This window comes from Mytilus galloprovincialis, chromosome 5, assembly GCF_965363235.1.
Source record: "Mytilus galloprovincialis chromosome 5, xbMytGall1.hap1.1, whole genome shotgun sequence".
In the NCBI taxonomy this organism is placed as follows: domain Eukaryota; kingdom Metazoa; phylum Mollusca; class Bivalvia; order Mytilida; family Mytilidae; genus Mytilus; species Mytilus galloprovincialis.
This window is the reverse complement of record NC_134842.1, coordinates 56,346,094-56,452,333: the sequence shown is the minus strand read 5'-3', so window position 1 is coordinate 56,452,333 and position 106,240 is coordinate 56,346,094. Positions and strand designations below refer to the sequence as shown.

Genomic DNA, 106,240 nt, shown 5'->3' with positions numbered 1-106,240 from the left:
CATAACTCATGAACTGTTAAAGTGATGCCACGAAAAAGAAATCTTGATCTGTATTTTCTGGTCATAAGCATAACATTTACCTGAGGCAAACAAAAGTTAGAGAATGGTAACCAACTTTGGGACATATGTATGGACAATCAAGGGTAAAACTTAATGCCCCCTTCTCTATGGCATGGGTATACAAAATGTTTTGTATGTTGTTGGTTTGTTGGGTTGCTGTCTCATTGGCATATACTTCATACCTTCTTTTATTTATATTTGATAAATGAAAGTCATACTGCCGACTTGTTCCAGACATGTCGTAGGTGGATTGGTTAATTATTGGTGTTCAACACAGTTTCCGTCTGCTGCTTATATCATGGCAGCCAATTGTTGTTGGTAAAGCTGCAGTATCTGGAGATGACCACTTACCATCATTAGGGAAACTGACAATCATATGCGAGGGGTGTAAAGGGGGGTATCTGCATGGAAATAACATGCCATTCTACAATCCAACATCTCTAGGGATCTTTTTTTCATTGGGAAATGAAAAGTACATTATTTTAATGTTGAACGGAAGACATTTTATATAAGGCTGTATGCGGACTTTGTTAAAACCACAAAATTAATTAGCCATGAAAATGCAAGATTTCAATAATCCGTGAAATTGAAAACCTCGAAAATAAATAATCCACCCTAGCTTACTATATGGAATGGGTTTTGCTCATTGATGACGGTTGCCTAAAAGTGCTAATATCCATATCATTAGTCTATTGTGAATAGATGTTTCACAGGCAGTTATAACATATTACTCAACATGATTCTGAGAACAAGATGTTCATGCAACATCATTACACATATCAATTGTATATAAAATAGGCAAGCATTTGAAATTTCAGAAATGCAAATTTGAAGGCTAATAAAAAGCATCCATATGAAAAATCAGGATTTTTTTTGTTTTGCTATTTGCAATACAACCCTTAATTTCAGGTTATAACAAGAATGTGTCCTCAGTACACGAATGCCCCACTCGCACTATCATTTTCTATGTTCAGTGGACCGTGAAATTGGGGTAAAATCTCTAATTTGGCATTAAAATTAGAAAGATCATATCATAGGGAACATGTGTACCAAGTTTGAAGTCGATTGGACTTCAACTTCATCAAAAACTACCTCGACCAAAAACTTTAACCTGAAGCGGGACAGACGGACGAACGAATGGACGAACGGACGGACGAACGGACGAACGGACGGACGAACGGACGCACAGACCAGAAAACATAATGCCCCTCTACTATCGTAGGTGGGGCATAAAAACATTCTTTGTTACCCTCTAGATGTATTTACAATATTATTGTCATTGGGTTGCTGTCTCGTTGACATATACACCTCATGTCCTTTCATTCATGTCCATGGCTCTACATTTTAAACTCAATTTGCAAACAGCAAATCCATTACACCAAATCTTCCTTCATGTTAAGGTTAGAACCAATTAATTTAACATTCTACAGTGGCCATCTTGAATAACTGATTGCTACTTAAGTGCAACTTCTTGTCAGTAGCATTATAATCATTCAAATCAATACTATTTTTGTTGAGCAAAATCGTAATAACAACTTATCTGTAACATAATTTATTAAAACCAATGAAAGCATACAATATATCAGCAACTATACACATCTGGTAACCATGGTAACAATATAACAAAGCAGGAAACAATAATATATGGCCATTCTATTATCATATTCATCTTCATTTAAGCTTGAAATTTCTATCACAAAAACATTGCCAACAGAAAAGTTCAGGAAAAACATGAATTTGATAAGATTCTTGAATCAACACCTAAAATAAAGCAGCATTTTTCATAGTATTTTACCACAGGTAGTATTGGGTATTTTTGTGATTGACAATATATATTTTTCAAATAAAAAAAAACCCGAAAAAAGTATAAATAAATGCTTTTGAAAATAAAACAATTCTGATTTTTAAGAAAATTTAAAAAAAAATTCGTTTCAAAATCATTGTTAATTTTAAGAAATTTATTATCTGTAAATGCTTATAATTATCATTTAGATTTATAAATAACACCTTCTCATGAAGTCATAGCCAATACCATATTTCTCACCTTTTCCCAGATTTGTCACATGGTGTCTACAAAGTAACAAAATTCCAATGTCGGCACTCTTTAATATCTATATGATGTAGAGGGACATGTTAAAAGGTTAGGCTATATGTGGTGAATAGGTCAATAGGTCAGGCTAAATGGGTTAAAAAGTCAAAAGGTCAGACTATATGTGGTGATTAGGTCAAAAGGTCAGGCTATAGGATTGAATAAGTCAAAAGGTCAAAATAGGTGGGATCAGGGTTAACAAAGCTGTTTATATCCATGGAAATATAAAAGCACTATCTTGTAAAATCATAATACATAAGTCTGTAGTATACAGCAAGTACAGAAATTCATAAATTGCAGAACAAACTTGTACTTGTACAATTATAATATTACCTTTTAATATAAAAAGAAAAAATAAGCATATGTGCTACGATTGCCAATGTGACAACTATCCAACAGAGTTCAAAAGATTTAACTTTTGTTTATTTGTTGAATAAATAATATTTAAAGTATTAGTTACAAACATTAACAACATAGTATTCCAAATATTAGACATCTTAAAAGCTGTTTGTACGAGGTATCTGGTACCCAAATCCATTTGCTGATGAATTACAGGGGATCAGTAATATACCAATTTTTGTTGTTCAAACTTGTTTGCTGTTAAATGATAGTCAAGTATACTGTGGATTCATTATTATTGGTTGGATACCAATTTTTTCGTGGGTTTCGTTGGTACAGTTGAACCGTGAATTCAAATATTCAACGAATAACATATTTTCAAAAGGCTTTGTATACAGAGATTGGCAAAACCATGAAATTGAATATCCATGAATATGCAAGTTTTCTGCAATCCACGAAAATTGTTACCATCGAAAATAAACGAATCCACCGTAACAACTCCTGTTCTACAACAAATTTATATCGTACATTTACAGGGAATCCAATTTTCTTAATCTGTTGCCTTTTTTTTTTAAGAAAGCACTGTAACTTTATACTTAGGTTAAATAAATGGCATACAGACTGAAATAATCCAGAGTTTCCCTACAGACACATACATCTGTACTTTATTAAAGGCTGTGTACGCAACCACACAAATTAGATAAAATACTAATTATACAAGAGAAAACATTCAGTGAGAATGTAATCTTTAACAACATATAAAACATATTTAGATTAAATACTACTACTACCAACAGAAAACATTTCTTAACAAATAAAACAAACTAATACAGTACATCTTATAAATAATAATTGCTATGGTTACTGTAGTAGCAAAAATACTTATAGTTGCTATGGTGATAACGCTTAAAATAGTACAACCAACGCTATATTATAAATGCTGACACAAACAAAATATATAATAAATAAACCTATACATATCACATACAAAAACGCACATATGGTTTTACATTTAATAAAGAGTCTGGATGTTGAATGGGTAGTTCTATTTAAAATAGCGACAAAAAAAATAGACCTATTAGGTTTTCAGTGCTGCTTAGTCTAATTACACTGGTTAATCATTAATGATAAAATTATTATATAAATTTTATCGTCAAAACTTTAAAGAACAGCATGTTTTGGCAAATTAGGACACTTGTGCTATAAAGTTAGAACAGGCTTGAATATGATTTAAGATAATTATAATAATTCAATTCCAATGGTGATAACAACTCTTGCAGACAGAATAAATACGTTACAATATTAACTCTCTTATTTATCAAAATGTTCCCTTGATAAATGCTTGCAAAGCAAAGTAATTCATTATTTCAAATTTAAATTTACATCCCTAAAAAATAATCAGTAAATTCTCTAAGGATAAGAAAAGCTTTCGCTTTTATGAAGTGATTTACACACATGAGATGAAGTTTCTGCATTTTATTAGACTAGGGACCTACTTTACTATAATATTTTTTTTAAAACACTGTACATTGTCAGTCAACACTTCAACTTCTATAAATTTACACACCAACTACAACTGTGAAGAGGATATATATCTTACATCTTATAATTACATCATAAAAGGAAAAAAAAAAGACAGAAAAAAAGAATCTCTGGACATTTTGTAAATATATCTCACTTAGACTGGTAAACATATCTATCTTTTTGATCATTCAAATGCGCATTGTTTATCAAATATTTGAAACTTTATTGATTTAGACAAATGATAAAATGCTTTACAACTGCAACAGATCTATTCAACAGTATAAATAATGCTTATACTTCATCCACTAAGGGGATCCTCTCTGCAATTTATAGCATATAATAATCTTTGAGTCATCAATTCTTGTGTAGAATACTGTGGCAGTTTAACCATGAACATACAGGTTTCTACTCTAATAAACCGTGAATCTGGTGGACCTAAAAATACAAATAGTACCATAAGTATGTATTATACACTAAATAAATGGAGATGATGCCCCCACTTGCATATAAAGTTATAAGTGACATACCCCAAGAATGGTATAAGTGACGGAAAAAGTATGTACTTGATCTGATTTTGTGGTAATAAGCATTGTGGTCAGTTTCATAAGATTTGGTTAAGGCAAACTGAAGTTAGAGAAAAGAAACAAAAATTTCAGCAATTTTTCCAATTGTAAAGGGCCATAACTCTAGAAGGGTAAAAGTGATGCCACCAAATTTACAACTTGATCTGTGTTTTATGGTCATAAGCATTTTGTATAGGTTTGATAACATTTATTTGAGGCAAACTAATGTTAGAAAACAGAAATCAATTTTGGGACTTATGGATGCACAACCATACAGACAGACAAGGGTAAAACTTTATGCCCCTCCTATAGGGGCATACACATTATTTGTGTTGTGGTTACCATTGTAATGAATTTTCAATTTGTGTTACAGTAATTATAATTGTGCAATTTTACAGCATTAATTTCTATAATCATACTGTAATGCAATGCTGGTTCATAATTGTAATGTAGTTATAATCTTATTGCATTTATATATTTACCTGGACCATCAGGAGGAGCAATCTTCATTGGATAAGGAGGGACATGTGTGGTTTCTGCTCCGCCCTCTTTACAGGGACAGGTCTGTGGAATTCTTTCCTGGTTACAAGAAAACTTGATAAATTTACAGAGATCCTCCTGACTAAGAGTCTCCAATGTGTTCCAGAAGAATTCTATGTGTTTGTCACTTTCCATCAGTCCAACTTGATACATGGTGTGTACCTGTAACACAGGGCATATTTTACTAATACATATATATACATAAAGGTTATATAAGGAAACAACACTTTGTTGTTTAAAAAAGAGATGTAGTTGGTTGAAAATCATGTACTTTATACCATTATCCATTTTACATTATATAAATTCCTAAACTGTAAGCTTTCATATATTTTGAAAAGAATTACTGTGGATTCATTTGTTTTTCGTGGATACGTGGATATTTAATTTCATTGTTTTGCCAAGGTCTGCATACAAGCCTAAAGAAAATGTGTTATTCATTGAACATTTAACGCTGTGGTTTACCTGTACCTATGAAACCCACAAAAATTGGTATCCAATGAATAATAATGGGGTCCCATTGGGGGGTTCCGATCCCGGATCCCGCTTTCTGTTTTGTCAGATTCCCGCATCCCACTTACACTATGTACGTAAGCAATTCTCATTTTTTTGTCATTTCCTGGGTCCCATAAGACCTAATTTCCTGTTTTCATGACACAATAATTTGACTTTCACGTGTCATGCTTAAAAAAAATTCGGCAATCCTGCGTAACGCTTAGACCCCAATGAGACCCACAATAATGAATCCACAGTATACATAACAGAAAACAGATGCCACTTTAAGAAGAAATTTTTGTTGTATCTATCAAACTACACGTTCCATAACATTGGTGTTATGATGTTCCTGACTATACACAAGAACCTTGCATAGGCAGTCATCTATCTGTATTAATAACACTCATATACTAGTACATAATTTAGAATAAAAAAAAAAAAAAAACAATGATCTATAATATGATTTCTAAATTAGGAAAATTCAAATTCTAATATATTTCTAAATTAGGAAAATTCAAATTCTAATATATTTCTAAATGAAACAAGATATATCAAAACTTTCAATCAGGAAGTTTGAAAAGAAATTCAAATATACAAACTTTTAGCACCCCTGCTTAGTTATTTCTTGCTAAGTAATCCTAATTATATACAAGTTTACTTTTTTACTGTGAACCCCTGTATCCGACAGGACCCACTTTTGCCACACTAGCGTTGTACCTAACAACCACCCAGCATGGACAAAAAACCGGACCATTTAAAAAGTTCTCAATCCGTTCCCGAAAATTACCAGATATGAGGAAAAAAGAGGACAGATTTGGAAATAGAAGCAACCACAGAAACATACAAATAAGAAGCATTCCATCACTGAAGATTAACATACCATACATAAGTACACGAAGTCATAACAAACTCTATTGTTCGGCGAACCGCACAACCGCAAAATTTGTACTTCACTGTTTGATTTCATGTGTAATATTGTCCTGAAGATGCCACCCTTGTTGGCGAAACATGTCGACCAGAATAAACTGTTACCATGCGGTAATTAATGGGTATTGTTGTCTTTATTGTTTTATTTTACTTATCTAGTGAAAGACAACTGTGAATACCTTTCCGTATCCACCCACTATTACCACACGATAACCACTTCAGGTTTTGGTTCACCTTGTTAAAATTCATATATACAAGTAAGTTCAATATTTTACCTTGAGGAAAGCTAGATCCACCTCAGGTAAGCCACAGGTTCTGATTTCTAGGTCTAAAGGTGAGAGTATGTTCAATAACTGTAGAGGTATAAGTGATGCCAGACCACAATGTAATGACTGTACTCTATGTTCTGGTAATAACTCAGTCATTCTCAATCTCTGGATGGCTTCAACATATTCTTGTCTATTCTCCCAACTGAAAAAATAAATATATATTTTTTTTATTATGATTTCATAATAACAATTTTCTAGAATCTGAATGATTTAGAACTTGACAATCGTACAGATTTTTTTTTTTATGTTGCCTGGTTGTTGTGTAATTGATGTATACCATAGATTTATTTATATACTCTGTTTTTATAAAAGAGGGACGAAAGATACCAAAGGGACAGTCAAACTCATAAATTTAAAACAAACTGACAACGCCATGGCTAAAAATGAAAAAGACAAACACACAACAGCACACATGACACAACATAGAAAACCAAAGAATAAACAACACGAATCCCACCAAAAAACTAGGAGTGATCTCAGGTGCTCCGGAAGGGTAAGCAGATCCTGCTCCACATGTGGCACCCGTCGTGTTGCTTAAGGTTTTTTTAGTTTTCATATCTACCCAGTATTTATATATCTGACTTTCCTACTCTCTACTCCATGGAGGTGAATCTATAGAAGATCTTCGTAATTAGCTACATTAAATTTTCTGTCAACTTACCAAACAGAAACTTTGTGTCCATTAGGTATCAATTCCACTTCTTCTCCAGACAGAGTAGAATAAACAAACTGTGGGTAGACATCTGAACACAATGCCTGAAGTTCACTTTCTGACTCAACCTAGAAGAAATTAAAAAGCACAATGATTAGGAACATTTTAATGAAATGTGATTATCTTTCAATGTTTTACGCCACTTTCAGCTACCTTAATTATATCATGGAGGTCAGTTTTTATTGGTGGATAAGACCAGAGTGCCCAGAGAGAACCCAAAACCTCACTATAAATGATCAACTAAGACCAATCTGTCACCAAGACCCCTAATAAATAATAAACATATGGATGCTATAAATTAAGCAGGCAATCTTTCATCACAGGAAAATGTTGATGAGATAAAAATATAACCCCTTTGTACAGACCACCATGCTTACCATGATCTTTTTCATACAAGTCCCAAGTTCATACTTCTGAGAAAGTCATTTCACCATGAAAAGATGAACTGACAAACAAACTGACACACAGACTGTTAAACCTAATGCCCCCAAGTTGGACATGAAAAAATCAATGCCTGTCATGAGCATTTAAATTGATTTTTAAAGACTGATTCAGTTTCATTTTTCTTTCACTTGGACACTTGATAAAAACTTTCAATACAAGTACCATTTCGATCTTTTTCATAAAGTTGTACGTCAGTGGGTCAGCTTCTTGTAGATTGGTACTTGGGTCTTCATCATTAGATACAATGGCTTCCCACAAAGACTTCAGTAGATCTAGCCCCAGAGGTATGTCTGCTCTTATAGTAATACCTAAAATCTAAAATTCAAACAAATATAAATTATAATGCATTGAGTAGCCAATTTTTAACCAACTTTTAAATGGACAGTTATGTTTGACTATGCCATACACCCAGGAATGATTTTATAATTCAATATATATATGTGCATTCTTATAGATTGAAAAACAAAAATTATTGTAATTTTTTTTAAAACTTTTTCTCTGAATTCTTGGCAAAGCTACCAAAGGAATAAGATAGAAAATCATTCAGGTATGTAATCAACTACTCTTCACCACAACAACAAATAAAACGTCACAATTTTTAAATTGCTTCTAGAGATGAATGACCGCCAAATTTTCAACCTCTTGTATCATTTATTATTGACATTGAAGAATCTAGACATTTAACATATATGTAAATATATTCAAGATAGTTAAATGCACTATGTAATAGCGTGTCTATGTCTAAGTTTAATGTTATTTCATACAGTAATTTGAGATGTGTCCAGCTGATTTATTATTTAATAAATAATCTGTGTGATAAGTCAACAAAGGGGAATTTGCTTTCAACATCACTGGATGTAAATTAAAGTGCTGCTCAGGTAAAAATCGTTCAATCAATCAATCAATGCCGCTAAATGGTAAGGTATTTAATGAATAAATGTCTATGCTTTCTCACATAGAAATTTTTGAATGTCCTGGTTGTAGTGTTATCAAAAGTTCCCCTCCTTTCCCTCTTGAAATGCTATCCCAAACTCCTTGACTGTCTTACCTGTCCAAAGAACTGTGTCAATCTTTCCTCTGGGAATGTCATCTTCCCTGGATGTAGCAGACATCTACTTTTATAATTGCTATTGTTACAGGGGACTATCAACTTCAAAGAGTGAAGCTCTTTGGCAATTTGGCTCAGGAACTGTCGGAAAGAACCACCTGAAAATTCAATTTTTTTATCAGTCTGTATTTCTGAACATGATGAGATAAGTATATTTTACAGCTAAAGTATTTTTATTTTACATGTTTCATTTCAATATATTGGTTTAATTTCAATAGGAAAAGTATGGTATGTCAAAACCCAATATACAACAACATATTTTGAGAGATTGATTTTAAAGCTTCACAAAATTTTTAAGATGTGCACAATGTTTCCACAATGAAATTATGGCATGAAAACTATAAAATAAGCACATATTATGACTTTACAATATTGAAAATTTGTTTTCTTCATTTACATTTCCCATATAATGTGCAAATATGAAGTAGTTTCTTAAAAGTTGTAAATGAATTTACATTAAACAGAAACGAACAAAGATCTTTATTTTTACGTACACTCATGTACTACTGATTGTCTGACCATCTTCAAATTATGCCTGTTAAATTCTAAATCAATTTATATTCCTAATACTGCAGAATTACAGTAAATGTTTGAGGTAAAAAATAAGCAAGGTTTTCTACAATAAGTAATAACATATTTCATTCCTACATTTTCGCAAGTTGAGCAGAAATAAACTTACTTGTTCCATGGACTTCTTCTCCCGTCAATCTGACATTAAAAGAATAGGTAGGATCTCCACCACTAGCTAGACGTACACACAGCTGTTTAGATGGTATGTTAGATAATTGTCTGAAAGTCTGACAATACCATGTAACTAAAGAAGCTTTCTCATCACCTGAAATAGGTCAAATATAAAGTCAAAATAAACATGCTGACTGTTTTTTTTTTTCATCTTTTTTTTTAATTAAAATCCATCTTTTGGTTTTCTCATATGATTAGTTGTCATGTTGGAGCCGTTTATTGTTCACTATGAGTTTGCTCATTGTTGAAGACAAGATACTAACATAAATATTTAATCAGTCTTGAGTGGTCTCGGGTGGATAGCTGTCTCAATGAAAATTGTACATCTCCTTATTCTTATATGCTGCATTATAAGCAGGAGGAAAAGATGATAGTTCGTCGGAAGGGGACGATAAATGGCTGACCCGTGTTAAGAGAGAGCCATATCTCTTGCACGTTAAAGACACCCTTGTAGATTTCCAAAAAGAGCAGGCTAATGCCGCTACAAGGCAGCACTCGCACCACAAAGTGGAAAGGGATTAATATAAAGTGCAAAACTTGTTTCCCAATCCACTATAATTAAATATGTTTAAAACTAAGCAGTTTTCAGGACTTTCTGTATCAATAAGTCTCAAATCCAAAAGTCTTGGAAGCAAAATGTGTATAATGTTTCAATTAGTAACTTTAACAAATCAAATTTTCAACATGATCAAGGGTAACTGTTTAGTGTTTGTGTGCCTGGTACCCTTCCTTACCTGATAAATTTTCCAATGGATCCAGTGTAACTTCTGGTGCAGCTTGATCTGGTTTTCTCTTGGCAGTTGCATTCATAATACGGTTAACAAAGTTTACTTTTGAGTCATAAAATATAAGTCCTCTTATTTTTGATAGAGCAGAGGCTGTACTCCTGTTGTAGGTTTTGGCAGGACGTAGGTCGACCATTGGCAAGAAAATAGTTTCAAGAGTATTATTCAGTGACTGTAGAAATGCAAATCTTAATCTGACACTCTCAACAGGAACACCTGAAAAATACAGAATCAATTCATCATCTTCTCCAGGACAAAGCAAACATCTTAAATAATGTAGGAATAAAAAATGAATCAATTGAAGATAGTACACAGAAACTTAGATGATTTCCAAAAGTTAAGAAGGTGAAGAAATGTTAAAATATAAATATTAAAGCCATAGTCAGTTTTTGTTTTATGGAGAGTTTTTTTGGCAGCATTTTTTTTTATTGACAATCCTTGATGTCAAAATCATGTACACATTTCATACTTCACCTCAAGAGTATGTTTTTATATGAAATAAAATATTAAACATATCTTGTAAACAAGCGTATGTTTAATTGGTTAATATCTCCCTACCTTGTGAACAAGCAAATGTTTCATTGGTTAATATCTCCCTACCTTGTAAACAAGCATATGTTTCATTGGTTAATATCTCCTCTGGTATTTTCATCTCATGTGGATGTAATCTTGAGGGAGCCACTCCTAACTTCTTGGCTGACATGTTAACATACTGGACCAAGGCTGAGTCCATTTCTAATGTCCACTGTGTGGTCATCTGTAAAGCTTGGTTATTGTCAAGGCAGGCACACCTGTAGAATTACATTGAGTAGATTATCACTTTGTTTAGAAATCAACGAATCACTGTCTCCTTTTTCAAAGTGTGCACACATAAAATTTGCTAAATTTATTAACATTAATAACAACAGAAATGTAATACAATCCTTTTGAAGCACCAATATAAAATTGAATAATATCAATTTATTTTAATTTTATAAGATCTGGATGGATCCTTTCCAAAGTGAGTGGTGTTTTGAGCAATTTTCAGCAACATTGGTTATATCAAGCATGGTGACCAGTTTTGTTTTGGTGAAAGAATCTGTAGCACTCATAAAGAACCACTGACATACAACAGGAAAACTGCATTGGCGGATCCAGGGGGGTTGGGGTGTTTTGGGGGTTGGAACCCCCCCTTTTTTTGGCCGATCAATGCATTTGAATGGGAGCATATAGTTGGAACCCCCCCTTTACTCTGGGTTGGGAACCCCCCCTTTTTCAAATGCCTGGATTTGCCCCTGAACTAGAAATCCTTGTCAATTAATACACCTTGCCATGAGTGGTTTAAAGTTTAATCTCAAGTTCAAATCTACAAGACAACTTATTTCAGAATGTTATATCATGTAATATTCAACATATTAGTACTTTTAAAGAGTCCAAACCTTTCAAAAAAAAGATCAAATCCACAGGCTAGGAAAGCCCTCCATACAGATCTTATATCTTGCTTTGCCAGGTCTATAACATACTGTAGGAATCCTTCAAGAGTTAAATATCTTGATTCTTCAACTGGCCAACTCTACAATCATAAAAATAATAAATTTACAATATTATGACAGCCAATTAAAATAACTTGCCTCTTTTGGTACATTCATTAAATGCAAAAGGCTAAAATATATACTGTGGATTTTGTGGGTGCAGTTGAACAGCAAATTTTCTATAGGTTTCTATTCAGACTTGGCATTACCGAAAATGAAATATCCATGCACATAAGTTTTTCTTAATCTAAGAAAATGGGTACACACGAAAATAATTTAATCAACAGTAAATTATGCTGCATTGATAATTCAAACAAATCAAATTTTACACTTCTACTAAATCTGGAACTTGCCCTATCAAAAATAATTTTTAATTTATTCCCCTTCCGATAGTCTGAGCCCTTTGTTAAGTTTTTCTATGTTTAATCTAAGATGGATGTAAAGGGGGGGAGGGTATCTGCATGGAAGAACAGGAAGTAAAATTGCCATTTCACGATGAACGTTCAATTAAAAATGTCTTGTACGTTGATCTTTTTACTGATTTCACTAAACAAGTTGAATAACAAACCTTTTTCAAAGCTGCAAGTGAAATAACTAGAGGCTCTAAAGAGCCTGTGTTGCTCACCTTAGTCTATGTGAATATTAAACAAAGGAAGCAGATGGATTTGTGACAAAATTGTGTTTTGGTGAAGGTGATGTGTTTGTACATCTTACTTTACTGAACATTCTTGCTGCTTACAATTATCTCTATCTATAATGAACTTGGTCCAGTAGTTTCAGTGGAAAATTTTAGTAAAAATTTACAAATTTTAAGAAAATTGTTAAAAATTGACTGTAAAGGACAATAACTCCTTAGGGGGTCAATTAACCATTTTGGTCATGTTGACTAAATTTTAGGTCTTACTTTGCTGAACATTATTGCAGCTTACAGTTTATCTCTATCTATAATAATATTCAAGATAATAACCAAAAACAGCAAAATTTCCTTAAAATTACCAATTCAGGGGCAGCAACCCAACAATGAGTTCTCTGATTCATCTGAAAATTTCAGGGCAGATAGATCTTGACCTAATAAACAATTTTACCTCCATGTCAGATTTGCTCTAAATTCTTTGGTTTCAGAGTTATAAGCCAAAATCATGAAAATCTACATTTTACCCCTATGTTCTATTTTTAGCCATGGTGGCCATCTTGGTTGGTTGGCCGGGTCACCGGACACATTTTTTAAACAAGATACCCCAATAATGATTGTGGTCAAGTTTGGTTTAATTTGGCCAAGTAGTTTCAGTGGAGAAGATTTATGTAAAAGTTAACAGACGAATCTGGACAACGACTACAACAGACGACGGACGCAAAGTGATGAGAAAAGCTCACCTGGCCCAAAAATGGCAAAACATGTTGCACAAAAATAACCCTTTACCACCCTCATCTAACTTCCTTACCTTTCCAGCCTTGGCACCTTGTTCTGCACCTTCCTTGTGTGTTTTCTCTGGCATGTCTTTACCCTTTGGCTTTTTGTCACGATGTGGTGGTCTAAAAATAGAATAATCAATTACCAGTAATCACAATGCAAGAGGTTATGTAAAAAGACAAATCAGAAACTCGTCTAATAGCCATTATTTGCAAATCACTGCCATCGACACAAAAAGGTACTGACATTCTTATTCTGGACTTGTTCTAGTTTTTATCAAATTTCATAAATATTCACAGTAGTAACCAAATTTGATACCCATTATTAACCTCACAAAAACCTTGTCTTATACATTTGCTTTCAACTACAGTCAAACCTCGTTGTGTCGTATAATTCAAAATCTTACTTTTCTGACACTCCCATGACAACTTTTTCTTTGGAGGATTTTGGAGATCTCTTGGGTCCTTTCCCTTTACCACTTCTGTCTCCTGGTGATCTATAAAGTAACAAAAGGAAATGTAAACTCAGAAATTATTGCTTAAATTGCTCATTGTTCAATTAATAAAAATGTGAAATCAAAGAATGAAATTTCTGGAAAAACTTCATACAAATGATGTACTTGTCTCTGGTGGATAGTTTTCTTATTCCAATCATAGCGAAACATTAGAAAACAAGAATGTGTCCCCAGTACACAGATGCCCCACTCACACTATGATTTTCTTTGTTCAGTGGCCTGTAAAATTGGGGTCAAATCTCTAATTTGGCATTAAAATTAGAAAGATCATATCATAGGAAACATGTGTATTAAGTTTCAAGTTGATTTGACTTCAACTTCATCAAAAACTAACTCGACCAAAAATTTTAACCTGAAGCGTGACAGACGGCAAACAAATGGAAGAAGGGACGAACAAACGTACACACAGACCAGAGAACATAATGAACCTCTACTATCGTAGGTGGGGCAAAGTGGCCTGTAAAATTGGGGTCAAAACTCTAATTTGGCATTAAAATTAGAAAGATCATATCATAGGAAACATGTGTATTAAGTTTCAAGTTGATTTGACTTCAACTTCATCAAAAACTAACTCGACCAAAAACTTTAACCTGAAGCGTGACAGACGGCAAACAAATGGAAGAAGGGACGAACAAACGTACACACAGACCAGAGAACATAATGAACCTCTACTATCGTAGGTGGGGCAAAAAAAATCTGAATTAACATGCAGTACCGGTACTTACAAAGTCTTTTTCCTAGAATTTTTCATACACAAACCTTTTATTAATTGTGTTTTTATTTGATTGTTTAGTTAGAACTATAAAATATGGAACAGTATTCTAAACTAATAATTGATATCAATACTTCCATTTAACAGTAATCTTTGCTGTTGGTTTTGTAGCTAGTTAACTGTAATTCAGAAGGTTGTAAAATTCATATTAAAATGTTTGCATCACACTATGTATCTTATGGTACATGTATGTGTAATCTTAAGGTACATGTATGTGTAATCTTAATTTTCTTCCAACTACCCACTGGCAGGTGTTTTTTTCAAATATTGAAAAAAAAGTTGAGAGCTTTCTTTTCATAGCTGACGATTTACAAAACAGCTATATGTATATCTCTAGCACATTTTGTACTAACAAGAATTTTGTTTAAAATAAAAAAAAATTTGAATGTATTTGTATAATTGTGTGTGTAAACTTAAAACTTACCCTTCTTTGTCAGGTGACTTCAGCATGCCATACTTCCTTAACACCTGTGTAACCTGTTCCTGTAATGACTTCTTTGGAGGTTTAATATTGTTGAAGAAACAGAAGAGCATATTTTCCTGTACATGTTGAAGAATCAGATCTTTACTGAGACATATAAATCCTGAATCTTGACGGAAATCTTCACTTCCATGTCTCTGATCCATGATGAAACAACTATGGAATATTTCTATGAGAGCCAGAGTCCCAGGCTCTGTTATTTCCTCAAGATTAGACCCGTTAAAAAATTTATACTGTAAATATTCTTCCAATGCGTCATTAGCTTGAGGCTCAGCAGTAACTAACATGGCATTGACTGTTGATATAGTCATCATTTCTTCAGGAACATCCACAAGGTCATCATGACCAAATGAGAAACTTTTAACTAGTGACTTTTTAATATTTTCCACTTTAGACTTAGAATTGATATTAATTACTGCTGTACCTTTAATGACAGCATCTGTCCTTTTTGGGGCAGGTACTTCTTCTGTTACCTTGGCAACACCTGCTGCCTCTGTCATCTGCTCTGACACACTTTCACTTTCAGTTTCAACTTGACCTTGACTTTCTGTCTTTTCCACAGCCCTGACCTTTAGACTTACAGTTTGAAGGGGAATGAAAATATCATTCCTGTCAATTCCCCCATTTGATTGACAAGCTTTCTGAACAGCTGAATGCACATTGTCTTTGGATATCTTATCTGGTATTCCTGTAATAACTAATACTCTATTGTATGCTGATGGTACTTGAAGAACGTGTGCTGCATCAAGAATGGCTGTGTGTAAGAAACTTTCACTCTGTTTCTCACGGAATGCCAAATGACGAATAATCTGAGACACGGTCAAAGTTCTCTGAAACCATAATAAATCTTCTGATTTAGAACCAGTAAGTAATGTCTTACTAGATTCAGCAGTTGGTAGGGATGAAGATGATGATGAGTTTTCTGATGTAGGAAGCGATGAAAATGATGATGTAGATGTAGCTGATGTGCTGGCTGACGCAGAGTGAGACACATCACTCTCACTCACACGAGGACTGGATACAGGTGTACGTTTAGGTACAGCTCCTCCTCTTTCTTTATCTCGTTTAGCCTTGACCTTTTTCTTCTTAGCTGATGAAGTAGGACTTCCTAAAGAATGAGAAGATCCTGAAGCTGAGGAACCGAACGCACCCGCAGACATCAACAGCCCAATGAAAGTCTTTGATCTCTCGTCATATCTTGTTTCAGCAGTAGCCAAAACTACTTCTAGCAATGAATGAAAGTATGTAGAGAATCGTCCTTTATCACACACCCCAATACCCATACCAACACCACTTGCTGTTGACATAGACTCCCACCCTTTGGTTTCCTCTTCATATAATTTCCTAAGCTCCATTTGTAGTTGTACCAGTAAACCAGTGTTTAAATTCAGATGAGGTTGCAAAGCCAGCAGAACTGACCCGTTACATCCCTCGCTATAATTCAGAATTCTCAAGGATTGTGCTAAAAGGTGGAACATATATTCCTTAACGAGAGATGGAATACTACACTTCCATAAATATCTACACAGTAACTCAATCATGTGTTTAAATACTCCCGGTGTAATCTTGATGTTATCCACATTCCATAAACTCTGGTGGTTATCCTTACTCAGCAAGCTAGATGTCGTACCAGCATGTCCTCGCATGCCACAACTTTGTGTGCCACAACCATATTTTTCTTCTATCAAAGTCTCTATGTAAGCCACTGCCAGTAAGAACTGTGGATACAGAGCATGTATTGTCAACATGACCCCTGGAGGTGGGGACACACCCAGTTTAACATGGACCCTATCACAAGGTATGATAGCAGGAGTATACTGCTCATTCTGGTTACTGGTTGAGCTGGTATCCCTTGGATAACTAACACAATCCAGTTTGGTTGGTTGTCCTGTCTTCCTTACATGGTTACCAGTGTATGATAGAACTTTTGCCCATGGAGATTTGTACAGTGATGTGCTGAAAAAATATAAGTGAATTAAATTATCTATAACAAGTAAATGTTCCTAGACATTTATTCACTTTCAATTGCTTATTTGAGTCTTTGATCTATATCATTTTTTTTAGTAACCAGTAAAACCAACAGCTTATAGTCAAGGGTCTATTATTCATCTATTAAGAAAAAGAACCAGTTTTCTTCAGAATCTGGTGTATCCAAGATTTAGTGTTTGCCATTTTTGTCTATTGAAAAGAATCATTATGAAAGTGCTGCCCATCAGTGAAGACTGAAACGTGACTTCTAGTTGACTATTAGACTGACCTGTATTTTTAGATTAATTTTTCATCTATTTTTCCCCTGTTCACGTTTTATCTATAGACATTACTTACTCTTTCTTGGCTACTTTAGGATCAGTTTTACATGACACAACCAAACATGATGCCCCTGGGAAATGGACATCTGTGTTGACCTTAACCTCTGTTACTGGGAACTCTTCATATGGGAACATTTCTGGTGCAATCTACAAGCATATAAATACATGTACATATACAATCTTAACGAAGTAAGTCAATTTTGTTAGCAATTATACATCTCTAAATTCAAATGTATTTGTAAAATTAAAAAAAAAAACAGGATAGATAAAGAGAAGAGATCTCTATACAGGTACCAGGTCAGTCTGTCTACCTTTTTTTCTGTTGCATGCAGTTTGTCCTACAACACATGTTTTATTCTTTGTAGTTTATTCAAATGTTGATTAACAATAAGGCTAACTGTGTTTAATCCAGTACTTGTTTTTGTTTGTACAGACATGAAATATGTTTGTTTCAGCTGCTTTAAATCACTCTATGATATATCAAATGAATTACAGTGACTTAAAAAAAACCTTGAATTTCAGGATAATCATATATACCAACCTGCAAACAAATACAAATCTGATTGGTTAGCTCAGTCAAGTAATCTTCTCCCTGATTGGCTGCTCTAGCTATGGCCACTGATAACTCTCTTTTTAACTTGTCTTCATCACGGTACAATAACTTTGTCAAGGAACAAGAACTGATGGCCAGACAATGTTCCAGTGATGAGGATGTGATTAGAGAGGCATTCTGTATTGTTCCATGAGGTTGAGGAGGACACAGTAGCTCCTCTGACAAGAGCTGGAGGTTTTCTATGTCTAACTGCTGCAAGAGGGCAGCACTAGCAGCCATTCCTGACCCCAGACTGGCAGAGCATGAGTATATCTCCATTGCTGGTGAGTTACAATGGTCTATGAGTTTTAATAGAGCTGTTCTACAGTACATCCTAGATAATATTCCTTCACATCTAAGCAGCTCTCTGAAATAAGCAACTTGTTTGAATTCAATGTCAAAATATCAACAAAAACATTAGATAATCAAAGCAATGTCAACGTTGCAAACAAGCAAATCTGACTTGATCACAAAAAATAACATATCCATACAAATTATTCCATCAAATAATTTTTTTTAAGCTATGGATAACTTCTGTCTATTGTTTACCTCTAGTTGTCTTTCAATGTTTTATTGGGTTGCTGTCTCTTTTGCATTGATAAATTTATAATCTTGTTGCACTTAAAAAGTTGACTTTTGTTCATCAGATAGCATGCCTTTATAACCTACCTGTGAATGTATATGTTTGAAGTATCCAATATCTGTCCTCCTGTGATTGAAGATTTCCTCAAACCTTGGCCTGGTCTCTCTAACATGTCTATAGGGTACCAGAATCGTATCAGTACACCTTCACTCCGAAGGTAGGTTTCTACTTGTACCAATTCATTCGACTTAAAAAAAAAATTACAATAAATACTATGAAAATATGCAGCATTTATTCATGAGTAACATATAAGTTGGTAACAAAAGGAATGTTTATTTTGCAAACAGGAAAAATTTTATCCAACATATTTGTATTTTACAAAATTCCCCCTCATTTCATTTTTTTTTCTTTTCTATTTGACTGTTTGCTATGTATTTTATCTCACATCTTCATTCATGAGAGGGCGGAAAGGGTAAAGGGAGACAGGGAGAGAGGGGGTGGGAGAAAGGAGAGGAGGGGTGGGAGAAAGGAGAAGAGGGGCGGGAGAAAGGAGAAGAGGGGAGGGAGAAAGGAGAAAGGTACCCCCCTTTCCGCCCCCTCATTTATACATTTGGATTTGTCTTGATCAGAAATACTCAAAACAAATATTTGAAAGCTGAGGACGTAAAAATATGTTGGCAGCTATGTGACCAAAAATAATTTGAAAAGAATAGCCAAAATCATCTTAGGTCACGACTACAACTACTCACATTATCAACATCCAAGACAGTCCCTGTCAAACCAAATGTTCTAAGCATACTCCTAACTGCAAACATAGGTAACATAGTGGTCCCTGCTGTGCTAGTCTCTGCTGTATTTCTGACCACTACAACTGTCCCCTTTCTGACCCTCTCTATTGTGAACTTTGCTAGGTCCTCTTTTATATCTTCTGTTGTGGGAAGATGGAGGTCACGTGGTATTCCACCGTTTTCTTCATAAAGGAATTCTACTGTCTGTCTTGCAATATCAGTCATACCTAATCAAAATAATTCTTTCATTGAATAGATATTTGATTGTACCAAGAAATTATTTAATTGTTCTTGTAAATAGAATTATTATAAGCTAATGGACTTATTCCTTTGCTTTTAGCTTGTTTTTCACTGTACATATACTGATTTTGTGTCATAGATGAATATCCCATATCCTTTGTGTTTTATTATTTAAAATAACTGACATTAGAAGGAAAGTTACTATGTAGATATTTAAAATCTTAACCGCATTAAAAAGAAAGATTCAATTTTATCACAAAATAATTAATTGTGCCCATAAGCCAGACATTCCATACATCCTGACATCACTGGTTTTTTTTTACATTGTGTTTCTGGCCTTGCTACTGTTGGTTGCTTTAGTATTGCATTGTACTATTGGTTCTGGTTTTGTGGTAGTTTTTGATTTACTCTGTTTTCTTCATAAAAATGTTACATTTACTTGGTCAAATATGAAACTAATGTCGTTTCAAATTCAGGTTAAGAGTTGGTTATAGTAATTATTACCCAGTTGTAGTGCTCCTTTTATTTGTTCCAGTCCATCCTTTCTCTCAGCCTCATTTCTAAATCTTCTCCTGATAACAGGGAACACTTTCTGTTCCCAGGCCTTTACTAGGAGGGCATAGTGATCTTCTGTCTGTGCGTCATCTTCAACTGGTTCCTCATCAGATTCATCTTCCTGTGTGGCAGTGGACAGGTAGTCAGGACCAGTAGACAAAAAGTTGTCATAGCTACTGAACAACTTGTACTGTTTACATGAATCTGTATCATATTCTGTGAAACAAAATGGACAGAACATTATTTAAATAACTTTTTAAATCACTACTCAAAAATTTGAAATATAGAACCCTAAGAGATTTTATCTTTTGAATATCTCTATGATTTTTCATAAAGAAAATTTTACTTCTGTGTGATTTTGTTAAGACTTTGCCAGTAGGACTTAAAAGGATATTACCTTTCTGTGGTTTGGGTATCTCTGGGACTTTACATGATGGACCCTGTGGTGATTTTAAATCCTCTTTCTGTGCCACTTCTGGACTGGCCACTGTTGGTTCTTCATCTTCACTCTCAGATGCATGATGGAATGGCAGGTGTCCAAAACTCTCTCGGATTTCTCTGGTTAAATCATTTGCTTCATCAGCAGCATCTCTATGCTGTTGACCTTTAGCATAGGCAAATGGTCTGGTTCCAAAATTTGCTCTTAATCTGGTGCCCTAAAAAATTCAACAAAACATTTATATTTATTGCACTTAGAATGCGTTGTCCCAAGAGTAATTCTAATTCATATGAATATTAAAGGACCAATTGGTGGCATTGGGCTGTTTTTTGCTTTTGATGGAATTGTTGTCTCTTTGGCATATTCCCCATTTTTATTCTCATTTTTTTTTCAGTACATACCATCATATTTTCACTCCTCACAAATGACCCTTTGAAAGCAATTAATGTGACCCCATATTTCAAATACCTTTTGCCTGGTAAATCTATTAAAATACATAGGATCTTTTCAATCCAGTACAGTATAAGAGCCATACATCAATTTTTTATGTACACAACAAGAATGAATATAATATGTTATGCATTTTGTTTAAATATATTCAGATATCTCCTTTTGTACATAAGTACAAATGACATCAAAAGCCTGGTAGATTAAATGTGGCTTATGACACTAACCTTTTTCTGAACATGTACAACAGGAAACATGCCTCCAGACACGTCCTCCATGTTGGAACTAAGAAGTCTTCCTCTGTAGGTAAAGTACACACGACCTTTAGGTGTCTGACCTTGAACAGGAGATTCATCCGTCCTCTCCCAACCAATACCAGCGATGTCTCCTGCATTTAGGGTAACATCAAGGCGGACACTCCTCCACTGCAAGAGGCTGGCTCCATTGTAATGGACAGATTTACCATTACTAAAAAAGTAAAGTTTTTAATATCTTGGTAATAATAAAATACTTGTACCAAGAGAACTTATTTTCATAAACTTTCTTTTCAGTGTATTTCCTCTCAGGAATGTTTACAATGAGGAATTGATTTTTTCCAATGAAAAATATTAAGAGAAATGTTTTATGAAAGCAATTCAATGGAAATAGAGGAGTCTTCTTCTTATTGAAAGGCTTATCAGTACAATATTTATTCCCACCATATCTCCACTGACAAATAATAAATAATGAAAAATATTATTAAAATCTAATATGACCAAACATTTTATTATGTTTTCCTTTTACAAATCATTTTGTACTTTATTGGACTATCATATCAAGCTTTATTGAAACTTATCAAACAACCTTTTAGTGGTTGTATGGGCATTAATGAGAGTTAAAGACAAACAAATGGATGGACGGTCAAAGATTTAAATCTTAAAATCTCAAGATACATTTTCAGAGGTACATTTATTCAAGACCATATAAAATCAATTATATAGTCTTTATTTAATAAATTTCCTGTTACAAAACTTTGAATTTTTAGAAAAACTAAGGATTTTCTTATCCCAGGAATAGATTACCGTAGCCGTATTTGGGACAACTTTTTGGAATTTTGGGTCCTCAATGCTCTTCAACTTTGTACTTGTTTTGCTTTATAACTATTTTGATCTGAGCATCACTGATGAGTCCCCTGAAGACGAAACACGTGTCTGCCGTACTAAATTATAATCCTGGTACCTTTGAGAACTATTATTCAACAGTCCTACTTACTTAAGGAACAGACATGTGCCAATAGGATTTGTCCATGCTCCTTCTTTTTTCTCAGCAGAGGGAGCAAATCCAAAAGAAATAACAGCACCACTCTCATCCTGGCTGTCTCCAAAAGATAAAATCTCTAACTCCCAATAAAATGATGGTGCCTAAATTACATACAGAAAGAATTTATGATATATTGAAACAACACCTGAATCTGTAGAACAATATGTCTTACTATCACTATCACATTTCAATGTTTAGTGAATAACTTTACACATATCTTCAAAATATCACATTATAATGAACATGTGAAATAATTTTTATGTTGAGGTGACCACAGCTTCTATGATAAAATTCCCTAAGTTTGGATGTACTATATATATGTATGCCGGCTGCACATACACAAATATATCTAAAGCTGATATGTAGTATAAAATTTACTTTAAAATCAGAAATGAGAGTGATATCATTAATGCAACAAATGTGACTCAGACTCAAGTTTTTGCTTAATTATGCTATAATATGTACTGGAATCTATTAACTTATCACTGTGCACATAAACCCAACCATATTTGGTGCCTATAAGCAGTCAGCTATCTGAACCTGATGTTGCTCAATGTTGTTTGTCTCTGTATGAATGTCTGGGTTTTTTTTCGAGGAGTCAAATATTGGTGATTTCTCTAATTTTTGTGCTATTTTCACATTTCCTGACCATTGTGAGAAAAATATTTCTCCTCACTAGTGAAAAATCTCTTCTCGGCAAATGATTGGTTGAAATTCAATTGCGACGTTAAATTTTCTCGTTTTCTTTTGAATTTTCTTATTGTAACTCATGAAAAAGGGCAATCATGCCTGATGACGTCACATCAAAAGTACACAACTTTAATTTCTCAAATCTTTGAAAAGGAAGGGTAAAAATCATAAGAGAAACAGATTCCACCACTGTAACTCATGTATTACAATATTTCTCCACTCTCAACAGTTAAATTTTAATTATTTAAAAAGGTTGGCAAGCCTCACGTTTTAAATAATAAAATTTAACTGTTTCCAGTGGAGAAATATTGTAATACACTTGTTGCAGTTGTGGAATGTATATTTCCAATTATCCTTTTGATGTTTTAGTTGACGAAATATTTATATATATAGTACTTACCTGTTGTGGAAGAGACTGATTGGCATAAACAATAGTTCCACGAGGCAATCCACTTCCTGTATTGGGATCTCCAAGGAAAGTAACTCCTGTCATACTATGGGAGAAAACACATGTCCGCACTGGTGGGAAAATTCTGTTAGGATCCCATAACATTTCTTTATTCTGAAAACAGGAAACGTTTCATTAGTATAGTTGTATAACAATATGGAAAACAACACTTGAGGATCTGATCCAATAAATTTAAACTAAAAAAAAAGGAAACTCTGGATAATGAAAAATACTTAACATGTCTATATCCTGTTCAAAGACAAGGGTCTTTGATGGACTATATCATTCCTTTTTTGCAAGTATTTTGGAAAAGTGAGTAATATGGGTTTAAAAGAAGACTACACCTACCATTCTGTTATCCACCTTGCTGGGAGGAGGTGGAGGTTTAGCACAGTCTCTGTAGAGCAGCCTCAGTCTAGTACAATGGTCTTCTATCACAGCTAGTCTGTCACCTAAATATATATCAAAGAGATTTTGGCAAAAAAATCTCCTGAATTGTAAACTTTACAACAATATTAATATTTTGTTTTAATGCAATGTGTTAAGGCTTATTTAAGAAACTATGATTAGTAGAATAAATAAGTCATACATATATAATTCTTCAATACCCAGTCGGAAAGTCTTTATTCTGGATAAGACTTTCTACTCTTGATTATATATTTGAATAATTTATTGCAGTTAGAGACAATAACTCGAAAGTAATTATTAATTTTGACTATTGAAAATCCAAGAACAGTAGAAGCACATATTGTTAATTGTAAAAATTAACAAACGTTTAGAAAATGTATAAACGAGTTAAAAAAGTATAAAAATAAATAAAATATATAACTCCAATAACCTGTATTGCACTCCTTAGCAAGCGACTTCAATACATCTATAGTACTGCCACAGTGTTGTATAAACTCCTTAGAAAAGCTGAGATCATTGAGGTATGACGCTAGGACCATACAAGCCCTTGTCTGTAACTCTCCAATGACACGACAGGTCACATTGTTTATTGTATTACCGTCCCCTGTCACAGGGAATGTCTTCTGTAAAGTAGATAAGTTGTCGTCCTGGGGGAGGAGGATAGATTTGATTGCCATGACAACTGCTTCTGTACTTGGCAAATGATGTGATTTGTAGATCTGAAATAATCAGCAAATATTTATAAACTTGTAATTTGATTTACTTATGTTGTTTAAAAATAAGAAGTTTCAGTCACTAACTGATAAGATGAAAAGCTTGAAATCAAGATTAATTAAACAAACAGTCAAAATAGCCTTAAATGCCAGATCATTTCTGCAAGTAGACAAATTTGTTTACATTAAATCTTGTCTCAATACCATGTAAGTATAATATTGCAATCAACAGACTTAAAAGGTAAAAATTTCCTTTAAAAAAGCTATATTGATATAGGAAGATATAGTATGAGTGCTAATGAGACAACTCTCCATCCAAGAAAGGTCAAAATTCATCTCATTTTCACATATCAGGATTATTTACCAATGTCAGAGTTCCACTTACCTTATTCCTGACTAGTTCCAGCCTAGTAACAGGAACCTGTATAGTATCACTGTATCAGGGTGATAATTAAAAGTAGGACTTCATCTTACCTTATTCCTGACTGGTTCCAGCCTAGTAACAGGAACCTGTATAGTATCACTGTATCTTGGTGATGATTCAAGTTCAGTGGTCAACTGTACTGTTACTTGCCCAGTCTGTTCAGAAACACATAGAACTGTTCCTTCGGTATTGTGAATTCCTGGACCAGTTACCTGTAAAAGAGTTCATATAAAATAGTTCACTTTCAAAATTAAACATCCATGTCAAGAAATAGCACACCAATCTGATTGCAATAATTAATATTCTATTCTAAAGTCGCCTCATCTATAATGCTTTTTATACAGGTTTATTAGGGCCAACATTAAAAATATCTTTGTTTCCCCTCTACCGACTGAGGTTGTTAGGGTATGGGTAGGTAGGTAGGCAAATTATTTTATTTTATTCCTTGATATGGTTTTCTATATTGAATTTGTACAAAATTCAACAGGTAAGGCTCAAGTCAAGAAAAGTGGGATATTCCCTGTATTCTAATTCAGTGTACACCACAGTTTTCTGGTGTTAAAAAAAACAGTATACAGGGACCTTCTTTTTTTTTCCCTATTCATTTAATGTAATGAAATCTACAAAAGCACACAGTCTACTTGTGATAACAATGCTTAATGATAGCAAGTGTTTTTTTAGTTAAAAAATCAAGCTTATTTCAAGTCTAATTTGATGCATAACTCACAACAAAACAATTCCTTTGTTCACCAATTCATACCTTGATCATCAATTATGAGATGACAAAAAGATACATGTATGTTAATCACTTGGGAATTAAAATTCAATGAATAAAAATTTTCAATAGAAGTGAACATAATTCAGTTATGTTCAGTTACACCTGGATCATGCAGCTTGGTCAATTGATTCCTAAGCAAAGATTTGTATGTTTTTTCGAGTTCTAAAAGAAACAAGGCTTCACTTTATATTCATGTTTTGTATTTCCTAAAATACTAATAAGTATTTACGAATTCTACTGATGCAGTTATAACGTTAAAACATGTCCTTTTGTAATTTTCATGCCATAATTGAAATCCCATTTAAACTGGTTTTTTTCACACCAGAAAACAGGGACGTTCCCTGAAAGCAGGAAATACATGTGTCCCACATTTCCCGACTTGTGCCCAACCTGTTCAAAGACAATGTAGATAGATTTTAAAGCATGAGTCAGACCATTTTTACTCAAAGTCTTTAAGATTTTATCCTTTAAACAGGAACAGAGGTTAGACACAAAGCAAATCAAGATGCACTCAGCGGGTTAAAAGATGCTTCAGTATTTTTTTTATTTTCAAAAAAAGATCACCCTTGCACACAAACAATCGTGTGGCATGGAAGCATATTGTTTGTTTTCCTTGATTCCGAATCATGTAGACGCTTCAATGCAAAAATACCTTGATTTAAAAAGCTCGTTGACTACAGCATCGGAAAGGTATCACCAAAACCCAACGATCGTTGACTACAGCATCGGAAAGATATCACCAATAACCAACATAGCAAAAAAAAAAATAGTGGACAAGAATGGCCAATAAAATTTTTCGGGTCGCGGTGATTTTACCGGGTCGGTCGTGTGAGGGGAAACAAACAATATTTTATTTTTGGCCAAGTAAATTTAAATCATTAAAATATTTATTTACCTTTTTAAAAAATTCACAAGATTTTCTCTACAACTCAATGGTTCCAAAGCTTACGTATTCTGGGTAATATTTTCAAAAGCATACAATAAAAAATTGTGATTGGTTAAAAATGTCTTAAATGAAATTACCCACAATCCTTCAGATTTTGAAAAAGTGAATTAATAAGTATAAAAATTCTACTGTTTTTCAAACTAGTTTCAATAAAACCTACTCTAACATCACATCCAGGTTTGATTATTTCTTTAAATCCTCCGAGGGAGCATAGAGCAGCATTTCCCAACTTGGCCATAAATAACAACTGTCGACTGCTACATCGTGGTGAACTCAAGCTGTCTATTGATGTCAGAAGTAATGGCAGACATGACAGGGCATTATTTAGAACCTGAAATGAATACAAAAGAAACATATAATTTGTATCAACAATTACATTACAGTGTAAAACTTGCATCTGTTAACCTGGAATCTCTCAATCTATCATTCTATCTAGAATCTAGATTGATTGAAGGTTTCTTGCAGCCAGCTCAATATAATTTCTTTTTATAGTCAACATTCTTGAGTTAAAATACTACAGCTACGATTATGTTATAACTTTGTTGGCAGCTCTTTCCAGATTGTATTGTATGTGATGAATTTATTTTATTGAAATCTTGCTAAACTTTCATTATGTCTTAAAAAGGTTTGTTCATGCAAATTCCGAATCAATTTGTGTGAAAGAAAGTCAGACAAACTGCAAAAATTTAATAAGTTCTTAGGACGATGGGAGACAATCTATGAGAAACATACATACCCTCTGTACAGCATTAGCCCAAGAATGAGCTGTGTTAGATTCTGGAGCAGTCAATAAATGGGAGACAATCTATGAGAAACATACATACTCTCTGTACAGCATTAGCCAGGAATGAGCTGTGTTAGATTCTGGAGCAGTCAATAAATGGGAGACAATCTATGAGAGACATACATACCCTCTGTACAGCATTAGCCCAGGAATGAGCTGTGTTAAATTCTGGAGCAGTCAATAAATTGGAGACAATCTATGAGAAACATACATACCCTCTGTACAGCATTAGCCCAGGAGTGAGCTGTGTTAGATTCTGGAGCAGTCAATAAATGGGAGACAATCTATGAGAAACATACATACCCTCAGTACAGCATTAGCCTAGGAATGAGCTGTGTTAGATTCTGGAGCAGTCAATAAATGGGAGACAATCTATGAGAGACATACATACCCTCTGTACAGCATTAGCCCAGGAATGAGCTATGTTAGATTCTGGAGCAGTCAATAAATGGGAGACAATCTATGAGAGACATACATACCCTCTGTACAGCATTAGCCCAGGAATGAGCTGTGTTAGATTCTGGAGCAGTCAATAAATGGGAGACAATCTATGAGAAACATACATACCCTCTGTACAGCATTAGCCCAGGAATGAGCTGTGTTAGATTCTGGAGCAGTCAATAAATGGGAGACAATCTATGAGAAACATACATACCCTCTGTACAGCATTAGCCCATGAATGAGCTGTGTTAGATTCTGGAGCAGTCAATAAATGGGAGACAATCTATGCAGGACATACATACTCTCTGTACAGCATTAGCCCAGGAATGAGCTGTGTTAGATTCTGGAGCAGTCAATAAATGGGAGACAATCTATGAGAGACATACATACCCTCTGTACAGCATTAGCCCAGGAATGAGCTGTGTTAGATTCTGGAGCAGTCAATAAACAATGAAGTAAAGCTATCACTTCACCTGCCATGCTATTAGCAACATGTCCACTTATAAATGGTCTCACTGGATCAGTTCTACAAAGCAAAAAAAAAAGGCTGATAAAACAAGCAAAATCCACAGTCGTATCACTTGCCATTGCAATTGCCATTGCAATTGCCATTGATATATTAATAAATTTACTGTTTACAAATTTTTGAATTTTTTGAAATACTAAGGCTTTTCTACCTCAGGCATAGATTACCTTAGCTGTATTTGGCAAAACTTTTAGGAATTTTGGACCTCAATGCTCTTCAACTTGGTACTTTATTTGGCCTTTTTAACTTTTTTGGATTCGAGTGTCACTGATGAGTCTTTTGTAGACGAAACGCGCGTCTGGCGTATACTAAATTTAGTCCTGGTATCTATGATGAGTTTTTTTTGCCAGGATTGTTTTACCTTAACTGACAACATTTGAAAGCTTTGTTTAATTTTAATTGGTACAAAAATCACATTTTTCAAATTATTTCTTATATTGCAAAGATTTTAAACTAAACTTTCGAAAAGGCAAATGAAAACCTGTTATTTACAAAATACAAAAACATTTAAAAAAAATCCAAATCTATTACCCATAAAACAAAATCAATCTTCAATTTTAAAACAAAAAGTACCTTGCTAACTCATTATTTTTCTCTCTGCACACAGTAACAGCATTCTGTTTTTTCTTGTCCCCATTAGTGGCCTCTTGAGGGGTAGAATCCACTGGAGAACCAGTAGAAATCACAAGTCCTGACTGTGCCCACTTGGCTGCTTTCTTCAAGGCAGTTACTGCATCCTCTGTACAAACATCTGCTTTTCCTGACTAAAAAAAAAAATCTCATCTCAATACAAACACTGCTTTCCTTTAATAAAATTTGTCTGCATTTGTCAAAATTATCAAAGTGTAAGATGTAAGTTTTTTCTTTTTGAAACCTTTCTCATCTTTTGGTCTTGAGCATATCTAATGAAGGTGTTTACAAAAACATGTGAAGTACACATGTAAATCATATCTGCATATTTTTTTCTTAATTTCACAGAAAGTTATGAATGTTATTAAATACATTTCCTCACTTTATCTAATTTTGACAGTTTTAGTTTGTTATAACTTTTTTTCTGACATGATGATATGCAATAGTTCAATGTACACGTATCAAAACACAAACTTTAGTTCTCAACCTATTTTAATCCAATTTAAATTTAATCTCTCTCTACAATAGGGCCAAAATAAAAAGATTGTATGTTTGCCCAAAAGTTACCGACCCAAATTCTTTTTTTGTCATTTTTTTGAAGAATTTTTTTTTTAAGATTTTTTTCGTGTCCGCTACTTCATCGTATAAAACTTAACGTTTGTTGTCTTTGCGTTTGAAAGTAACTGTGAATAAGATTAAAAGAAAGCGTATAAGAGACGCAGTTAATCGATATTCGATGTTCTCTGTTTTTATCTTCTGATTTAACGAACGTAAAGAAGTAGCCTAAACCATGTGAAGTGGCACAGTTTTTTATGCTGTAGTTGTCTGTACTACCAAACCCTTACCTTATGCTCAATGTTAATTTTGTTCAAAACCATGTGCAATCGAATATTTTAAATGTTATTCTGACAGGAAATGGATCCGGAAGTTGCAAATTTACAATCTTGCAAGAAGATTTTGTTTTTACTGAATAAAAAGGAATTATTTCTTGATAAATTGTTGTCTTTAATTATAATTTTCCTTTATCATGTAAATTATATGCCCTTTTATTCAAATAGTTCAAATCTACAAGTCTCAGTTGACAAGATCAGCTCCTCGCTGTTTGGGAGAATTTGATAAAACTATAATTGCTCACAGAATCAGAAATATAATCTTAACTTAATGTAATTCCTTCTGAATTTATTGCAATATAAATCCCTTTTGGCAAGAGAATTCTGACTTTTGTCAGAAATAATTTTTTTTCAAATGTGCAAAAGTAAACACATGTTATCATGGTTATGGATGCCATATTGGATTTTTTTACAAATTTGTGAGGAAGCCTCTAGAACCATGACCTAAAAATAAATAGTCTTCCGAAAACGTTAACTTTATGCAATTATTTTTGATCATTAATGATTATTTTCAAAAATTTAACATGATTATTTAAAGAAATAAAATTAAAACAAATACGTTTTAAGTTTGGAGATTGTATAGAATGTGCTTTGCTCTATTTATAGCCAAATTAGTTTACCTGTGTGATAATGTAAAATATAAATATTTGTTTTCAAAACAAAAAAAAACAAGACACAAACTATGTATGGTATATAATAATTCATATAAATATTTTACGACATTTAATCTATTTTAATAGATATAGGATTTAAAAACTGCAAACAAATTTAATCATTACATAATCAGCTGATATTTTTTTTACACAAACATCGTGACTGTTGAAAATCATAAATCCACCAGCCCTTTCACACATTTAGCAACTGTCAGGTTTATAAACATCTGAGGATACAAATCATATAGTAGACTAATTTATTTATAGAGGTTTTAAATGGCTTTTGGTTGTCTCTACAAAGGTTTGATGGGGAAAAAAAGATACGTGTACATGTATAAAGATCTTTTAATATTTTCAAGCAAATTCTGGTAAAAAAAAAAAAAAAAAAAAAAAAAATTTGCCTACCTACCTACCCACACCCAGTCATCATGGGTCGGGTTTGGGCAAACTGAAATATTTTTAATTGTGGCCTAGATGCTTTTAACCTTTTTTTCTTTTCTTTAAAGGGCCTTGATGGCTAAGTGGTCTTAGTAGTTACTACTGTAATCACTAGCCAGTCAACCTGAGGTTGTAAGTTGAACCAATCTCTAATCTTTATTGACTAGGATTGTCAGTTTTCCTATAGAAGGTCAGTGGTTTTCTCCAGTCTTATTTTTCTTAATTTTTTTGTTTTTACCATTTTCTGAAGTATTGTACTATTATTCTTTATGTTATATCTTGAAATCCCATCCAAACCCATAATATTATTCTTTTATCATAGAGGGTGTATACCTTATTCAGTTCCCTGTCCATTCTAACAGCTTTCTCTGTCAAAAGACTTCCTAGTCTACTCTGTCTTGTGTCAGAACTAAAATCAATATAATGGATGTTAGTAATAAATCATGTAAATCAAAAATCATGTAAATCACAAATCATACTAAAATTAGTCTCGACATCTGTATTTTTTATGAAAAAAAATATATATTTGATTTGGAAATCTCAAAATGACTGCTTGAAGAGAAAAGAAGGTTAAGAAGTTTACACTATGAATAAATATTTAAAAAAAAAGAGAATGCTGTACATGTATTCCTTAAATAGAGAGAACTTAAAAATTGAAAGCAGCTGAGTTATACATTGTTAGGTAAATATAATCACTTATTTTTTAATAATTATTTTTGCTTTTTTGAAAAGAGTATATCTCTGTCACAAGCAAACAGTGTTTACATATCATTATAATTTGCTAATCTTAGAATTTAAAAACAGGCCAAATTAAGCCAAACCTGTTCAGTGCAAATGTTCCAAAAGATTTTTTATTCATGTTTCACAAAAATTGCTGACAGACCAGAAGTTTCTCATAGTGAGTCATACGAGGGCTCTTGGTCATAAAACTTTCGAGTCTGTGTTTTGTACTCATACTAAAAAATTAACCAATCAAAATGCTAGATTTCATGTTTCAAGCATGATTTTTGAGCTCCAATCACTGAGCAAAGTTTCATGACTTCAACACCTTATATTGGCAACAGAGAGCACATTTAAAATTACCTTGAATGTTGGTGGAAGTAATAAACTATGGTTTCTATGAATGTGTACTAGAACAATGAATACTGATTATCATAATACTTAAATTCACCTTAATATAGCCTGTGTGATTTCTTGTGATAACTGATCACTTCTCTTATGTACAAACACTGTCAGTCTACCACCCTGAATGTCACAGTCTTCATTTTTATCTCTTTCTCCACTGGTGTTACCATGGCTACTACTAGGGTCAGTTGAAGGTCGTCTACTACACACTGTACTATAGTCACCTTTAAAAATAAAATAAAATGTATTCTACTATATTTGAAAAAGATAAAATGCTTTTAAAACTTCCATATCATTCCCAAACCTATATGTTAAGTTTTTTTAACAACAACACTATTTGTTTTTTTTTTATAGTGAAACCCCAAACAATCAACATGATCAATGCCCTGCACCGCTGCTTGAAATTTTATTACCATTGTATATCTCTGGGTTTGATAATTCTTTCTTTACTGTAAATAAAGAAACATTTGCAATTAATTTATCATTGGTCTGTTAATTTGTTCTGAATTTCATCATGTGTTATCTTAAGATTGATTCATGTGCATTAATTGCATATTCATTGTTTTACAGTACAATCCTACCTGGCACTAAGAAATCTCCCAGTTTGGCCAGCAGTAGACTGACAATCTTAGCCGGTGGATCTGATATAGACTCTGCAGTACTCCAGTGTGATGACTGCATGTGTTGTCCCCAGGAGGGAAGTTCTAGATAGTCACAGTCGTCTGTACTCATCAGGGGCAGAGCTACTCGGCACAGCTGTAGTATGATTAATACCAACTTGGGTGATGGCCTATTGAAAGAAAAGTGTTTTTATTAAAGTTTTATTTGCTTAAGCTTTTTGTGGTTATCAAATGTCTTTCCTTCTTCATTTTCAGCATTATCAAGGGAACAAATAATTGAAATGCAAATGCAACCTGGGAAATTGATCTTAACCCTTTCAACGCTATACACGGCATATGCCGCGATGACATACGCCGTCCGCCACTGCTATTCGCGGCATATGCCGCGATGACAAAGGATTTTTCATCAGGACTCTTAAACCATTCAGTTTTCATTCAGGTTCTCTCTAGTTTTTCCTAGTTTAAACTGAGGATATACAAGGTCTCATTTGCGCTTGAAATCCCAGCAATTTTTATAGAAAAATCATGCAGTAGAAGGAAAATAGAAGGAAAATAAAAACAAATATTTTGACAAATGCAAATGGCGAAAATCGGAAACGAAGCTGTAAATACGGAAATATTTCAACATTTCTATGGCGAAACTGACAACGAGGATTAGTTAAAAGGTTTCTTGTTATCTCAATGTGTTTATTACATTTAATTCGTGTGGGAAATATGATTTGATCGATCATTACGAGACGTAGAAAAAGGGGGAAAACGGAGGTTGACTGAAAATTTTGAGGACGGACCCATTTATTTGTGCCACGATTACATAATATGTTGTGTATGGTGCAATACGCTACGGAATCGAGCAACTGGTGTCTTCTTTATTATAAAATAATTGCCTAACATTACAGTTTATGCTCTCCTGAGCATTTTTCATGTAAAAACTTTCTCTGTATCTCATATAATAAAAAAGGTATAGCAGTCTGAAAAGGAATATACTGTTCTAATGAATGAACAAAAAAAATGCAGCAGCAGCAGCCATTTTTCTATTTTTTTTGTGTAGCGTTGAAAGGGTTAAACTATAATCTGACAAGAGTAAAAGAAAATAAGCAATTATAAATATCAACACCCCTGCTGAAATTTTAATCATTCTCAGCCCATTTGGAGTCTAGTTTTTTTTATAGTTAGCTGTTGGCAGGACATTTCCTTCCATCTTATTTTTGTCAAGGCAATTTATTGTAATGTCTTAATATTACTAAAGTTTACCCCATCCTTTTTTCACTTGATTCCTAATCATTACCTCTGATCCAATAACAAAGACAGAAGTTTTGACACACATGCTGGTTGACTAAGTATAGCTTTGCCCATCTTACTACGTGATAGATTGTTCAGTAAACTAAGCACATCCTGTAATGCTTCACTGCCTGCAGCCTCATTTCCACCAGATTCTGTTGCTCGAGCAAGATGATTGGTCAGTAATACTGACACTTGTCTAGCCAATCCAGAGTGTTCTAACTGTTCAAATTGTGAACCTGTCAATAAAATATATACGAAAACTGATTAGTAAACAAATCTGACACTTAATAGTTATGAAAAGCTAACTTTGTTATGGTTTTTTGTTTGTCTTTCAATTTTGGTTGTGATTAGGATTAGGAACCTTTCTTATAAAAATTTCTGTATTTCGTTTTTTTTTCTTCAAATAACAATAAAAATATAATAATCATACAATCATATAAGACACACCAACCCTGCCATCATTTAGCTCATATATAGTGATGTAGAGACAGCTGTTTTCAAGTTATAAATAAACATGATGCAATCTTACCATCTTCAGTTTCCCACATGACACATCTGTTGGCAAGTACTTGGAAGCCTGCCCATGCCATTGCTGAGACTTTCTGATGAGTTGATTGTGTTTCTTTGTTGTCCAATCGGTAGTTGGCTAAACTACACAGTTTGTCCAGAAGATGCACTAGACCAGATCTTACTAAACATTTCTCTTCAGCTCTGGAAAAAGAATCATTTTGATGTGTCATAAAACTGCAATAACAGTATGATAGGTTTGTTTATGCAAATTCATGGAATTTCCACATTGGGTTAAAGTTCATAAACTGTATACTTTTCATAGAAATTAATGGTCTGTAAACAATGAGTCAATTCGTAGATTTCAAGGACATTTCCAGGCGTTGAATGATTGAAATAATATTCGAGGCTTTTTTTTAGTTTTTAACGTAGTGTTAATTTGATACAAAGAAAATTCACATGAAACACTAACCTTGTATATGGAATAATACACATAAGACCTATACTGTTACAGCAGGCTATAGGATATCTGGCTGCTAACTGTACAAGTGATGTCATGGTCTCTGAGAATGCCTCTCTAACATGGTCAACCATACCACCACAAGTCAATTCATCAACACTGTAAAAAAATAAAATATGATACTGTAATTTTTTTATCAAGTGAATTTGCATAATGTTAACAGTTAACCCAACTTCTTCATGTTACCATAACAGAAGATACTGGGAAAAATAATCTCTATGGAAATGAGATTTGCCACTGCTTATACCAATGATACCAAATATTATTAACTTATCACAAGTTATGCCCCTTAAACTGACCTTTGCACTAAAACAGAATATCTAAATCTAGCTTTTTTGTTTTGTGAAGGCGACACACAAAATGTCTACAATTCTTAAGAAGAGGTTTAACTTACCATGGCCCTCTCTGTAAAACAGATGTGACTGCTGCCACCAAATGTGTTGTGCCACCAACTCTTGCTGCAGCTGTCAGAAGTTCTTTCATATGGACTAAAGCTTGTTTCCTTGTGTGTCCACGGCGCCATCTGGTCTGTGCAGCAGATAGAAAGTCCTTGCTTGAAATCTGAAAATCATATATAAAGCAAGATAATAAAACATCCTTTAAACATTGGATACTTACAAGATGTAACTTTATTTTTGACAATCTAACTGAATGCAATTAAGAATGACTAAAACTTACCGTATTTTGAGGATCACTACCAATGAATGAGAATAGCTGTTCTATTACTGTAACATAGGGTGGTCTGTCTTTTTCTTCCTCTTCTACCAAGTCCTGTAAGATGTGGACTGGTCCTTTCTTATATTTCTGCTGTCTTCTGTTTGAGCAAAAAAAGAAAGTTATTCAAAAACAGTTAAGGATGTACTTAGGTGAGGTTAGGTGAAAATTAATAAATTAATAAATTAAAATTGATACTTTAAGCCGGTAGAGCATTCGCTAAGGATAAAAATAAGCTAAAAATATTGATAGGTCATGGACCTCCTTTTCGAGATATTTGAGATTTAAAATATGGCGGGAAAAGGCTGACTCAGACTTTTACCTTATGTTTGCATTGGTATTATAAGGGTCTCAAAACAAAACAAAGAAAATAAAAAATCTTCTTAAATTTTGGTAAATGACTTTTCATGAGCTATTAAGTCTTATATGAAAAAATAAATGGGTGTTATGGGGCAAAATATTTTACCTGGTATTGTATGGGAAAACACCAAGGAGTTCGAACATTTGACACAAATTCCAAAACCTCACCTAAGTACATCCTTAAAAGGTTACAAACTCCAATAAAAATTTGAAACAGAAGATAACATTCATCATTACACTCTACTTTTTCTTTTAATTATCTGGAAACTAGCAGAGATTTTCAAAATTTTGATGTCCACTTTTTAACTGTACATAATCATTTGGGAGCATTATTGCAAAATAAGATGTTATTGGAAATGTTAAAATGGAAAATAAAGAAAATAGAGATAAAGTACTGATTGCATGTACCGAACAATTCCATTTATTCATAGAGAAATTCCTTCAATTCAATGCTTTGAAATTAATTGTATATATACAGTACTTAGAAATAAACTCATCATAGATACCAGGACTAAATTTGGTTTATACACCAGATGCATGTTTCATCTACAAAAGACTCATCAGTGACGCTCGAATCCCAAAAAGTTAAAAATGACAAATAAAGTACGAAGTTGAAGAGCATCGAGGACCAAAATTCCTAAAAGTTTTGCCAAATACAGCTAAGGTAATCTATGCCTGAGGTAGAAAAGCCTTAGTATTTCAAAAAATTCAAAAATTTGTAAACAGTAAATTTATAAATATAACCATATCAATGACAATTCATGTCAGCACAAAAAGTGCTGACTACTGGGCTTGTGATGAGTATACACACAGATAAAGAAAGAACAAACACTTAAAACTAAAGTAATGAAATATAAAGTACATTCCACAGAATATTGAATAGCACTTACTTGTGTTTAACATCTTCTCTAGAAATGTCTACTCCGTTTGGAGCAGACATACTTCTTGACAAGCTGTATGATTGCAATACAATGTCTGTGTCGGATCTCACCATCACACCTAAAATGTATAATGAAAGATTTCATGCAATTGTTGCTTGATAATCATAGGCGGATTTAGGGGGATAGGACAGTGTGCCAGGGCCCACTTGTTGGTGGCAAATATGTTGGTTGATTATTTATTGAATCACTGAAGCATGACTTTAGTCGGCCCTGTCTTTAGCAGTCATGCAGTGGGCCCCCTTATGAAAATTTCTGGATCTGCACTATTTTAACCATTACCCACAATTTACCCTTTTTCCTCAAGCCCTAAATCTGACCCTCTTGTATTAGTGCTGAATTTTATGTGTATTGGGTAGAAAATGATCGTAACAATTTCCATGACAGAAAGTTCGAAAAAGTTGAATGGCTACTTAACCAGCACTCTTCACTTGCAATGTATGTGATTATCATCATCAATATCATACATACTGTGGATGCATTTATTTTCGTGGGTACACATTTAATTATGGTTTAATAAAAACTTGCATATTCGTGGATGTCTAATTTCTTGGTTTTGGCAAAGTCTTCATACGCTCTTTAAGAAAATTTCGTAATTTGTGAACTTATAAATTCATAGTTCTACTGTTCCCACCAGATCCACAAAAATTGGTATTCAACAAATATTAATAAATCCCAAGTATTTCAAATCAAAAACTTTGAATGTCAAGGTTGTACCATTGTATGCTAGCTTTTAATATTAGGTTTTCTTTGTTAACAGTTATCAAGTTCAAACTATCCACAATATGTCAGAGGTCATCTGAGAGTTTAAGGTCATACCTGTTTGTGTTGGATCCAGCATAGAGTAGTTTCTACTGTACGGCACTCCACCTTGTGGCTCAATGTTGACTTGTAACAGTAAATCTAGTCTTGACAACAGACCTTTGACAATATGCGAGGTGAAGGTCATAGGACAAGTCTCTGCAATATCACTACTCTGTACATCAGCATCAAACTTTTCTCTGAAATTAAAATGTTTTGAGCAATTATTCATTAATTCAACTATGAACCCTTATTTAATTATGATTTCTATAAGTTAAATAGAATTTTTAGGACAATTTTTATGCAAACATAAATTTAAGTGATCGTTGCAGATTGTGTTAATGTTCTCTTACCTTAGAGCTTTGACAGATTTTTCATCATCTCCATTATCTGGTTGTATATTCTTGACAAAACATAACATCATCAATTCTTTATATTGCGACTGAAAAGTATTAAAATACAGTTAACATTATATACATGTATATATATTATTATCTCCCCTTCTCTCCTTAAGATAGTGTTGTTGCTAGTTCAAAACATTTGATTTTGCCAAGACTTTCAGATATGTTTATTTTTCCTTTTATTCTAAAAACAATTAAAAGATCTGTTCTATTTAAATATATTTATTACCTAGTTGATTGATGCATATATATTCAGTATAGTATTTTCTTAATTTTTTCAGATTTTTTAAAAACACATTACTTCCACCCCTTCATATCTCAATTAAAGAATTGTCAGCTCTTCTATCCCTGAAATATTTACATACCTCCTGCAGATGATAATCATGGAAAAATGGTGGTGTATCCTCTGTGTTCTCCTGTCTATGATCTAATACATCTGTATGCCAATGTTGTTCCTGGCCTGCTAAACTCTATTAAAGAAATGAAGCAAACTTATTTTATTAACTTTGTGTACCCTCCTCTAAATTACTGTTTAATGCATTTGCAACTTTTCGGTCATGGTCATCTGCTAATAATATAAACATGTAAAGTACCCATGCCAGTTGTTCATTTAATTTGAACAGAAAGATACAAGTTTGAAGTAAACACTTTTTGGATTAATAATATATCTTGTGACAACTTAGAATTTTGAATTTACAAACATGAAAATTATCAATCTAATTAAAATTAAATCCTTTAATTGCTCCTGTTCTGATATGTCACGCATCAAGATGGGCGACATATCAGAACAGGAGCAATTAAAGGATTTAATTTTAATTAGATTGGAAAATTATCAACTTTTCAAGGTACTTGAGTGCAATACTTTTACATGCCCATTATGTGATTCTATAACATTTTGTAATGTTGACCCTTTTTAACCTTTTTATGGGTCAAACTGGACATGATTAACTGTACCTGTAATTGTCTGATCAGAGCATCCAATCTTTTATAAACTTCTTGTAGAACAGACTGTAACAGTGAGAATTCCTCAGGGTTTTGGTTTTCAGCAGAAGGTAGTTGGTGAACAATTTCCGTGAGTGATAAATGTTTTATAACAGTGGAGATAACTCTCTCTTCAAGTATGTCTGGCTGAATTACTTCTCTGAAAGTGTATATTAATTAATACAATTTACTCACATGAATATTGGTTCTCAGCTGTACCAAGTTGCTAAACTATATCAGATTTTTTAAACTTATATATTCTTAAGGGGTCGATCCAGAGTTCAAAGGGAACTATGGGAAGAGCTAATTTCTGTAATAGTAATAAAAGCATAAAGTATAATGAGCCAAAAACTTTTAATGATGATTTTTGCCAAAAAGGATATTTTTTACAATCCAAGGGGGTGTATGTCCCACCTGAATCTGTCCAAGTGTTATAATGATGTAATGCTGTATCATCTCTCTGAAATGAGAAATCAATTAATAATTCAGATTTTAACTCTTTGCTGTAGGTTTTTACTGCATCTACATATATAATAAATTGGAATGAATGGTACCAAAATTAGACATACTTAAATTTACAAATAGGTCTACCTTACCTAATACTTGGCCTGAGTGTTTGTGTTGGCCTATGACAGAGTTTCCTCAAGTTCAGTATAACATCAGATGGAAGCTTGATTCTTGGTAGGGATGTGTCGTCTATAACGGTAAGGTCATGTGAAGAATCAGGAGAGAATCCTGGGATAGGTTTACCTGTATCAGACTGCCATACACATCTGTTAAGAACAAACAGCATTATTTAAAGATATCATTATTTCATTTATCACTTTAATAATTTTAATTAGTGACTACAATGGATTCATTTATTTTTAACATTTAATTTCATTGTTTTGGCAAAGTCTGCATATATATATTCGTTTATAAAATTTGCAATTTGTTGAACATTTAACAAATACTTATGAATCCACAGCATTTATCAATCTCAAAATATAACATATAGTCAGTGTCAATATCAAATAAAACAGTATCAAAATAAAACAGTAATTTCAAGAAATCACAAAAAATGTTTTGTTTAAAAAAAAATTAAAACATCATCAACAATTCATTATTTCATACTTGGTTTAAAGATTATGTCCTCCACAAAAACAAAAAGGAAAACAAACTATATTTGTAAGTTGTATTATTTGCTGTTGGTTTAATTCAGATCCATATTCGAACTTCTCCTCAGCCTCTGTGGTTGTGTGCTAACTTCTCCTCAGCCTATGTGGTTGTGTGCTAACTTCTCCTCAGCCGCTGTGGTTGTGTGCTAATCTCAAGTGAATCAGTTGATTCAATCCCTAGTCGGATCAGCCAAACACTTTAAAGTTAGTACTGCTTGTTATAGCTATTTTACAAAATTTCCCTTTGATATTACTGACTGATAATTTCCTTTCTCAGCACAGTCGAGTGATATGAAACTAAGGGAGCACATGCTGTTGTTAATGAGTTAACATGAAATAAACAATGTCGTCATAGGTAAAATAGCGATATACAGATATTCATTGGTCATCTCAACTCGATTGCTTTTCTCATTTTAGCCGTACCGGCTCGAGCGAGAAAATCAATGATAATCTATAATAATTTCTACTTTTTCTAATGATATATAGTAGTTTGTGCAAAGATATTTAATGTACAAACCTTTGTAATAATTTAGATCTGAGTAAATGTGTACAACTGATTTCTTGTTTAGATTTATCTGGTCCCTCATATAAGAGTTGTAGCATGGTACAGGCCAGTACAGATAATCCTAGAGCTAAATCTGCTAAAAATGGAAGGCCAATGGATACCTCTTCTGTAGATTCCTGAAAATAAAATATATAATGTAACATCTCAACACTTTCATAAGAAAATTACAGATTTTTTTCTTAATTCTAAGAGACCCAAATTAATAGAAGAAATCTATATCTCTGACCATATCCAATGATTTTTCACCAATATATTATTAAAGAAACAACTATCAGGATATACATTGCATAATACAAATAACTAACTCCAAACATAGAGGAGATGAGCTTAAATGATCCAGAAATTGATGCCTGCTGAACAGCTAACCAGAGAGCATTGCCACAAATACTCTGTTTTCATTAGCCTTTTTTTATTGGTTATTTTGCTTTGTCCTGCTTATCCTCTAGTTTTGTTTTGTTTGTGGGTTGATCATGTTGATGGAGTTTATGTAGGGAAAAGAAGAATGGATCTTTGATAGGACACATATTTCACCCTATGGTCAAGTCCAAATTGTCAATTCACATAACTGCGAATGTGATCTTCAACAGTATGAATATATTCATTGCCTGGTGTGTTATGCTATCTTTCATTAATGGGCCTAACATGAGCCTAAACAGTGCAACTTTTCAATCACAAACACTCCTATATGTTGTAATCTAGTGTTAAAGGTAGTTTCCAACAAGTTCTTTTGCCTTACCTGAGCCCTGACGGTACACATAAAGCCCCACATAGCCTTGTCTGGTGTGTTATGCTCTCTTCCACTTCTCATCTCAAAAGAAAATGTGACTGTATCTCCTTCAACCTGCAAATGATGTTGTAAAGTGAATTTAAGCAGTCAGATTCAAATGTTTACAAGAGCATATCAATTTTGGTATATAAACTTATTTTTTGAATAGTAAAACAGAACATTTACATTTATAATTTCTATTCGGAAATTTTTTTAATACCTTTCAAAATGTCTACATTCTTTTCAATTCCCCCCCCCCCCCCCCCCAAAAAAAAATTATTTAAAAATTTCAATAAATATATATATATATATCTGCTTAAAATGTAAAATAATAGTAACATACTTTAACAAGATCTTTGGGCCATCCAGATCCCAGAACACTTCGGCTGCCAAATCCATTTGTATTACCTCCATACTCAGCTACCTTCTTGGAGTTTGTGGTTGGGCCAGCATACAGTACTAACTACAAACATAAATATCAGCAATAGGTATATAAAAGGTTTTAACTGTGTACAGGACGTAATGAAGAAAAAAAAACATAAAGATCCAAAGAATGTTTAAGTGATTATCAACTTTAGGTACTAAGCACAAGTTGAGAAAATAACATCTATGAAAATATAATGATTATTTTTCTGTTCAACTTCTACTGTCCTTTTCAAGTACTTTCAGGATTGTGTTACTTGTTAACTTATTCTTATGTTTAATTGTATGTTCTGAATTGATGAATTTAAGATGTTCCTCAAAGTTTCTTAAATTCAAAATAACAAAATTTACAATTTTTTGTAAATAGATAATGTATAAACAGTCAAATTATGGGTAAATAAAGTGCCAGACTAAAATATCTATCTTTAATTGTCATTTTACAATCATCTTATTCAGTAAGTTATTAAATTTAAGAAATTATCTCCTAATGATATTGCCAAACACATTTATTATAAAACATTGTCAACAAAATCTGACAAAAATCTGTCCTTTAATAAAAGTTTTGCACAGTATAAATTTGCTCTGTAAAATAGACATCAAGATTGTTTACCTTATCATAATCGTATTGTGAGGCACATCTGGGGTCAAATCTAAGATACAGACACCTAGCCCCAGGGATATGGACACTCTCCTTCAACTTGTAATTGTCTCGGACCGGATGTATACTCTCTATAGCCTTCCCTGATGACCAGGGGGCTGGGATCTTTAGTCCAGCAAGGAATCCTTCCTCCTCTTTCTCTTTCAGATCACAACTAGTTAATAAAAACAAACAATTGTATGAATATATATCCCAACAGGATAACTCTTAAATATAAAAAGAAACAACACATATTTTTGTTTAGTTTAGAATAAATGGGGCATGTGCACATGGGACACAGATAATGCCCCAGCTAGCATATCATATAAAATTATAAAGGGACATAACTGAAGAACTGAAAAAATTATGTTACTCAAATTTTACTTCTCCTACATTTTATGATAATAAGTATCGTGTATAAGTTTCATAAAATTTGGTTGAGGCAAACTTAAGGTAAAGAACGGAAACAAAAAATGCAGAAAATTTTTCAAATTTGTAAACAGACATAGCTCTACAACATTTTAACTAGAGGCTCTCAAGAGCCTGTATCGCTCACCTGATTCTACTTGGGTTTTTGAAATCATATAAAAAAATATAAAATTTGGCTAAAAGTGACAACACAACCTCAGTTATAAGGAAAGGAACATGTTTAATTTCATTCAAAAGTCCCCGACTGGCGGCCATCTTGGATGACGGATCGGCTACAAAGTAACAACACTTGGTCAGCACCTCATAAGGAACATTCATGCCATGTTTGGTTTTATTCCATTCAGTGGTTCTCTAAAAGAAGTCATTTGTATGCATTTCCCATAGGGTCCTATGTTAAACTAAGTCCCCTGCTGGCGGCCATCTTGGATGATGGATCGGCTACAAAGTAACAACACTTGGTCAGCACCTCATAAGGAACATTCATGCAATGTTTGGTTTTATTCCATTCAGTGGTTCTCTAAAAGAAGTCATTTGTATGCATTTCCCATAGGGTCCTATGTTAAACTAAGTCCCCCACTGGCGGCAATCTTGGATAATGGATCGGCTACAAAGTAACAACACTTGGTCAGCACCACATTAGGAACATTCATGCCATGTTTGATTTCATTCCATTCAGTGGTTCTCTAAAAGAAGTCATTTGTATGCATTTCCCATAGGGTCCTATGTTAAACTAAGTCCCACGCTGGCGGCCATCTTGGATGATGGATCAGCTACAAAGTAACAACACTTGGTCAGCACCACATAAGGAACATTCATGCCATGTTTGGTTTCATTCCATTCAGTGGTTCACTAGAAGAAGTGATTTGTATGCATTTCCAATAGGGTCCTATGTTAAACTAAGTCCCCCGCTGGCGGCCTTCTTGGATAATGGATTAGCTACAAAGTAACAACACTTGGTCAGCATCCCATAAGGAACATTCATGCCATGTTTTGTTTTATTCCATTCAGTGGTTCTCTAAAAGAAGTCATTTGTATGCATTTCCCATAGGGTCCTATGTTAAACTAAGTCCCCGGCTGGCGGCCATCTTGGATGATGGATCAGCAACAAAGTAACAACACTTGGTCAGCACTCCATAAGGAACATTCATGATATGTTTGGTTTCATTCCATTTCATGGTTCTCTAGAAGAAGTCATTTGTATGCATTTCCCATAGGGTCCTATGTTAAACTAAGTCCCCCGCTGGCGGCCATCTTGGATGATGGATCGGCTACAAAGTAACAACACTTGGTCAGCACCCCATAAGGATAATTCATGCTATGTTTGGTTTTATTCCATTCAGTGGTTCTCTAAAAGAAGTCATTTGTATGCATTTCCCATAGGGTCCTATGCTAAACTAAGTCCCCGGCTGGCGTCCATCTTGGATGATGGATCGGCAACAAAGTAACAACACTTGGTCAGCACCTCATAAGGAACATTCATGCCATGTTTGGTTTCATTCCATTCAATGGTTCTCTAAAAGAAGTCATTTGTATGCATTTCCCATAGCGTCCTATGTTAAACTAAGTCCCCCGCTGGCGGCCATCTTGGATGATGGATCGGCTACAAAGTAACAACACTTGGTCAGAACCTCATAAGGAACATTCATGCCATGTTTGGTTCCATTCCATTCGGTGGTTCTCTAGAAGAAGTTCAAAATGTAAATTGTTAACGACGACGACGACGGACGACGCCGGACGACGGACGACGGACGACGGACGCCAAGTGGTGAGAAAAGCTCACTTGGCCCTTCGGGCCAGGTGAGCTAAAAAGGGACACCACCAAATTTCAAAGTTGATCTATGTTTAGTTCAGTGGTAATAAGCATTGTGTATAAGTTTCATAAAATTTGGTTGCAGCAAACTTAAGTTAGAGAACGGAGACACTGTTATATATTGTATTTTTCCATAAAAACTTTGTGTCATCCCAAGACTCCCATATCAGCCCCTGTCTCATATGAGTGTAGAGATGATACAAGAACCAATATGGAAAATATTTCTTGAAAATAAACACTATACCAGGGTTGAAATTTTATATTTGCACCAGACATGCATTTCATCTACAGTGATGCTTGATACAAATAATGTTAAAAAGGCCAAATAAAGTAGGAAGTTAAAGAGCATTGAGGACCAAAAATTTCTAAAAGTTTTGCCAAATACAGCTAAGGTAAAATATTCCTGAGGTTAATCAAAGAGCTGAAAGCTCTGAGGAAAAATGACGCCACTGTCTCTAATATTGGGATATTTTTTATGCAAGTCTTGATTTTCACATACCATAATTTATTTAGTTTAACATTGCAACATGTCTCGTCAGCATATAATTGATATTGGTATACATGTATGTGTGTGTGTGAAGTGAAGATGACAACTAGCTGTTTTTTTTAGTACAAATGAATAGGTCAAGAAAACCTGAATGATCTTCAGTATATATTGACTACTGGCTGTGTTTTTGTACAAATAAATACCATAGAAAGGCTTGTATAGTTTGCACTGGTACATAGTTCGAACCCCCTTCTCCCCACAAAATTTTAGGTAAAAAAATTTTTTGTTTCTTTTAGAAAAGGTCTAACAGGTCAGGAATAACCACCAATTGGTGGATTATACCTCAATTGACGTATAATCCACCAATTGAGGTATATTGGTATAGACCAATTGACGTATAATGCAAGTTTTTTTGTAATAAAATGCTAGTATGAGATAGGAGCATCATTTTGCAACTTACAACCTTTAGTATTTAGCATTTAAAAAAGTTCAGTTTTGTAAACAGTTAATTTATAATTATGAATATATCAATGATAACTCAAGTCAACACAGAATTAAAACTACACCATTAGTGGCATCAACCCAGTGGTTGTAAATAAACTCATCATAGACATCTATTGTCACGTACAACTAAATTACTTTGTGGCAGAACATACTTTTTCCCTTTCTCTGCCAAATATTATCATTCTTTTGAACCTCCCCAAAATTTGTTAGCATTACAGCTTCCAATTTAATGAATTGACTTCCTGTAAAAACTGGATAATGAACTTTTAAATTTTAAATGGATAAACTTTTAACATTTCAATAATTATTTTTACACAACCTACTTTTCTAAATTGACAGCCTGACCAATTAGCTCTGCTACATCTATATCAGAATCTTTTTCAAATATCTCCTGTTGTACTGCTTGGACTTGACTTTTCAACAACAGAGCAGCCTAATACCAACAAAATAAAATATTAGTAAATTTACCATGTTTTATGAGTTCTGGTTTCCAAAAGAATTCTGCACATGTTAAAAGAGTTAAAACATCCTAAACACAAAGAACAGTACTTTATATCACAAAATACTTTTCTTATGTTTAGATCTTTTATAAAACCGACCATAAGACAAGTTAACTTTTTCTCTTAATTTCCTGATGTATTTACATATTGGAAGATCAAAGTTTTACTTATTCAAGAAAGTCATAGATATAAATCACTCATGAAAATTAATTGGTCATCACTAAAAGTATACAGTAACATATTAACATTTACACTGTAACATTAGTGGGAGATATTAAATCTTACTTGGCTGGTTAAAACAACTAGGTGCACCAACTGTGACATTAAATTATCACCAAATTGTAAACATCGTAAGTTAGGGTGAGTCATGGCTGTCAGGAGGACAGGAAGTAGATGTCCCAATACAGTGGCTTTAGCCAGTCGTTCTAATCCTTGTAACCAATATTCCAAGTCCTCTTTATGTTTTGAAATTACTGTACTACATGTGTCTAATAAAGCTTCTAGAACCTGGTGAAAAGAAAAATAATTTATTATTTAATTTTAAAGTTAAGAAAGCTCTTGCTATTTTTTTTAATGTTCATTAAAAACATAAGAAAATTGCAGAACACAACTCTTCAAAAGAAAAATTGACGATATTGGTTCTTATGCAATAATGCGTTAGAATTCCATATTTTAGAATAAATATCTGCCTGCTTTAGAGGAGTTGCCATGTTTTGCTGATTTGTATAAAATACAATCTCTTTGTGGAATCATTCTACATGTAGGATATCAGACTTCAAATAAGATAATGGAAATATTGTGATGCCAGTTCTTCAACAGTATTGTTCTAATATTAGGTAATACAAAATGTATACCAAACAAATTGTGTGTTTTGTTAAAACATACATTGGTTCATGAAGCATATATGTATAATGATACAAAGCTAGAATGATTTTTTTTTTTACTTACTTGGTAAGAACCTCTAAATACTTTGGAAGCCAGATTCATGATGGATATTTGTAATTCCTGTAATATGGCAAAAAAACACAAAAAATAATATATTAAAATCATGATCATATAAACATAAAACAATAGTCCTTTTTGGGACCCTTTATAGCTTGCTTTTCGGTGTGAGCCAAAAATCTGTGTTGAAGACTTTGATGGAAAGTTATCTCATTGGCAATCATACCACATCTCTATATATTAGTATTACTGTAAATTCAGAAATTATCGTGCAGTTTTATTAATGCTTATAATGTGACTACTTATGTATTGTAATAAGAACTCGCATTCTGATACCTGATATATGTATCTGTATGTAGCTTTTCTTAAAATCACAATAGTTAAACTCTCATTCTTGGTTATTTTTCAAAAATGGCAATATTTAATGCACACAATAATTTGAGAATCTAGTAGTTCAGATCTCTCTCAGCCATGAATAGGCAGAAATTGCAAAATTCAAAGACATAGAGCTAACCTGTCAATGTTCACAATTTATGGGGAATTACCTTTAGAGATGTTGACCTGCATTTTGAAATTCTTTACAATATAAACTGAACAGCTTATAATTTGTAATTGTGTAATCTCTTGTTTTATCATTATGTAGTATTAATTTATATTAAATAATTTTGATTTAAACAAGAGAATTGTGTGTCACAGACTATTTTTTATATCCCAAACAGGGATTTAGAACTATCTTCTACACATCAGATTTTAATAGAGGTGCCTTATGACTAAAACTTATTCCTCCTCAAGATTTTTTTTTAAAGAACACCTTCTCAAAGGGCTTAAATCTATCTCACCTTCAAAACTGTATTATCCTGTTTTGTAGAATCTTCTGATTCTGTTTTAGACTTATACAATATGGCTTCCCTCAACAGAAATGATTGTAGTGACATCATATACCTCAGACAAGATGAGGCTACCTACAAAACAAATAACTTGCTTTATAATATTGAGATTTGACAATTGTGTAATGTTACTTCTATGACCATTATTTCAACTTCTGTGAGATATATTGTTCCAATGGTAAGACATTTAGACCAATAGATATATTTGCTGCCACAAATAAATTACAGTTTATATTATCATATAAAACTAAGATGAAAATGTATGATATTAGTTTTAAAATATTTTAAAGTTGCTTTATTTTCCAACTAAATGATTTTTTCCAAAAATGATTTTTATAAATTTTTAAACCCAATACAGATCTGCTTACCCTTCCAGAGCACCTGAGATCACCCCTAGCTTTTGGTGGGGTTCATGTAGTTTATTCTTTAGTTTTCTATGTTGTGTCATGTGTACTATTGTTTGTCTGTTTGTTCTTTTCATTTTTAGTCTTGGCGTTGTCAGTTTATTTTTTGATTTATGAGCTTGACTGTCCGTTTGGTATCATTCGTCCCTCTTTTAAATGGGATCTGGAATTAATATTTAACTCTGTTTCAGAAAAAAATATGAAAGATTATGAAGTGCTCGAGTCAAATATCATAAACTAGGTATTTCTGACATCGTCTGTTCAAAGTCTTACAGGTACTCGAGCTTGTAGTTCTTCAAACTGGTTTTTCCCTATGGAAACTGATTCCTTTAACAATTCACAAGACTCCTTCACAGCTATCTTTAGTATCAAGTTGACAGTTTCATCATTAAAACTAAAAATAAATTTGTAAGTAAAATAATTGCAATGTATAGCTATATATGTGCAAAGTTAATACATGTAGATTGCTCAACAAAGAGTGTTAGATTCCTTAGAGTACTAAGTTTGGAGGAAACTAATGTACTTTTCTATAAATTTTCCTGTAAAACATCAATTCAAATATTTATAGCAGTGAGTTTTTTTTCTTCATAAAACATACCAATTGCCCTGCTTGCATTGTGTCTTTTGTGACAGTTTAAGGACTTCAAAACAAATTAGGAACATTATTTACTCTTTCGAAAGACCAATTTCTTGAGCAACTAATTCTCACATCCAGACTGCTGCATCTTATTTTTATGCAATAAGTTGATATCCAGACCACCAGATATAAAAAGATTCTGTGCTTGTAAGAGTCAATTATTAAAAAAAACCACAAAAACTTATCCAAGTCATGTTACAATTTTTTGTGTGCAAAACTTACAAATGCAACTTATTTTTCATTATTGTCTAATTGTACCATTTTTGTAATTAAACAACTGAATATATGATAATTATCCTTCAATGTATTTACCAGAGATATTTTGATTCTGTATTACTATAAGTCATTCCTCTCAAACGATCTGCAAAGTCCACAAGAATCATATCTCTAAGTTCTATATGAGCCTCATAAGAACTATCCAATAAACTCAACATTAGTCTATTTTTAGCAGTTTCTGTTGGATATAATACATTGACCCCATTGGTTAAAACATGACATGCTTCAGTGATCACAGCTGAGGTAAAATCTTCTTTGTCAGTAGGTTTGTCTAGTTTATCTCGAGATTTTAACAGATTCCATACTAAATCACTGTAAAATAATAAGATGAGTTACTGCAAAACAGAAAATTTAGTAAACATTACCTATCAACAATCATAAAACTGTAAAAAGGTGGTAAGGAAATCTAATTTAAGGTGTTTGATATTTATAGATTATCGTTGGTCATCTAAACAAGAATGATTTTCTAGCTTGAGCCAGTGAGGCGAAAGTAAGAGAGATGACTAATGATAATCTGTTTATCGCTATGTAACCTATGATGATGCTGCTAATTTTATTTACTACGGCACTTGCACCCTTAGTTTTTAGGGATAATTTTTTATATAGCTCTACTGTAGTGAGAAAGGATATTATCATTCAGTAAGATCAAAGGAAAATTGCATAAAATAGGGATGATCCATCTTATTTCATTGAGAAAGTGTCAGATTTTTTTTTACATTTGTTTATGAAATGAGTGAGTTATTTTTACCTTAATCTTTGGAGTACATCCTCCTCTTCCTTAGATTTCCTTTTGAAGATACTAACTCTGAACACCAACTGAAAATATTCAAATAATATTTCAGTTAAGATAAAGTTCACTGCATTATTTTAAGTAAGATGTATGCAAATACAGTAAAGTACAATAGTATTCCTTAGTGCTTGTAAAATGACCTTCAAACAAATAGTTTTATCTTTTTACTATACTGTTATAAGTATCAACATTAAACACAATTACCATAATCATTGATTTGTTACTGACATAATTTAATATATTTTTATTGTAGATTTTCTGAAAAAAAGTATTTTTAAAAATAAATTTCAAAGTCCTTTATACTGGAAAAACAGACATTAGAAAAACTCTGACTGTACAATAAGCTTTTTTTAATTTGATGCTCACAAACATTTCATATTATTATCTTCCAAAACATTTGGTCTTAATCCAGCCTGAAGAAATTTTATTCCAGAAACTCAAGTAATGTGGAAAATGCATCATAACCAGTGTTTATGAAAGGCTGATGCATGACATCTTAGATTTATATTATAGTATATATATATATAATTAAGCCCGGGTGATCGTGTGGTCTAGCCGGAAGGCTACAGTGCAGGCGATTTGGTGTCACAATATCTCAGTAGCATGGGTTCGAATCCCAGCGAGGGAAGAACAAAAAATTTGCGAAAGCAAATTTACAGATCTAACATTGTTGGGTTGATGTTTAGACGAGTTGTAGATACATAATGTACACAGCCATGTATCACCATCATTGCTGGTGATCCGATTGATAAATCTGTTGTAGAGTTGTCACTGACTCAGACGTACTTATATATATAATTAAGTCCTACACAGAACTCATACTGCTTGACATCATAAAATATATGTTTGTCACAGATGTTCGACTTTTCCCAGTTCTTATCCGTCCACTTCTGTTTGATTTTGACATTTTGTTGCCAATTGTGAAGCAGCAGCACTAAACACTGTTTTTTTAGGGTTTCATGTTAATCAATCTTCAGTTTTCTGAGTACTTTTTTTTTTGCAATAGTGTTGTAGTTTTTATTGCCCCCTTGATAATTTTGATCTTTTATATCTCTATATGTGACCTCTATATTATGTTAGGGACGACATCAAAAGTTCAATGTAGGATAAAAAACTTAATTCACATAGTTTTTTCACTGACCCCCCTACCCCCCTTCTTAACTTAATTTGGGAAAAATTGATTTACCTATATGGATATATGTAAAATCGATTTTAAATTAACAAAACTTGCAGCAGGGTTGACCCCCCCACCCCCAAACTATTCGATTTAAGTTTTTTATCCTACATCGATCTTTTGATGTCGTCCCTTACCTGTAAAACTATCAATGAACACAGAATTATCTGGTTGTCCTTGACTTCTAGTGACCTTTGTAAAATGTCTACAATTCTTCCAACATGGACAAGATCAGCCGAGTGTTGCTGTAGGATATATGACCCCAGAGGTGTGTGGAGGAGGTCATTGTTAATCTGGTGTAAACACATACTGCCAACATGTTGTAATAAATCTTTGATTACTCCTTCTCTATTCTGCTCTAAACTCACTGAAAAATCAAAGGTAACTTTAGACTGACTGTAATACAGAAAGTGACTTTCACAGACTGAAATTTAAGGGTGACACTTTTCACAGATTGTGAAAATTGCAGATTATTTTTTCATTGAATCCAGAGGATTACAACAAAATGAATGTGAAAACTACAGATGAAGTAAGAAATTGTATAAGAATTTGATACTGGGGAAACCAATATCTCTTTTCACAAATTATTCTACAAATAATGTAAATCATAAGTTATACTTTGACAAGTTATTTTTTTCAATGAAAAAAGTATATAAAAAGATAACAAGGTCAGATCATATGTTTTCCTATGTCATATGAATTTGTACTAAGCATACTTTTTCAAAGGAAATTGTGATGTCACAAAGCATTCTTAATAGCACAAAAACTAATGAGACGAGGATACATAAATATTATCAACATATTGATAAACTTATCAGATTAGTTCCCTTTGCTAATAATTATTTAAGGACATACATACCTTCCTTACTGGGTTTCTGTAGGATTCTGAGCCGTCTGTGTATGTGATGTTGTGCCTGATGAGCTGGGTTATAGAACTGATCAACCCAATCATTACTGCACATCCAAATAGAATTGTTCATCACATCAAAACATAAACCTGTTTAGAATATAGAAGTGGAATGATTCACAGATCTACAATTACCTGTCAAATTTCATCTAATAACACAATGAATATAATTCTGTGAGTAGAATTAAGACTAAAAGAAGTTGATCTTTAATAATTCTATTCCTTTGATGAATTAGATATGAACGTTAAAAATAATTATTAGATGGAAGAAAAAATGGATCATTTTTAATAGAATCATTCAAAATTTACTGTAGATTCATTTATTTTTGGGTGTACCAATTTTCTTGGATTCGTAAAAATTGTGTTTTTCATGTATTTCTTTGATTTCCTCGATTTTGACATGGATGCATATGACTCCTTGGAAAATATATACTTTGTTGAAAATTTGTTTTTTACTGTATATACTGTAAAAATCTACAAATATTTTTTGGTGGGGTTAGTGTTTTTGGTGGGGTTAGTGTTTTTGGTGGGGTTAGTGTTTTTGGTGGGGTTAGTGTTTTTGGTGGGGTTAGTGATAGTTTTCTTTGTTGTGTTTTTGTGTACTGTGTCTTTTTGTTGATTCTGGTTTTTTGCCAATGCAATAAAATTGAGAATGGAAATGGGGAATGTGCCAAAGAGACAACAACCCGACCATAGAGCAGACAACAGCAGAAGGTCACCAACAGGTCTTCAATGCAACGAGAAATTCTCGCACCCGGAGGCGTCCTTCAGCTGGCCCCATAACAAATATATACTGGTTCAGTGATAATGAACACCATACTTAACTCCAAATTGTACACAAAAAACTAAAAGTTAAAATGATACAAGACTAACAAAGGCCAGAGGCTCCGACTTGGGACAGGCGCAAAAATGCGGCGGGGTTAAACATGTTTGTGAGATCTCAACCCTCCCCCTATACCTCTAGCCAATGCAGAAAAGTAAACACATAACAATACGCACATTAAAATTCAGTTCAAGAGAAGTCCGAGTCTGTCAGTTTATTTTTTCAACTTCTGAGTTTGAATATCGCTTCGGTATCTTTTGCCTTTCCTTCATCATATGTCAAAATATGACAGCAATTTGTAAGTTCTGAAAGTTTTGTACACCTCAAAACCCTCTCCTTACCAACAGCAGAAATGGCCGCCCCTCTACCAAGAGAGCATGTGGGAGCATCACTTAGATCTGTCTTTGTAGCATACAGTCCATCTTTAACATGGAAACACATACAGGAACCTAAAGCTACAACAAAATAACAGATGGAAATGATAAAAAGAAGTTAATTTATTGCGACAACATATGTATTTAATAACATTAGATACTGTAAATTCAGAAATTTTTGCATGCATTTATTATTGCGATTTTGACATTTTAGACTCAAATGCGATTTCAATTTTTGTGATAAATTCAAAATGCAAGTTTTAATTATTGCTATTATAACCATGATAACCCTGTCGCATTTTTCGCAATAATAAAACATCACAATAATTTCTGAATTTACAGTAATAAAAAGTTTGTAGAACAAAATTTACTTTTTAACAAATTAATATTTTCTTACAAATCAATACAATTTCAAACAAAACAAATTGATTTTATAACAACCATGTGATAGGAAATAAAAGTACAATCAAGCAGTTTACAAACAAAAATTTCTTTGTCCTATTTTTAGTACATGAGCTAGTATCACTTCCTTGATTAAGAAATTTTCTACAGTGTATTTTTGTCCTGTTTACAAATAAACACCATAGTTCCTGATGAGTCGAGAAGAGTGCCAAGTTTTCAAGAACATAACTTTTATGACACTTATAAAAAAAATGATTAAGAGTGCCTATTTTACTGTCAGATAAAAAAAATACATAATTGACAGTAGTTTATTAAGGTGGTACCTAACACTACAGGAAGATAACTCTGTAAAGTCAGCTAAATGTTTTAATTACGGTGTGTTGTTAAAGGAATATTAAGCTTCTCAATGATCAAAATTGGTGTTTGTCAAACTGCTATATAACCAGTGTAATTTTTCTGACAAAACGGTGTGTTCAAAATTTTTGAAATTTTTATATTTTTGTTTAAAGGTCAAAGTAAATACTTTGACAAAATTTTATGAAAATTAAAAGAGCCAAATTAATTTAAGTGAATTTGTTGGGTACCACCTTAAATACTTTAAAAATGATCCTTAAATTAAAGACTCACTCCTCAGACCTGTCAAACCAGGGCCTCCACCAAACAACCCTCTGGAAGCAGAACTGGTTGTAGTGCCACCTGATATTGAAGTCAGAAATAAAACATGGCTGCCATCACATGTCACTGGTGTTTTGACTAAGTTTTTTAGAGATATTCCACAGCTTGTACTACCAGCAAGAATGCCTAAAAAACAATTAAAGTTAAATTCAATAATTAAAAGAAGAAATTTTTCAAATCCATTAGATAAATCATGTTAATGCCCGGGGAAGTTTTGTCTTGAATTTGCACAATATATTTGCCACTGGACACTTAGTAAACAATCATAAAATAATCCATCTATATAAATTCGTGGAGAGATAAAATATATCAACCATTTAACCATCTTTGGCCTGTAAATGAAATCTTTTGGATCTAATGAGTTAATGAGTTAGAAATTTGATGTCCAAATTGCTTCAGATAAGTATTTGAATTGTTTACATGTAAAATCATTCTTTTTATCATGTTCATAGAAAATAATTTTACAGATATAAAAAAATTTATATCTTATAAAAATGATCAGAATTTGCTGCATACTAAATCACAATAAATGTCAATGCAAGTTAAAAAAAACCCTTTACCATCATCTTTCCTGGAGGTGATAGGGTCAAGGCCAGTTAGAGCTGCTAATGTTATGGATGATGAACTTCCTCTAAAGGGACGTAACTTTGCCAATAAACTTTCACTGAGAGCTTTAGCTGTAGATTCATCCTTCTTTTGCAGAGTAATTCTGGATTGTTGTGGTACAGCTATTAATTGCTCTGACTAAAGATACCAAACAAAAATAAAATTATCAACACATTCTTATTCTAATAATAAGTATGTGGTGTAAATGAAGAAATTACATTTTGAATGTGCTAATAGTGCATTATATATACTCTAAATTGGTATCTTAATTTTGCATTACCAGTGACTCAAAGTTATTGAATTAACATAATATGTCTAAATATTTATGAACATTTCAGGTTAGATATATAAGATTTAATAATTTGTTAAATTCAAAAATAAATAAGAACTCTTCCCATGGGCGCACTACGTTTGCGTGCATTTGGGGATTAAAAATGTTTACGTTTGCGCGCAGTTTTTGGTTACATTTGCACGCATTTATTTTACAGGTAAACTCAGGTAAAAAATAAAGGAAATATAAATAAGAGTTAAAAAGAACTTGGGCTAAGTGTTGAATATAAGAACAATGTAAGAAGTTTAACAAAGAATTTTGCAATTGGATCGTGGTTAACGAAATTTTTTGTTTGGCATTTCTTGATTCTACAACAGTTGGTGATTTTTTTGCAAAGGAAATCTATGAAGATGTTCCAAATGATAAGCGTTGTGTAAAATTTGCTGACGGTCTAGTAGGAAATTACGTTTCACCAGAGTTCCTACTTCCTCCGGCCTGAATTCATTCCATTCTCATTATAACATTTATGTAATTTTATGATCAGAACAGATTATCAGATAGAGCAATTCATAAAAAAATACCATGATGGAGAAGTATAGACAGACTTTCATTTCTTGAAGTCATTGGCTTCAAGTTTTCGACACTTTATTTGTATATATTTCTTTGCATAATCAAACGAACTTGTACTTTAATATTATTGAATAGATTAATAAATAAATAAGTAAATATTCTTATATTTCCCTGAGTTTACCTGTATACTGCGCAAATGTAATCAAAAGCTGCGTGCAAACGTAATGATTTTTAAGCGCAAATGTAATGGTAATAAAATTAATGGTACCAATTTTCTTGCACCAGATGCGCATTTCAACAATACATGTCTCTTCAGTGATGCTCGTGGCCAAAATATTTGAAATCCAAAGCTTATATAAAAGATGAAGAGCTATAATCCAAAAAGTCCAAAAAGTATAGCCAAATCCGTGAAAGGAATCAGAGCTTTGCATGAGGGAGATACATTCCTTCATTTATAATAATTTCTATCATTTTGTAACAGCAAATTTTAATAACAAAAAATCCGTATTTTCATGCCAGTACTGAAGTACTGGCTACTGGGCTGGTGATACCCTCGGGGACTAATAGTCCACCAGCAGAGGCATCGACCCAGTGGTAATAATAAAATTAACGGTACCAATTTTCTTGCACCAAATGCGCATTTCGACAATACATTTCGGTAATGCGCGCAAACGTAATGCACCGCTTCCCATGCAGAGATGTTTGTTAGCAAGTTTGTTGTCCCTTCTTGATGATTTGTGTTCATAACAATTAACAATGAGATGCAATTAGGATAGAAAGCACAAGTTATAAGCAATACATGTTTGGAAATATCAATCAGTCAAATGTGGAACTGTAAAGTTACTTTTAAAAATTAAATAAGGCTGAATTTCTCCCAAAATTCTTAAGTCATTTAAAGTTTGAAAAATTTATATTCAAGGCTTTATTTAAAAGGAAATCATTGTAAATCACCCATAATATTATGTTATCAATGGTTATAGTTTATCTTCTCTTTATTAATTAGTCCAAACTTCATTAAGTAAAAAAAGTTAGATAAATATTCATATCGCGTACTAACATCAAATGTAAACTTTTCCAGATAAACTGGTACTCCTTTACTACTCTTATCTGATGCTGCTCCTGCAAACCAGATCCAGTAAAAATAAGTTCCATCGCTACAAAAACCTACAGTTGTTTGTGGATTCTCTTTGGAATAATCATCTGGTTTGGGTATTGTTTTAATGACCTGTAAAATAAAAGTTGAATCATATTTAAAATAAAATTGAGAATGGAAATACTAGTCAATAATTTTGGATGTTATACGAAACACACTGTCAGATTAGTCAGGGGTACTACATTTTGTACTTGTACACTTAATTTTTATTTACTTGAAGAAGTAAATATTAATATACTTCTACAGTAAATTTGTAAGACACTTATATAAGTAAATTTGTAAGACACTTATAAAAGTAAATTTGTAAGACACTTATAAAAGTAAATTTGTAAGACACTTATAAAAGTAAATTTGTAAGATATATATACTTATATAATTATAACTAAATTTGTAAGATACTTATATAAATATAAATAAATTTGTAAGATACTTATATAAATACAAGTAAATTTGTAAGATACTTATATAAATATAAATAAATTTGTAAGATACTTATATAAATATAAGTAAATTTGTAAGATACTTATATGGGGACGAAGTCCCCAAAAACAGTAGAAAATTCAATAAAATAAAAAATAAAAAAAAAAAAATTTTCCCGATATTTTCATTGTACTAATAGACTCAAAATCATTCAATTTTTTTTTTGTCGTGTTTTTGAATTTCCGGATCTGCGCAGAAATCAGATTTTATCTACTTCTGTTTCCGGTCTTGTTTGCATGAGACTTTGAATAAAATGTATATTTATCAGTCTAAGAAAGGAACTCAATACTAATTCATTTTTATAACCAGATGCTCCGCAGGGTGCAGCTTTATACGACCGCAGAGGTTAAACCCTGAACGGTTGGGGCAAGTATGGACACAACATTCAAGCTGGATTCAGCTCTAAATTTGGATTGTGATTAAATAGTTGACACAGAATAGGTTTCTGACACAGAATGAATGTGGTCTAATGAACTTAAAATACTTTTTTTTTCCTTTGAGCAATTCACTATGCTGTTGAATATTAATCCTCTCAAAAAAATGTTTGAAGAAATTTTCTTTTTATTTATGAAATCTGAAATGAGAAAAATTTAATCCCCCCCCCATTTTTTTTTTCACATCCCCCTTTCCTTTTTTCAAAAACTGATCTCAATTCAAATTTCTAACGGAGTTTGCAACAATAACTACTCATTTAAATACATCATAAAATATTAAAATGTAACAAAAGGTGTTTGTTATCACTGAATGGTAAAGATTGTTCTTAATTTATCAGTTGGTAGTAAAAGTGAATATACATTGTATATTGTATAAAACAATGATTTAAGTTGATTCAACTACTATTCTGGACAAAGAAAGATAACTCCAATCAATTGAAAATTTCTTGCTATTGCACAATATTGTGCAATTAGATATTTCTTGCTATTGCGCAATACTGTGCAATTGAAAATATTTGCTATTGCACAATACTGTGCAATTGAAGATTTCTTGCTATTGCGCAATACTGTGCAATTGAAAATTTCTTGCTATTGCACAATACTGTGCAATTGAAGATTTCTTGCTATTGCTGAATACTGTGCAATTGAAAATTTCTTGCTATTGCACAATACTTAATATAATAATTTTGGATCCTGATTTGAACCAACTTGAAAACTGGGCCCATAATCAAAAATCTAAGTACATGTTTAGATTCAGCATATCAAAAAAGCTCAAGAATTCAATTTTTGTTAAAATCAAACTTAGTTTAATTTTGGACCCTTTGGACTTTAATGTAGACCAATTTGAAAACGGGACTAAAAATTAAGAATCTACATACACAGTAAGATTTGGCATATCAAAGAACCCCAATTATTCAATTTTTGATGAAATCAAACAAAGTTTAATTTGGACCCGATTTGGACCAACTTGAAAACTGGGCCAATAATCAAAAATCTAAGTACATTTTTAGATTCAGCATATCAAAGAACCCCAAGGATTCAATTTTTGTCAAAATCAAACTAAGTTTAATTTTGGACCCTTTGGACCTTAATGTAGACCAATTTGAAAACGGGACCAAAAATTAAGAATCTACATACACAGTTAGATTCGGCATATCAAAGAACCCCAATTATTCAATTTTTGATGAAATCAAACTAAGTTCAATTTTGGACCCTTTGGGCCCCTTATTCCTAAACTGTTAGGACCAAAACTCTCAAAATCAAACCCAACCTTCCTTTTATGGTCATAAACCTTGTGTTTAAATTTCATAGATTTCTATTTACTTAAACTAAAGTTATGGTGCGAAAACCAAGAATAGTGCTTACTTGGGCCCCTTTTTGGCCCCTAATTCCTAAACTGTTCAGACCTCAACTCCCAAAATCAATACCAACCTTCCTTTTGTGGTCATAAACCTTGTGTTTTAATTTCATTGATTTCTATTTACTTAAACTAAAGTTATTGTGCGAAAACCAAGAATAATGCTTATTTGGGCCCTTTTTTGGCCCCTAAATCCTAAACTGTTAGAACCAAAACTCCCAAAATCAATCCCAACCTTCCTTTTGTGGTCATAAACCTTGTATCAAAATTTCATAGATTTCTATTTACTTAAACTTAAGTTATTGTGCGAAAACCAAGAAAATGCTTATTTGGGCCCTTTTTGGCCCCTAATTCCTAAAATGTTGGGATCAAAACTCCCAAAATCAATCCCAACCTTCTTTTGGTGGTCATAAACCTTGTGTTAAAATTTCATAGATTTCTATTCACTTTTACTAAAGTTAGAGTGCGAAAACTAAAAGTATTCGGACGACGACGACGCCAACGTGATAGCAATATACGACGAAAAATTCAAATTTTTGCGGTCGTATAAAAATTGTTTGTTATAAAAAAAAACGTTACCTGATGACAGCGTTCCTTTGTTTACATTGAATATGACTTCATAACTTAAATAACGTCACAACTAAAATCCTTAACAACAGAACCAAAATCGGAAACGTTACATTCTTTGTTTACAATGAATATGACATCATAACTTCACAAGTAAATCCCTAACAACAGAACCAAAATCGGAAATGTTAGGGTATTTCCGTTTCTCTTTTTAACATGTTTGATTTATAAAAAAAAAATCATACAGACTTCGTCCCCATTCCCAGGTAATGCCTGTCTCATATTATAAATATAAGTAAATTTGTAAGATACATATATAAATATAAGTTAATTTGTAAGATACTTATATAAATATAAATAAATTTGTAAGATGCTTATATAAATATAAGTAAATTTGTAAGATACTTATATAAATATAAGTTAATTTGTAAGATACTTATATAAATATAAATAAATTTGTAAGATACTTATATAAATGTAAATAAATTTGTAAGATACTTATATAAATATAAGTAAATTTGTAAGATACTTATATAAATGTAAATAAATTTGTAAGATACTTATATAAATATAAGTAAATTTGTAAGATACTTATATAAATGTAAATAAATTTATAAGATACTTCTATAAATATAAGTATGTTTGTAAGATACTTTATACAAGTGTATTTCATTTACTTGTATAGGTAAAAAAAAATATTGGCTTAGTTATGTCCATTAGACATTCAGATTTTAATACTTATATAAATAAAAAAGTCATATTATCTTCTTTTCTTGAATTTCTCAGGATTTCTTTGCTGTAACAGAATTTTTAATTGCCTGTCCTTTGCAGAAGTCTATATACTTATCATTTATGTGTAATTTCATCGACAATGAAAATCTCATTTGTTTGTTATCTACAGAACACTGCTGATTTACAAGCCCCAAAGGGGACATTTTTGGAAGCCTCGTGCAATAATTTCAGATCTTTGAGCAATTTGTTGCTCTATTGAATTGATGAGATGAAACATTGAACTCTGAATAAGAATTGTATCCTATTTTTTGTTTTTGTCAGCTGCAGTATTCAATCAAAATTATTAGAGCTAGCCTATTCAAAATCTGAAGATTTTTTTGTTATATTTTCAAAAGTGTACACCAAAACATTGTGATTGGTTTTAGACATTTCAAACAATGGAAATTTCATTTGTGTATTCTAGTTTTATCTAAACATTTACCTGCAAAGTGTCTGAATGCAACACTTGACACAAAGAATTAATATCAGCTTCTGTATCAAATGATTGTGGTCGGCACAGCAAGGAACCTGAACCATATGCCAAACGTCCAACATTCACATCAAAGTTTCTGCTATACACATAGCCTCTGTACAAAGATATGAAAAAGATTTAAATACAAAAGATCAGAACAATGACTGTTACCTGGTCCTATAAAACATCATGTTCGCTAAGGTTGTCAAAAAATACTGCTCTTTCGAATTTTACAAATTTCAAATGATACCTTTTTCTTTGTCAGACGTTATATGTATATATGCACATAACATTGTATACATGCACATTTATATAATCAGAAAATAAAGATATTAAAGGTTTCAGGTTCTGTTTAACATACAGTACAATTTTCGCGAAAGCCATCCCAAACTCCATACACCGAGTTTTTTCCTGGTGTGACACCAGAAAACTCCCGACATCACTCCCTAAATTCTCGGAGAAATTTGGGAGTATTCCCTCCGACTTCCGCGTAAATCCGTTACCTTTTGTTTATTGTATTAGCGACATCTCTCCCAGTCTGGAGTGACGCGGTGTCACACCAGGTAGTTAATTGCCCTAATCCTTCTGATCTATGCCGGCACGCGACAGTCAAGGTATGCAAGATTTCTAATGTAATTAAACAATTGTATTTCCTGTCTATTGATTATCAGTTTATATCTGATTGCTTGAAACAAATGAAAGATTAAAATCAAAATCAAAACGTTGTTGTTAATTCTTTTAATTACTCTGTACATTTAAATCAATTTTTAACCAGGTGCTCCGCAGGGCGCAGCTTTATACGACCGCAGAGGTCGAACCCTGAACAGTTGGGACAAGTATGGACAAAACATTCTAGCGTGATACAGCTCTGAATTTGGATTGTGATCAAATTTTTGACATTACATGGGTTTTTTTTACACAAAACAAATGTCAAGATTTTACAAATTTTACAATTAAAGATTTCTTCTTCAAACTTTTTAAATCTAAAATTAAATAGTTGACACAGCATAGGTTTCTGACACAGAATGAATGTGGTCTAATGAACTTAAAAGTTTGTTTTTGCCTTTTAGCAATTCACTATGCTATTGAATATTAATCCTCTCAAAAAAATGTTTGAAGAAATTTTCTTTTTATTTATGAAATCTGAAATGAGAAAAATTTAACCCCCCCCCCCCCTTTTTTCACATCCCCGTTTCCCTTTTTCCAAAACTGATATCAATTCAAATTTCTAATGGAGTTTGCAACAATAACTACTCTTTTAAATACATCATAAAATATTAAAATGTAAAATAAAGTGCTTGTTATCACTGAATGGTAAAGATTGGTTGGTAGTAAAAGTGAATATACATTGTTAATTGTATAAAACAATAAAAAAAACTTCATCAGCAACATTTTATATTGGCAAATTTCCAATGAAGTTATTTACATAAAGTTATTGGCAAATAAAAATAGAAAATGACATCATAGTCATGTCTGGCAAATGTCCAACATACATTATCTAAAAACATTTTAGATAAGATAAGGAAATAAGATGTAAAAAAACTGCTTGTTATCACTGAATGGTAAAGATTATTTTAATTTATCAGTTGGTAGTAAAAAGTGAATATACATTGTATATTGTATATAACAAAGATTTAAGTTGATTCTGGACAAAGAAAGATAACTCCAATTAAAAAAAAATCTTGCTATTGCACAATATTTTGCAATTAGATATTTCTTGCTTACTATTCTGGACAAAGAAAGATAACTCTAATTAAAAAAAAATTTGCTATTTCACAATATTGTGCAATTAGATATTTCTTGCCATAGCGCAATACTGTGCAATTGAAAAGACTTGCTATTGCACAATACTTAATATAATAATTTTAGATCCTGATTTGGACCAACTTGAAAACTGGGCCCATAATAAAAAATCTAAGTACATTTTTGGATTCAGCATATCAATAATAATACTTTATTCCAAAAGCAAGTACAGCTTATAGGATATACATTCATTTTTTGACAAATTAATTATACATGCACCATATTAAATAAACAGACATATAATAATCAAATGTTAACTACATTGAGATACATTAAATTACTTGTATACAATACAATTTCAAGTATAACGCAGAGTATGAAATTCATAAAATTAATAAAAGTTAGCAGCGTAGTTTCTCCGCTAATTTTAAGTTTTTACCAAGATTGTTCAGTTCTTTTATATTCTGTACAGATAACAATTGTATCAATTTATAAGTAGAGGGGTGTCTCCAATAATATTGTTTGATATATTTTTCTCTAATGTCAGCATATTTATTACATTCCAATAAAAAATGAAATTCGTCTTCAATGGAACTTGTATTACAATAAATACATAATCTATCTTTCCTGTCAATATTATAATATCTTCCTGTCTCTATATTCAAATTATGTGCACAAATACGGTACTTACAAATATAAGGTTTATATATGTAATTCACTTGTTTGTCTAAGTAAAATTGTAAATTATGTGTACAAAAAATATATTTATATAATTGACATTTGTTTGAGACTTCAAAGAAAGCATTTGCTTCGCATATAAATGTATCAACCATTCTCTCTTTTAATTGTCTCAGAAAAAAATCTACATTATCTACCTTTTGACTTAACCAAATAAAGTTAAAGCCATATTTTCCTAAAATATCTTTAATTTTACAGCACCAGTTCTGTTTATCCTTTGGTTTTGTATTACAGCTACTAAACATTTCATCATAACAGTTTTTCAATATGCAATTATCAGTACATAATAATTTTATCCAATATTTTACAATTCTGTATTCTCTCTCTTTACACATAGGTATTCTACCCAGTTCACAATAAACCATGTTATTAACAGTACTCTTTTTTACTTTCAGTATACGTTTCAAAAAATACAGATGAACCCTTTCAATATCTGGTGACTTATGAAACCCCCAAATTTCACAGCCATAGTTCAAAATACTTGCAACATAAGTTTCAAATAAAGTCAATAATGTTTCATGGTTATAATAGTCATCCTGTATTTTATTAAACATACTATATACTGCTTTTTTTCCTTGTTCTGACAATCTCTTTTGTGTATTAACAAAATTACCAGTGTAATAAAAAAGTAAGCCTAGATACATAAACTCATTACAAATATCAATGGTATCACCATTTAAAAACCACTTTTCTTCCTGTTTAGGCTTACCCCTATTTCTGAAAATTACAATCTTTGTTTTTGTAAAGTTAATATATAAATTGTTTTCATTCGAGTAAGTGTTGACACTATCAATCATATGCTGTAAATCTTGTATATTTTCACTAAATAAAACCATATCATCTGCATACATCAGAAGATATAAATTTAACATTTTAAGCTCATAAGGTTTACAATTTTGATTTATTAACTCCATTTCCATGTCATTTACATATAAAGAATACAAAAGAGGAGATAAAGATTCCCCTTGCATAAGGCCAACAGTGCATTCAAAAAATTCAGATAATTTACCATTCATCTTAACACATGATTTCAAATTCATATACATTGATTTAATTACATTAAATAACTTCCCTGTAATACCGTATCTTATCAATTTTAGCCACAATTTAAAATGTGTTACACTGTCGAAAGCTCGACTATAATCTATAAAACAACAATACAAACGTTTCCCTTTTCTTAAACTATTTGTTATGATGGAATGAAGGGCAAAGATAGCATCTGTAGTTCCAAGGCCAGGACGGAAACCGTATTGCGCATCTGTTAGTATGTTGTTTCTCTCACACCATTTCAACAGTCGAGTATTTATGATAGAAGTAAACAGCTTTCCAATGTGTGAAACCAACGAAATACCACGATAGTTTTTTGGATCATTCACATCCCCCTTCTTAAACACAGGAACCATTATGCTTTTAACCCACATCTGCGGGAAATTTCCAGTATTTAAAATGTTATTAAACAGTTTACACAGGACTTGTGCCAGTGCAGCTTTACCAGTAATAAGGTATTTGTTTAGTATGCTGTCAAATCCAGGAGTTTTATCTCGTTTTAGTTGTCGTATTCCATAACTAAGTTCATTCTCAGTGAATGGGGTGTCTAATTCTTCGAACACATTTTGTATAGACTCTTTTTGGTTTTCGTTTTCGTTATGCGTATTTCCCGACACTAATTTTTGAAAATGCACTTGAAATTGTTCCAGTGTTATAGAATTTAGATTATTGTTCCGTGTTCTTTTAAATTTCCGGAAAAACTTTTTCGGGTTATTTCGACGCAACCGATTCAACATATTCCCTTGTTGGTTTTTGTACTGTCTCTTGAGTCTCATCTCCGTTTGCTTGTATTTCTGTTTAGCAATGTTAAATTTAATTCTGTTTTCATTTATACGTTTTTCATTGAAAACTTTTAACGCTGATATATATTGTCTACGTAAAGTTTTACAGTTCTCTGTAATCCATGGCTTGTCAAGTTTAAATACTGGCTTTTTGGTACTAGCTATATCATTGTCAACACAGAAGCCGCATTTGTTTACTTTTTTTACTTCAACTCTAGTATACTGTTCACAAATTGTAATCAAAAGTTTATTTAATTCGTCGACACACTCATCAATTTTGTTCTCGTGTTCGGTCAGGTGTAACAAAAGATCATCAAACTTTTGAGAGTTTTCCAATAATTCGCTCATGATGTCATCCTTGACCCCTTCATCCCATCTAACAGTATTATATACAAATTTTGAACAGGTACATTTTTCATTCACAATTTTAAAACCCTTTATGTGAATTTCAATATTCAATGGAGCATGACAAGAGTAAGTATTAAAATCTTTTACACTTAATTGTTTAATCAAATAATCAATACTATCATGTGACATTAATAAATAGTCAATCAAACTTGAACCGTTTTTATTTTGGAATGTAATTTTACCACTATCAACACCATATCGTCCATTACATATTCTTAAACCAGATGATTTACATAGTTCTAATATTCGCCGCCCGAAACTATTAGGGGCCTTTACGTCTTCTGTAATTCTATCTCGGAGACAATTGTCACTTATATAATCAACAAACTGTATGTTATCTATTAATTGTTTATTCAGACTATCACCTTCAATAAAGTCTTTCTCTCTTCCAACTCTCCCGTTTAGGTCGCCTATCACTGCAACAGTCCCTAAGTTTGAGAAATGTTCGATCTGTTCTTGTAATACGTCAAAAACGTCTATATCATATTTTTTATAATACACATTCTTATCTGGAGGCATATAAATTGCACATATATATAAATTTTTGCTATTTGGCATAATACATTTATCAAATTTAAACCAAATCATACAATCTGCTTCACATTTTATTATATCAATATATTGATTCAGCCATTTTTTATAGAATAACACTATACCCCCACCATTACACTTCGCTCTAGACAGGTGCTTTTTACTATAACCATTTATTTCAAACTGCTCTGGGCACTTGACCCAACATTCATAAAAACACAACACATCATATTTAAGCACTATTTGTAGAAACTCTGGATCAGACAATTTTCGAACTAAACCTTTAGAAATATTCCAAGAACAGATACTGATAACATCTTTTCGTAAATCAGGCACATTTTCATCACACTCTGCTTTTTCCTATCCTTCCCACAATTCTCCGTTAACGTACAATTTGTCACCTACAATATATGCCGTTTTCTTCTTTTTCCGCTCTTTTAACATTATAGGGACAAGTTTTCTCCTTCGTTCGACTATTTCACGAGGGTATTGAGGGCTTATACCAAATTTCGAGTCCTTTAATCTTCTCGATGCATTTTTCACTTTTGACCTATCAGACAAGCTGCTAAATCTCACCACTATTGGCCTCGGTTTATCCGCCCCATCTTTACGTCTCCCGAGTCGGTACGCCTTTTCCATTTTAAAGCTTTTTGCATCTTCAAATTTCATTTCCTTCTCTAAAAATTTCAAAATGTTTTCCATACAGTTTTCATTATCTCGTAGTGACCCCCCTATCACATGACCGGCCTCCTTACTATCTGTTACTTTATTTTCCTCTGTCTCTTCTGCAATGGGTTCTTCGTCAATTGAGAAAAATAACAAGTTATATTCTAAACTTTGCGTTTCAATGTCTAGGACCTTGTTATTTAAGCTTTTTGTTGATTCAATACCACTTGTGAGGGTATCTATGCGTCCTTTTAATATTTCATATTCATCATGTACATTCGATAGGAATTGGGCGCTTTGTTCGAGCGTATTGAGTCTCTGTTTACAGGCACATACTTCAGAATCTACATACTTAAATTGTTTATCCATGGTTTCTAAACGCTCCTCAATTCGATCTAATTTTGTTAATTTCATTTCTACATTTGACATTTTCTGGCAAAGTTCTCTCAGGGACATTTCAATGCTAGGTGAAATCGGAGGTGGTATATAGGGGGGTATAGATTGTAGTGGGAAAGACGAAAAGTTTTGTGGATAGTTCATATTCGGTGTACTAGCCATAGGTATGTATTGACTAGAATTATTCATGCCGTTATTTATGGTATTGCCTTTACTAGTACTTGTACTTGAATTGTGTTCACTATTATTTAAATGTACCTTGTCTTTTGCTTGTGTACACAATCTTTTATCACTAAAACTTCGTTGATCCGACGATGAAGAATCACTAAAATACTTTTGTGCTCTATTTCGAGTTTTCTTTTTACGGCGTGGCATCACTGATAACCATTATTAAAATCCAAAAATCCCTATAAATTTTAACCTGAAAATTTTCACTGCCATATCTTTTTGGCGCATGCGTATATATCAAAGAACCCCAAGATTTCAATTTTTGTTAAAATCAGACTAAGTTTAATTTTGGACCCTTTGGACTTTAGTGTAGACCGATTTGAAAACAGGACCAAAAATGAAGAATCTACATACACAGTTAGATTTGGTATATCAAAGAACCCCATTTATTCAATTTTTTATGAAATCAAACAAAGTTTAATTTTGGACCCCGATTTGGACCAACTTGAAAACTGGGCCAATAATCAAGAATCTAAGTACATTTTTAGATTCAGCATATCAAAGAACCCCAAGATTTCATTTTTTGTCAAAATCAAACTAAGTTTAATTTTGGACCCTTTGGACCTTAATGTAGACCAATTTGAAAACGGGACCAAAAGTTAAGAATCTACATACACAGTCATGACAGTTAGATTCGGCATATCAAAGAACCCCAATTATTCAATTTTGATGAAATCAAACAAAGTTTAATTTTGGACCCTTTGGGCCCCTTATTCTGTTGGGACCAAAACTCCCAAAATCAATACCAACCTTCCTTTTATGGTCATAAACCTTGTGTTTAAATTTCATAGATTTCTATTTACTTATACTAACGTTATGGTGCGAAAACCAAAAAAAATGCTTATTTGGGTCCCTTTTTGGCCCCTAATTCCTAAACTGTTGGGACCTAAACTCCCAAAATCAATACCAACCTTCCTTTTGTAGTCATTAACATTGTGTTTAAATTTCATTGATTTCTATTTACTCAAACTAAAGTGATTGTGCGAAAACCAAGAATAATGCTTATTTGGTCCCTTTTTTGGCCCCTAATTCCTAAACTGTTGAAACCAAAACTCCCAAAATCAATCCCAACCTTTCTTTTGTGGTCATAAACCTTGTGTCAAAATTTCATAGATTTCTATTAACTTAAACTAAAGTTATAGTGCGAAAACCAAGAAAATGCTTATTTGGGCCCTTTTTGGCCCCTAATTCCTAAAATGTTGGGACCAAAACTCCCAAAATCAATACCAACCTTCCTTTTGTGGTCATAAACCTTGTGTTAAAATTTCATAGATTTCCATTCACTTTTACTAAAGTTAGAGTGCGAAAACTAAAAGTATTCGGACGACGACGACGCCAACGTGATAGCAATATACGACGAAAAATTTTTCAAATTTTGCGGTCGTATAAAAACAACTATATTTGATTTTGACTTCCGTTTTTTATCAGTAAATAAATATTTAATTTACTAAAAGAGATAATATTGTGTAACAATAAACGGAGACTAACGCTGAATAAATTAGGGTAGTTTAAAGAAAAGTGACACGTCTCAAAGTATTTTATACAAGTAAAAAAGAAAATATTATTCACTATCTGTTATGCTAAAAAGTCTACGCCATTTCCATTTTACGATTACAAAACAAAAGTTTTAAAAAGCAAAAGGTTGTTGTTAATGCTTTCAATTGCATTAAAGTTTTATAAAAAAAAAATCTATACTTGATTATGACCTCGGGTTTTTTTTTATCGGTAATTTATATAACTTACGAAAAGAGACATACTTGTGTGAAAATAAACAGAAATTAACGCTGAAGGAATAAAATGTGAGAAAGAAAGAAAATTACGTGTCTTAAAACTTGTATATGCAAGAAAAAAAGAAAATACTTTTCACTATTCCTTATGCTTAATAAGTCTACGGCATTTTCTCTTCACGATTTGTTAGCATTACTTTAGGATAAATAATACATTTCGGCTACAACAGGAATACTTATATAGCTGCATCAACTCGTCGTTGCATAATATTCATTTACGCACAATGAATGTAAACTTTTGTGTTGTATTTAGAACAGTGATCTTTAAATATTTTTAAAGCAATTAATTGCCGTGGGAAGACGATACGCATCTCAGTGATCAACAGTGCGTAGTTGAACTTGAAATTGACTTTGCTCACAATATTGAATGCTAAAAATAGTGACATCAATTTTGTCCACGAGATTTTTATTTGGTGGGAAATAGTATCATGTAACAGTAAACTCAGGTGACCTTTCTGGATAACCGTGGGAAAATTCATTCAAGGTTTAAACTTGCTTTGTAATGATTGACATAAATTTGTGTGCGTTAAGATTGAGGCTCTAGAAGGTACTTTTACAATTGATTAACCGGATTCTAAATTGTATTCCTTTTCTGAATTAACCAACATCAGCCTTTTATTTTTATGTTTCTCAGTCAACAGAGGACATAAAACCGGACATTATTTATACGTCCATAGTCAACACTATATATTAATGGTAGATGAAAACAGGATGCATGTCGTTCAGTTCCTGATGGGCGTTGGTAAAGATCCTCTGTGAAAATTTGTCAATCGTAAAAATCCGATCCACATTTTTTTTTTACATATTTCTTTCTTGTAGAACACGATATAATTTCATTTAAATATTCTATTTTATAATTGTTGAAATACTTCTTTTTATATTTCGCCGAGGACTTTTAACGAGCAGTAAAATACGGATTGCGCCAATCCAATTTTATTTTAAATAATTAAAGATCAGTAACAGATCATAACGGATAAAAAACACATGATTTTTTTTCTCCATATAATTAAATATTTAAAGGTTGTGATTATTGTGTTGTGTCTGGGCGGCGAATGTATCTCAGTATTTATGAATATAGAGCTGCCACATTGCATACAAAACTATTTGTCACTTTACAGTTTCTTTTTTAAATTAAAATATTTCAAGTCGGTAATCTACCGAGGTAGCGAAACATAATATTTTACATTTCAAAATAAATTGAAAGTAACAGAGTTCACTTGTTGATCCGATAAATTAACTCTTGGGTTTAATTTAGATTGGACATATTACCGTAAAAAACATCATTTTGTTTTAGGCCAGTTGATATTAATTATATAATATTGAACTATTAATGAACCGAATATTGCTCACTGAGTAGGTCATAAAAGGTTCTAATTGTGGTAAAATCGTCTTTGTTGAAAAAACAAAAATTATGACCTGATCGGACTATAATGAAAATACAAAGTAAGTGTTTTATTCGTATTTTTATACATTTGTACGTTGTATGTCATATGACAATGACATGGGCATATACATACAAGAATAATTATCTTATTTTAAATAAAAATGTCACACTTTTATCTGACAATGAAAGGACATTTAAATAACGTATTTTAAAGCACACAGGTGCAATCAAGATCGATTAAATGTACAAAGGTAATAAATCTGGCTAATCCGATGATGTTGTCACGCGTCATTAATTTTCAGTACATCCGATGGGCAATAAACCAATAAACAGCCACGCGGTGTTGGGAGAGAATCTTTGGAGGAAATTGGGAGTATAATCTGTGATTCGCGGTGTCACACCGCTACACTCGGAAATCGGTGATTAGAGTTCGCGATTACATACTCTCTGGGCGTACTGTATTTCAGAATTTTAATATTAACATGCTTAATTTTTCTATGAATCTGTCCTATGGTTTAACCAAACTTGTTCACTTCAAATACACCAACATATCCCTTTATGTCTATGAACATACCTGAGGGTTCCACGTAAACCTGTTCCAATCTTTGCAACACCCTTTCCTTGGGTATTTGTGGTATACAGAAACTTTCCATCACAAGCCACACTGCGCCCAGCATCTGAATCTATACAATAACATTGTTATGTCTCTGATTAGTTTTGCTTTTAACCACAATAAGTTTTAAAATATGGCAAAATAATAAGAAGGCATTAGAAAATATGATTCAGGGATAGTTTTTTTATGCATATGATCTCTTGTTATAAAGTCGTGCATTTCAAATCTAATCTTATATTCTATGAGTTTATGTGTATTTAAATGTACATGTTCAATGATGTAACTGTATTTTAAACTATCTTGTGGTATCTACAGTGTAGTTCATTTATTTGAGGATTTGCAGTTTTTATTAAGTCTGTCCGATTGTTTTGGTGAGTTCTATTCCTGTAAAAAAATGTATCACTCAAGTCATGTTAGAAGAAAATAATTGTGTTAACTATATGTACATGTACCTTAAAGAACTGAAACTAACTAAACTCTCAACCAGGTGCTAAGCAGGGCGCAGCTTTATACAACCGCATAAGTTGAACCCTAAATAGTTGGGGCAAGTAGTATGGACACAACATTCAAGCTTGATACAGCTCTGAATTTGGATTGCGATCAAATTTTAGACATAATATGAGTTTCTGACACAAAAACAAATGTCAAGATCTTACAAAACTATTGTGCAATATTGTGCAATTAAAGATTTTTCTTTTAACTTTTCAAAAATTTGGAATTTGAGAAATTTGAAGAAAAAAAATTTGAAAACTACTTTCACCCTCCTTTTTTTTTGGCAATTAGTCCAAAACCTGACATTTCTGTATACATAATATACAAGTAGTGTAAGGGAGGTAAATCCAAACATACCCAACATTGTAAGTTATATGTTTTAGAATTACCTTCCTTACACTGCTTTTAAATTGTCTTAATTGTCCATAATTCCAAACATTTTGAGCCATAACCCCCCCAAAGTCAATACTAACCATCCCTTCATGGTATGGAAACTTGTGGTTTAATTTCAAAGAGATTCATACACTTAAACCTAACTTAAGTTATTGTTTGAAAACTACAAAAATGATTATTTTGAGGCCCCTTTTTGCCCCCTTATTCCTATTATAATAACCCCCAATATCAATCCCATCCTTCCTTTAATAGTATTGAACCTTCTGGTAAAAATTTATAGAGATCCATACACTTTAACACAAGTTGTTGTCTGTAAACTAGATAAATGTTTCTTTTTGGCCCCTTATTTCTACATATTTGAAAATATTAACCCCAAACTGAATCCCAGCCTTCCCTGTGTTATATGGAACTTTGTGGTACAATTTCAGAGAGATACATACAGTTACACACAAGTTATTGTTTGTTTTTGGACCCTTTTTGGCCCTTAATTCCTAGACTGTTTGCAAATAACCCCTTAAAATAAATCCCAACATTCCACTTATGGTATTAAACATTGTGGTACAATATCAGAACAATTGAAATACTAATACACAACTTTTTGTCCTGAAACTAGATTAATACTGTTTTTGGCCCCTTTGGCCCCAAATTCATATACCTTTGGGACCATAACCATGATAACCCCTAAAATCAATCCCAAATATAAATTGTTAAACATTTAACCTAGCTCAACCACCAAAAATCTTTTTTTGTCTCTGTTATTGAAACATTATCCATTGTCATGATTGTGAAATAAGAAAAATTTTCAGAATTCTGACCAACCAATAATTTTCTAACCCAAACCTTTATTTTTATCTTTTTCTTTCTCTTTAGGCTCTTTCTCAGGACCAGCTAGCATGTCCTCTAAGGCCCAACATAGTACATGTTTATTCCCGGACAGTCCTGGTGGAGGACCCTGACCTCCCTCAGTCTCCAGTAGCTTGACCAATATATCAGATACAGGCAGGGATTGTAGGTCTGACAAACTTTGTAGTAAATGGATTGTGTGTATAAATGTTTTCAAATGACCTCTGAAAGTATAAATATGTTAACAACATATACAAGTATGAATGACTATACATCTAGATCATTTAGATCTTGCACATGTACTTTTCTGGAATTATTGATAAATTTATACATTTTACACATATTTTAATTTCAACAGGATCAATAATATGATAATATTGCTAAATAAAATCCTACAAGGAGATTTTTTCCCATGATGACCATGTGTATACACTGTATGTACCTGATGTATTTTTTTTTTAAATGTGAAAACTAATTTAAATTATGTTCATGTACAACATGTACAACATGTACAGCTTACTTATCATAAATGTAGACATTAATCAAATTAAAGTTTTTAAACATGTGCATACATGTATGTTGAATGACAAATTTGAGGTTCTGTTGTGTGTTGCTTACTTAATCAATCATTTTACACTTCATGCACTTTGCACATATATATATATATTGTGTGTACATTTAAACATTATATTACATGTATATATATACATGTATTGAAAATGAAAATTGGGAATGTGTCAAGGAGACTAATACCTAGCCAAATATGCAAAGGAGTATAAACTAGAGGCTCTAAAGAGCCTGTGTCGCTCACCTTGGTCTATGTGAATATTAAACAAAGCAAAAGATGGATTCATGACAAAATTGTGTTTTGGTGATGGTGATGTGTTTGTAGATCTTACTTTACTAAGCATTCTTGCTGCTTACAATTATCTCTATCTATAATAAACTTGGCCCAGTAGTTTCGGTGGAAAATGTTAGTGAAAATTTACAAATTTTAAGAAAATTGTTAAAAATTGACTATAAAGGGCAATAACTCCTTAGGGGGTCAATTGACCATTTCTGTCATGTTGTCTTATTTGTAAATCTTACTTTGCTGAACATTATTGCTGTTTACAGTTTATCTTTATCTAAAATAATATTCAAGATAATAACCAAAAACGGCAAAATTTCCTTAAAATTACCAATTCAGGGGCAGCAAACTAACAAAGGGTTGTCCGATTCATCTGATAATTTCAGGGCAGATAGATCTTGACCTCAGATAAACAATTTTATCCCATGTCAGATTTACTCTAAATGCTTTGGTTTTTGAGTTATAAGCCAAAAACTGCATTTTACCCCTATGTTCTATTTTTAGCCGTGGCGGCCATCTTGGTTGGATGGAGAAGATTTTTGTAAAAGATTACTAAGATTTACGAAAAATGGTTACAAATTGACTATAAAGGGCAATAACTCCATTTGGGTCATGTTGACTTATTTGTAAATCTTACTTTGCTAAACATTATTGCTGTTTACAGTTTATTTCTATCTATAATAATATTCAAGATAATAACCAAAAACAGTAAAATTTCCTTAAAATTACCAATTTCGGGGCAGCAACCCAACAAGCAGTCAGGGGACTTACTTAAATGAGTGATTTTTAAATCACTTATTTAAGTAGCAAATTAGAAATTTTGTTATAAATTTTGATTTCGTAGTTATATTAAAATTTTAAACAGATAGGTTTAGATAATATCTTTTCATTAGTAAAATTGAAAAAAATGAACTTTTTGCTTCTTTTAAGTAGAAAGGGATATGCCTTTTGTGCAATAATTTAGCTGAAAATTCTATTTTAGTGGATAAAATGCTATAATAATGGCCTAACTTAATGAACCGATACTTTCTTGACAGATTTTTCCCAGCAGTGGGAGTATTTTTCCTGTAAAGTTCAAGGTTTCATCTTTCAGATTATGTAATAAAATTCTACTGTTCGCGACAAAAATTTCACTGTTCGGGGGTGTTGAAATTAGTGGGGGTTAATTAGAATAATGATACTTAAAGAAGTGATTTTTTTTAAGGAAATTGAGGTATGATACTTAAATAAGTGATTTTTATGTCATTATCCTAGATTCAGTACAAGGTCATCACCTGACATGACCTTGTCATCCTAGACAACACAGATGTTGGTTCTGATAAGTTTAGAAACATAATTAGTCCCTGGATCATTAGTATTCTATATTTAAAACTACAATAAAATTAAATCACTTATTCTAGTGATAAATTTGTACTACTTACATAGGTGATTATTAAAGAAAGACAACTCTAACTTACAACCTTTATGACCATAATGTTACTTGAATCAGTGATTTAATAATCACTCATTTAAGTAAGTCCCCTGACTGACAAGGGGTTGTCCAATTCATCTGAAAATGTCAGGGCAGATAGATCTTGACCTGATAACCAATTTTACCTGATGTCAGATTTGCTCTAAATGCTTTGGTTTTTGAGTTATAAGCCAAAAACTGCATTTTACCCCTACGTTCTATTTTTAGCCATGGCGGCCATCTTGGTTAGTTGGCCGGGTCACCGGACACATTTTTTAAACTAGATATCCCAATGATGATTGTGGCCAAGTTTGGTTTAATTTGGCCCAGTAGTTTCAGAGGAGAAGAATTTTGTAAAAGTTAACGCAGGACGACGACGGACGCCAAGTGATGAGAAAAGCTCACTTGGCCCTTTGGGCCAGGTGAGCTAAAAAGCTGAAGGCCACCAATTGGTCTTCAACACAGCAAGAAAATCCCAAGGCAGACTTCAGCTGGTCCCTAATCAAAAATGTGTACTGTTCATAGTTTAGTGAAAAAGAATGTATATTTGAATGTTAAACTTGTCAGATCTTTTTTATCATTTCTTTGCTGATTTTAATCATAAAGAAAAACATATTTGGAGTAAATATAAATCTGATAAGACGACAACCTTGCACTTGCTAAAGCTACTAGAGCTGCAGCTGAACTTGTTCGTTGCTGGATATCTGTAATTAAAACTTGTGCATCTTTGTCCTTTTCTTCTAAGAGCCAGCTGCACAAGAGGTTTTCTAGACCACGAAGACAATCCCCTGGTTCTTTTGCCAGACTTATTGGTGAACAATCTCGCAGACAATCCAAGAGTAACTGTGCAGTAACACCACATAACTTGGGATCAATTCGACTTTGTGACTGGAGCAATGGCAAGACTAAAAGGACACTAATACGAGTTGAAAATGATGCCTGCTCTGGTTCTTTTAAAAGACCCTGCTTCTTCAATATATTTATAGTTTCTTCACTTGATGAAGAATCTGAATCTTGCTGTTCTGCTCCTACAAACTGTCTCTGCGCACACCAGTATCCCCGTAATGCATTTAACCTGTATTCTAACAATCGAGCATATGCATTGTTTTGGGTACCACATACAGCAAGAAGCCTATCACTTAGCTCTTTGGGGCTTTTCAAATCAAAGGTTATGACTTCATTGTCGCCTCCCTGTGTGTTGTTTACATCCCGAGGAAGTTCTACCAGATCAGTGACTCTGATCAATCCGTCATGCAAAAACAACGTCTCTTCTGTAACTGACATCCATTGAAAGCAATCCTGAAAAGCAGATGTCATTGTAATATTATTCCGAAGGTTTCTCGGCAATAATTTGCCGTCACATTTTAATTTAGAAATGATGTTAGTTTGGCAATGTCATCTGCTGGAATCCCAAAAACCAAAATACAACGTCCGTATCTCGTATGCGCTTAATATCAACAACTAATTACCATATAACATTATTCGATTAAAGCACTTTGCGATCCAGATCATTCTGATCTAAAATTGTAGTTTGTACTGAAATTATCAAAATTTCCACTAGACTCTAGTAGAGTGTTGCAGATTGTCTTTATAGTATTTTAACCATAGTAAGGAAGTTCTAATTGGTTTTGTATCATGAGCAAGATTATATTGTCCATTTCAGATGACAAAAAAAAAAAAAATACAGAAAAAAATTCTGTAGTGTAATTGTCCCGTAGTTCTAGGAGGTTTCCTCACCCTGTAAGGGTACTGGTACATCACCGAGGGATCCGAAGGGACAAATGACATGACGTAACCATTTGGTACTTCCAGTCTCTTCCTCGAGTACAGCTCTCTCGCAAGGCAATGCGCCTGATATCTGGGACCCAACTAGTCCAAATAATTATGACGTCTTGAAAGGCTATTATAATTTTTTCTTTGACGCCTTAATACTTCGAAGTAAGGCGTCAAAAGAAAAAAATTATCATAGCCTTTCAAGATGTCATAATTATTTGGACTAGGACCCAACGAGGTTAGCGGGGACTGACACCAAGTAGGAAGGTAAGGGCACCCTAATACTAAGCATAGCTTGCATTAGCCCCTAGGCCAGGGTAACCATACTAGAGCTCAGCGAGACAGGCCAAATAACACTTTAATTCTGTTAAAGAGGGGGATGGATGCAAACTTTATTTTCTTAGGATTATGTACCCTTGTCAATGCTTGTGTTGATTCAATTATTAACATATAGAAATTATAGTGATTTTAAACGAATCAGAGAAAATACCTATTTTTACCATCTAATATGAGGCAGGCATTACCTGTAAATGTGGACGAAGTCTGTATGAATTATTTTTTTGTAACTTAAATATTTGTTTAAAAAAGGAACGGAAATACCGTAACGTTTCCGATTTTGGTTCTGTTGTTAGGGATTTTAGTTGTGACGTTATTTAAGTTATGATGTCATATGCAAGGTAAACAAAGAAACGCTATCATCCGGTAATGTTTTTTCAAGGAATTATTAAAATGAAATTGGTATTGCGTTCCTTCCTATTTTATACTAGACTGATAAATATATATTTTACTCAAAGTTTCATACAAACGAGACCGGAAAAAGGAAGTACATTGTAGATTTCTGCGCAGATGCCGGAATTCAAAACATGACATAAAAAAAATTGAACGATTTTGAGTTCATTAGTACAATGAAAATTTAGGGAAAATTTTCCCGATTGTTTTTTTTTTTTTTTTTTTTATTTTTATTGATTTTTCTACTGTTATTGGGGACTTCGTCCCCATATCACTTCTGTGCATGTCTCACTTATATTCGAGTGATTTAAATCTATCAAGACATGCACAGAAGTAATAGATATAATGTATTATAAATATGAGGGGACTAGGACCTTTATCGGGACTACAGGATCAGATGTTTTTAAGCTCAGGATTTCGGGATTGTTGACCCTACAGGATTCGGGAATTCTTTTTTTCGGATTGCGGCATGTCAGGAATTACTTTATTTAAATTCAGGACCTTGGGATTTCGTGTTTTTAAGCTCTTTCTTAAACTATCCTAGATTTTTACTAATCTTGGACAGAAGCTTGTTTATGATCATAAGATAGTATCCAGAAGTAAATTAAGTAAAAAATAAAATTCCATTTTTTCTGTATTTTACTTATAAAGGGACTTAGTTTTTCTGCTGGGAAACATTACAAATGCATTACATTCACTCTGTGGTTAAAGTTTTTAAAATTAATAACTTTCTTAAACTATCCTGGGTTTATGATCATAGGTTGTATCAAGAAGTAAATTATGTAAAAAAGTAAATCCATTTTTTTCCTTATTTTACTTTTAAATGGACTTAGATATTCTGCCAGGAAACAACACATTCACTCTGTCATGTGTCTGTGGTTAAAGTTTATAAAATTTTAATAACTTTCTTATACTATTTTGGATTTGTACCAAACTTGGACAGAAGGTTGTTTATGATCAAATGCTAGTATCTAGAAGGAAATTTTGTTTTCTTCCAATTAACATTACATCATGTACATTCAGTCTGAAGTTACAATTTTTAAACATTTATTAGATTCATAAACTATCCTGGATTTTTACCAAACTTTGACAGAAGCTTCTTACAATCAAAAGATAGTATCAAGAGGAATATTTTTATTGATTTATTTCCTCTTTTGTTGAGCCTGCAATTAACAGAAAAAGTAGGTGAGACACTGGGTTCCGCAGAACCCTTACAAATTTTTATATATTTGAATGAATCACAATGATGATAAAATCCTAAAAATATCCTTGACACATGTTAAATATGATAAGGAAAGTCCGAATTTCTGGAAATGTACTGTAAAATTTATTATTGTCACTTTGTCTAAAATGTTATTTTAATTTTGCGATTGTCACATTTTTTTTTGCAATAATATAAACATCGCAATAATTTCATAATTTACACTAGCCAAATTAACAAACCACTTTACAGATTTATTTGATTTTTTTCAGGAGATTTTTTTACGTCTCTTACATAATCATTAAACTGCACATGTTCAGAAAACAGATTAATGAAACCAAGCGACAACAATGATCTGAATTCATTTGCTGACTTTTCCATCAAAAGAGCTGATTATTGACAATGCATGAACTTTAGTCACATCCCGCATGTTAAGCAAAAAAAATTAAAACAAAGTACAATATGGCTGAAGGAAGTTCCACTGAATCACTATTTCCAACTTCAAGCAGGACAAACTTTGTTAGGTTGGGCTTAGTTGCTGAAAAAGAACTTCCAAATTTACTACGTGAAATCCTGTTGAAAAAGGAACCACCTGATCTGCTTGAGGATCATCTTCACAAAAACAATTTTTTGACACGTATTTTTAATGAACGTGAATGGGAAATCATTAAAAATGCTTCCACAAACCAGTATAGTGACTTTGACATACCTCTTATGTACAAGATAATAAGGAATTTAAAGTTAGTTCATGCTCCAGCAGGAGAATGGCACAACAAGATCCCACCAGTTGGGTGTGACACTGGAGTCGGAGATGATGTACAACGAATTAGATGGATCTGGAATGACATAATATACATGTACAGAGAAAATGTCAACTTGACCGACGCTGAATTACAGAATTACTTCTCATTTTTGCATGACATAGCTGGTAGACTGGAACACTTCCTTGAAAAACCAAAACAACTCGTTCAAATATTTAAAACTATACAAACCTGTCAGATTGATCAAGAAATGGAACAAAGATGCTTAAGCTGGTTGAAAGATTTGAATGAGAGTGAAAAAGCATTAAATACTGGTGATGTTCACAGGGATTACACTGGTAAGTAAGAAGGGTCATATTTAGCAATTACCACTCAAAACAATTTTGTAGACATTAAAACAAGCAGTTTTGTAGTTTCCGGACAATAACTTGTGTATAAGTGTATGGATCTCTCTTACATTGTACCACAAGGTTGCATATCACAAAGGGAAGGCTGGGATTGAGTTTTGAGGTAATTGCGCCAAACATGAACATAAAATTGAGAATGGAAATGGGGAATGTGTCAAAGAGACAACAACCTGACCATAGAACCGACACCAGCAGAAGGTCACCAACAGGTCTTCAATGCAGTGAGAAATCCCCGCACCCGGAGGCATCCTTCAGCTGGTCCCTAAACAAATATATATACTAGTTCAGTGATAACGATCGCCATACTAAACTGCAAATTGTACAAAAGAAACTAAAATTAAAAATAATACAAGACTAACAAGGGCCAGAGGCAAAAATGCGGCACGATTAAACATGTTTATGAGATCTAAACCCTTCCCCTATACCTCTAGCCAATGTAGAAAAGTAAACGATGCAGGAATTAGGACCAAAAAAGGGTCCAAAACGAAACATTTTCTAGTTTCCAGACAATAGCTTGTGTTTAAGGTGGTACCCAACACTTTCACTAAAATTAATGTGGCTCTTTTAATTTTGATAAAATTTTGACAATGTATTTACTTTGACCCTTTAACAAAAATATAAAAATTTCAAAAATTTTGAACCAACCGTTTTGTCAGAAAAATTTCACTGGTTATATAGCAGTTTGACAAACACCAATTTTGATCATTGAAAAGCTTGATATTCCCTTAACCATGTTAACAACACAATGTAATTAAAACGTTGAGCTGACTTTACAGAGTTATCTCCCTGTAGTGTTAGGTACCACCTTGAGTGTATGGATCTCTCTAAAATTGTACTATAAGCTTCCATACTACAAAGGGAATGCTGGGGGCGACTTTGGCGGTAATTGTTCTGAGCGGGGATTCAAAATGTTTGGGGGGGGGGGGGGGGGGGGATTTTCTTCCAATATTTTTATGGGGTTCATACTATTTTCAATTTTCAAACTTTTGAAAAGTTTCAAGAAGAAATATTTAACTGCACAGTATTGCACAATAGATTTGTAAGATCTTTGACCACATTTTTGGTGAAAGAAGACTTCAAGTCTTCTGAAGGCCTATGGTGCCGACTTTAAAATCATTGAGCCTCCGTATGCCGCATTCGTTTCTGTGTATTACAATTTCATAACAACTTCTGATTCCTGACACCGATTTGTACACATGATTAGGCATCTGCATCATTTAATTTGTAAATTAGGATTGAAAAACAATCACTATCGTAAATATGCACCCTTTTAATTATGTAAATTAATCTCATCTCATCTACATGAACGTTATTTGTTTACTCGTAACCGGATGTTTTTAATGTAGATATTTGTAGTACGCATGCGTTAAGTTGGTATCGGGACAACTTGCCCTGTTCACGTGTTCGCCCTTGATCTGTTCGTCCTGAGTTCTTTCGCCCGTATAGTACGTTCGCCCTGTGTTCATTCTATTTGCTCTTAACAAGGACGTTTTATAATACGTCCTTGCATTTATTAAAAAATAATAATATTAAGGGTATCGTTAAAAAAACTCTGAAATCCGATTTAGTGAAAATCATCTGTTCCTTATTTTGTTCCCAAGGTGTTCAGCCAATCAAATTCTGTGTTTCTCATGATCAATAAATAAGCCAATCAAAAACGTTTTCTCTGAAGATTATTCTTACATGCTAGATTTTGAACTTGTGTTGTTTTCATCTAGTCAGTGAAAATGGTGAACATGGAATGTGAATTTTCATCTGCAAGCAGGTTCTTACACAGCTTAAGGATAAAAGCACGGCTGATTGACAAAATTCAATGATGCAGTACTACCATAAAGATAATAAAAAGTCTTTTTTTTCACTAATTTATTGACATAATACTTGTTTTAACATATTTTATCTTTGTATTCAATTAAATCATTTAAAGGACAATGTACTATTTTTTTCACAAAGTCCAACAAACGGGTTGGGACACCCCCTCCCCCATTATGAATGCTGTCCCTTAAATGAGGGACTGTCCCTAAAACAAGGTGTCATTTACTGTTGATAAAAAAAGATAGAAAATTTCTAAGATTTTTAACTCAAAAGTGGGAAAATTCATTATATTTGGTACAAATTTTCTAAATGAGGGGTCAAATTAATAAAGAAGATATAAGTCTAGAAACATCACAAAATTCTTTTGACATGTTTTGACCATTTAATACTTGATAGATGCATAGTTCTTGGGGAAAAGTTTCATCAAATAATATGAATAGAAAGGTGCTCATTTTTTACAGTGGGTTGTAATATTCTTCCAATGAGGGTTACCCCTCATTTGGAGTGTTGTTCCCAACCTGTTAAAGGTTCATCTTTGTGCATAATTCAAAATTGGAAATTTCAACAAGCATCTAATATTCTTACACAAGAAAATAAACCCTCGTCTGCTAGCTACATGTTCATCTTTTCTACCGATTTAATAACTAGAATCATGCAAACAGACTTAAGAAAAAGGCATGTAAGTTCATCATACAAATACATACTTTTTCTAGACAATCCAGATCGTGCTTTATACTTCGCTAAAAATTGTAACCTTTAAAATTGTTGTCGCGCACTAAAAAAAACCCATGGGAACTTTCAAAAGATGGGGGGTATGTAACAAGTCTTACTATTTTTATGCCCCATTTATGGGCATTATGTTTTCTGGTGTGTCCGTCCATCCTGCTTCAGGTTAAAGTTTATGGTCGAGGTAGTTTTTGATGAAGTTGAAATCCAATCAACTTGAAACTAAGTACACATGTGTTCCTTATGATATGATCTTTCTAATTTTACTGCCAAATTAAAGTTTTTACCTAATTTCCACAGTCCACTGAACATAGAAAATGATTGTACGGATGGGAAATCCATGTACTTATGACACATTCTTGTTTGAAGAAAAAAAATATGTCATAACAATAATGGAACAAAGCAGGCTGGGTTAGTGGAGCTGCTTTTATAGTAATTCAAGTTACCTTTTTTTCACCTTCTTCCACCTCAGAGCTATCAGCTCTTTGATTTTTTAGTGTCGGTAAACTATATTATGTCAAAAATTTAATCACAAACCAAATTCAGACAGTATCAAGCTTGAATATTGTGTCCAAATTTACCCCAACTGCTCAAATTTCAACCTCTGCAGTAGTATCAGGCTGTGCTCAGTTAAGCATTTTATTTGGAGGAATATGAGAATCAAATCTGTGATCAGATATATGTGTCACTGCTATACATCAAAATCTGTGAAAAGAGCATACTTGCCAACCTCTGACATGTCTGAACATGGAAAATCATGTCATGACATGACATGACATGTCAAAAAGCGTGTGAAAACGTGTGACGTAGAAGGGGACTTTTTAATATGAATGTGGTAGTGTTCATATTTTCACATACAAATTTGTTTATATAAAAAAACAATATATATTCTACTGTACTTTTATTGTATTAAGTGGTTTGTTATGATGCTTTTAAAGCACCACCACTAGGCACATATATGTAAAACAACTGCCAGTTTCAAGTTTAGCTACATTTATTTGATAATTTCATATAGCAGCACACAATATAATTGTAACATAGTCAAGTTCTGATCAGAATTCAGTGTCAATTTCTTTATAATTGAAAATGGTCTCTCACAGTAGGAATTGGTATTTGACTGAATAAGCTTCATCAAGATTTGAAAGAATGTCATAATGTTTTGTTTATTTTGCAATGTAAAATGTCATCTATTATCTCTGCCATTTCTTCCATTGCTATTGCCTGGTCAAAAGTGGTTAGTTCATCATGGTCATCAGAAGATAGCTGGTACTATGAGAGCTGATCCAACAGTTCTGTGATATTTTCATCCCCATGGCCTGTAGAAATATGTTGGCTAGATTTGAATCTGAAATTGTAATTGAAAAATTTCATATAAATTTGATTTCCATTAACAATGATTAAATAAACGTGTTAAATGCATATTCAAATACCTATATTGTATTTCTCCTCTCACATGTATTGTTTGTATCATTGCAACATAGAATGCACAATGTGTTACTTGTCACTGGATCATTTAAACTCCAACTCCAAAATATAATTTATAAATCTTGAATCTTGGTACGTACACATCGTTTTGGCTCAACAATTATCGGCGCTTTTGATGACGGTACAGGCCCTGAAAGCGACCTATTTCTGTGCACATTTTCCTTATAAAGTGATTTGAAAGAAAGTCACAAAATCCTTAAAACTGATCACAAACTACTTACCTTTTACTGTTTGTCTATATAGAAAAAAAATAATCAATATGGCAGCCAAACATTTACTTCAATTTTTCGGTATTTAATGCTGAATAAGGAAAAAACCCAAGAATAGCGATATCACTATTAAACGACCAAAAACCAACAAGAACGAAAAAGCATGTAATTTGCTAGTAAAGTGGTGAAAAGCGTGTACATGCCATGTGACAAAATCCTCCTGTGTAAACCATTGAAAAAGCGTGTATTACACGCAAATATCATGTCACTTGGCATGTATGGAAAAGAGTTGACAAATCTTTTCTCTCCTGGAAGTACTGTTTGGGAGTATGTTATATCTTTTGTGATTTTTATTGTTTCATTACTATTTTTACTTACAGCTCCCAAGGTATTACAGGACTTTCAAAGGAAGGTATTCACACTAAAGTATTCCAGAGAAGAACTAATTCCAATAAATAGAAGAGGTATTTATTTGCCTGATTAGTTACATGCTAATTAAATGTGGAGGATTGTTAAACCCGATCAAGATTTTGTCTCCCTCACATATTGTGGATTTGTATTTATTCAGTGGATACAAATTTTCATGGACTTGATTGTACATGTGAACCACAAGTTTAAATGTTCAACAAATTGTAAATATTTTGTAAGGTTGTATGTAGACTTTGGGAAACCATAAAATGAAATATTGACATATGCGAGTTACCTCACTCCATGACAATTGTTACTCACGAAAAAATAAATTAATCCACAGTATGACCTTTTTGCAATCTCAGTTTGTTATGAAGCAAAAATTCTTACAACAATCATAAAATTTAATACAACTTGACCCTGTTGACGGAATTACTTCACAAGTATTGTTTTTCTCCTAATAATTGAGGAGTTTCCCATGTAGGGTCTTTTTCATTTCTACTTATATATAGGAGAGTTTGTTGGATTAAAATGTCCTTAAATTAACATAGCAATCATGGCAATAGAATGAACTACATAAGAACATTTCACATCATAAATTATTGTCTATTTTTTTTTATCAGATTGCATATCAGAGGAAGAATATTCCAATACATGTATAAAAATTTGGCACAATTTGTTTTGTTGCTTAACCACAAACAATACAATAACAAGGGCAGATGATAATGAATCAAAAGGAGTTCGTTCACTAAATCATAAGTTTGGCCCCCAAAAAGTGATTTTAATTTTCAAAACTTACATGTGTTGAAAATTTGATGGAAACATATATGCTAAAATGTCCAATAATTTCACAGTTAAAAGAGATTTTCACCAGTTGCATGATTTGTGACATTATAACAAGGTGAATTTTGTAAAATCAAGATTTTTTGCAGAATTTTACAAAATATTTAATGTTTTCTGTAAAATTATCAGTGGAGCCATTTTATATTCAATAAATAAAGAAAACTGTGTATAAAAACATTCACGCATGTACCTTATTCTCAAATTTCAGATGACATGAAAATGCAGATAGAAAAATGGAGAAGTATGGATGAAAAGTTTGTAGCAACAAAAGCTGCTGATGATGTTATGAAATGTTTAGCAGAAAATGGTTGTGTGACCATAACAGGCAATACAGGGGTAGGAAAATCATTCATAGCACAACATATAGCTCTTGCACTAGAGAAAGGCGGCCACGAGATAATACCAGTTTCAAAACCATCAGATATTATAAATTATTACGACCCTAATAAATGGCAACTCTTTGTAGTAGATGACATTTGTGGGAAATTTACTGCTAACCAACAACAGATTGAAAATTGGCAACAAATGATACCTGTTATTGAAACAATAATGGCAGGCAAATGGTGTAAAATAATTTCCACATGTAGGTTAAATGTGTTCAAAGATGATAAGTTTAACATTTTATCTCCTTTCAAGACTTGTGAATGTAACTTGAGCTTAGAAGGCTTATGTCTTACATCAGCTGAGAAAGCAAGCATAGCAGAAGCTTATATTGGTACATGTATACAAGATCTAGATGAAATATCTAAATATCATGAATTCTTTCCCCTTTTATGTAGATTATATCAGGAAAAACAAGGGGTAGATGATAAAGAGTCATTTTTCAGAAATCCATTTGAAGTCTATAGAAATGAACTAGACAACATGAGCAGACACGGGGATGAAGAAAAATATAAAGTATGCGGCCTTGCTTTGTGTGTTCTCTTCAACAACCAATTGAAAGAAACATGGTTTCACAGTTGTAAAGTAACAGACCAACAAAGGCAGATCATGGAAGATACATGTGTAGGCTGTAGATTGGACAAAGAAACATCAAAAGTAGACATAAAAGATGCGCTGGAAAAGTTAGAAGGTACATTTGTATGTAAACAAGATGGAGTTTATAGTATCATACATGGAGTACTCTTTGACTGCCTGGCTCATTATTTTGGTCAGAGAATGATTGAATGCCTAATAGAGCATGGTGATTGTGATTTCATCAATGAACGTTTCCTGTGGAAGAACTTACCTGACGAGCAGGGGAGTAATGTTGAATTACTTATCCAGATACCATATGGTAAATTAGATTTGTTTCTAGAAAGACTTGTACAGGACTGGTCTGTCGGCAAAGTTTTAAATTTGTTTAGCAACAACAATATGAAAGAACAAGAGTTCAGATATCAGTTGCTGCAATACTTAGAACAACTTGAAAAATCGCAACAGATTAAACTGGCCAATACAAAGAATACCGTGACACCAGAAGATGTTTGTGACTTAGATACTTATCCACTGATATGGGCATCTTATTTTGGTTATGGTGATATGGTGAAGTGGTTGTTAGAAAACAAAGTGAATGTGGACCATTGTAGACATGATGGAGTAACTGCTTTGTATATGGCATGCCAAAATGGTCATAATGCTATTGTACAGATGTTATTGGACAAGAATCCTAATGTAAATCTATATAATGAAGGTGGCATGACTCCATTATATATTGCATGCAAGAATGGTGATTTAGATATCGTCAGGATGTTGTTAAAGGAGAATGTTGATGTGAATCTGTATGATAGAGTAGGCAGTACTCCGCTGTTTGTAGCATGTGACAATGGCAATACAGCTATGGTATCTGAAATACTAGAGAAGAATCCTGATGTCAATCTTAGTGATTCAGAAGGCGAAACTCCTCTAAATATAGCATGTTATAGAGGTCATACTGATGTGGTATTTGCATTACTTGAGAAAAATCCTGATGTCAATCTGTGTAATATACTTGGAGACACACCTCTATCCACGGCAAGTGGGGAAGGTCACGATGATATTGCAGCGGCATTACTAGATGTGAACTTATGTGATGACACTGGAGGATCAGCCTTGTTTTATGCATGCCAGAAAGGTAACATTGATGTTGTAGCCTACTTGTTGAAGAAGAATCCTGAAGTTAACCAGTTTGATGAATTCTACAATGAAACCCCATTAATCACTGCATGTGATAAAGGGTTCACTGGTATTGTGGCTTTGTTGCTACAGATGGAAGATATTGATGTTGATCTATGTGATAAACAAGATAATCAAAGAAGTCCTTTGGTTTTAGCATGTAGTAATGGTCATACTGATATTGTGCATTTGTTATTGAAGAAGAGCCCAGATGTTAATCTGTGTGATAGACATAGTAAGAGTCCTCTTTTCTTGGCTAGTATTGAAGGCCATACTGATATTGTCAAGATGCTACTGGAAAGCAATCCTGATATAGATTTATGCAATGAAGATGGAGAGACCCCCTTGATGGTGGCATGCCAGAGTGGTCATCCTGATATTGTATGTATGTTGCTTGAGAATGATGCTGATGTGAATCTATACGACAGCAGTGGGTCATCATATTTATATTGGGCATGCTTTGAAGGTAATAGGGAAATAGTCTCTAAACTATTGGAATTTGGTGCAGATGTAAACCATTCTAATGATGAGGGTTTGACACCTCTAATTGCAGCTTGCCAAGGCAACTATAATGAAATAATCCAAATGTTGATAGAACACAAAGCTGACATTAATAAACAAATGTATGATGGGGATAATCCACTTATATCTGCTACCCATAATGGCTACCTAGATGTTGTAGAAGTTCTGCTTACTCATGGTGCGGATGTTAACAGAAGTCTACATAGTAAACACGTCATGACAGAAGCAATACACAACATCGCAAATTTAATTTTAACAAGCGTGAAACGTGAGTGGTATGAGGATGTAATGATGAGCTTTGGTTCCTCAATTACTAAAGAATATGTTACAGAGAAATCAATAGACTATGTATTTGACGTTTTTGCTGGTTCACACCCTCTTCATATCGCCAGTTTCATGGGTCATACAGATATAGCCAGACTCCTCCTTGATCACAAAGCAAATGTCAATGTAAAAAAGAAGGACGAAACTACACCATTATTCTATGCCTGTGAAGTAGGACATGAAGATATCATAGAGTTGTTGTTAGAAAAAGGTGCCAACCAAAAGATTTGTAGAAAGGACAAAACCTCACCTGTTGACATTGCTACACGAAATGGACATGACTCTATAGTAAAGATGCTAAAGGAAAGCAGTGGAAATGCTTAATGACATGAAGATCTGTAGACGGACCAAACATGGACATACTGTAACATTTTCGTGATGATGCTTGAAGGAAAATGGAGAACAAAAATTTATGGAGTAGAAATGTTCACAATTGCTGAGATCACTATTTGTTTTTAATGGCGGGATGTTGTTGATCTATTTTGAGTTTTCTGTATTGTGGATTATTGGTTTTGTCTTTTTAAATATTTGCATGTGTTCCTGATCTTGTCTGTCTTTTTTCAAATTAGGACTATTTGTTGACCCTTGTGTTCTTGCCTGTAATACATTTGGTGCTACTCAATTTTTATTCTACCATTCTTTTTTGAACATGTTCATGTCTGTTCTCCATTTCTCTTTTTTTTAAATAGTAAAATACTATTGCGCTTTTTTCATTGTAATTACACTTCATATTTGTATATTTCCTTTTCATTTGTTCATTTTGCACTTGTAAAATTATGTTTATAAAAACTCATGAAACATAGCATGCTTATAAGTTTGTACAACATGCAATTCATCTTTCATCTTTGCAAAACCAATCTATGAGGGAAAAAAATAAAAGACCAAAAAAATATGAAGTTAAATGAGCATTTATTATTGAGAACCAAAAATTTACAGTTACAGTATATTTAACATGTACATTTGAATATGCATTCATCATTGTAACATATATAATTAACTAGTTTTACCTATGAAAACTTGTATTCTATTCCACTGCCCTTGTTTCCAGTTGCTTATATTCATGTATTTACAAATAACTGTACTTTTTATATACTGACATTTAAAAATATTGTGTATTTTCTGTGGAGCAGGAATTTGCCACTCCACTGAGTTGATTTTGTATTTTCAACAGATATTGTTGCCAAATCAATGGTTTTTCCAAACAATTTGTTTTGTCTTTTTTTAAATTTTGGCATTGATTCATGTTGTTGTTTGTATGTCTATAAAGTATGATTTTTTTTTTGTTGCTGAAATTGTATCTGCTTACCTCTGCTGGTTTTTGGTCTTACATATGCACACCATTTTTGCTGAACATGATATTTGTCAATGTCATTAGCCCATTTTATACCCACATTTACTTTTTTGTATGTATTTAGCTGTTGATTTCTCATTGTTATATTTTCATTTCAAGGGTTGTACCTTTTATTCAGATATATGTACAATGTATCATACATATTTTGATTCTTTTGACAATGAAAAAATGATAATATATTCTGTTACCATTATATATTTCGATTGTAAATTTCAAATGTTAAAGAATGTTGTATAAACCAAACTGCTTGGTGAATAAAACACTATGGTAAATCTTACACTTATATAATATTGCTTTTGCAATTTGAGTGTAACTATCTGATAATTTTTACCTATTTTTATCCGACCGCAAAAATTAAAAAAATTTTGGTCATATATTGGTATCATTAAATTAAAATATTTGAAAAAAAGCTTGGTGTTTGTAAATCTACTTCTGTCGTCACTCTTTCAGGAGATTTAATATCAACTTAAAAATTGTGCAGTGCTTTTTAAAATGATAAATACAAAGAGTCAGATAATATTCACAGTGCTATTGTATTGAAATTAAGAATAACTGTCTTGTAGTTGTGTTATATATTTTTTTCTTTATATTTTTGTTTTGTTTTGTATTGTTAGTTATAATTTGATACTCATTAGTTGGCATGATTGTAATATATACATATAACTATATTAACATGACTTTATTGTGCATATTTAAACTATAATGCTCTTTTACTCATATGTTTCCATACCCTCAGTCAGAGTTGACCTTGGACTGTTTTGTTGGGTCTATTCGAGGTTTTTATTATGGTCTGATACATTTCAGATATTTGGCTTCATCAGTCTGGAATGTATTTGATGAAGTATATATAAGAATGGTCGTATATTTTATGTAACCGTGTGTAGTATCTTGTACTTGCTTAATAGTCGGTATATACTTCCAGTGGCGTAGCTTGCCTTCTGTTTATATCAAGGCAGGGGGTCAGGGGGGCACAGCCCCCTTGAAGCTGTCGAGGTTTTTACAATTTGAAAAAATCGTAAAATCGTTAAAAAATCGTTGCTGTTCAATGTTATTTCTTCATAATAATGTTAATTATATGCCTTATACTATTTATACTCCCGGGCCCCCCCCCCCCCTTTTTCAGAAAATTTTGGTTGGTTATATAGGGAATCACTAAAGCGTGATGGAATCGGGGCCCCCCTTAGGCAGTCAGTGGGCCCCCTCTTATGAAAATTTCTAGATCCGCCACTGCAAACGCAAATATTAAGGTTATTTGAATTAAGTTTTGTGATGATCATTTATTTAGTCGTAGGTCACGAATCAACGAATTATAGATAATCACCACAAAATGACAGATGGATTGAACAAACGAATTTCAGTATAAACTAGCAGAAAAACATATGCTACATGTAAAGTGTAGCACGGAACTTGTTTTAGTAGTGTATTCCTTCGAAGGTCTTGAAATTATATATTGAATGATTTTTAACTTTTTTTCATTCACGATGAACATGACAACCGGCGAATAACTAACATTTACTTTATTCTGAAGTCTTCATTATAAATGAACAGTATTTGGTTGATTTTTTTTTATATATAAACTGACATTATGTATTTACTAACAGACATATTTCTCTGGAATTCGTGATTCCTTTAAATATTTTAAATTCCCTGCTTGTGAAAACATACTATGAATTTAAAATAAATTATTTTCTGTGCACTATGATATATAGATGCATATTTTGTTTTGTTTGGTACCAGAGTCAATGAACAAAGTCGTAAGGGAACATGTCAACACACAACGACGTTTCAATTTTAGACGTAACGGTTATAAATGAGGGTTTGAATGCTTAGAATGGGATTATCAAATATTTATTTTTTAATCATTGTCGCCCATAATTTGATTTTCCTTTATTTTATAATTTAGCACTATTTTAAATCCATATTCTTTTAAATTTAAATTAATTTCAGGGCCGATTTTTCTGTTTTCTTAAAACCTCACCCAGGCCCTCATATACTAGAAATTATTCAATGGTAAAGTGATTTGATCGGGTGACTCGTGAGTTGGATCCTCATCTATTCTGCTCACTCTTTTCGCTTGCAATGGGGTAGGACAAAATGAATCTGTTGTCGATTTTCTTTTACTCTGACAAACTTGAATTACAGAAAAACTACCGTAAAGGGTTTTTCCAAGTAGAGGAGGGAATATTAATTCAAATGTTCCCTTAAGTCTTGAATAATTCGTAAAGGGTATGAATCAATAACCGCGGCAACAAGACATAAAAAGTTGCTATATTATTGTTTAGTAGCCAGTTTGCTGCAATAATCATTTAAAAGAAAATATAGTAAAGGAACATATTTTTTTTTTTTACCGAGGCAACTGCCTCGGTTGCCTCAAGATAAGCTACGCCAGTGCATATTACTTCCTAATATATGTATATATATTCCAAGACTTAAAAATGCAATACTTCCATAAACTCTATATTGTACACATACTTTGAAGGATCACATTTTTTTTTTCTTTAGAAATGTGAATTTGTTAAAAAAAACAAGTTTTCCCAACTTTCATATGTGTATGATGAACACAATAATTGAGAACATAACTAATGCCAACAAGAAACACATATTTTAATAAAATAAACTCACCAAGATAATAAGTTCTCATGATTGTTTCTTGAATGGTTCAAGTCTGATCTGTTGAATGTAAATACCTATCCTAAATTGTAGAAGTATTCCAGAAAAAAAAAAAAAATTTTGAAAAATTAAATGTGCCATATTAATGTTTCTTCTGCAATTTTTTTTTTTTTTTTTTTTTTTGTTAATCGAATTTGTTAAAAAACAAGTTTTCCCAACTTTCATATGTGTATAAAGGACACAATAATTGAGAACATAACTAGTGCCAACAACAAACACATATTTTAATAAAATAAACTCACCAAGATAATAAGTTCTCATGATTGTATCTTGAATGGTTAAAGTCTGATCTGTTGGATGTAAATACCTATCCTAAATTGTAGAAGTATTCCAGGAAAAAAAAACATTTTTTAAAAAATCAAATGTGCCATATTAATGTTTCTTCTGCAATTTTTTTTGTTAATTGAATTTGTTAAAAAAACAAGTTTTCCCAACTTTCATATGTGTATAAAGGACACAATAATTGAGAATATAATTAGTGCCAACAAGAAACACATATTTTAATAAAATAAACTCACCAAGATAATAAGTTCTCATGATTGTATCTTGAATGGTTCAAGTCTGATCTGTTGGATGTATATACCTATCCTAAACTGTAGAAGTATTCCAGGGAAAAAAAAACATTTTTTGAAAAATCAAATGTGCCATATTAATGTTTCTTCTGCAATATTTTTTTTTTTTTTTTGTAATTGAATTTGTTAAAAAAAAACAAGTTTTCCCAACTTTCATATGTGTATAAAGGACACAATAATTGAGAATATAACCAAAGCCAACAAGAAACACATATTTTATTAAAATAAACTCACCAAGATAATAAGTTCTCATGATTGTATCTTGAATGGTTAAAGTCTGATCTGTTGGATGTAAATAACTATCCTAAATTGTAGAAGTATTCCAGAAAAAAAAACATTTTTTGAAAAATCAAATGTGCCATATTAATGTTTCCTCTGCATTTTTTTTTTTGGTTTTTGTTAATTTATAAGTGAACTGTTGTATAATTTTTTTTTCTAACTGAGGAATTATTTAGGCACAGACATGTTTATATAATATCTGTGTCATTTTTTTTTAAGATGTGTACTTTTAAGATCAGTGCATATTCAATTCATAAATACCTTATTTAGTAGGTATATGTCATCAAACTTTGTCATTTGTGTAAAATAATAAATGTCCCTATCAATATAAATTAATAAAATCCTTTAATTACTTATTCTCTTTAAAGGTTGATATATTCAGATATTTATACACCCTTGACTTTCAATATTTTGAGTTTTTAGTGTTTTAAGGAGCATTATGCATAACCTATAATATATAAACAATCATTAATGAAAGTGAAAAAGTGAAATTATAATTTGCTTAGGCAGCCAGTTTGGTTCAATTTTGTCCAAATCAGCTATAAAGAAACATCCCTGATGAATTATTCACTTGCACTCATTGATTCTGTATTCATGTAACTTTCAATGAACCCCATAGCTAGAGATAGGTTATACTCATGATTATTTGTGTTCAGTTATTAAAAGGAAAAGAATATCAATATTGAAAATAAAGCAAGGGTAAACCATTTTAATTGACTAAAACCACAAAAAACTCATTTTTATACCGATAACAACTGATTAATTTATATATAACTTCTATTTTTAACCTTTGATATAAAATCAAAATCCAATTGCATGAGTTTGCTATCTATTGATATTTAAGTTTTATTGGGTTTTATTGGAGTCTTCGGAGGTCACCTCAATAGATTGTGTCTAGACTTTTAAAATAGACATGAAATTCTGATACAAATTATTAAGCTTATGCAAATTATTCATTTTAGACTTTTTATAATTTTGATAAACGTTTTAGTATGCTATAAAGGCATATCAGTGACCATGAATTTTACAGCTTCGGAAATGAGTGAGTAAAATGTGAAAAAAATCTGAAAAATTAATTTATATAACTGAAGCAAACCCCAAAACTTTACCAAACATTGCTATTGAGTTTGAAATTTGTTTCAGAATATCACTAATGAACTTTGTTGATGTCATATATCATATAAAACTATACTAGAAAACACCTGTGACTGAATTAAAGTATATAACTATGCGTAAGCCTTATTTTAGTATTGGGATTGTCATGCCGATTATAAGACGCACAGTTTTCTCTGCTTTCAAAATCTTTCTGTTTGAACCCGTCGACCTGGAACTTATCAATTATTGGTAATTTTAATTTTTGGAAAACAAAAGGTCCTGGAATGGAGTATTCTTTAATCAACAGCATTGTCCTATATAAGTTATAAATAAATTTGAATTCTTTGATTTGCTGTTTTACGTCATGCCCGCTAACAAATTGAAAACTGTACCTATACACCTTATTTTAAGTCCAGAATTTTAGCATTCCGATTTGGTATTGTCATCTTAGAACGTCTTACTGATTAAAATACTACAATAGAGAACAATTTGACAATGATTGAATTTAGTGTCAACCCTGTGATTATGACCCGTGTATATAGCAAAATCCGAAATACACCGTTTGGTGGTGCGCCTGTCAGATGCGGAACGTACAGATAAGGTAATAGGTAACAGGTGAATATACTATTGGTATCGGTATCGGATTTGGTCCGGAACTTGTTAATTATTGGCAATATTAATTATGTGGAAAACAAAAGGGTCTGGAGTGGTGTAATTTTTAATCAACACCATTGTCCTATATTGGCTATATATAAAATTGAATTCTTTGATTTGTCGTTTTTACCCGATGACGGCTGACAAATTGGACCTCGTTATTTTAGTATTATAGATGTTTATTAAGAATTTAAAAACAAAATCTTAAATTTTTAACAAATTCTCTGCCTGAAATAAATTTTTATGCATTAAGGGCTACATTTATAGTTTGAATCCAGAAAAAAGAATTTGAAAACATTTAAGTTAGTTTGATATAAAAATACAGTAATTTAAGGTGGTACCTAACACTACAGGGAGATAACTCTGTAAAATCAGCTAAACGTTTTAATTACGTTATGTTGTTAAAGGAATATTAAGCTTCTAAATGATCAAAATTAGTATTTGTCAAACTGCTATATAACCAGTGTAATTTTTCTGAAAAAACGGTTGGTTCAAATTATTTGAAATTTTTATATTTTTGTTAAAGGGACAAAGTATATACTTTGTCAAAATTTTATGAAATTTAAACGAGCCAAATTAATTTTAGTGAAAGTGTTGGGTACCACCTTAACTACATACATACTTTCTTATGTATCTTTTAGAATTTATCCAATATTATGGAAAAGGACATATTCAAGCTTTCTTTGTTAATTATACATATGTATCAAGAAGTTCATTGAATAAAGTATATTTTATACAATGTATATCTTTTTTAACACTTAACATATTTATCTAGTTGAGATCAACACTGAAGCATGTCTGCTGGTATTCCACTGTAGGGCTGCATTATTTCTGATCAATTTCTTATCAGCAGCTTTGGTACTTTGACCAAGCTTTAGGTAAATGTTATCATTCTATTATATGGTTTTGTTTTTTATTGATTGTTGTTGAAATTACAATGACACAAGCTATGCATTATATTTAATCATAGAACCCATTTCATCTACCAATACGTGGTCATTATCAAATACGTCTCCATCTACGTCACAGATCTTCCAGTTTTTCATTAATTAATTGCAGTACACTCTGAGGGCCTGATACATTTTGTGAAACATTGTAACAAGCAAATGTTTAGTAATCTACGTTGGACACTTTTAGGCTGACTTTTACTATACTGTAAACATCCCATGACTGTACTATCAATAGGAAAAAGACACTCAATATATCGGTCTGGTCACCGACGCTTTCTAAAAATGCACCACAATTTATGATACTAAAAGTTAAATAAGCAAAACTACTCAGCTGTATTGTTTTGAAATGTCCATATTGATATTCTTTTCTGAACAAGCAATCCCTACAATTTATTTTCCAAAAGGTAATAGCAATTTTTTTTTCTATTAATACACTGGAACTATTGGTGACGACTATTTAAAAATGATATAATTTCATGTCGAAAATAAACTCATCATAGATACCAGGATTAAATTTTGTATTTACGTCAGGCGCGCATTTCGTCTACAAAAGACTCATCAGTGACGCTCGAATCCAAAAAAGTTAAAAAGGCCAAATAAAGTGCGATGTTGAAGAGCATTGATGACCAAAATTCCTTTAAGTTTTGCCAAATACAGCTAAGGTAATCAATTCTTGAGGTAGAAAAGCTTTAGTATTTCAGAAATTCAAAGTTTTCATTGAAAAGGAAGGCATTGCATCTTACTCGGGCATATAATTTGAGTTACGATTATTTTGTTATTAAATTTTCATTAATCTGTAGTTTCGCTTTCTGGTAAATTTTTCAGATGCATCAAGTACTAATTTAGCTGTCTAGATATAGGTAGATGTGGTATGAGTGCCAATGAGACAACTCTGCATCCAAATGACAATTTATATAAAAAGTAAACCATTATAGGTCAAGGTACGGCTTTCAACATGGATCCTTGGCTCACACCGAACAGCAAGCTATAAAGAGCCCCAAAAATTAGTAATGAAAAACCATTCAAACGGGAAAACCAATGGTCTAATCTATATAAAAACGAGAAACACGTATGAACTACATAAACAAACGACAACTACTGTACATCAGATTCTGGTTTGACCTACTCAGCTGGTGACCAAACTTCACAACATATTCGTGCATTTTGTCTACATATCAACTAAAAATCTACTATGAGTAGAGACAAAGCTAATGCATCTAGGAAAGTTTTAAGGCATGGCAGGACCTACATATATAAAAGTTATATCTCAGAAAATTAACTACTTACCAGGATTTTGATGTGCATTTGTTTCCAGTCTGCAGAAGATAGCAAATAAACAAACACACGAGTTTCATTTGATACGGTCCACTCAGTTACACAGTTTAAACCACCTACAGGTGTCTATTGTCCATCTATTTCTCATTTAAATCAATACTGCTCAAAACAACGATTATATGAGGGGAGCTTCTCAAACGTTTTCCCAACTTAGTTTATTTTTGCACCTTTTGCAGGAATGAAAAAAAAAGGAATAGCAAAATCCAGAAAATTTATGATTTTTAGCCAAAAGGTTATGGTGAACCTTAAAATGGACCTCGGTCTTAAAATTTGCGAGGGTTTTCATCCGGATTACAAAAAACAAAAAACAAAACAAAAACAGTGTTTTGATTGCTCGACAACCACGAAAGGCAAAACGAAATAGTTGATATCATTATGAAGCTGAAACCTTATTCTAGAACTTATGCCTATTTTTTATGATTCTGGTAAAATTTCTGAATTTTCTTAGATTTTCCAAAATTACGGTTTGGAATTTCATTATTCTATCAAAACGTGTCTTTCAATCTGGCAGTGTACTACGATAATTTTAAATGTAGAGTAGAAGAAAGAACCAAGGTGTTGGTTTTATAAAAATTGTGCTAGAAACGAATTTTCTATTATTTTACAAAATCCCTTGGTTATAGTTTACATTGACACCATTTTGTTCTTTCATATTCCAGACCGAACAAAGTCTGCACATACACAGGTAAACAATGTACAGAATTTCCACTTTGATATTGACTGTGTCGTTTTATACACGATATAATATTCAAATACTACTTTTTAAAATACTTAATCGTTATTGTATATTGCAATTTTCCATAATTATGCGTTACCGCTAATATCCAAAAAATACACAGCAAAACAGTTGCTTCGCACAGCAGTATAGTCTAGAAGTCCAAAAATATGCCTCAGTGTTAAAAAAAAACTTAAAAGATATGTGGATGTGAGGAAGTTTTAACTGTGTCTAATAAAAAAATGTTTGCTTTCAATTTACCTTTTAAAAAAAATGGATTTTATCTGATTCATGTTATTGAAATATCAAGATGAAGAACAATTAACAATGAAAAAGTTTAGAATACGTAATTTGGCATGATATTGTATAGTGGTGTATTTTTAAATATTATGAAGGAATTGTATGTATATCCTTTTCTTATTTCACGATTAGATAAATGAGTTCGATAACTGATCCAGATAAGTATTGAGCCAGTTAGAGCGACGGGGTGTAATAAACGCACCATCCGAGACAGAGATGCATCATGACATTTTCTATGAAGTTGGCCGCGTTTACATCCCTTTTGATTATACAATTCATTGTTATAAGCAATATGTCAACTATATTTGTTGTGTAAAATAAATGTAAGTAGACCACGTCTGTCTGACAGGATTCATATGGCCTTGACCTCATCGTCATTGATCTTTAGAAATGTTAAGTTTATGTGATACTTGTGTAGTAATACATTTATCTTTGTTAGACATTCAACATAAAATTGAAGGTAAGGTAAACATGTGAGACTTTTCAGCGTTTGTAAGTTCTTGTTACTTTTTTGATATACATGTACATATTCACGTGATTTCTGTACTTGTACATCTTTGACTTTCAGGTATTTGTCCCTGAGATCCCTCGATGGAGATAAAACCAGAAAAGCGCCATATTTAAAATTTTTAAGTGTGATTTTTATATTTCATAGCAAGTTAATAAAATGTTAAATTGATTTTTACGTCATTTTACGTTCCAAGGGTTCTCCATTTAAAAAGATCAATTATGCATACTGCTCATTTAAAATACAATGTATAAGTGAAAACGTGAGTTAAAGTTACTTATTTACAGACAACATACATTATCTAATATAGTTGATGTCTCACATGACACTCCTAAGTAACAATGTACATTTATATATGAATGCATTGTAGCAAATAAAACTACAGAAAATCAATACAAAATCCAAAACCAGAACATACCTTAAAGTGGCACTAGCTACAAGATATTTAAAAAAAAATAAAACTAAAAGTTGTACTAGCTGAGAGATATATATATATATAAAAAATAAACTAGAACATACCTTAAAATGGTACTAGCTACGAGATATATATATAAAAATAAAAGCTGATTTTTTTAAATGTCCAATAATTTATAAAAGTGAAATAGTGAAATAATAATTTTCTTTTAGTAGTCGGTTTGGTTCAATATTGTCAAAATAACCAAATATTCATCGTTGATGAATTATTCACTTGCAAATGAATAATTCGACGTCATGTGAACCCCTTAGCTAGAATTGGGTTAAGCATGAGTTAAACGTGTTTAGTTATTAAAAGAAAAAGAATGTCAACATTGAAAGTGAAGCAAGGATTAACTACTTGATAAATTGATTCGATCCACTGAAACTAAAGTTCTAATTGAGTGAACATTTTCAAAAATGTATGGAACAAACTACCAAAAAAATCCATGGATTTTGTCATTTTTTCAAAATACAAAAGCTCGTTTACTAAAATAAAACACGCTACAAGCTAAAAGAAAGGATCATCTTCAGTAGATTCAAGTTAAACTTTTATTTTAAACAAAACAATTAAACAAAATGAATTTCAAACAATCAACCTCATAAATGGGTGCAGATGTTTGTACATAAGTAATAATTTAATTTTGGATGTTACGCGTCTTCTGATTGGCTGACGTTGTTTTGTTTATCAGCCCATAGACATAATTTAGTCAAAGTTTTTTCATGGTTTACTACAGTTTAAAATGGAATTTATAATTAAATTAAAAGGAATAAATGTAATATTTTGTCTGTCTTTTCGAAATAACATAAGAAAAATGTGGTACACACTGTAAAATAACCCGCTAAGCGGGTTATTCAGTGTGCATCCCATTTTTGATGTTAATTTTTCATAGACAGAAAAAATATTACAGTTATTCCAATAAGATATGTTCGATCAATAAAAATTGAAACATATTACTAAAAGTCTATAAAAAAAGTTAAGTAATCACATGTTCATTTTTAAGGCGGCAATTGACCACTCTTCCATATGGTTCCATCAACATAGGCGACCTTTCTCGTAGTAACTGCTTCCTTCCTACACAGTTCCTTTTCTTCCAATGTTTAAAGCTAGCAAATTGAAATAAAGGTATATGCGTTATTTTACCGAAAATGTGTGTTATAACGCTGGTTGTTTACAGTTTTTTCTATCATAAGTTTTGTTGATTTTAATGAATAGTAATAACTTTTCCACGTTTTCCATATGACTCCATCAGCAAAAGAGTTTTTTTCCCCGATAAGTAAGCTCCATTCAGATTAGATTGATGACATCTTTGGTACCACCATGCTCCTTCATAACGAACTGCACAACTAAGAAAAGCAATGTCATTATCTCTGTCGTACGTAGAAAACATACCTCCGTTATGGTATGTAAGGCTGTCTCCTAAATAGAAACAAATATGTTAGTTCAGCATATTTTGTTCCTTTCCCAAAAATTATTTTATCAAAGTTTTGATACGTTCGAAGAAAAAGTGTTACCTTTCCACGTCAGTAGAATCTAGAGTTGTAACACAGTACATGATATATTAGGCAATTTTAGATTCTACTGACGGGGAAATATAACACTAGGCCACCGAAAACTGATTAATTGTTCAGTATAGTTGGCCGAATGGTCTAAAGCGATGTACACAGTACATGCGGTGTTGTCTCGATATCCAAATAGCATGAGTTCAAATCCCCACGATTGAAGAAAAAATATTTGTTGTTGTCCATTCGTTTTTTATGTGTTTTGTCATTTGAAATTGCCATGTGATTAGGGACTTTCCGATTTGATTTTCCTCTGAGTTCAGTATTTTTTTGATTTTACTGTTTGCTTCTGCAAATGTGCGGATTTTACATTATTGTGTTGATATTTAGATAAATATATAGTTATATATATACCAATATATCAATAAACTCAAGGACATATTTTCAATCCTTCAATATGCCGTTATACAAATATTGTAAAAAAACACCTGCATGACCGTCTCCAAATGGTGACCAGACTTCTAATTTTGTACAGACATGATTGCTAAAAGAGACAATAATTGTTATTTAGTAGCCAAAGTGATAAAAACAAACATCAGAGACATACAAAAAAAAGTAAAATCACAAAATTACTGAACTCCGAGGAAAACTCAATCGTAAAGTCCCTAATCAAACGGCAAAATCAAATTACAAAACACACCAAACGAATGGACATTAACTGTCACGTTTGGTAGAAACAAGACTTAAAAATAAAAAGTAACATAAAAATAAACACAAACTAACAACATATTTTTCTTTTACTTTAATAATATTTTACATAAATCTTCAAATTAGTTTAAGATATTTTTAAAAGATTTTCAGGATAGAAAATATTAACAGCACTAAGGCTGAGACTACTATATGTGTTATAGTAGTCTCAGACTAAGGTAAAACTCACCAGCAGTACTATTGTCAAAGTAACCGCTTACTTTCAATTTATAGTTTGTTGTTGCGTCTCCTATGTTGAATTTAGTGTATTTAGTCCAAGCAATATTTCCTTCAAAGTCCTCTAAATCTACTCGTAGTTGATAATTACCAGTTGTGACTATCTTATGAATTTTTGCATTTCCTGTAAAATTATTATAAATTACTTGATTAATAAACTATCTGCCCGATAGCCGTAATTGATCCTGTAATAAGAGAGCAACTTATGGTTTCTCTCTGAGGGAGGACATCTCCATTTCCCCCTTTGTTATAACAAAGGAGTTAGAATGTAATGTAAGAATTTAAGTTAAACCAATCTGTTTCAATTGAATATTAGATTAAGGGTCTCCCCTGATTTAAAAATCCGACCCTTTCAATCACAAAATACGTATGGTTCGGTGTAATGTTTGAACACTCGACTATTTGAACATATCTTTTTATTAAAAAAAAATCTGTTACATGAGACAATATCTGAAAAAGTCTTATTTCCTGGTTCCATCTTTTACCGGCAATCATTTTTCTTTTCAACCATCTTTTTGGATAATTTTAAGAATCAATATTAAAAAGAGTATATATTGCACCAACTATTGCCAATTAAACACTCCTTCTTACATTTCTTCCAAAAAAGTTTTATAGTTTGAATGTTCAATCCCCACTCCCCCCCCCCAAAAAAGTTGTCCAGTGTTGTTTTCTGACAACTAAATCATTCAAAGAATATCCAAATTAAATAAATAGGCTTAACTTCCTGAATAGTATGAATGTTTTATAGTATCTTATTAAATTGATATGTAGATGTAAGTAATCTTCCACACAATTCAAATTAAAGGACAAAAAGTACTCTGCAATTCCTTTCTGTTACGTTCTGTCATGTTACTGTTTACTTTTGATAACATTGTGCAATTCTAGTATAGTAGATGGTAACAGAAAGGATTTTTTTAAAAATATTTCATTACCTACGCAGATTTTCCATCTTGCAAAGAAAGTTTTAAAAGATAAATGACAATGCTTGCTGTTTTCTTCCAATTATGCCCAATTTGTAATGATGTATTTTTCTTAAACTATGAAATAAAGGAATTGTTTTGAAAAAATAATTCCTTCCTGTTATCAGCTCTGTCCTGTTACTCAAAATTCTTTCATGTTAAATGTACCGACATATAGGACTATATTTAAGTATATTTCTTAACCTTTTGTATTGTAAATGCTAAAGTAAATAATTGGCATTTGATTAACTATTGTAGGATATACTAGTAAAGCAGATATAGTATCTTTAACTTAATCTTTATTCCCATTAAAAACTTTTTAAATTGATTTACTTTGGTAACAAGAAAGAAATGGAATTTGTTTGTACCATTTGTAAAATTGCAATTATTACTACATAAAACACTTGTTTGAATTACAGATAACAGTTCCTGAATCTTAAGTATTTGTTCTTCAATTTGAGCTATTAAAACACCGGTTCGAAAGACATTTTTTCTTAGTTTTTCTTATTGCTAAAATTTAGAGATTTTTAGATATTGTCTCACATATAAACTGAATAAATGGTTATCAAAGGTACCAGGATTATATAATTTAATACGCTAGACGCGCGTTTTGTCTACATAAGACTCATCAGTGACGCTCAGATGAATTGACCGTCACGAATGAATCCTTTGTAGACGAAACGCACGTATGGAGAACAAACATTAAATCCTGCTATCCAAAATGTTTAAGGAATTCGTACTTGTACATTTTATACATGTAAAAAAAAAGCTTTGTTTGTTATGCCGCTTGCGAATAAAACAACACTTTTCGTATAACATTGGAGTTAAAAATTCATATCATACACCAATAGACATAATTGCGGGGATGCAGCATTCCACTATGGAATATACATACTTAGTAAATACAAATAAGGTGTACTGACCGCAATTCAATTTTTTTTTTTTCAAATGATAAATGATCATATATACAGGATATCGAGGCACATTAAAATATGAATCAAACATATTATAGGATTGTTATAACAACATATATCCCTTGGTCCAGAAATGTTATTTTTTATTAATTCATTATTTCCCCTTAATTTAGGTAAGGTTGTTGCTGCTACATTCTTAGTTACCTGTGTAGTTTTTAATCAACATTTGTTGTGTCTTATGTCTTTTTTTCGTTTTTTGACATGCTATTGTTGTTGTTTTTTTTCGAAGTTATTGAAAAATTTAATTAGAATGTACCTAGCCAGAAATTATGTGTAAGATTCCCAAATCCTTCTTCATAAGCTGTCCATCCTTTGTAAAAGTTAGTACTACCGTCTAATCTCCTTTGTATAACCTGGAAATGAGAAACAGACTTTAAAGATATGTATACTATACAATTTTAATGAACTCCTACACTTAATTTCAAATTGAGCGTATGATTCATTTGTCATATAAAATTTTATTCCAAACTAATTAGTATCTACACCAAGCCGTATCGTTGACAATAGGTGAAATATCAAATGAGGTCATGAGTATTTGGGATAACTGTAGGTCCCTTGTTGAAAATGACCTTTGAGTATTTTTTTTTTTTTTATATGACATGGTAACAGGAGGACAAATTTGCCCTGGTGTTTAAGTCAAAAGTACTTGTTATTTGTAATGTAAAAACTCAAGGAGCCAGTACTCTCTAATATGCAATTAAAGGTATGCTTATGCCTTTATTAGATATACGAAGAGGTGATATGAGAGCCAATACGACAACTCTCAATCCAAGTTACTATATGTAAAATTAAACATTAATGCTTGAAAATAGAATTTAACATAGAAAGGTTGCTATGTGCTATTTTAAGTTGTATGCTGGTATGTTGTTCACTGTTAGACCCGAACGGTATACCTGCAGTTACATTGTTTTTCTTCGGTCCTCTAAAAATAGTATTTTTTATGATATATTTATTTTTTTATAAGCAAAGACAGGATCAATTATAAGGGGATTTGTTGGACAAAACGCATCATGTTGGCTAGTCATGGACTCAATGAATGACCGGCACTGTGCACACCATCATATACACCATCTAATCTCTAATCCTGACTCCTACTGCGCATTCGTCAGTTAATAAGGAACTTACTGTCCAGCCACCATCTTCTGTATCCATTTCACAATAGACATCGAACTCAATAGACGGCGTCGGATGAATTTTGTAGACACCTGATCCACAAAGGGGTGGTATACCAATACAGTCACGTGGTGAATACAAGTCTTCTGACAAGAAAATCATTTTTAACAGTTTTAATGAAGACAAAAATTAGCGAATCATAATTTTTGATAACTGTTAATATCAACTGCAAAAGAAATAGAGGGGTATATGTAAAAATGTGGCAGACGATACCAACAGG

General features: G+C 32.4%; 2 protein-coding genes across 2 annotated transcripts; one reads left to right on the top strand and one right to left on the bottom strand.

The window, feature by feature from the left end:
• Positions 1–1,596: 1,596 nt before the first annotated feature.
• On the bottom strand, positions 1,597–77,630 carry LOC143076085 (putative E3 ubiquitin-protein ligase HECTD4). Its single transcript, XM_076251719.1, has 63 exons — positions 76,862–77,630; positions 73,910–74,136; positions 72,146–72,254; positions 61,832–61,976; positions 57,685–57,852; positions 55,741–55,924; positions 55,133–55,306; positions 54,071–54,184; positions 52,859–52,996; positions 52,137–52,366; positions 50,784–50,851; positions 50,072–50,347; positions 49,396–49,516; positions 48,671–48,793; positions 47,838–47,894; positions 47,175–47,396; positions 46,713–46,822; positions 43,133–43,334; positions 42,443–42,562; positions 42,070–42,174; positions 41,286–41,449; positions 40,208–40,384; positions 39,585–39,771; positions 38,996–39,100; positions 38,583–38,671; positions 38,248–38,429; positions 37,381–37,489; positions 36,095–36,230; positions 35,811–35,977; positions 35,369–35,515; positions 34,919–35,100; positions 34,394–34,625; positions 33,070–33,278; positions 32,535–32,712; positions 31,697–31,772; positions 29,326–29,516; positions 28,617–28,752; positions 27,162–27,332; positions 25,328–25,489; positions 24,571–24,859; positions 24,081–24,184; positions 23,685–23,846; positions 22,547–22,695; positions 21,523–21,763; positions 20,807–21,065; positions 20,359–20,625; positions 19,576–19,841; positions 18,913–19,073; positions 18,193–18,610; positions 17,668–17,798; positions 15,286–17,298; positions 13,982–14,071; positions 13,607–13,697; positions 12,072–12,205; positions 11,254–11,444; positions 10,603–10,869; positions 9,807–9,962; positions 9,068–9,225; positions 8,182–8,334; positions 7,525–7,643; positions 6,810–7,005; positions 5,058–5,277; positions 1,597–4,447 (listed from the first exon to the last, which is right to left on the bottom strand). Exons 1-63 carry the CDS (start codon positions 77,527–77,529, stop codon positions 4,311–4,313), a joined length of 12,933 nt encoding a protein of 4,310 aa, XP_076107834.1. The 5' UTR covers positions 77,530–77,630; the 3' UTR covers positions 1,597–4,310.
• A 145-nt stretch (positions 77,631–77,775) lies between these two features.
• LOC143076084 (uncharacterized) lies at positions 77,776–91,901 on the top strand. The gene is made up of 4 exons (XM_076251718.1): positions 77,776–77,819; positions 80,188–81,014; positions 85,696–85,779; positions 86,775–91,901. Exons 2-4 carry the CDS (start codon positions 80,378–80,380, stop codon positions 89,867–89,869), a joined length of 3,816 nt encoding a protein of 1,271 aa, XP_076107833.1. The 5' UTR covers positions 77,776–77,819; positions 80,188–80,377; the 3' UTR covers positions 89,870–91,901.
• Positions 91,902–106,240: the final 14,339 nt, after the last annotated feature.

Coding starts and splice junctions, on each gene's coding strand:
- LOC143076085 (XM_076251719.1), bottom strand. CDS start 77,529: ATGACATCTGCTTTTCAGGATTGCTTTCAATGGATGTCAGTTACAGAA. Junction 27,333..28,616: donor GGGCTAATGCTGTACAGAGG/GTATGTATGTCT, acceptor TATTCATTTCAG/GTTCTAAATAATGCCCTGTC. Junction 17,299..17,667: donor CCTAAAGTAGCCAAGAAAGA/GTAAGTAATGTC, acceptor ATATTTTTTCAG/CACATCACTGTACAAATCTC.
- LOC143076084 (XM_076251718.1), top strand. CDS start 80,378: ATGGCTGAAGGAAGTTCCACTGAATCACTATTTCCAACTTCAAGCAGG. Junction 81,015..85,695: donor TGTTCACAGGGATTACACTG/GTAAGTAAGAAG, acceptor TTTTACTTACAG/CTCCCAAGGTATTACAGGAC. Junction 85,780..86,774: donor AATTCCAATAAATAGAAGAG/GTATTTATTTGC, acceptor CTCAAATTTCAG/ATGACATGAAAATGCAGATA.